General features: G+C 36.8%; 2 protein-coding genes across 7 annotated transcripts in view; both read right to left on the bottom strand.

Moving 5' to 3' along the window:
- The window catches only part of UBQLN1 (ubiquilin 1), a 44034-nt gene extending 942 nt beyond the window's left edge, over positions 1-43092 (bottom strand). Inside the window, exons 1-11 of one of the 3 annotated variants that reach the window (XM_024560002.3) lie at positions 42418-43092; positions 20779-20930; positions 18620-18735; positions 16301-16563; positions 15674-15832; positions 15272-15506; positions 7242-7384; positions 4582-4665; positions 3241-3356; positions 2575-2746; positions 1-1040 (exon numbers count right to left, since the gene is read on the bottom strand). The exon at positions 1-1040 is cut by the window's left edge and continues 942 nt beyond it. In XM_024560002.3, the coding sequence (XP_024415770.1) occupies positions 888-1040; positions 2575-2746; positions 3241-3356; positions 4582-4665; positions 7242-7384; positions 15272-15506; positions 15674-15832; positions 16301-16563; positions 18620-18735; positions 20779-20930; positions 42418-42597 (1773 nt within the window). In that variant the 5' untranslated portion in view covers positions 42598-43092 and the 3' untranslated portion in view covers positions 1-887. The remainder of the gene's footprint in view (positions 1041-2574; positions 2747-3240; positions 3357-4581; positions 4666-7241; positions 7385-15271; positions 15507-15673; positions 15833-16300; positions 16564-18619; positions 18736-20778; positions 20931-42417) is intronic. The other 2 variants (XM_024560003.3, XM_024560004.3) reach the window with 2 other exon arrangements.
- A 13170-nt stretch (positions 43093-56262) lies between these two features.
- Positions 56263-127983, bottom strand: GKAP1 (G kinase anchoring protein 1). Of its 4 annotated transcripts, XM_045195245.3 has the most exons (12): positions 127696-127983; positions 118678-118930; positions 114818-114961; positions 99439-99516; positions 92046-92169; positions 89764-89786; positions 75917-76066; positions 67255-67356; positions 63588-63651; positions 59745-59815; positions 58830-58907; positions 56263-56590 (listed from the first exon to the last, which is right to left on the bottom strand). In XM_045195245.3, the coding sequence occupies exons 2-12, from the start codon at positions 118885-118887 to the stop codon at positions 56543-56545; spliced, it is 1092 nt and encodes a 363-aa protein (XP_045051180.1). In that variant the 5' UTR covers positions 118888-118930; positions 127696-127983; the 3' UTR covers positions 56263-56542. The 4 variants fall into 4 exon arrangements, with proteins under 4 accessions (XP_045051180.1, XP_024415938.1, XP_053779499.1 ...); XM_024560170.4 differs by lacking the exon at positions 75917-76066 and having other exon boundaries at positions 127696-127980; XM_053923524.2 differs by lacking the exons at positions 56263-56590; positions 75917-76066 and having other exon boundaries at positions 56598-58907; positions 127696-127982.
- Between the last annotated feature and the right edge of the window lie 16196 nt (positions 127984-144179).

Raw genomic sequence — 144179 nt, 5'->3', positions numbered from 1 at the left:
GAAGCTGAAAAGTCCTAGGCAAATGCACTTTTGGGTTACACTACAGTGCTCCTTCAGTCAGCACAAAAATTAAGGTAATTTACAATCAATCAGTGAATGTTGACACAATGTTACATTATGATGTCTGTACAATTAAATGTCCTTAAGAGATAACCAGAATCAGCTTTTCTACTCAACAAACCTGACCAACTGGCACTTTTGCTGAGAGATGTTTTATCAAAGATGCTGTAAGATTCTACACAATTAGGAAATACTTCAAAGTATGTCCTTATCTTTACTTTTTTTGGTTACAAGTGTTTTGCTCAGATAATCTACTGCAGTATGTTTCTAGAAATGCAGTCCCAAAGGTGCATAATATATTGTATACAAATAAAGTAAGACTGTCAGTAGTATAAATCTTACAGCATTTTGTTTGCAAAAAATACATGCCAAAGTCACAATAAGCAATATTGTACCACAAATTATAGAGCGCAAATGATTTGCTTCTTTTAATGCTTTTATTCTACATAAATTACTATCATAGGCTAATGTTTAAAAAGCAAATAAATTGGACAGATGCAGGACAAAAATCTGTTCACCCAACTATAAATGGTGATATTTTTTAAAAATTACAATAAATGCAGAAGTGTTTGATGCATGCAGTAGCCTTAAATGAAAAAGCATTGATTCCCATTGTTCCACAAAAAGAAAAAACAAAAACAAAAACAAAAACAAAAACACAGAGAAACCCACACATCTTACTGCACTCCACCTTAAAATGCATCGTACTGGGTTTGTTTATAACAGCACAGAATTCCAAAAGTCAAAAGGAAATAAAGCAGGTATTTTAAAGATTTAAGAGCCGTTATCAAAAATAAATTACATTTTTTCAAGATACAGAAATGCTGCTATGATGGCTGGGAGCCCAGTAACCGTTCAATAGCTGCGTTGATATCGCCTCCTGTTGCTATCAGCGCTTGCAAGTTTGCTTCACGGTTCAAAAACCCCATTGCACTGAGCTGTTCCAGTTGTTGCTGAAATCTGACTTCTGGATTCTGTAGCTTTAAAGAAAAATAAATAAATAACCAAAACTCAGAGCTACAAAAGCACTGGCCTACCTCTTAAAGCTTTCTCAATGTCTTTAAAAGTCCACTAGCACTTTATTTTGTTATTTTAAGTAGTCTAATTCATACCTAGTCATGTCAAATAGATCACATACTTTAAAATGTAGCTTAGTAAACCTCAACCTTTATTTTACAAATATTTAAGAAACTCATGAACAAGTAGGAAATCTGTATATGCAAAGAGTTTAGAATTAGATGATTTATTTTATAGCTATTGACCAACTGGGTAATTATAAAAGCCAGTGTCCTCATATATAAAATTATAAAGTTTTAATGAGGCTTAGAATATGGATTCAATTTCTGCACTGGCCAGTCATAGTCTTCAGAAGAGGTCCAGTTTGAGGCCCAAAGACTATACTTCTGATAATTCAGCTATGTCATATCTTCCTTCATAAATGAGGTAAGATAAAAATGCACAAATGATCAATCAACCAGGCCAACCTAATAATGGGGAAGGAAGCCTACAGACTGTGCAACTTTATATAACAACTCTGTCCAGTATCTAAAATCTTTTCTTCTTATTAAGTCCATGGATATTTACTGAGTCAGAAGCTATGCTAGGAATCAGGATACAAGTACTTGTGTAAGATAAAACCCTGCCCTGTTTATTATATTTAACAAGGCTTAAAAATCAGAAAGCATGTTATAGAGTTGCCATGCAGAAGTTTAGAGGCAACCTACTCTAATAGGTTTGAACTGTAGTAATCTTTGCATAATGGCAGACTCTGGGCCAAGCCAGTAAATGTTTCCAGATGCAAGAACATTATCATCAGCCCACATTTTTTAGACATATTTATGAGGTGTATATGTGGAACACAAGTTACCACAGGAGGTAGTAGTGGGTGGAATGAGGTAGCCGGGATTTTTTTCCTTGGTTTTTATTAACACTATTGCAGATGTCCCCATTTTCCCCCCTCCTCATTGCCCCAGCTCCCCCTTCCTTCTGGCCATAACGACCCTGTGGTCTGCATACATGGGTTACACATGTATATTTTTTGGCTAATAATGCCTTCACATTCTTTCATCCAGTCCCACCCTCCCCCATCCCTGACAGCTGTCAGTCTGTTCTATGCCTCTATTTCTAGGTAGGTAGGTTCTTTTTTTAAATGAAAATACAAAGCCTAGATAGAATATAGTTGATCAGGAGGTATTTGGGATAACCAAGTTTCTCATTCCTCCCTGACAAACTTTATAAACTCAACATAATACATTTTTAAAGGCACCTTGTAAAAAGTAAGGCAGAGTTTTAGCATTTCTTCTCTACAACCAAAACATTTCCTTTAGTGTCTGATATAGTACCAAAGTTAACAATTTTATAATGCCTGCTTTAGAGTCAATATTCTTAAGATTGTACTTCTGATTACAGTCCAAAGTCTAAAGGACTGCCACATTCTTTTCTTTCTTTCTCTTGAGGGGGAGGGGATTTATAACATTAAGGAATACAAAATGTGAGCAAAAAAAGAACCAATACCTGAGGATTTACTCCAGCAAGAGCCTGCAGCATTTGCTGGATAAACTGCTGGTGTCCAGGTTCAGCGGTTGCTGCCGTGGGACTTGGGTTTTCACTAGCAGCAGAGCTAGAGCTGTTGGTTCCTGAAGAGCCTCCAGTGCTTCCTCCTAATGCTCCCAGGCCAGGAGTAAACCTAGGGAAAGCACAAATTGGTGATAAACCTAAATTCCTGCAAAACAAGAGGCCAGATCAAGCCAGACGTTAATAAATCAGTGACATTTTAACATAACATTAACTAAGTTACACTCTTTACATAAGAGCTTTTTTTTTTTAATTTGAAAGCTCTGTCTTAAAAACAATCTCAATAAAAAAAGACAGAAAGACACTAAGTCTAAAATTCTCCAAGAGAGCCCTCACTTGTGTAGCTGATTGAGTGTCTTCCCACAAACCAAAAGGTCACCAGTTTGATTCCCAATCTGGGCACATGCCTGGGCTGCAGGACCAGGTCCTCAGTTGGGGGCATGAAAGAGGCAACCCATTGATGTTTCTCCTGAACATCGATGTTTTTCTCCCTGTTTCTCCCTCCCTTCCCCCTCTCTAAAAATAAATAAGTAAATACATCTTTAAATTCTCCAAAAGAGAAAGTTAACTCTTATGCACTTTCATAATCTTCCTCAAATAACCTACCCTGGGATGAGGCCAGGGGCTTCCGTTGCTAATGTCTGTAGACCCTGCTGAATCTGCAACAAGGCCTGCATTGCTCTAGGGTTTGACATTGCCGATAATGTATCAGGATTCTGCATCTAAGAAAGAAAAAAAAAAAAAAAACAACAACAGTGGTTATGGGGGAATCACAATCAGTGAAGGTAAAATTAAATGTCGTCTTTGTTATGTTTCTGGAGAAAATAAAAAACTTTATTGCTAGACACTGATAATCCACAATTCCTTTCCCAAAGTAAACACAAGCACCTCCTCTCTGACAGCAAACCTAGTGTGCAAATTGTTACTTGATCTCCTCCCAAATCCATCATGAAAGACATTTTTCATAATACAAGACAATTAGGGGTTCCTCTAGAAGCCACATCCGGTTCCCTCTCTCCAACAGAAGATAAAAGTTTTATTTCTAAGAGACAACTCCAAATGCACAGTTAACGTAACACAGTAATATGGGGAAGGCCACATATTCCTCCTGATCAAGTGTTATTTGTTGCTGATATAACAATTTTCTCCAGTAAACTAAACTGTAAAACAATAGCTCCAAATTTGAGGCTAATACATACGTCCTGAGTTCAGCTTCCCTACTTTCAATATATACAACCTGACTAACCAATATAGCTAGGCGGACATCATTACAATAGATCAAAAGCACTGACAAATCCTGGAAAATGGTTTACAGGCTGAGAATCATTTAAGCCTAGAACTACCAAGATTGACTTCAAAACACCAAGACTGACTTCTGTATCTTTTTAAATACTAAAATATCACAGCAAGCTGAAGTACTTCTGAATAATAAAATCTTCCTTACATGACAACATGGACAATTTTAATCTTGCTAATTCTGAGTCTGAGGAAATGTGATCAACCCCCCTTGAAAAACAGGAGTTCTATTAATTTCAAGGAATGACAACATTACAAAAAAAACCAAACCTATAAAATAGAATAGGGTAGCTCTTTCCTGTTACTCAAGATTAGTTAAACCGTAATATGTAACATAGACACAATGAAGTACTTCAAAGTTAATAAAGTGAAAGAAAATGGTTTATGGTATTAAGAAAGCATTCAAAATCCTAAACCCTCAAAAGCAAAAACAAAACAGTCCTTTCCTCAGAATTTAAGAAATATAAGCATAAACAAAAGGTCAGCAGTGAAATGGGGTTCAGTTAAGATCAAGCTGAATTCTCTGAGAATTGACAGCATTACCAGACTCCATTCTATGTTCTGCTATCAGCCAGAGAGCAAAGGAAAAGGTTTATTAAACTTTTTCAAACAAATCATTACCAAAGATAGCTAGCATCTTTTCTTACTCACTTGTTGGAGGAAAGTTGGGAGCTGTTGTCTCATTTGTTCTTGAAGCTGAGGATTTCCAGCAAATAGGGGATTATTCAGCATCATCTATGGGGCAAGTGTTCAAACAATTTTAACTGGAAATATCTGAAACAAGTAATGTACCTTGTTTAATAGTCTATCTTCCCCCAACTGCGTAACCTGGCATTTAAAAAGGAGGAAGGTAGAACATGAATAAAAAAGAAAGGGAAGATACTGTCCACAAGAGTGATCTCCAGAAAAAATACAAAAGGCATCTTCTCTGTCAATGAGAATGGTGATCATGATGACATTCAACATTCTAAAAATTAAAAGCAATCATTTTCTTAGGCTCTTCTTTGAGCAAAGATACCTGCCCTTGAAAGAAAAATGGGAGTAACTGGCATTCACAGGATACATTTCCTGCTACACTGACAGAATAAACAACACATGAAACCATGATTGGCTTGCTAAGACACCTCAACACACAAGTAGCAAGCACAAAGAAAATCTAGATCTGCAATCACTATAACAGCCTACTACAAAACAGCTAATATTAGGTCCAGAAAAATAACACCACAGAACAGCAACCACCTTGCCAGAGAAATGGAGCAACCACCTAGGTAAAAATCAGCCCAGGACTAGCATCAACAGATCTCTGGGGAAAGTATTAAAATACTTTTAAGACCTCAAAGATGTAAGAACACCAACATTAGCCTTTGGATTGCACCTCACTATCACCAGAGATGAGAAAAGTGTCATGTTCCCTAACCATCAAATAGGTATTAGAATTAAAAAGTCGGGGTCAGTATTAACATGACGCTAGATACCTGAAAATAAAATTACAATACACACTCAACATAACCAGAAGCTAGTAAATTCTCATAGCTTTGAAAAACACAAATTTTTTATCAGTTTTCCCCCAGAGTGAAAAGTCAACTAAGAATGATTTACTGATAGCCCGTTTACTGGCCCAAAGTTGGGGGGAAATGATCCTTGCCCTAAGTAGTTAACCATATATAAGACTAATTGTATGTAAATATTGGAAGTACAGAGAATTCCTCTCTACCTCCTTTAGGTAATCTTTTGTTGCAAAGTGGATTACTTAATCTTTTTTAGAAGTATCTAAAGCAGAAGTCAAATGTTTCATAGATATACACTATTTATTTCAAAGTGACCAGTAGGTTCACAGTAAATACAGTAATACCTACTTGAGATCAACAAACCTGCTTCTTTATTGGCTCCAGTCAAAACTTTTTATTACGAACACATTAATGAAGGTATCACATTTATCTTGCAGAATGCAGGTTATTTAAAAAAGCATGTCACTGGATATTTCTCCTAACTTACCTGTTTATGTCTAAAAATCAAAATCAGAATAGAGAACTACAAACTTTACACTGCTCATAACCACAGTACATTGTAAATGTTTCTAAATTGTCTACAATAAAAGACACTCATATCTAGCCTTCTTTGTCAACATTTTGCTTTAAAGTAAAAGTAGAATAGAGGGAAATCCTTAAGTCACTTCTTAGATGTAGAATTGTTAGTTAAAATGGCTGGGAATGTGCCTGTTAAAGCCAAATTTTAAAGCAAGATTGCACATTCAACGTTAACTATTACTCAAACATACATTTAAAAACACAAATAAGATCACTTTACATAATTCCACATTTATTTTAAACAAAAGTGCAATAACAGTAAATGAGGCATTTAGTACTAATATAGTCAGTGTAATAATCTGCATGTGAATAAAATAAAATTTACCTACAATATACAAAATTAAGTATATATAAAAATTAACCTAAAAACTTCTCGGGAGGGCAAGAGGGAAGCAGTGAGGGAAAAATAAAAAAACTTGTTCTCTATTTCCAATTCCATAAATTTTAAGAGGGCAGATGTTATTGCTAACAATTATAGCTCAAAGATATATGCTATATACTTGAAACAATTAATGTTGCAGACTTTAAGAAATAAAAACCATTTCATCTGACATAATGAAGAAGGTGATTATCTTTAAAAAGTTTTTAAAGTTTTAGAAATGGAAATAAACTATAATCTATTTAAAATTCCTAACACTCTACAGAAACCATTCTTTAAAAATAGCAATTATAAACTATAAATGATCAAGGCTTGTCTCACATTCTCCAAGGTTTTCCAAGACCGATGGTTCTTAACCTAGTGGTACATAAGAATAATCTAGGGAACTTGGGGGTTTAAAGAAAAAAAAGATCCAATGCAGCTCTATCAAAATCTCTCAGGATGGGAAGCTCCCAAAGTGATCCTTAACATTCAGCTAGGGTGGAGACCCACTAATTTTTTTCATTACGGTTTCTCTAGTAACAAGTTAGATAAATGAATACATAAAGATAAATGAATAAATTCAAATTTGGTGGTGATGGTGATCCATAATGGAAAAATTGAGAACATTTTTCCCACAAATCTCTCTCTGCCTTTAACAGCAATTTCAGGCTACTTTATAACAGCCACTTGAATATGACTATGAATGACAGAACTGAGGCTGCAAAGAAAGAAACTGTCCAAAAAGTGGAGATACAGGTGTATTAATGTAGCACATAACATAAATACGCCAAAATCACAACTATTTGATTAGGTTATTTCAATTCACACTGCACAGTCCTTTTCAAATTTAATTACAAACTCACCTGTGCAGCAAGGTCAGGGTTCTGGCTTAGTGACTGCATCATGCTTCTCATGTAGGGGGCAGACAACATGTTTTGCATAAGTTGTGGGTTTTCAGTTATTTGTTGCAACAAGCTCTGCATTCCTGGTGTGTTGAACATACTAGCTGAAAGTTTAAAAAAACAAACATCATATCAAAGACAAGACATGTAAACAAAAGTGAAGGTTTTAAAGCCATATGTACACTGTGAATAATTTTAGCAATTGCTAGTGAGTATATGTATTACTTATCAATTTAACTAATAAAGAATTTTAAAACTAAGATCTCCAAAATTACATGCCCAACATATACCAGTAAAGGAGGGCTCATGGATTTAAAACATTCTGGTTGTATTCACAGTAAAATCACATCTAATGGAAAAGTTAAGTTCTATAGTCTATTTAAGCAAAAACTGGGTAGGATCCAAATTACTATTGAAAAATTCCATAAATTGAGTAAGTCTGAGCCAACTTTTCCTCCAGGATCACTAAATTAGAATCATATTGAGCACTCAGTATGCTCACACTTATAAATAAAAAAGCCTTCTCACTAATGAAAAAATAAATGAAGGCCTCCGTCCCATTTTCTTTGCATACTGGCACTCATTGATAAAATGGCAGACACATTTCACATTTCAGAGACCAGACAGCATAGTGACTAAGTGTAGGGTCTGGAGTCATATTACTGGTTTCAAATCTAACCTAGCTATATAATTTTAGAGGAATAAGTGGCTTTTTCATACTTCAGTTTTTCCACCTATAAAATGAGGTAAATAGCCTCTATTTCATAGGCTGGTGGTGACAATTAAATTAGATGAAGTATAAACTGCTTATTACTACTATTCTCTAGTTTTCCTTGTTTTTGTTTTACTGAGCAACAGCTAAATTTATGTGAAATCAACTTTTTTTGAAAATTAAATAACTTGTTCAATATATATCCAGATTTCCACTTGCTGACTAGATAAACTCAAATATCTTCTCAAATTCATGTGTACTTATTAACTCATTAGCTTTTTCATTTTTCTTATGTTCTCATTCTATGCATTGTCATTTTATCAAACATAAAACATTTGATTCTTCCCATTTATCTTTCCAGATTCTAATTCTGCTGCTATTTGGTTTTTATAAGAGTTTATGTGAGCCAAACTGACAACACACAAGGGGAAGCAAGATCTCGAGTGCTTCCATAATTGTGCTGGGTTTTAAAGATAATGTTGTTTTTCCTATTTTTTTCATGTTGTTGTTATTTAGTTCTCTTCCACATCCTAGAGTCCAAGAATATTCTAAGACAGGGTGACAAACATACCCTGCAGGACAAATATGACCCGTAATCTCTTTCTGTATAGCCCAGGAGCTAAAACTAATTTTTACATTTTTTAAATGGTTTAAAAAAACACAAATATTCTTCAATGCAATCCCTATCAAAATACCAATGCTGTATTTCACACAACAGGAACAAATAATCCAAAATGTATATGAAACAGAAAAGGGATGTGCAGAAAAGGGAACTCTTGTGCACTGCTGATGGGAATATAAATTGGTGCAGCCACTTTAAAAACCAGGATGAAGGTTCCTCAAAAAATTAACAATAGAACTGTCTTATGACCCAGCAATTCCATTTCAGGATATACATGTACATGTCCCAAGAAACCCAAAACACTAATTGAGAAGAATATATACTCCAACTTCCAGCCAAGATGGAGGCATGGGTAGATATACTTTCCTCCTCAATCAATCAAAAGAAGGACAACAAATTGAAAAACAAAAAATAACCAGAACTGCCAGAAAATCAAACTTTATATATAAGTCCAAAACCAAGGAGTTAAAGAAGAAACATTCACTCAGACAGGTAGGAGGGGCAGAGATGGGCAGCAGGGTGGAGAGGACTCCCGGCGAGGTCTCAACATACAACATCTGTGTGGGGATGAACCAGGAGGAACAACTGGGGAGCAAGACAGGCCAACTAACTCAGGGTTCCAGGAAATAAAGCCTGAAAACCTCTGACTGAAAACACCTGTGGAGGTTGAGACGGCATGAGAAACTTTCAGTCTCACAGGAGAGTTCACTGGAGGGACTCACAGGGTCCTAGAATGAACACAAAACAACCACAAAACCACCCACCTGGAAATTAGTACCAGAAGGGCCCAATATGCTTGTGGGTAGCAGGGGAAGTGACTGAAAGCCAGCAGAGAGCTGAGCAAGTGGCATTGTTCCCTCTTGGACCCCCACCCCCTACATATAGCACCACAATGCAGCTTGCCCTGCCCTGGTGAACACCTAAGGCTCTGCCCCTTACAATGTAACAGGTGCACCGAAACAAAGAAATACGGCCCAAATGAAAGAACACATCAAAGCTCCAGAAGAAATACAACTAAGCAACAAAGAGATAGCCAGCCTATCAGATGCACACTGCTAGTCACGATGCTCACAGAAATGAGTACGGTAACAAAATAGAGTCAGAAGTGCAGGCTATTCAAAGTAAAATAAAGAAGAATATACATGGAACCAATAGCAAAGGGAAGAAAACCAGGACTCAAATCAAAGATTTGGAACAGAAGGAAGAAATAAACATTCAACTGGAACAGAATGAAGAAACAAGACTTCAAAAAAATGAGGAGAGGCTCAGGAACCTCTGGGACAACTAAATGTTCCAACATATGAATCATAGGGGTGCCAGAAGGTAAAGAAGAAGAGCAACAAATTGAAAACTTATTTGAAAAAATAATGAAAGAGAACTTCCCCAATCTGGCAAAGGAAATAGACTTCCAGGAAGTCCAGGAAGCTCAGAGAGTCCCAAAGAACTTGGACCCAAGGAAGCACACACCAAGGTACATCATAATTAAGTTACCCAAGATTAAGGATAGGTAGAGAATCTTAAAAGTAGCAAAAGAAAAGGGAGAGTTACCTACAAAGGAGTTCCCATAAGACTGTCAGCTGATTTCTCAAAAGAAACTTTGCAGGCAAGAAGGGGCTGGAAAGGAGTATCTGAAGTCATGAAAGGCAAGGACCTACATCCAAGATTACTCTCTCCAGCAAAGCTATCATTTAGAATGGAAGGGCAGATAAAGTGCTTCCCAGATAAGGTCAAGTTAAAGGAGTTCATCATCACCAAGCCCTTATATGAAATGTTAAAGCGACTTATCTAAGAGAAAGACCAAAAACACAAACAGTAAGATGACAAGAAATTCACAACAATCAACAATGGAACCTAAAAACACAAAAACAAACTAAGCAAACAACTAGAACAGGAACAGAATCACAGAAATAGAGATCATATGGTGGGTTATCAGTGGGGAGGGGTTGGGAATAGGGTGAGGGAAAAGGTACAGGGAATAAGAACCATAAATGGCAGGTACAAAATACACAGGAGGAGGTTAAGAATAGTATGGGATATGGAGAAGCCGAAGAACTTATATGTATGACCCATGGACATGAATTAAGTTGGGATAATGCTGGTAGGAGGGGGGATATAGGGCAGAGGGGAATAAAGGGGAGAAAAATATTGGGACAACTGTAATAGTACAATCAATAAAATATATTAAAATTTTAAAAATTAATTTTAAAAAAATGTAAATTATTTTGAGTGGTATTCCTTGGTTCTTAATGAGCTGATAGATGTTACTAATACTACTCAGTTCCCGTTTAACTTCAGGGGTAAATACCAAGTTTGAAGGGACTAAAAAATTAGTCTCTATAAACAGTCTGCATGGAATAACTACAGGTAAACTATTTCAAAATTGAGAAAATACTAGTTCAGCACAACCTTAAGTAGAATCTGCTAAAATGTGCTACATCTGACCATGATAAAAGAATGTGGAGGAGTAAAAGGATTAGTTGGACAAATATACAAAGCTTATAAAAATACAAGGGGACCCCCCCCAAAAAATCCTGTAATTTTTTAAAAATTGTGCATTTATTCTTATAACTTCAGTCCCCTTCAAAGTACTCTCTATTTGATGCAATACACCTATTGAGATGTGTTTTTCCATTGTTCAAAACAGTTTTTGAACTCATCGGTTTTGATGCCTTTTAGTGCTTCTGCCGTTTTTGTTTCACTTCTTCCACATCAGCAAAACATTGCCCTTTGAGGACTTTTTTCATGCAGGGAAACAAAAAAAAAGTCACTTGGGGTGAGATCGTGTGAATACGGAAGGTGGGGCATGGGGGTCATGCTGTTTTTGGTCAAAAACTGAACACCAGACACTGTGTAGGCAGGTACACTCATAAATCACCCATTATGAAATAGGCAAATGTGTAGAAAGAGCCTTCAAAAAAATTTCACTGAAGCCAAAAGCAGCTTCTTACAACGATGAGATAATTCCAGGTTTTTTGGGGGGAGGGGGTTCCCCCCTTGTACAATATATTCAAAGACTAAGGTTACTTACTGTCTTATTCATTAGAAGGTGCTCTAAAAATTATTTTGAACTCATGTCATTCAACCAGTAGGAGTATCAATGATAGACATCATTCACTTTTGTGAACTAAACCATAGTCAATTTCATGACTTTCTGTGAGAAATATATCGTGACTTACTCAACCACACAGCAGCTTGGTGGCTCAGCAAAGTTTGACTGCAATTTTTTTTTGGGGGGGGGGGGGGTAGCTTAGGGCTAAGACTGAAATTCTTTTGAACCACCCATCCACTGATATGAAAGACTAAATGACTCTGGAAATCACCTTTTACTAAAGACTTGGTAATGTTTCTCAACTAATTCAACCCAAATTACAAGGCAAAAAAAAATTTACATGAGAAACTCATACTGTGGTAAAGTCATTTCAACAACCAAAAATGTCTGTATCACAAGCAATGTCAAGCTGCTTTACATGTTCTTGTACTGTCAAAAGCTAAAACAAGAAGGACTCCATTCCCACAAACTTGCAACAGATGTATTTTTGAGCTCATACTGCCATTCCAGCAGCCTTTTTTGGACCTCAGCACAAGTGCAAAGAAAACTTTCACCATTTCAAAATTCATTTACCTATAACTGAGGCCTACCACCTAACCTTCAATTGGAAGTGATTAATCTCACATGACATGATAAAAGCAAAGAAGAATCTAATAGAATCCTATTAATGTTTTCCAACTGATGAATATGCTATTAAAATCATACGTTTCTGGAATAAGTAGTCAGCCCTCTGTAGCCAAGAGTTTTGCATGTGCAGATTCAACCAACCAGAAATTGAAAACATTCAGGAAAAAAAAATCCCAGAAAGTTTCTGAAAGCAAAACTTAAATTTGTCACATGCCAAGCACTATGCTGAATCAACGTGACAGAAGTGATGTGCAGGCACACCCTATATGCAAATAATAGACCATTTTATATAAGGGACTTGAGCATCTACAGATTTTGGTATCCAGAGTCCTAAAACCAATCCTCTGCCATACCAAACGACTATATTTGAATGAAATAAGTAAAATCACATTACCCATATTTTGCCCTGTATAACATGCACTTTATGACCAAATTTTTGAGAGGAAAATAAAGGTGTGCATTATACATGAGTATAATGATTACATACCATGGCTATAATAACCCTGTGTATAATGTGCACCAAAGCGTAGCAGCACATTACACAAGGCAATATACAGTATGTATCTGTATTAATCAATGAACATTTGCAAATGATTTTTTTGAATTGTAGGCACTCCTATTGGGGACTCAACCGGCAGCCCAGGTATGAGCCCTGACCAAAAATTCAATCAGCAACTTTCGCTTTGTAGAGCAATGTCCAACCAACTGCGCTACACCGGCCAGAGTGGCAACTGATTTTGACAACAGGGAATTGTGTGAATGTCAAGTAAGCAAAAACATCATCCCTGAAAAAAAAAATTCCATTCCAACCACATGTAAATATGTATGAAAAAATAGTATACACAATTATCACATTTTTAATCCCATCATTAAAAAACATGCAAAAACTTGTTTTGTCCCCTAATGTACTGTAGTATTCTTGATTTTCCTCTTGACCTGCAAAGAGGTCCTTTACAGGAAAAGTTTCCTGACACCTGCTTTAAATAGAGTATCAATCTGCTAATTTTTTTAAAATCTCAGTCAAGTCACAGAACTAATTTTTTGTTGGTTAGACAAAAGTTTATTGTAACCCTGGCTGACTGGCTTGGTTGGTTGTAGTGTCTTCCTATATACCAAAAAGGTTGTAGGTTCAATTTACAGTCAAGGCTCATCCAGGAGGCAATAGATAGGTATTTCTCACATCAATGTTTCTTTCATATAGAGGTTTCTCTCCCCACGCCAAAAGTATCAATAAAAATAACCTCAGGTGAGGAGTTTTTTAAAAAAATTTTTTTTAAGTTGTTACTATAGAAAACCATGCTAAAATACAAAAAGCAATTTACCTATCAGAAAGTTTGATTAAATCACAGTTCTTATTGGCTCTACAACCTTTAAAATATTAATATAGCATCTCTTTTTGAAAAGACTGTTAATAAGAGTTGCCTGGCAGGTGTGGCTCAGTGGATTGAGTGCTCGCCTGCGAACCAAAGGGTCATTGGTTCAATACTGAGTCAGGGCGCATGCCTGAGTTGCGGGCCAACGTCCCCCCAGTAGGGGGCGTGCAAGAGGCAACCATACACTGATGTTTCCCTCTTTTCTCCCTCCCTTTCCCTCTCTAAAATTAAATAAATAAAATCTTTTTTAGAAAATCAAATAAGCAGCAGGTAAAATACAGAACAGAATGATGACCCTCAGATTTATTGTAGCAATACATTTTGAAATATACAGCTATCAAATCATTACACTGCACACCTGAAACTAATGTTATGTCAATTATACCTCAATTTTAAAAAATGGTTATTATGTCAATTTTTATGAAAACTATATTGTATTCAGAAAGCTCATGTTATCCACTGTATTCTACAAAAGAATATATAGCAATGCAACCACCAATCAGTCTCCCTATTCTGATTTTTTCTCTCAGTAATGAATTTTTAAAAATTCTTCATCCAGCATCTCATCTTTGCATTTCCTCTGGCAAGATACAGGCATCTTTTAAAATATAGCCAGTACCTCTCACCTTAGGGAATTGACTGCATGCTTTCATTTCTTCTCATTTACATGCCAAGCATTAGGACTAAAATCATCACTCTGGCTACCAATGTTGGACCTAATCTTACTATGTAAGTATCTGAGAAACGGACATCCATTTATTGAGTCTAGTCTACAAAAAAAAAAAAAAAATGATCAAAAGTAAATTCCTAACCTGTTTATACGTCAGACTCTCGCAATTTTATACACACACAGACCTTAACCCCACTGTGAAAGATTCTGATCCATGAGATCAGAGGTTAGGATCTGGGAATCTGATTTTTAACAAACCTGGAGGGTGCTGTAATGCAGCTAGTTTAATGCTGGTCTCAAGACTAAAGTTTGAGAATCTACTAATCTAGAACACAAAACAGGACTAAAGCCAGGAAACATGTGCTCTAGTGGTACACAAATAACTTAACTCCCATGCACTTCAGTTTTCCTAATACTGAAATGAAACCAGCTACCTACTTCTCCCAAGCCATCCTTATGAGAATGCTAACACAAAAGGGCCTCTGGAAATTCTCAGTAACCTTCTCTACTACAATGAACACAACTAATCATTACATATTTAAAGCTTTCTATAAAATAAAAAAAAACCTGGCCCTGGCCAAAGTGGCACTGTTCTGCAAACTGAAAGGTCTCAGGTTTGAGTCCCAGTCAGGGCACATGCCTGGGTTGTGGGTTTGGTCCCTGGTCAGACATGTGTAAGAGGCAACTGATTGATGTTTCTCTCCCACATCCATGTTTCTCTCCCTCTCTTTCTCCCACCCTTTCCCCCTCTCTGAAACAAATAAAACAAAATTAATTTTAAAAATTTTTAAATTAAAAAATAGCTTACAACATGAAAAGGTAATACATAAAACTACTTGTCATACACCAATAAAAGCACAAAGAATAACAGCATTAATAAGTTTTCATTATTCAAACAAGTGAGGACAACAAAGAAGTGTGAGTTATTATGAACATACCTCCTACTCCAGGCCCCAAATTTGGTGCAGTGGAACTCTGACCAGCAGTGCTGCTGGGAGTACCACCACCAGTGCCCCCTACAGCATTGGTGGTGCTACTGGAAACTGATGGACTCTGGGGAGCCGGTGGAGCCCACGGATTGGGTAATGGATCTCTATTTTCTGTACGCGAAGGCTGACTACCTTCACCTGAGGATGTACTGCTCACTAAGGAAGCAAATGGGTTACCACCAAACTGTAATAAAAGACACAAAAATCATAAAGAGTAAGTTTTTGTTTCAAGTAACAGATGCACAACTTTTTAATGAAAATCACATTCCCCACATAAAGGTTTCACACACACATATTTTTGTTAAAACAGGGGCCACCCCTTAGCCTGAGCCTCAGAGCCAGTATTATCACCTGTTCTTGTGCAGCACTCAGCATTGGTTCCTGAATATCCGTGTACATGCGCCGTAATGCATTGTATCCCCCTGGAATGCTTTCCAGGTTACTCAAGGCTCGGTCCTGGTTTCTCATCATTTCCTGCATCATCGCTGGGTTCCTGGCAAGTTCTAATGTCTAAGAAAATTTCCATTAAAACAAAACAAAACAAAACACCAAAACACACATGAATTACTTCAGCTACTAACTGCCTAATTTTATGAAGTTCTCTAATTCTGTGAATTATCAGTCTTCATTATTAAAATCACAAAATTATTTTAAATAATTGCTCTTGGGTTTTGTCTCAAAAAGCAAGCTAACATTCAAATAATTAAAGAAAGCAGCATTCTGTTTTAAGTGAATGCCCATCTCCTGAACTGGACTCTTATTTCTGAAATCTGAAAAATAACTTTACAAAGATCTTTAAAACAGCAGAAAATTCAAAGTTCAAAGAGTCCAAATTAGTGCATTGTTGAGTTTTACTGAACAGAGATTAGGGTTTCCTTTTTTAGCTCAGCCATACTTATAGGACAAGCTCTTTAGGCATAAAAAAACGATAAAGTAAATATATTCTAGTTAAATGGACTACAAGAACATTCCACATACTTGTCTCATAATATCTGGATTATTCAGCATATGACTAATTTCCGGATTTCTCTGTATCAACTGCTGCATTTGTGGATTGGCCATAATTAACTGCCTCATCAGATCAGGATTTGAAAGCATGCTTTGGACAAAGGGATTTTCCATGATCTGGACCATCATCTCAGGATTGGACATAAGCTGCCGCTGCATCTGGCTTTGTAGTTCAGAGAAGTTGGTACTATTCAAACCCAAGCTACTCAGACCTGCAAGTCCTCCAAGGCCACCTAAGAGGATAAAGGAAAACAGGACACACATAAAAAAAAGTCAGAAATTTTACTATTAACAAGACTGTGCTAAAAAATGAAGATGCAAAAATATTAATGGAATCAATAATCCATTAAAGAAAACCACTTTAAAGCAAAAATAGAATTCTAATTACTTTCAAAATTACATGTTTAATTTCTATAATTGAAATTAGTCAAAAATATACTCAATCTGATTTAGATTTAAGTAATAAAACCATCAAATATGTATCTCAAATGCAAAAATATAGTCACATGCCACATAACTGACGTTTTGGTCAACAATGGACCACATGTATTATTCAACATTGGTTCCTAAAGATTATAATGAAGCTGAAAAATTCTTACCGCCATCAACCTCAAGAAGAGAAGGGGCCAGACCGTGAGCTCTGTAAAAACTCTTGAGCAATGAGATTTAGAGAGCAAAGCCTCCAGTGGGTGAAGACACCTAGATGCTATCAGGATGGCATGCACAGAGAGGGCATGGAAGCTCTGTATTCTCCCTCAACCCCTATACCTTGCCCTGTGCTTCTTTTCCATTTGTCTAATTCTGAGTTGTGTCCTTTATAATAAAGTGGTAAATGTAAGTAAAGTGTCTTTCTGAGTTTTGTGAGCCATTCTAGCAAATTACCAAACCTGGTCAGAAGTGGAGGTAGTCTGGGAGTTGGAATGTTATCTGAAATCGGAGCAGTCTTGGGGACTGAGGCCGTTAAGTTGCACGATCTAACACTAGCTCCAGGTAGGTAATATCAGAACTGAACTACTGGACACCCATGTGGAATTGGAAAATTGGCTGGTGTCAGAGAAACACCCTAAAATATGCCAGCTAAAGGAAGAAATATACTTCTAACAACCTCTTTGCAGAAGGCTAATTTAAGTTTAGCAATTCACCTATAAACTCTGGATAGAGCAAAGCCACTGCCAATCCAGGAGAGAAAAGGGCAGGATATACAACGGAATGAAATCGTGGAGAAACGACAGATTCAAGAGGATGATGAGTGCTTACCATAACATGTTAACTTTGTAAAAATTACATAACCAACCAAATGCATTCATTCCTCACTTATTGAGCACTTTTTATATATATCAGGGACTATGCTACATGTTGGGAAAAAGGTAACAAAGACACAAGAACTACCCTTAGAACTTACTCTAGTGGGAAAGACTAACAAGAAAAACAAATGCAGAATAAGTACTTCAACAGAGATAGTCACAGGATATTATGGGAATATCTACCCTAAATGGGATGACTGCTTTCCCACAAGATGGCACTTAATGAGTTTGGAGAATGAATTAAGTTGGCAAGAAGAAGTGGAGAATATTGGGAGAACATTTAATACTAGGCACAGCAAACATTACATACAAAAAGTATAGAAATAAATATAAGTATTGATGTATTCTTAAAACAGCAAAAAGTTCAATGTGACTAGAATGGCAGATAGCAGTGCTCACTAAACATTCCACATACACCTTAAGAACTGAAAGAACTAAGCCATACATCTATCTAGTTCAACTACTGTTAGCTTCAGAATGCTTTTTTCCCCAGCAAAACCTTCCATAGAACCTCAGTATATAAAACTAGTGCAGAAGATCCTTAACCACTGGGCTTGCTCCCAGGCCCTGTCCTTTTTCTGTGTTTGGGACAGTTAGAAAAGTCACTGATGTGTTCTGATCTCTTTGTTTTATAAGTCAGAAAATTATATTCAAGGTCTTAGCATATGACCAACAATTAGCTAATCTTCCTTAGATTCAATTATGTGGTGGTCAGATCAGGTATACATACATGTACTACCTCTTTCATTATTAAAAAGAAATGTGCCACTTATTGACCATTTAACTAAATGTAAGTGTAAGCTAACCAAGTATCTTTGTATTCCCAACTACTTCTTTAATACCTACAACAATAACAGAAGCTACAGAAGTTTTTATTGTTTTTGTTAAAGTGACTTCATGTTTAATTTTGTCATTTTATAAAAACTACCCTAGGAAGAAAGGAATTTTTTTTTCCCAATCCCTTTAAAAATCACTAGACACTTACCTAAACCAAAAGGGTTGCTAGTGGCAGAACCAGATGTGGAGTTACTATTAGGAGCTGAAGATGTGGTAACATTGCTTCCACTAGTATTTGTTTGCTGGGCTGAATGATCCTGAGACCTAGGGAAAAATAATTAAATCATGCAGTGAACAGTGGAACTATTTCTAAAATAACCTCTGAAATTCTGATATCCAGAATAAAGTGTAAGTTTTCAAACCAACTCAAATTTTCATAAATTAAATACCCCCAGGGAACTAAGTAGTAGGAAAACAATATAAAGAAACATAGTAAAACTTTACAAAGACCAAACTACACTTCAATTGCCCCTCCTCAAGTATAATATACATAAATATTACATTGCTTTCAATCATACTGATTATATAAAATAGCCCACCTCACAGAAAAGAATCAATCACCTATCACACCCATACAGCTCATAAGTTGCTCACTATATAAGCAACTTTTTATCTACCTCCTTCTAAGTTCTTGGGGGGGGGGGGGGGGCAGTCTTGCCCAGACTCTTGAAATTGTTAAAAGTAAAAAATAGAGATTTCCTCCAAAAGATTGAACACAAACAATAACTGATTACTTAATATTAAGTAAAAAAATTTTATTGGAAACCCCTCACATCTGATACCAGTTAAGAGCTCTGAATCTCACTCACTTCTTCTTTCATTGATTGTAAGGTACACATTTTTTAATTTTAACTTCTTTGAAATCAGGATCTGCCTTATAATTGCTGACAAACAGTTGTCATGCCTGCACATACAAAGCTCTACATGACTTCAACTGAGTGACTGAATAAACTGTTGTACTACCCATGTTGTATTTTTTTTTTCCCAATGGGTAGTTTTTAAAGTGTCTTCAAAAAGATTACACCATTAATTGGTACTAAAATGAAGTTACTGTGTATACGGAAAAGCACAGGAACAGAAAGAATGGATTTCATACAGTGAACAAACAGTATCTGCTGTTCAGGAAAACAAGCATAAAAATTTGCAGAATGAGTGTCAATGGCTTGAAAGAAATTCCTGGAGAAATGCTGCACCAACTCCATAATGAGAGTACAGATCTTTATCCCATGTGGAAAAATATGGATACAGATAACTGAGTCAAAAGGTGACCCAAGCCCTGGCCAGGTGCCTCAGTTGGTTAGTGCTATCCCATACACCAAAAGGTTGTGGTTTTGATTCCCGGTTGGGACAGGCATGGGAGGCAACTAATCAATGAGCTCTCTCTCTCTTTCTCTCTCTCCCCACCCCTACTTCCTTTTCCTTGGGTGAGGATTAAAAAAAAAAAAAAAAAAGACGACTCAAAAGATTTAGACCAATGTGAAGTACTGATTTATGTCATGTATATTTTCTTTGTATGTCTGCACAAGAATAATATGAGAAATACCATATCCAAGTAAGTCTAAAGGAGCTTTTTCATTAAGTATAAACTACACATTTTAAGTGAAAAAAATATATCAACTTAATTGGCAGTATTTTTCCTTAGTGATACATAAAGGTGCCTCTTTAAAATTGAGGGTGCCTTAGATTTAATGAAAGAGGTTTGTGGTTTGCCAAGAAAATGTGTTATCCCTGATGTTGTCCAAAAATCTCCCTAAAACAAAACACATATCTAAAAACATATTAATGTTTGTTCTGTAATTAAAATAATTTAGATACGATGACTCAATATGAATGAATCTTACAAAGTATCAAATGTGTAAGCATTAACATTACTGAATTACACTGTTTTATTTTAAACGTGAAATTTTAATCCACTTAAATATTAATGACAGAGAAATACAGATTCCAGGCCCCTGCACTGAAGATTCTGATTCAGTACAGGCATACCTTGGAGCTACTGCAAATTCAGGTCTAGACCACCACAATAAAGTGAGTATTCTAATTTAAAAAAAATTAATGACAAAGAAGCCCTTAAAAAAAAAACTTCACCCAACGATATGTTTATTGATTTTAGAGAAAGAAACACTGATTGGCTGATTCCCACATGTGCCCCAACCAGAGATCGAACCCACAACCTTTTGGTGTACAAGACCACGCTCCAACCAACTGAGCCACCTGGTCAGGGCTGACAGAGAAAGCCTTTTAAAGTCAAGACTTTCATTTTTAAAGTACTTATGGTTTAAAGCTATCTATCTTTTAAAAACATACCTGTTTTGTGTTTTGATGACAAGGTGAACAGTAAGTCCATCGTGAATTCCATGCTGACTCAAAGTATCTTGATCTTTTAAAATTTTTCCAGCAAATATCAACACAAGTTGGTCAATATGTGATTTGAACCGCTTAGAGATTTCTTCCTTGAACTAAATAAGATAAAGATATGTATTACAGGTATTTGCATAGTATCATCTCATCTAGTTCCTAGAAGAAATATTGGGTTAGCCAAAAAGTTTGATTTTTTCCCCGTAAGATGGCTCTAGTAGCACTTGTCTTTTACTTCGTTTGAAACAATTTTGTTAAGATTGTATTGTGACAGATGTCATATCAGCATACATTTTAAAATACTTATTAAATTGGTAAATTTTTGTGTAGCCATTTTAATATTGAAGATGAAAGAAAATACACATTTTCAGCGTATTATGCTTTACTATCTCAAGAAAGGTAAAAAAGCACCTGAAGCACAAAAGATTTGTGCAGTGTGTGGGGAAGGTGCTGTGACTAATCAAGCATGTCAAAAGTGGTTTGCAAAGTTTTGTGCTGGATGATGCTGCATGGTCAAGTAAGCCAGATGAAGTTGATAGTGATCAAATTGAGACATGGAGAACAATCGACACTTAGCCAACATACTCAAGATATCCAAATCAATAAAGTTATTTGGTAAAAAATGAAAGTGTGTTTTATTTTATAGAAAAAACTAAATGGACTTTTTGGACAACCTAATACTTCAAAGCGGCCCCTTCTACAGATATTGCAACAATTCAAACAACATAAAGATGTATCTTTTCTGTGTCAGTATCTTGATCTTAGTGGGGAAATGAATAGTACTACTTCACTCATCTTAATGCAAAGGTTTTATTATAAGTGTACAAATCCAATATTCAATCTTCTGCTAAGCTGTAAGAATTCATTTCTTTGCAATATCCTTTTTATATAAGTAGTATTGAAAGCATTCAACTTATACATAAATCTCTTACTAAGTTTACAATAAGCTATTCCTTCAATTTCCATCTGTGGCCCTACTCCTTTTTAGTTGAATATATATGTTTAGTGTGTGTATGCATGTGTTTGTGTATATAAACACAGCTACAAACATACATACTGTATGTTGGCACTGATATAAAGTATACTGTTGAATATATAGTCTTGGCCTATTGTCCTATTATACTGACTTTCCTCCTCATCTCTTTCATTCAACATTTATTAGCAAACAGTATTATGTAGATGCAAAAATATAAAGCAAAAACTTTCCCTAAAATAAAGTCCAATGAAAGTCAGTCAAGTAAACCACAAAGTACAGAGGAAGCACAAAAGACAGAGAAAACTTTACCAGTGAGAACTGAAGAAAGAGGAAGCAGCCAGGAATATCTGAAGAAAAGCTTCAGAGAATAACACGCAAAACCAGACAAGAGATCATACTATAGAGAAAAACTTATTTATTCTATTCTAGATCAGTGTTTCTCTCAAACCTTTATCAAAAAGCACTTGTATGCTTAGGCTTTACTCCTCTGTCCAAATCAGGAAACCCCCAAGGTGGGCCAAGGAATATACATTAACAGACTACTTCAGGGAACCAGTCCAATTTCAGAAAAGAAATCACACCTTAAACCTCTCTACCCCATGCCCTAGAGAGGTGGGTCTTCCACAGATGATGGCACTATCATCAAGAGGGTATTTTGAAAATATAAGGGGATATTTTTGGCTGTCACAGTAAGTAGAAAGACATTAAATGGTATCTGAGATTTTATAAAATCTTGCAGAGGTGGGAAGGGGGAGGTGTAGAGGAACATAAAAAAAGACAAAATAGGCCATATGTCAATCACTGTTGAAAATGAGAGATGCATGAAATTTCATCACACTTTACCTTTGTGTATGAATAAAATTTTCCAGAATCAAGTTATAACACTCAATGTAAACAACTAAGTTTTTTTTAATTATAAAGATAATGCAAAATTATACTGCAGTAAATATTCAGGAGCTTTTCCAACTGAACTCTTCTTCCTTTACTTGAAATCATGATATACAATCCTTTTATCTAAGATAAGCAATTTCCAAGTAACTACAAATCTCTGTAGAAAATCATTTGTATAATATTCTATATAGATAGATAGGTCAATCCACAAATTAACCATTTTCCTATTATTAGACATCTTATTTCTCCCTTTGGTAGCTATTAGAAATAATGTAATGAGAGGCAGAACACATGGTTTTGTAAAAACTGAATGAGAAACTACATAAAATGCAAGTGTCAAGTACACAGGTGGTAGTCAATAAATAGTAGTAGTATGCCAGCTCTCTTAATTCTCAATAACTCAGTGAGGCAGATGGTTTTTAATCCTATTTCAGATACAGAAACAAAGGCAGGTTCAATATGTCCCTCTTTTCTCATAGTGACACAAGTAATAAACTACTGGTAGGATTAAAACCTAGGTTGATTTCAGGCGCCAATGTACCCAGATTAACTATACAGGGTCCGGCAGAAGTAACGCCTGCTTAAGCATGGTTGGTAGAGTAATAATATGTATGTAATAATTTATAGTTTTAATTTGAACATTTCACCTAAAATATCATATGTGTGCTTGAGTATGATATTATGTTATAGAATTATATGCTTATGATTTTGTAATAAAAGGGGGACGTTATCTGTGCCAGACCCTGTATTCTTATTCCTATGTAAAATGAGAATAATCTAGATGTTTCTTAACATTAAACCAAGAAATCTTTTCCAGAATCCTTGATATCCTTCATGTCATTCCAAAATAAGTGATTTAACTGTCTAACATACAGTTATATGTCATTTTAGCATATTTTAGGATCTGAAGGTAAGATATTAGATTGAGACATATATCTACTCATATCCTTTCAAACCTCCACTAAAACAATAGTAAAGGATTTTTTTTAGCTTTATGGAGATATAACTTACATGCCATACAAATTGCCCGCTTTGGGTATATAATTCAATGATTTTTGGTAGATGTACAATATGTGCAACTATCAACCACCAGTCAATTTTAGAACATTTTCATCTTCTCAAAAAGAAACCAGTACCTATTAGCTATCACCTCCCTTTCCCCACCCACATCACTTCAGCCATGAGACACACTACAAATCTACTTTGTCTCTATACATTTGCCTAGTCTGGTCATTTCACATAATTGCAATCATATGATAAGCAGGTTTTGTGCTGGCTTCTTTCACTTCACATAGTACTTTTAAGGTTCATCCACATTGTAGTATGTATCAATATACCATTACTTTTTATGGCCAAATAATATTCTATTACATGTATATACAACATTTTATTTATGCATTCATCAGTAGATGGACATTTGGGTTGTTTAGACCTTTGGACTACTATAAATAATGCTGCTATAAACATTCATGTACAAGTTTTTACATGGACAAATGTTTTCATTTGGGTATATACACAGATATGAAGTTACTGGGTCATACGATAACTCTTGATTTAACCATGTCAAGAACCACCAGAGTGTTACCCTAAGTGTCTTCACCAGTATACATTCCCACTAGCAGTGTATGAAGGTTCCAATCTCTCAACATCATCACCAATACTTGTTATTATTTGACATTTTTATTATATCTATCTGAGTGGGTATGAACTGGTTTTAATGTGCAACCCCCTGATAGTTGATGATGTTAAACATGTTTCTATTTGCATATCTTCTTTTGAGAAGTGTTTATACAGACCTTTTGCCCATTTTTTAATTGGGTTATTTTCTTACTATTGAATTATAAAAATTTTTATATATTCTATATACAAGATTCTTATAGACATATGATTTGCCCAAAAAAACTTAAGGCAGAAACTCAGACAACAGAACAAATTAAGAACTTTTGGTCTCAACTGGAACAAAATTTTGAAGTTAGACATGAAATAGACACATGATCAATAAATTTAGCAGACCCAAGTGAACTGAATCCTAAAACTGGCAACGAAGAAAGCTACAACATAGTTTAATCCCCCAAATCTGTATAATTCCCATAAGACTCGGTATTGGTACCACCAGAGGCTGAAGGTAGAGGGTAAGGGGATGAGAACTGCTTAACTAAAATAAGGATTATTTGCAAAGTCTAGGAAGAAAGTGCATCCTCATTGCATACTAAGCAAGCAACGACCCCTCCACAAACCCAACAAAAAGATTAGAATTTTTTTTTCCTCTGTGGAAAGGAAAGAGAGGGTCTCTGGACTAAAGAACATGCCAAGCATATTGCGAGCCAAAGAAAATAACAAAAACAGAAGTAAACAAAGACGCACTAGATGCTGAGCCTTGCCCCCTTTATCCCATGCCAAGCAGAATTCTGGCAGCTGAGCCTTCAACATCCAGACAGGAATACTGTAACACACAGTGTCCCAACAATATAACCAGCCTATAGAAAAGAACTTGAAAAGATGGATGTAAGTTTTTCCCAATTAGTCACTCTAGAGCAGTGGTTCCCGATAGGGGTGGGGAGCATTTAGCAATGTCTGAGGACATTTCTCCTTGTCACCAAAGGAAGGAGTACCACTGACATCTGGTGGGTACAGACCAGAGATGTTGGTAAATATCCTAAAACACACAGGACAGCCCCGACAACAATTACCCAACTCAAAATATTAATGACAAGGTTGAAAAACTCTGTCCTAAAACTGTACTTCTCAAAATGTTGTCCTCAGATGACTAACATTCACCAGTACCAGGTTAACGTGGTAGAAATGCAGATTTACAGTCCCCATCCTAGACCAAACAAATTGAAAACTCTGGAAATGGGGTCCAGCAATCTATGGTTTAACAAGCCATAGATTTTTAACAAGCCACAAGTGATTCTGACACACACTAAAGCTTAAGAATCATTATCTGCTCAAGGTCTAACAATTTTTTTAAAATGTAGGCACTAAAGGCAGATATTAAGTGACATCTATACAAAAGCAATAAAAAGTGTCCTCAACAAATAAATTACTAAGGGAGAAAAAGCAGAGGGAATCCTGTAAATGAAAACAAAGCTTTTCAAGTACACATGGAACACACTCACCAAGACAGACTATAAACTGGGTCATAAAACTCAGAAATTTAAACTACCTGAAATCATATGAGTATTCTCTGGCAATAACAAAATCAGTAACAAAAAGATACCTGGAAAATCCCCAAATTAAACAACTACTTCTAAATAATTCATGGGTCAAAGAGAAAGTCTTGGGGAGAAATCAGAAAATATTTTCAGAACAAAAATAAAGCCACAATACTCAAAATTTGTGTGATACAGATACATGCCTAGGAAATGTATAGCATTAAAGGCTTGTATTTAAAAAGTAAGTTCACAAATCAGTGATCTAAATTTCAACCTTTTGAAATCAGAAAAGAGAAAATGAAACCCAAACAGAAATTAATAAAAGTAAGAGCAGAAATCAACAAAACAGAAAAAATAGAGAAAAATCTTTTAGAATTGATAAACCTTGACCTAGGTTGAACAAGAAAAAACAAGACATAAATTAACAGTATCATAAACAACAGAAGGGATTACACACCTTACAAATACAGGGTGGGGCACAAGTAGGTTTACAGTCCTTTGCATGGAAAACTAAACAATAAATACAACTACAGAGAAAAACAGGCAAATCCTCAAGTACAGTAAGAGTTTAACATGTTTACCTCAGTAACTGATAGATTAAACAGGCAAAATAGCAAGGATACAAAAGATTTGGACACAAAAGATTTGGACAACTTAACAAAAAAACTTAACTGGTATGTATAGAAAACTGCACCTAACAACTATAAAATAAGCATTCTTTTTAAGTACACTTACAAAATTAAATCATAAAGTAAATCAACATATTTCAAAAAGTTAAAATCTTACTGTGTATGTACTCTGACCACATGCAATTAAAGAATACCAAAAAGATAAATCAAGAAAGCGTTAATTCAATTAGAAAAAGTTCTTAAGTGAGACAAAAAACATCTAACCACACACAAAAAAAAGACAGAATAAATCTAAATATCATTAAGAGTAAAGAGATAAGCAACAGAGAAAAAATAACTACACCACCACTAACCAACAGAGCTCATATCCAGATTTTATACAGAAAGCCTACAAATCAGCAGAACACAACCTAATTTTAAAATGTCAAGAGACTCAAAGAGGAACATAAATGTAAATGGTCAATAAACACAGGAAAAGAGTGCTCATCCTAATTATCAGGAAACTTCAAATTAAAACTAGTGACACACCCACTGAATAGTTCAATTCAAAAGACTGACAGTTTTTGCAGAGGATGTGAATGAAGCAAATGAAAACCACACATCGACAATAGTGTAAGTTGGTATATGTTGGAAAATATAAAATACAATATGCTTACCCAATGACTAGCCAAACTGTTTGGGCACCACACATACACACTTTATCTCATTCAATCCTCATTACAAATCCTCAAGAAACCAAACTATGATACTGTGATTTATAAGAAATACATTACCAGCTATCATTTAGAATGGAAGGGAAGATAAAGTGCTTCTCAGATAAGGTCAAGTTAAAGAAGTTCATCATCACCAAGCCCTTATTATATGAAATGTTAAAGGGAGTTACCTAAGAAAAAGAAGATAAAAAATATGAACAGTAAAAATGACAGCAAACTCACAGTTATTAACAACCACACCTAAAACAAAAACAAGAGCAAACTAGGCAAACAACTAGAACAGGAACAGAACCATAGAGATGGAGATCACATGGAAGGTTGTCAATAGGGGAGTGGGAGGGGGAGAGGGGGGGAAAGGTACAGAGAATAAGTAGCATAGATGATAGGTGGAAAATAGACAGGGGGAGGGTAAGAATAGTGTAGGAAATGTAGAAGCCAAAGAACTTACAAGTATGACCCATGGACATGAATTATAGGGGGGGAATGTGGGAGGGAGGGGGTGGGCCGGATGGAGTGGAGTGAGGGGCGGGGGGGGGGGGGGGGGGGGGGGAATGGGACAACTGTAATAGCATAATCAATAAATATTTTTTAAAAAGTAAAAAAAAAAAAAGAAAAGAAATACATTACCTGTTCATTCAGATAACCAAAATATAATTCTCATATATATTAGATCTTTATCCCTGGTTTCTGGCTCATAGCTACCAAATCCTGTGGAATTTCCTAAGAGATGAAACTAACAAAGGTGTCTTTTTTTAATGTTAATGATATGACCCTTGGATCTCCCACCTAAGGATGGGAGCTGGTTGCCAGTGGAACCAACACGTATGATTGGAGGATTGGAACTTTCAGTGCCCCCCACTCCCTCACCCTGCCACCTCAAGGGAGGAGAGAGGAGGGGAGCTAGAGAGGTTCATCAATTGCCAATGGCCAATGATTTAACCAACCATGCTTATGTAATGAAGCCTCCATAAAAAAGCCCAAAACAATGGGTGAGAACTTCTCAGCTGATCAACACTTGAAGAACTGGAAGAGCAGTACATTTGGAAAGGGCATGGAAACTCCTATGTATCTCTTCCATCTACCTGTTCCTAAGTTATAATAGGAACATCCTTTTATAATAAACAAGTGATCTGGTAAGTTAAGTGTTTCTAAGCAAATAAATGGAACTGGGGGGGGCGGGTGTCACTGGAACCTTGCCCGTCAGAAGTCCAGGTAAAAACCTGGACTTTTGACTGGTGTGTGTGGGCAGGGGGAGGGGAGCATTGTTTTGTAGTACTGAACCCTTAACCTATAAAATCGTATGCTACCTCCAGATAGTGTCAGAACTGAGTTGAATTCTCAGACACCCTGCTTTGGTGTTCTGTGGGAAGCCCATCCTCCACTGCAACACACACTGGAAATGGGTCCAGGAACCTAAAAGACAAACCAAAGTCCTACCAGACTAGTAAAAGACCCCTACTCTTGCAGAATTAGAGAGCTATTGGAAATGATCATAATTAATGCTAAGATCCTGCAACCCCAAGAAAGTCTTGGTTCTGAGGGATACCTAAGGCAACTCAAGTATGAGTGTATAGCACTTAATGATGAAAGTTGGAAAACATTATGTGAGAGATGGTGATAGGGTACAGTATTTACTCCAAGTACTGTACAAAGGGAAACTGTATAATCTGACTACCAACTTAATTTTACATTTTAACCAACCAATGTCAAACAACCTAGGTATTAGAACCACTCCTAAATAGAAGGCTAAAGTAATATTTATTTATTTATTTAATGCTGGGTAGAATGTTTAATTTTTTTAATATTTTATTGTTTGCACTATTACAGTTGTCCCAATTTTTCCACCTTTGCTCCCCTCCACCCAGCCTGCTCCCCATTCCCACGGTCAATCCCCACACATTTGCCCATGACCACAGACATGCATGAATGTTCTTTGACTAGTCCGTTCACCTTTTTTCAACCAGTCCCCCTCTCCCCTCCCCTCTTACAGCTGTCAGTCTGTTCCATGTTTCTAAGCCTCTGATTCCACTATGGTCATCAGATTATTTTGTTCCTTAGATTCCACTTAGAAGTGAGATCCTATGGTATTTCTCTTTCATTGACTGGTTTATTTCATTTAGCATCATAGTCTCCAGTTCCATCGAAGCTATCACAAAAGATAAGAATTCCTTCTTTTTTCCACTGCAGAGTATTCCATTGGGGAAATGTGCCACAGCTTTTTTATCCAATCATTTACTAATGGGTACTTAGGCTGTTTCCAAATCCTGGCTGTTTTAAACAATGCTGCTGTGAACATAGGGGTGCATATGTTCTTTTAAATTGGTGCTTTAGGAATCTTGGGATACATTCCCAGAAGAGGAATTGCTGAGTCAAAAGGCAGTTCCACTTTTAATTTTTTCAGGAAACTCCATACTGTTTTCCACAGTGGGTACATTAGTCTGCATTCCCACCAACAGTGCACTAGGGTTCCCTTTTCTCCACATCCTTGCCACCACTTGTTTGTTGATTTATTAATGACACACATTTTGGCAGGTGTGAGGTGATTATCTCATTGTGGTTTTAATTTGCATCTCTCTAATGGCTAGTGATGTTGAGCAACTTTTCATATGTCTATGGCCCATCCGTATGTCCTCCTTGGAAAAGTGTCTATTCAGGTCCTTGGCCCATTTTTTAATTGATTTATCTTCCTGGTGTTCAGTCATATGAGTTCTTTATATGTTTTGGAGATTAAATCCTTGTCTGATGTATCATTGGCACATATGTTCTCCCATACAGTGGGTTCCCTTTTCATTTTGATGCTAGTTTCTTTAGTTGTACAGACACTTTTTAATTCCACGTAGTGCCATTTGTTTATTTTTTCCTTTGTTTCCCTTGTCCTAGGAGATGTATCAGCAAAAATGTTATTATGCAAGATATCTGAAATTTTACTACGTATGTTTTCCACTAGAATTTTTATGGTTATCACTATACTTAAGTCTTTGTTCCATTTTGAATTTATTTTGGTGTTTGGTGTCAGCTTATTGTTCTAGTTACATTTTCTTAAAGGTATCAGTCCAGTTTTCCCAACACTATTTATTAAAGAGACTGTCTTTAATCCACTGTATACTCTTGCCTCCTCTGTCAAATATTAATCAACCATAAAGGCATAGGTTTATTTCTGGGGTCCCTATTGGAATATTCCATTAATATACATATGTCTGTTCTTAAGCTAGTACCAGACTGTTTTAATTACAGTGGCTTTGTAGTACAGTTTGATATCAAGTATTTTGATCCCTCCAACTTTGTTCTTCTTTCTCAAGATAGTGGAGCCTTTTTGTGGTCTTTTCTGGTTCCATGTAAATTTTTGTAATATTTGTTCCAGATATTGTGAAATATGCCATTGGTATTTTAATAGGAATTGCATTGAATCTATAGATTGCTTTGAGTAGTGTGGACATTTTAACGATGTTAAATCTTCCAATCCCATTATTTGTATCTTCAACTTCTTTCTTCAGTGTCCTATAATTCTCCGAGTACAGGTCTTTTACCTTCTTGGTTAAATTTATTCCTAGGTATTTTATTTTATTTATTTTGTTGCGATAGTAAATGGGATTATTTTCTTAGTTGCTCTTTCTAATAGCTCATTATTGGTATATAAAACTGCCACTGTGCCCTGGCAGGCATGGCTCAGTAGGCTGGACATCCCTCAAACCGAAACCTTGCCAGTTTAATTCCTGGTCAGAGCACATGCCCAGCTTGTGGCCCAGGTCCCCAGTTGGGAGTGTGAGAGGCAACTAATCAATGTTTGTCTCACACATTGATGCTTCTCTCCCTTCCCTTCTCTCTAAAAATAAATAAAATCTTTAAAAAACATAAAAATGCCATCAACTTCTGAGTGTTGATTTTGTACCCCGCTACTTTGCTGAATTCATTTATTAGGTCTAGTAGTTTTTTGGTGGAGCCTATAGGGTTTTCTATGTGCAATATCATGTCATCTGCAAATAATTACAATTTTATTTCCTTCTTTCCAACTGAGATGCTTTTTATTTCTTCTTGTCTGATTGGTGTGTCTACAACTTCCAGTACCATGTTGAATAAGAGTGGGGAAAGTGGACATCCCTCTCTCTTCCTGATCTTAAGGTAAACACTTTTAGTTTTTGCCCACCAAGTATGATGTTTACTGTAAGTTTTTCATATATGACCTTTATTATGTTGAGGTATGCTCCCTCTCTATTTCCACTCCACTGAGAGTCTCTATCATAAATGGGTGCTGGATTTTATCAAATGCTTTTTCTGCATCTATTGATACAATTGTGTGATTTCTATCTTTCACTTCGTTCATGTGATGTATTTCATTTATGGATATGCAAATATCGCACCAGTCTTGCATCCACGGGATAAATCCAACTTGGTCATGGCATTATGATTTTTTTGATGTACTGCTGGATCCAATTTCCTAATATTTTGTTGAGGACTTTAGCATCTATGTTCATCAGGGATACTGGCCTATAGTTTTCTTTCTTTGTTGTATCTTTAAGCTGGTTTTGGAATTAGGATAATAATGGCCTCAAAAGGAGCTTGGAAGTTTTCCCTCTTCTTGAACTTTTTGGAATATTTTACAAAGGGTAGGTGGGACCCCTGGGACCTTCCAAGGGAAGTGCCATTCAAACTTCAAGGAAGATGATGGATGTGTCCCCCTGACCCTGCACCACTCATCTAAGTCTGCCCCCACACATCTGATTCTGTCCCAGATTATTCCCCTGAGCCTGGCAGGGCAGCGCCCCTAGTAGAAAAGCAGGTGGGGTCTCCACAGCCCAGTTTTTGGCTCTGCCAGAAACCAGGAGGGTGTTTCTGTGGCTGTCCTGTGAGGGGTTATGCACCAGTCTGGTTCCTGGGAAAGTGTATGGAATGGCCATACCCTAAAGCCAGTCTCTGACACTCCCTGAGGTTGACTATGGGGCTGTCTCCTCAGCAAGTATTAAGATGCAGGATGGGAGAAAAGTAAGGAAAAAAAAAAAGATTCAGGGTGGGGCAAGCAGGGTTCCAGTGGATAGGGCAAGTAGAATTCCAGAGGAATTGGCCAGCAGGATTCCAGAGGGTGGGGTGAGTGGTTTCCCATAGGGTGGGGTAACTGTTTTTCCCCAGGAGGGGCTTGCTCTTCTCAAGAAAAATGGTTGCCACAGTATTGAGGTTTGTCCCAGCACAGGGAACCCAGCAGCAGTTCCTCCACATCTCTCCCCGAAGCCTCCCACTCCAAACTCTCCTTAGACAACTCCAATCCATGCTGCTCTTCCTTCACCAGAGCCCAATGAGAAACCTGTGCTTTGGCCCCTAAGGAAAGACAAAAAGAATAGTGACTTTGTCTCCAGCAGGCTCCACTTCTCCCCAGCAGACAAAAAACCCCTCAGCCTTTCACCACTGGATGCTATTATCCCTTTTAGAGTGATCCCGCCTGATCCCAGCACTTTTGCTCTGTACTCCGGAGCCCAGTCTGGGGTCCAGGCTTCACTCCTCCCACAGCCGTGCCTTCCCTCAGCCTACTGTCTGTGGGAGAAGTGCTGGCTCCTTTCATGTCCCCACCCTTCCTACAAATCTTGAGGTGGCTTCTACCCATCCTGTCCTTGGTTAAGAGTCTCCTCTTCATGTAATTTTCAGTTGTTTATTTCAGGTGGCTGTTCCCCTCTTTATTTTTATTTCCAGTTTGGTTCTGGGAGGCAGTATAAGAAATATACTCCTACTCCACCGCTATCTTGATCCCCCTACCACCATAACATACCCCTTTTCACTTGTATCCAATAATTTTGCACCAAACAACAGCTTTATAGAAGATAGCAACTTTAGTCTTTAAGAAAACTCCCAGTCCTAATTTAATGGGGTTTTCTTTTTTTATAGTGGAAGTTGCTTGCACAGGAAAACAACTGAAAAGTGTTATTGCATATTTAATAACTAAGATTAAACATCACATATTTCTCAGTAAATCACAATGTTAAAATAGTCCCAAATAAGTACAAAATGTTGTAAATAATCTTTAAAACACTAATTGTTCATTCACTCGATAAATACTTGCATTATTCAGTATGTGTCAAGAACAATGGTAGGCACCATGGGATTAGGAGGTAAACAAAACAGCCCCTTCCCTTATAAATTCCTACAGTATGTGGTAGAAAGGATAAAGTCCACAAAAGCACGAAATGGTATGAGATTATAATTACTGATTTAATTTAGAATGGTGAGTCCAATCACCATCTAATGAACTAAAATTTAAATAAAAACCAGCCAGAGAAAAGCTAAGACAACTTGGAGCAATCGATTAGGTGTGCACTCCAAAGATGGTCACTGGAATGAATCCAGGCTCCACCACTTAACAGGTGTATGAATTTGATCATTTTACCAATCTAAATCCATTTCTTCATTCAAAAAAGAAGGGGACAGTCCTGGCTGGTGTGGTTCAGTGGGTTGAGTGCCAGCCTGCAAACTAAAAGGTTCCTGGTTCGATTCCCAGTCAGGTCACATGCCTGGGTTGCAGGCCAGGTCCCCAGCTGGGGGCGTGTGAGAGGCAACCAATCTATGTATCTCTTCCACATTCATGTTTCTCCCCCTCTCTTTCTCCCTCCCTCCTTCACTCCCTAAAAAGTAAATAAATAAAATATTTTTTTAAAAAAAGGGATAATAGTACTTTCATCATAAGGTTGTGAAGCCTTAAAAAAATGCATTATGCCTTCATAAGCCTGGAATAAATACTAGCTATTATTTTACTGTCATCAGTAGCCTTTTCAAGGGCCCAGAAGGGAAAAAATCTAGTGAGTGGTATTTGGGGGAAAAGTCACACAAATGGCTGAAATGTAGTGAATGAGGGAAAAGAGGTAAGTGTGGAGGAAAACATGAGGAGTCTATGAACGTGCTATCTAATTCAGTAGTCTAGGCACACGTGGCTATTGAGCACTTACAAAATGTGGCTAGTCCAAATTGAGATGTGCTATAAGTATAAAATACACCCTAGATTTTGAAGACTTAGTATGAAAAAAGTAAAGGATCTCAATTTTTTATATCAATTACATGTTGAAATAATTACTAGATTAAATAAAACATATTATTAAAATTACAGTAGTCAAAAGATAGAAGCAACCCAAGTGACCATCAACAGATAAACAAAGTGAGGTACATACATAAAATGGAATATTATTCAGCCTTAAAAAGGAAGGAAATAGGGAGAAAATGCAGACAAGTGTAATTGAACAACAATAAAAGAATTCAAAAAAATCATAGAAATATTCAAAAAATTCAAAAAAGAAAAACTCAACCCAACAGATGAATGAACATAAAAACAAATCACAAAATAAACATTGCCTGTAAAAAGGAGCTCAGCTTCACTAGTAATATGAGAAAGACAAAGTAAGTATTTTGACATTTTGGCTTTTTACCTACAGGATTGACAAGAACCTAAACATCTGATAACATCATTGTTTGAAACTAGTGGAAATGTAAGTTCTTGCATATACTATGAATGGTGGTGTTACATAGTTGTACATCCACTTTGAAGAACATTGTGTCCAGTGGGTTTGGCTGGGAGGGGGGGGGTGAGGAGAAAATGCAAACAACTATCATTTAACAACAATAAAGTAATCAAAAATAAAATAAAATAAAAAAATAAAAAGGAAGGAAATTTTGACACATGACCACACAAATGAACCTTCAGAATATACTAAGTGAAACAAGCCTGTCACAAATGGACAAATACTTTTCATTCCACTTTTATGAGATACTTAGAATAGTCAAATTCAGAGAGACAAAAAGTAAGAATGGTTGCTGCCAGGGGCTGGTGGGAGGGAGGTTACTGTTTAATAGGTACAGAGTTTCAGTTTTGCAAGATGAAAATTTCTGGAGATGAACAGTGGTGATGGTTGCATAACCATGTAAATGTACTTAATGCCATTAAACTGTACATTTAAAAATGGTTAAGATGGTAAATTTTATGTTTTACCACAATAAAAAATTTCATTTTTTTAAGCAGCTATGAACACATTGAAATTACATATGTGGCCTGCATTATATTTCTACTAGATAGCACTGTAATTATTTAAGTCATGGTAAAAATTGTCCAATATGACAAGATCTGGAACAGTAAGCCCTACTGCCCTAAGGCAGAGGTCAGCAAACCTTCTGAAAAGGTGTAGACAGTAAATATTTTCAGCTAGTGGCTGTATGATCTGTTATGAAAGCAGCCACACATAATACATACATGAATGGGCATGGCAGATTTTTCCCACGATGTTTTGCCATCCCCTGCCTTAAATCATCCACTGTAAGCAATAGCTCCTGCTGGCTCACGCTGTTAAATTTTCAGGAATTTTGTGAGCCAGTTTAGTATCGGTAGCTTAAAATCTACCATGGTAAGAGAATTTATACCATGGAAATCAGAAAACACTATAAATCTATTTTCCCTGAATAACTGGAACATTTACCAGCATTATATATTGACTACACATATGTAAAGAATTAACCTCTCTCATCCTGGCTGGAGTGGCTCAGTGGATTGAGTGCTGGCCTGCAAACTGAAAGGTTGGCAGTTCAATTCCCAGCCAGGGCACATGCCTAGGTTGCCAGCCAGAACCCCAGGTTGGGGGCGTGCGAGAGGCAACTGATCATCTCTTACATATCAATGTTTCTCTCCTTCTCTTCCTCCCTTCTTCCCACTCTCTCTAAAAAACTAAATAAAATATTTTTTTAAAAAAACAATTAACTTCTCTCCTATGTGTTTAAATTGTATTAGCTATGAACCATCTTTGAGAAAAATGAATACTCATTCAAATCATCTGTGTTTTGTGGTTCAAATGAAGATCCCCAGCTAAGAAAGGCAGTTCTAGAAGAATTATGTTTCAGCCAATACAAGTAAGAGTGATTGGCCCTGGCCAGTGTGTCTCAGTTGGTCGGGTGTTGTCCTGCAAACTAAAGGTCACAGGATCGATTCCTGATCAGGGCACATGTCTGGGCCGCAGGTTTGATCCCCAACATGATAGATGTTTCTTTCTCACATCAATTTTCTCTTTCTCTCTCCCTTCCCTTCTCTCTAGAATCAATAAAAGAAAAAAATATTTTTTGAAAGAGCGAATATCTTGAGGCGGTCAACAGTTGTGCTTGGAGAGTGGTGAACTAAGGGAAGAAATGGTTAAAACTAAGCAGGGAGAAGAAGGCAGGAAGTCATGAGACTACATATATACTGCACAGGAAAATCTCAAAAATTGGTAGTTATTAAATGTATGTTATTGTTCATAATGATCTATATTCATGTTAATAAATATTCACTAAGCCCATACCATGTGCTAGCCTCTGGTAACAATGGTGAACAATCACAGATCCTCTCTAGCAGAAAATAAGCATAAATCAAATAGTCACATAAATACAGAATTTAAATTGTGATGATTTATGACCAAAAATAGGGTGTTGCTAGAAAACACAACTAGGGAATCCTAATGTAGTATGGACAATCAGGAACAGTTCTTTGAGAAAGTAACCTATGCACTGAGATCTAAGGGATAAATGGAATGAGCAAAGAGTAGGAAGCAATGCAGGCAGCAAGAACAAATTTCACAAGTCCTAAGGCAGGAAAAAAATGTATCAGCAAATCAAGGAACTAAAAAGTCAGTATGGCAAGAGCCAAGTAATGAAGGAAAAAAGGCGGCATCAGAAAGGAGAGGTATCATACCACAAAGAGCCTCATGGCGACTTTAAATAATCTAAGATCAATGGGGAACCCTTAGTTTTACCTAGAGAATAACATGATCTGATCCACATTCTTCAGAGACTGCTCTAAGAATGAATGAGGGGGAGAGGGAGAGAAAAGTGGGGAGACTGACCAGTAGGCTACTATAGTTTCTAGGCAAGAGTGGAGTCAATCCTCAATTTTGTAAGCACCTACTTATCTATTAAATCCTCCACAGCAGCAATTTTTGGTCTCAGGACACCACTCTTACAAATTCAAAACCCCAAAGAGTTTTTCTTTATGTAGGTTACAGCTAATATATGCTACATTAGAAATTAAAACTGAGAGATCTTTTTAAACATTCTTTTAAAACACAGCTCATATAGGTAACATTCTTATTACATAAGTGACTACTTTTTCCCAGTATAAAGAGTAGCACTGTTTTAAATTTCTGCAGATCACTTCAGTCTTGTAATGGAAAACTGGATTCACAATTGCTGCAATAGCCCACACCTTACAGCTTCTGGAAAAGCGCGTTGTTCATTTTTGAAAATTAGATTGAGATACACAAATAACAGCTCTAAATTGTTATGAAAATAGTTTTGCTCTCATGGTCCTCCTAAAAGGGTCTTGGGCACCCCAAACCACATTGAGAACTGCAGCTTGAGTAACAGAAAGCCAAGTAATCAAAATGAGATACCACTTCACAGCAACTATAAAGACAGATGATAACAAGTGTTGAGGACAATGTGGAGTAATGGGAATCCTCATGCACTGCTGGTGGGAATGTAAAATGGTACAGCCACTTTGGAAAATAGTTTGACAAAAAGTTAAACATACAGCTACCATATGACCCAGCAATTCTGCTCATAGGTATATACCCACAAAATATGAAAACATATGTCCACAAAAAAACTTTTATGAGTGTTCACAGAGACATCTTCATAATGGTCAAAAAGTACGATCAACCCAAATATGCATCAACTGATAAACGGAGAAATAAAATGTGATATATATATATTTATACAATGGAATGTTATTCAACAATAAAAAGGAAGTACTGATACATGCCACAACATGGATGAATCTTAAAAAACATGCTATGTATAAGAAGTCACAACTTTTTAAAATCTGGTGTGTATTTTACACTTGCAGCACATTTTAAATCATTCCAATCATATTTTAAATGTTCAACAGGCAGACAGAGCTGGTGGTATGGAAGTGGATGGACAGCGCAAGCCTAGATCCACACTATAATGTCAAATGACGTTTGTGATAATGACCCTAAGGCACTGCAATTTCCTCTATCAGGAAAGGCTCAAATCCAGTATTTATAGTATTGATGTTATGTTACGCATGTTAATATTTTTCTAAAAGTTCCAAGTGATGAAGACATTTTCTAAAACCAGAATACATGTTCCCTGAGTATTTCAGTTAACTATATTTCAAAATTTTACACTATAATCTAGAGCACTACAAAATCCAAGAACAAAATCCAAGTTAGTCAGAAGTTATATGGGAGCTCCCTTCCAGTCTTTGAACTATTTTAATCAAACACACAGACACGCCCCCACCGCCCAGTCTTCTGGACTTTATCTTGCTTGCTGACACTTGGAAATCCTCAAACTGTTTCCTATAACAGATAATAGATAAACAGAAGAAAACAGTCTCACACACAGAGACTTTGTGCCACTTCACATTTATCTATTTTCTAGTATATTTACTTATGTTATGAAAACCCCTATTAATGAAACCAGCTTGAGAGGGCTCTCTCTGGAATGTGTGTATACCCATGCCTTTCTTCCCCCCTCAGGTTGCATCTTTACTTTTCTTTCCTAAACTCTAAGGGTCCCCACAAGACTTGCAACCAAGGGAGCAACTGACAGCAGTAGCTTGGCCTAGCTTTACCCCATGAACCTGTCTCCAAGGCCCCCTTTTCTGACTTCTCAGTGAGCCAAAGCATCCCAGCCTAGCTCTCTCCTGATGTTTCTTCTGTCCTAAGCCTACCTTGTTTCTCTGTCCCCGGCTTTAAACATACTCTCAAAAAAATCAATTAATAAGTGCATAAATAAGTGGAATAACAAATCGATGTTTCTTTGTCTTTCCCTCTCTCTAAAATCAATAAATAAAAAAATAAAGTAAAATGCTTTAAGTTGAAAAGTATAAGCTTTATTATCAACCTTGAACAAATAACATTTATCACACACTAACTGTATTTAGGTATCCTGTTTCTGCCTGTTGGTTACATACCCTCAAAAAGAAACCAAGGGAGAAAAGTAACAAAATCAATTACCACCTTACGACTTCTTTTACAACTGACCCAAGAGATTTAACGTAATTTCATCCAATCAATTACAACATGTTCATATTAAGAAATACTATTTCAGTATAGCGTTAAGGGAATTTACATTACATAGGAACACTTATTGAAAGAGTTTTTAAACTGTAGAAATCTTAAGCCTCCAATATTATCCTTTTGTGGGTCTCTTGCTTACCCCCTCTTTACCCCCTTTATAACATTACCTAAGAACTCTCAGAATCAAATAGTTCCCAAATTTTTATTGAACATTTTTATGGGACTCTTACTGTCATTAAATGTATTTCAGTAATAAACTTTAATCTGTAGCAAATAATTTAAAGCTATCGAACCATTCAAGAAAACTTCAGGCCCTGGCTGGTGTGGCTCAGTGGATTGAGTGCGGGCCCGCGAACCAAAGGGGTTGGGATCTCTTCCCAGTCAGGGCACATGCCTGGGTTGTGGGCCAGGTCCCCAGTAGGGGGCACATGAGAGGCAACTATGCACTGATGTTTCTCTCCCTCTCTCCCTCCCACTCCCTCTGTCTAAAAATAAACAAAATCTTAAAAAAAAATTCTAATTATAAATCATCTGAAAATGCTTTTCTTATTCTTGCACATTTTCCTGTATGAGCTTCCTTTAATAGAGCCCACAGGTAGTTCAACTTGTCTTCAGATTCTTGGTGCAGTGGTGAGCTTCAATTTTTATCATGTTTTCTGCTCCAAGAGAAGCACTTGTCAACATAAAAATTCACCTGCCATCAGAAAAAGTTGCTTCAGAAAGGCCTTGATTTCATCTACTAAAATTTTATTTTGGTTACAGAGCAGGAAAATTTAAACTTCCACAGAATTTTAAATCTAATTTCACTATCACAGAAAGTTTAAAAAAATCCTTACAGATACATCATACACTGACCTAAACCAAATTTTCTATTCATAGAATACTGCATCTTTCTAGTATTTTACAGTAAAATGCTTAAAACAGCCATAATGGTGGAGATCTGAACTAGAATCCTAAAAAAGAATGCCTAGGGCCTCCAAAAGTCAATATGGCTACTAGAATAGCTAAAACAAAAAAGACTGACACTACCAAATGTTAGCAGGATGTGGAGCAACAGAAATTCCCATGCACTGTTGGGGATTGTAAAATAGTATACAAATATGGCTTCTTGTAAAACTGAAGATATAATTACCACATGATCCAGTCATTCCACCTGTATAAGGACTTTAACATGAAAGATAAAAGCATTTGTCAAAAAAAAAGACTTGTACAAGAATACCCACAGGAACCAACTGAAAACAGCCCAGTTGACTGACCGCAAACAAAATGGACAACTTATGGTATTTCATACAATGGAAAGCAACACAGAAATAAAAAAGAAATATACAACATGAATGAATCTCAAAAACATTACGCTGAGTGGGGGAAAAAAGGCCTTTCCCAACGCCAGTTACGTAAGTTCTAGAAAAGGCAAAACTATTCCATGGTGAAAAAGAAACAAAAAAGTGGTTGATGAAGGAAAGAGTAACTGAACTGACTGGGAAAGAGTGGGAGGTAACTTTCTAGTCAATTATTAAGTTCTACAGCTTGATAAACCTTCAGAGAGTACACAGTTTTGTGGAAACTCAGAATGACAACAGTGGCCATTTCAGTGTTTGTCAACCCTACCTTGAAAGAAAAAAGTTTTAAAAAATTGAACTCAGATTAACGATACCCACATTGCTGAAGTGCTTTTTAAGGAGCACATGAACTGATATTTGAAACTTACTTTGAAATGCATCCAAAAAATAAAATGGACTGATATGATTTGTGTGACACAGCAAATACAGCAAAATGTTAATTGTACATGACTGTTCATTTCCCAATTCTTTCAACTTACCTTTATGTTGGAAAATAGAAAAATGTTAAGTAAATTTTTCATAACAAAACTTTGACAAAAAATATAAATATATATGGCCCTAACAGGTATGGCTCAGTCGGTTGGGTGTTCTGCAAAGCAAAAAGTAGCAGATAGATTCCCTGTCAGGGCAAATGCCTGGGTTGTGAGTTTGGCCCCAAGTCGAGGTGCCTGCGAGAGGCAACTCTCTCTCTCTCACATCTGTTTCTCTCCCTCTTTCTCCCTCCCTTCTCCTTTCTCTAAAAAAAATAAAAATTGTTTAAAAAATATGGTGATTCAGTAGGTGGTAAAAGTTTCTCTAAACTGATGCTGCACATTACTTACAACTTCACAAAACCTACCATCTTTTAGAACTGTATGTACCAATACCGCAAATCATTTACCGTCCCTGGGGAAACGTAGGTACATTTCAGGAATTGTTTCCTCCTAAACTGTTCACACTGTTTGACATCCCCAGAAGTCAATGCAATAGTTATGGAAAACATTCTGGGATGTATTAAACAATATGCTAAAGCAATCTGTTGGATTCTTCAAGATTTCTAATTAACTGTAAAGTTTATATTCCTGAATAGATTTTAAGTTGCAAATTATTTGGTAGTATTCTCCATTAACTCCAATTGTCCTCTATTACTAGACTGCAACCGCTAATACAGGAATAACACAGCTATCGCCCCTCTAAAATTAAACAAAAACCTACCCAATGACTAGCATCTAAGGTATGATAGATTAAAAAGAAAACAGCAAATCATCAATGAAAGTCATCAACCTTCCTCCTTAAGCCTAGTATTATTACTTAAGACGTGGCTGAAAACAATTTCTATGACATAATTTTTAAAAAAACAAAGAATGAAAAAGACTTCAGCAATCAAAACGCATAACTAAATATACACGTGCCTCATACCGCAGAATCCACCTTAACCCTCAGATAGGTAAAACAATGAGCACCCCCCTTTTTTATTCAAGAGACAAAAATCACAGACTGGGCTAGAGAACCCTCGCCCCAGCCCGGAGCCAGACGGTAGGTCCCTTTCCTTTGTGCGGAGCAGCGGGGAGGCGGCTGGGGGCGGGGAGCTGGGGGTCGGTGGAGGCCGAAGCAAGAAGGGGGCGCGGAAGGAAGCACTGCCCGCGCGTCCCACAACAGGCCGCGCGGCACTGCCACAAATCTCTGCGGTGTCCCGAGGAACAAACCCACGAACTTGGGTGTGATCTAACTTGGATGAGCCCGGGAAGAAGGACCGGGAGCACCTCCGAGAACGACCCGCGCCCAGGCCCCCGCAAAATCACATCCTCCCGCGGTGGGCAGAGGTCCTGCCGCTACCCCCGCCCCAGCCCAAGCCCAGAGCTGCCCTTACCTGCTGGACAGAGCTATTCTCTGGCACAGCGAACTCCTCCTTCTCCTTCGGGGTCTTCACAGTGACTTTCATGATCTTGGGCTCCGCGGAAGCAGCGGCAACGGGGGCGCCGCCACCTTCAGCCGCGGTGGCGCTGTCCTGGGAGTTCGGAGGGCCACCGCTTTCACCACTCTCGGCCATGGCGGCGGCTGCAGTGACTCAGGAGGCAGCAAGTGAGTGAGGGGAAGCCAGTAGACGCCAGAGCCGGCTGGCCCGGACACCGGAGAACGCAGGACGCGCCGCCTCAGTGGCAACGGACGAAGGGCCGCCCTATGAGCGATGTGCCGCAGACCTGGGTGTGGGCTTCGGAGCAAGTCTGATCTGTCTGACGCTCAGCAGCCGTCGTGTGTTCATATGCCGCTGGGTCGCAGCGACATCCGCAGCAGCCGCCGCTTCCTCCTCCCACTCCCCGCCCCCACGTTACTCCCCTGGCGCCGCGCGGGGCACGCCGGGTAACGCGGTTGGCGGCGTCGCCGAGTCATGCCTGACAGAGCCGTCTTCGAGTGCCGGCTGCTTTGCTTCCCCTTTCCCGCTCCATGGGTCAGAGTGTAAGCACAGCCAAAGTTAAAGGCTAAAAGTAGAGTGGGGTGGGAGAGATATGTTCACTCTTTTCACTACTTTCACCAAAAAATAGATTCCAGGGTTCTGAAAGGCACTGTCACGGCGCAGGGGGATGACGTAAGTGCTAGCGAAATTACTAGAAAGGGCTGGACCAGTGGGCGCTGTGGCGGTGGCTGCGCTTGCGCTTTAGCAACTCACGTGGTTCCCCACCCCCTTACGTCATACACCGCGCGGCCGCTCTCAATGGGCCTGGGTGTTCTTCCCGTAGCCGCTGGGACTTCAGGTCTCTAATGAATGTAGGGGGGAAAGTTGTTATTTTAATATGCTTAATTTTTATTTACTTGGGAGATTTAAAATACTTGATCTTACTGCGCGGAAGTTGGAAGCTGAGTTAATGGAGGAAACAGCCTCGTAACCAAAGATGTAGTTAGTAGACGCCTGTGGACTCCGGGGTCTCTAATGAATGCAGGAGGAATATTTTATTATTTTACTATGCTTAATTTTTGTTTACTTAGAAGATTTAAAATGCTAACTGCCCAGAGCGCGGGAGTTGGAACATGAATTAGTAGAGGAAAGAGCCTCATAACCAAAGACGTAGTATATCTGTAGCCACCCTGCGCAATCCCGAGGAGTCATCGCTCCCTGGTCAGGGCTTCCTGCCCGCGGGTCTAACCCGTTTGTTCAGGTGATCAGGCCACGGTGTTGATTGGCCTCGGCGCCCACGCTGACATCCTTTCACGAGCACCTCCGAATTTTCTGTCCCAGTTGGGTAAGCACTATACCCCAAAATGTTGGGTAGAACGAGTGCTCACCCAAACTGGGAGAGTTCAATGCAGCCAAGTTGTTCATTTTATATTCTGACACCAAATAAGTTACTGCTGTATTTCAGACTTTAGGTGGTATTAAAGATTATCATTCAAAAATTAGTTTCAATGTAATATGGGTACAAAGGAACAAGAAGTTATTTTCCCCGAGAATATTAACTTTGAAATGACGTCATTGTTTGCCTTTAAAGGTGACTTGCAAGGAAAATAAAACGCAGGACATTAACTTTATTAATACAGTGTCACACAAACGCAAAACCCTGACAGCCCACTGTGACCGAAATATGGAAATATATACTTGGTTTTTAAACTGTCCAACACTGTTCTGGGAATAAATGCTCTTGCCCAAAGACTAGTTTTGAGCAGAGTCCCTTTGTAATCTGGATCTAAGAAGTCCTAAAAGTATAAGTTGCAATATAGTCATCATCTGATACTAGCTACATTTCTGGCAGCATTGTTTGATAACATTAAGTAATCACACAAGGCTCCCTACTGAAAGACACATACTCTGTAAAAGATGACTACTTGCTTGTCTAGATATGAATTGTTACTTGTCAAAATAAAAGTTTCACCATTGGACAACCAATCGTTTATCTCTAACACTACACTTTCGAAATTGCTCTGTAATTATCTGTCTACACTAACTTCTTAAAATTTCTGAACTACATGCACAATTTATAAATATAATATAGCTGTAAGAATATACAGCCTAGTTATTTTAACACTTTTTAGAAATAATCCTATATTTTAAAGAACTTTTGCAGATGGGGGTCCAGATCAGGGATGAACAAACTTTCAGGGAACATAAAATAGTAAATATGTTAGGCTTTGTGGGCCATACGTTTTCTGTAAATACTCTATATTCCCACATAGCTTTTTTTTTTTTTTGGTGTCATCACATTCTGCCTTCTATTACACTTAATTGTGTGCATATATCCCTTATCAAACAAGGTCCTTGAAAACTGGGATCAAGTCTTAATCACCCAGTGCCCAACCTAATTTCTCGGCATGAGAACATTTATTGTTTAACTGAATTATTGGACTATTATGTTTCGCACTGGAGAGGAAATTCTTTTAGAATGGTAGATCGTATTTTATTCTCGTCTCTCCCAAGGTTTATAATATAGTGACATATAGGTAGATAATAGATACATACTTACTTTGCAATAGGTTCAGGCAAAGAAAACATTCATTACCTGCTTGTGTAAAATTCCAATTCTAATGATTTCTTTTCAGGGGACAAATTTATTCAACTCAGAGATACTGGAATTGTTTCCTGACCTTAGAGGTTAACTTATGTGAAGAGTCTGCAATCATGTGTAAAATAAGCAAGAGGCACAGGGAAATTATATTTTTTATAATTTAAAGGTTTAATTTATTTTTAGAGAGAGGGGAAGGGAGGGAGAAAGACAAGGAGAGAAACATTAATGTGAGAGAGATAGGCTGCCTCTTGCTCACACCCTGACTTTGATTTCCTATCAGGCATGTGCCCTGATAGGGAATCAAACCGGTGACCTCTTGGTTGCAGGAACAACGCTCAACCCACTAAGCAACATGAGTCGGTCCATGGGGAAATTTTAGATGCTCTCTGAGGCCAGAGAGAAGTAGGTTAAAGTGTGCAATATCTATGTATGAAACAAATCATCAAGGAATACCAGGGAATAATAACGCTTATGGGAAAAAAAGTGCTTTTAGGATGTTGGGAGTTTTGTACCACTTAAGGCAACCTATTGAGATATTTTACATAGGAAGCTAAAAGGTGTTTTTAAAAATGTATAGCCTTACAATCATTCCATTTCTGCAAATAATTCTTACAGCTTTGGTTCCCAAATGAGATTAAAGGTGAAGACAAAAAGAATACTGGTTTATCTGAGTTGTACTATAATATATCAAGAATTGTTAAGGGTCTGAAATTTTCCTGTTTACAAATTAAGTTTCATGAACAATGGCAGAAAACAAAAGATTCTTAGGTCAGAAGCAAAGGACTTTGCTTGTTATAGCAGTAGCAGTAGCCAGAGTATTCAGCATTTTCTTGTACTAGTTCCCCAAGCCCTAACTTCTGCAGAATGATGCAGAGTGTCAGATGACACCTGCATACGCAGTGGGTTGTATTATGAGGGGAACCCCAAGTATGGGGAACCCCAACCTTATTAATGGGCAGTATTCCTGTGGCCCTTTGCTCAGGAGAGGTATTTTCAAGGACTAATCACTCTACCAATATCCTTTTCACTCTACAAATATCCTCGAAGTAATAGTCTAGAACAAAGACAGTATATTATTGGGTTGGCCAAAAAAGTCCATATGTTTTTTTCCATAAAATACACATTTTTCATTTTCACCAATAACTTTATTGATTTGGATATTTTGAGTATGTCAGCTATCTCCCATGTGATGTAATGTTGATTGTTCTCAGTTAATGTCTTGATTTGATAGCTATCAACTTCAACTGGTCTACCCAACCGTGGAGCATCATTCAACCCAAAACCTCCAACACAAACCTTTGAAAACCACTTTTTGACATTTTCAATCAGTCACAGCACCTTCTCCATACACTGCACAATTTTTTTTGCATTTCAGTTGCATTTTTATCTTTCTTGAAATAATAAAGCATAATATGCTGGAAGTGTGTATTCTTCCAACTTCAATATTAAAACAGCTACACAAAAATTTACCAATTTGGTAAGGTTTTTTTTTAAATGCATGCTGTTATGACAGCTGTCACTATACAATCTAACAAAATTGTTTCGAATGAAGTTCAAGTCAACTAAGCACTACTAGAGCCATCTTACAGAAAGAAAACAAATGAACTTTTTTGACCAATCCAATAGTTTCCTATTGTTGCTGTAGCAAATAACCACAAATATAGTGGCTTAAAACAACACATATTTATTATCTTATAATTCAGAAGTTCAAAATGGGTCTTCGAGGACTAAAATCAAAGCCTGTGTTCCTTCTGGAAACTCTGGGTGAGACTGTTCCTTGCCTTTTCCAGTGTCTAGAGACTGCTCGCATTCCTTGGCCTGTGGCCAAATCACTCCAATTTCTGCTTCCATTGTCAGTCTCTTCTGACTCTCCTGTCTCCCTCCCCCCGCTTATAAGGACCATTCTGATGACACTGGGCTCTCCCAAATAATCTCATCATCTCAGGGTCCTTAATCACATCTGCATAGTCCCTTTGCATATAAGGTGACAGATTCACAGGTCCTGAGTATTAGGGTCTTTGGAGAGCCATTTTTCTCCCCACTGAAGGTGGTCAGTGCCTGTATTCACAAGATGTGCAGAATTATGAGAAACCCACGAAGAATTATCTCCCAATAATACCTGCCCCTTGTTTCTACACTTTCGTGGTTTCTGGCAAACTTTCCCATGAGGCTACCACTCTGTTGGTCATTCTGATTAATCTGACCACCAGTGGCTGGGACCAAATCCACTCAATTTATCTCATAGAGCATTTAATAAGGCTAGTATCAACAGGATTCCAAGTAGCTGTATGAGGTCAACCTGCAGTATTAATATCTGTACTCCCCAGGGGTCCAGACCCAATCATCTTAACAAATTCCATAAACCATCTGAGTCTACTTTGGCTGCTTCCTAGATATTCTTTTTGTATTGACTTTTCCCCTCAGCCCAAGGCATTAATCTAGGCACAGCAGGACATCTTAGCAATTACACATACTTTGCCATGGCCTGCATAGAGAAAATCTAGGGCAATTATATCAATATAACAACACTGAGCAGTGAGTTGAGGCTAATTTGAATGCCTTCCAGAGCCAATGTGATGTCATTGATCTCCAGCTAAGTTGAGGATAAATTTTGTTCTACCTCTTCTAATCCACTGGTTCTTGTTGTAGGAATGACTGTCCCCACCCCCCAGTTGTATACAAATAGCAAGTAAGTTATCCCTCTGAGAAACTCCTCAAAGTAATCAAGGGCCACTTCATTTTGGATAGTTCTACATGTGATCTGAGGGCTCTGTGATGGCGTTTTCTTAAACACTTGAAGGTTTCTCATGACCACCCCTAAGGTGCAAGCCACTGTCTTTTTCAAGAGGAAGAAAATTAATGCCTAACATCCACCTAAGAAGTCCAGTCCTGGGGATGTACATGGTACACCTGGAAAGAATGTGTTTATAATTATCAGAGAACCCCCCATGTCACCTACATCACTTGGGGGCACAAATTGGCAGTGCCTCCACTGTGACCTCACAGCTGGTTGGCAAAGCCTTAGGATTTCTAGTTCATTTTGCATAATTAAGTATAGTATAGTCTTTGTTTCTGGAGGGACTGCCTACAGGTAGTCAGTCCAAGCTGTCCTGTTTGTCCATGCCACCAGCTGAGTGGCATTTATGCACTTCACAGAATGACTAGTAAGGCTACAGGAATGGGACTGGGAAAGAGATCTGAAGGTGCTGACATATGTTTTGCATGGGAGGTGAAAGAGATGGGACATCCCCTGCCATTTTCAACTGCCTTCTTATTAAGTGAAAACGGCAATCAACTGTAGCCAGAGCTATGTGGTGCAGTATGGCAAACCCAGTTAAATGTAGTATTTCCTAGTTCAGGAGAACTATATTTTCATGAGGAATGGTTCAGTGACAGCTCTGAAACACAGAAAACCAGTGATGTCTCTCCCTCTCCCATGCCTCCCGAGGTCCAAGATGTTCCTTCCCCTAGTGCTAGAGTGCTTACTCCTAACACCAAAAAAACAGTGTGTCCCATTTCTGTAGCTATAACTTCAGCTTCTTCCACTCATCCCTGATTCATACTCAGACCTTTTGTTCAGTAGGGTAAGGCACAGAAGCAATAAGGACATTTTTCTAAAACTTATGGAAACCCATTATGTCCTCTATTTGGACCACCATAGGCCATTATAGGGGGACTAAGGGAGCAATATACTCAACCATGTACTCAACCATTCTCCTTACACACCAAGATAACGACAACCCAACAGGAGAATCCAGGTAGTTAAACTAGAATTAAGTTTGAATCTTAATGTACCAACCAGGCCAACCTGCAGTTGTCATTAGAGAAAAGAAAGAAGCATCATGCCCAGGGTAGCATTCTGGATTTTCATATAGTTTTATAAACTCCCCATGCCATCCCCTTTTGTACTAATCATTACCTATGAAGTGGCCAGGAGGAAATGATCTTTTTCTGGGGACAGCCACACTCAGAGACCAAAATACCTAGTACTAAAGTGTACGAACTAGGAGGAGGTGAAGGGTATGAGGTAAGAGAGTCTTTTAAGGTGACTGTGAACTGAACCGCAAAAGTCTTGAGTACTTTAACCATTATCCCATTGTTAAATGGCTTTTGCAATAAAAAGTAAACCATTGTCAGATTGCAAATGGCCAAGAAAGCCAAAAACATGACAGACTGGTTTCAAGGACTATAGGGACAGGACTAGTCAGTTGGACTAGACCAGTAATACCAAAGCTGAAAAAGTGTCAACAATGGTAAGGCACCACCAATAACCCCATGAGAGGATCAAAAGTCCATTGTAATCAATGTGCCAGGAGTGGGCAGGGACCACACTCATGCAATGTGTCCTCATCCCTGTGAGACAAATATGTCATCTTCTGTCAGGAGTCCAAGTCTGGGAATCAGTAGTAGCCTTTGCATCAGAAACATAGATTCCTATACCCTGACCTCTCTATGATGGAAGTGGACCACATCCACATGACAATGGACAGAGGCAGCAATGCTGGCAATCAGGGCAGCACAGAGCTCTGTCAGCAAATTGACTCCATTCAGTCTCCTGGAAATGGCCCCTACCATGGACATCTACATGAGAGACCCAAGTGGTTGGGTCAATAGTTGTGATTTGTTTCTACATTTCATGACCCCAAAGAGGCAATGTTTTCAACCTGTCTGTAGTTTTCCAAGCACAGACCAAACAGCTAGGCCACTGGCAACAGTCCAAGAGTCAGTACAAATATAACGAGGTTTATCAAGAGGACTGTTGGTCAGAGATAAGAGCATGGCCTTGAATTCTGCCCTTTGAGTGTAGTGGCCATGTCTACTTTTGGTTCTACATATTAGCACTGATCTGAGGCCTCCTAACAGGTTTCAGTGTAGCTGAACCATCAGTAAGTCTGGCCCAGGCATTTAGGGGAAACCCTGAATTGAGAACTCCATTGAGTCATTAGCTTTGCTTCATGCAGAAAAGCCAGAGGGAGGAGAAGGCAAATGATAAAGTTTCTCTCAGGGAGATAATTGCCACTTTTCATGTAAAGCCAAATGTCACTGGACCAGAACAGCAGCATTCTTGACAAGAATGTCCATATCATGGCCATTTGACAAGCAAGGCTTCTGAGCCCTTCCCACCTTGGTAGACATTTGGTCCAAGTTGGCCCACCCCCAAATAGTATTAGGCTGAGAGTCTTAAGGCCTTTATCAGGCAGGCATTCCGTTTCAAGAGCTCAATAGCAAGCTAATAGCAGTTTTTCAAATGGGGTGCATGTAGTAGCTGTATCAGGAGTCCAAAAGCCCAAGGGGCACATCCAGACTGAAGCTGCCTCCTCTTGTCAGAGGCTCCAATTGGCAAAATCGTCAGCCCTTGTAGACTTGTAGCTGAAACTGTGGAGCCTCAAAGGCACTAGCACTTCTCTACTTGCAACTCTTCCCAATCAGGAGTATCTCCTCTGGTACTTAGGGAATGAGGAAATACTGGTACACATCAATTCCTACGATACATTCAGTCGTAAAAGAACAATGAATTGGCCTGGAGGACCCCACCCAGGTCACTTTAGCATTCCTTCTCCAGGTGAATCATGCCAGAGCCCCATTGGCTGCATCCAGGTGCCAACTCCCCCGTGGAGCTGGGAGAATGGTGACAGGTTCCTGTATCCAGCAGAGCCATACAACTTTGAGGGTTTCTTTCCACCCTCAAGTTCCCCAGCATACTTTCTAGGCATGTAGAACTTTGGTCCCCCTTGGGGACAGTGAAAACTTGGCCCATCCCCTAATCACCTTTCCCTTAAAGCAGCTGAAGTTGGGGTAGAGGAAGGAGAGTTACAGTGTGCCAGAAGCAAGGTGCAGTTACTTTGTTTTAAGCAGCCCTGTATTAGGCAGCAAAGTCATCATTTGCTCACACTATTTCAGCCTTAGGAACTGTAGCAGCCACAGCCACATTTTCCAGCAGTGGCTGCAGTTTGTCCCTTGGCTGCTGACCTTCTTTGTGGAATCCATCTTAATTTGGGGCATTTGCTGCCCCCTAATCAAAATAACATCTCTTAAATTCAACGTAAGTGCTAGGGGGAGTTTTCCATGATGGTAAAGCTGACTGCAAGAAATTATCTAGATTTCTTTGGGTCTGTTTTTCAGTCTTCAGTGGGTTACCTCATTAGCATTGTAAACCCAACCTGGAGCAGTGAGCCTTAAAATTGTACTAATCTAAATGCCTCATTTATGGTTTCTGCAGGAATTAGTCTGCCTCAGGAAACTCTCTCTAGTAGGGCCAAAGCTCCTTATAGCAGTTTGAATGCACTGTAAAACAAAACAAAACAAAACAAAACAACAAAGTCTGAGATCTTTTACTGTCATCTAGGGATGCATCTAAGATTAGCATGATAGAATTAGGGAAGAGCTGAGCTGAAGGACAGCCTAGCTGATGCCCTTCTTAACTAGGCTTATATGCCCACCCCTCACTTCCCAGGCCAACCACTCAAAGTTCTACAAATTTGCCTGGTTTCTGCCCAGGGAAGTTGGGAATTTCCCTTCCATGTTTAAGACATATCTGAGAAAAGACTTTAAGTCAGAGGTCAAGAAACTTTTTTCTGTAAAGGGCCACGTAGAAAAGATTTTCAGTTTGCATGACATGCAATCAATCTATTGCAACTACTCCGATCTTGTAACACTAAAAACAGCCAGAGACAATATGTAAACGAATCAGTGTAAAAAAAGGTATTATAATAACATCTCATTTATATACATTGAAATTTGAATTTCATATAATGTTATGTGTCATGAAGTATTATTCCTCTCTTGACTTTAACTATTAAAAATATAAAAAACCATTATTAATTGGCAGGCTACAGAAAAACAGGTAGAAAAACAGGAAGCAGGCCAGATTTGGCCCATGTTGTTCTAAATAAGATTCTCATAAATAAGCATGAATTCAATTAAGAGATGGCAGAATTTACAGTTACAGAAAAGTGAAATCACTTAAGTACTAAGGCTTAAAAAAAGTCAACTGTAGGACTTGATGGTTAAATTTATGGTTCAACTTGATTGGAACACTCAGTGGCTAGACTAAACTTTATTTCTGGGTTTGTCTCTGAGGGTTTTCTGGATGAGATTAACATTTGATCTGGTGGGTTCAGTAAAGCCAATGGCCTTCCCAACTGTGAATGGGCATCATCCAACCTTTTGAAGGACCAAAAGAAAGAGGCAGGCAGGTTGAATTCTCTCTCTCTGACTGACCATTTAAGCTGGGACAGCAGTCTTCTCCTGCAACTCCTCAACTAGGACTTACACCATTGGCCCTCCATTTCTCAGAATTGCACAACAGGATTTCCTGGGTTTCCAGATGAACTTCTCAGTCTCTGTAATTGCATGCACCAATCCTTATTATATATTTCCATATATTAGAAATACATATAACCTTCTTATATTCCCCAACTAAATTTAGGTGAAGATTCTCGATTGTTTACAAGATAAAGTCCTAGCCTAGCTTTCTTGAAAGATTAAACAGCCAATTTCAATTGTGCATGAGCAAGGTATAATCCCTGAAAAGTATGACTGTAATAATGTACATATTGGCAGATGGTGTCATAGCCTGAGTGGGGCAAAGAGGGAGTTTATGTGTGGAAATGTGGAAAGCAAAATTTAATAGCTTTTAGAAGGTAGTGAAGGATTTCTTAAATAAAATACAAGCACAAATAATTTTTTAAATACTGGCATAGTTAATTCCAGTAAAATAAAAAACTTCAGTATATCAAAAACTTCAAAACCAAAATGAAAAACAGCCATATGCTGAAAAATAAATGTGGGTAACTTTTTAAAATTATATTTTACATGTGATTACAGTGGTCCCAATTTTTCCCTCTTCGCCCCCCTGCATCTAGCACCCCCTACTTCCTCAGGTAATCCCCACTGCTCTTGTCTGTGGGCCATGCATATGTTATTTGGCTACTCCATTTCCTATATTGTATGTTACATGCCTATGGCTATTCTGTAACTACCTATTTGTACTTTTTCATCCCCTCACCTCTTCACCCATTCTCCCCACTCCCTCCTCCCATCTGGCAACATCAAAACATTCTCCATATCCATGATTTTGTCTCAGTTCGTGTTTGCCTGGCTCATTTTTTAGATCCAATTGTTGATAAATATGTATTTATTGCCATTTTATTGTTCATAGTATTGATCTTTTTCCTAAAAAGTCCACTTAACATTTCATATAATAATGGCCTGGTGATGATGAACTCATTTAATTGTTTCTTTTCTGGAAGGTTCTTTATCTACCCTTCGATTCTAAATGATAGCTTTGCTGGGTAAAGTAATCTTGGCTATAGGTTCCTGCTCTTCATGATTTTGAATATTTCTTGACAATCCCTTCTGGCCTACGAAGTTTCTTTTGAGAAACCAGCTGACAGTCTTATGTGAACTCCCCTGTAGGTAACTAACTTCTTTTACAGCTTTTAAGACTCTCTATCTTTAACCTTCGGCATTTTAATTATGATGTGTCTTACAGTGGGCCACTTCACATCCATCTTGTTTGGGACTCTCTGTGCTTCCTGGACTTGCATGTCTTATTTCCTTCATCAAATTAGGGAAGTTCTTTCATTATTTTTTCAAATAGATTTTCAATTTCTTGCTCTATCTCTTCTCCTCCTGGCACCCTTATGATGCAAATGTTGGAATGCTTGAAGAGGATGCTTACATTATTCTCTTTTTGGGGGGGAATTCTTTCTTCTTGTTGTTCTGATTGGTTGTTTTTTGCCTCCTTATGTTCCAAATCATTGAATTGATTCTTGGCTTCATCCACTCTACTGTTGTTTCCCTATAAAATGATTTTATAAATTGACTGAAAAGAATCTTAGTAATGGTATTTATTAAAATGGAATGCCTGAGAAATCAATTTAACAGAAGAAATCACCAACTGCTCACTGTCTTTTCAATCTAAATAGATAAAGCTTTTCCTGTTGAAACTGATATACTTAGAGGAATGGATATATCAGTCAAGAAAAAAGAATTCAGAGGAAAAACAGAGCTATGAATACAGTACTCCAGAGACTGCCCAGAACAAAAGAGGATAATCAATGAAGTTTTCTGTGTGCTCAGGAGATATTAAATGAATATATACTATTAAAAAATATCTGTTGAGTGTCTATCATGTGCCAGGCACTGTGCTAGATACTAGATAATGTACCAAGATAGATAATCTGTAGGCAGATAATCAAAGCAGATGATAATACAGTATGCTTTAATAATTCAGTTCATTAACTACTTAGGTAATTCAATTATAATTGAAATTATTCTGATTCAAGTTCTGTCTAGTTTGTTCAGGTACAACAGCATTAGAAATTTGATTTTGTTAATGCTTGAGGTGAAAAATACAGTATCATGGAATTACCATATATATTTAATTAATTAGGTTCTGATAGTACTTACTCTTAATTAAAGGTAAAATTAGAGAAAAACTATCTCAAATAGCTTTACCACTTTACCACTTAAATAATCCTTTAGCATCTTCTCTGTACCACACAGAGAACTATGCACTGAGAATATAGGGAGTAGATCACAACTGATATCAATAGCCTGGCCAGACTGCTGGAAGCAGGTGGAGGGGTGGAAGTCAAGTGAACATGAGGGGCCACTGGAGGAGACTGCAAACTGCTGGAGGCAGCAAGTGGGCCAGGGGTGTCCCAGTTTGTGCCTTGCAAACACTCCTCTTCAGCTCCAGAGATGAATGGCAAGAGGAGGCAGTGCACTGAGTATGCAAGGCTGGCAAGACAACTGGGTGGGGGAAAAGCCCTCCTACCCCCTTCTGGTACCTGATTGGGGGTGGGACCAGGGGAAGGCAGGCACGTGAACAATAAAGGTTAGGGGGCAAGGTGCTGGATTGAAGAAACCTGTCAGTTTAGCCTGGGGAAAATAAGGGATTGGTCTGGGGGTGGACCCTTTCAGACTGCACAGAAATTTGGAAAGTTAACTGGACATTTCTGAGAAAATACTTGGCCCTTCCCAAACCCCAAACTAGTATAATCCCAAGGGAGGGAAGGGGTACGCTCTTACCCACCCCTGTAACACACTGGCTGGTGCATTTGCAGGACTTTCCGGCCCTGGAAGCTGCATGGCCAATGGCAGCGCAGGGCCCACAGGTGGGTTCCAGGGAGGAGTCTGAAGCCTGGTAGTGGCTGGGAGAAAGCTGAGCTGCCTGGATGACGACTCAGTAGCCACCTGTGGTTCCCAAAGTGGTACTTGGGAAGTACCTGATGGTACTTTGAATGGGAGAAGGAACTCTGGACGTTGCCTTTGATTTTGGTCTGGCTGAGGGTGGCTGAGTTTTCCTCTGGGTTTCCCGGAGGGGATGGGATTTGAGACAAGAGTCTGCCATTCTCCCAGATTGTGCAGCATTTGAATAAAAACCTCCTTCCTTTCTCACCAGCCTCTGCCTCTAGAATTTGCCTACTGGAGGCAGTGGGTAGCTGAACCCCCATTTTGGTTCAATAACAAAATTTACAAGGTTCATGTAACCTCATGGAAGAAGCCAGACATAAAAACAATGATATTTATTTATTTAATAAGTGGTTTTTCTTCAAAGACTGTCATAAAGTGGAATCTTTCATGTAATGCTGGTTTTGGAGGTTACAAGCAGTTATTTATGTATTCATCTTTTTTATACAACCAAAAAATCTTTGTCCTTGGTACTTTAATGAATCATATTTGTATATCACTGACTACACTAAAAAATGAATGCCATAAACTACAAATTATTCTAGTAATTGATTACAACCAACAAAAGATCTCTCATTTCTCCCCCATATCAACACTCTATTCTCAGCATGTCATGTTTCTGTCCTCAAGCCAGACTGTTCTTTAAACAAATTATTTCAGCCCATATTTTCTTCCTTTTGCCTGGATGCTTTTCAACAAGTTTACAGAAAACGTATCTACCCTCTAAAAACTATCTCATGCAAGTTTTCTTAATTTCCAAAAAATGTCCACTCAATATCCACTCTAATTTGCATGGTAACTATTTTTGCTGTTATCTTTTCCCACCTCCACCTTCTGTTTCCCCTGAGAATATGCTCTTGAGGACATCAACCACTTTTCACTCATCTTGTATGTCCCATAGGTTTAGCATGCAGAAAGGTATGAGTAAATATTCATTGAATTTAAAAAATGCAATTAATTGTTTGTGCTGTAGCAAAAATAATACTTTCACACTGTTTCTGAAATAAAAATCAAACATATTAATGGAAGAGTAAATTAGTTTTATTGACTGATGAAAAACTAAAGTGATAAGAAGTATGAATAGTAAACAATAATCATTGCATTCTGCTGGAATTCTGTTTTTCTTCTTTTCACTTTAAGCCAAAAGGACCAAAAATTATAGATTGTTAGTAAGCTAATCATTTGAAGTATTTCTTGAACAAAAACTGCATAGCTTAGCAGTTGCACAGCATTAAATATATACATTTTGCAAAACCCTGAAAACTTTTATTTTTGTGTTGACCTCAAAGGCCAATGGAATCACCTACACTGGTCGAATTCAGAGTTTCTTTTCCCTTTTCTGCCACCCTGTAAAGAAAAATAGGGCAAATTATTGAGGAAATACCATTGCAGGGGCATTTGCAAATTAAGAATATATGAAACTGAAGGCATTTTTGAGTATGAGAAGGAAGCAATTTCTTTTTTGAGTGTCTTGCAAATTTGAATGTGCATTCTACTAAATTATTTTTACAGGGTCATTTTTAAAAATAGTTAAAGTAGTTGCAGATATCAGTTACATCTATTGGAACTAGCCTAGAGTTACTAAGATCACTAATATCTTATTTTTTAAAGTTCTTTTAGACTGTCCCAGATAGTTTTTAAAATAAAAATTTTGATCAATACTAAAACAATTTATTCCATATAATCAGCAAATTTAGTAATCCAGTTCAGTACCCTTTTTGGTAATTCAATTTATAATGCAAGTTTTGTCTAAACATCTTATCAGATAGTATTAGAAGTCTGGTTTTCTTCTTCACTGGGTTGGAAAGCAGATTGTACTTTTCATATTGCTCAGTGACATATATACATCTGTATTTAATCTGCTCCAACTGAAACTCCATCCATGGTACTTGACTTAGACCAAGAAAAGAGAAAGGCAGCTTAAAAGACAAGAAGTATTTTTACATTAATTAATTTTAACACCAACATTTTCTGCCTTATTCTGATTTTAAAAGTAAATACTTGTAGAAATATGGGAAGTACAAAGGAGAAAATTAAAATCATCCACAACTACTCTACCCGCCTCCCATTTTAACCATAAATAATGGTTTGATGTATTTGCCTTAACATAATTTTATAGTTTTTTCCTCCATTTTTATAAACTATGGCAATGGTACCCAAATTTAGTTGATCATGAGAATCACCTGAGTAGTCATATTTTAAAAATTCTGATGTCTAGACTTTGTCCCAGACCTATTTATTCGCAATTACCAGGAATGGGCAAAACTATCTGTAATTCAAAAAGCTCCTAAGTGATTCTGATGATCAGCCAAGTCTGGGAAAGTGCCTTTCTTAAAATGGTGGTTATATCAGGGGCACTTGAAACCCAGGCCTAATTAATAATGGTGGCAGCTTCTCTGCTTTTTTAAAAAAATCTTTTTATCTTTTTTCTGCATATAACTTTCCTCTTAGTGATCAAAACATGTCTCTATCAACCTTTGTTTTTAAAAAATCAAGTCTAAGAACACTGTTATTTATGAACAAATAAAAGCTCTGCAAGAATTCATTCAGAGAAAATAAGTATAAAGAGGTTATGTGGAACCTGAGATGTGTGTGATACGTATTAAAAACAAGAATTATTTCCTGGTAGCAGTAAAATGAAAATAAATTTACCAATGTTATACAGCTTAAAAATCTTACCTTGATCCTCAACAAGATTTAAAAAACGCAAAAAGTTTTTTGAAAAATCATTTTCAAAGCCTCCCAGGCAAATTCTCCCTTCCGGACTGACAATATCAAAGCTGGGGCTAAACAACTTCAATGTTCTCTAGGCCACAAGTGGCCTTCAAACTTTTTTTGACCATGACCCCACCTTAATCAACACATTTTATGTCATGATTAGACCCACATACATACATGCAAATATGTGTGTGTTTATATATACACACATATACACATACACATACACTGAAAAAAAGCACTGATGTTTTTTACTGCTTCGTCCAGAAAAAAATGCTGAATGCCAGCTTGTGAATGCAGAAGAAATGACAGAATTAGAAAAATCACTATTTTGCAACCACTAAAGTAATTGCTACAAATACCATCAATGGATGCTAAACCATTGGGTAAAAAGTAATATGTGTATTACTTCTTGTAATACACATATATGTGTATATGTATCATTGGGTAAAAAATGATATGTATATCACTCCACATATCATTTATTAATTACAAAGTGGAAAATATACTTTTACAATGAAGAAATCTAAAAGATATTGCTGTACCTAAGTGATTAAACTTATCATATAACGGGACAAATGTCATTATGTGCTCTTCCTCAGTATGAGTCAATGGCATGTATACCACATCATCTATGTAGTAGCAAGGATTTTTCTGAAATACTTTAGTTATTACCAATACTTTAGTTAATACCAACATCTAGAATAACCTTGTATTTTTTAAATGTATATTATATAACAAATTTAACAAAATTAATATTGCTGGTGAATAAATTTTGGCCTAAGATAATGCAGTTATTCAATCACATAGTATCTATTACAAATGTATTATTTGTGATGAAAACACTATCAAAATTATAAAAGCATACCTGGTATTTGGCTAACTCTGCTTGTAAAACTTTCACTTTAGATCTTTCTTGTTCTAATGCAGCATGAAGTGAAGTCACCTATAATCAAATATTCAATTTTTTAAAAATACTTTTATTGTCTTCTTAGGCAAATACCCTTAATTCATTTTTTAGCTTTGTGTAATCATAGATATATAATATTGAATGTAAAAAATATGTATTATATAGTATTAGTTTCAGGTGTGAACAGCATAGTGGTTAGACAATCATATACTTTACAAAGTGTTTCTCCTCAGCATTTCCAGTACCTGCCACCTGGCACCATACATATAATAACCTTAATTATTATTACTTATTCACAATGATGATTTTTGACTCTCAGATAAATGAGCATCAGAGACGAGCCCCTCCTCACCTCCCCAATTTTCAATTAGACATTTTACTTAGCTGTAAATTAGAGATAGCTAGGACAAGCTCACTGTTCTAACACCACAGAATAAGGATGGGAAGGGGAGAAAATCAAGTCCAAGAGTAAGATGAGTTCTGCCTGCCCCTTTCTATCTCTATATTCATGGTCCGCACTACCTAAAATACAACCTTAACTTCCCCTATTCTTCAGGAAATACCTACCTCCTTTACATAGTAAACAGAATCTTCATTCATTTGCTATACATATTGAATAGTAATAATGAAGTATCATTTATATTACTTTCTTTTTGTTGTTTTTTATTGAATGTATCAGGGTGACATTGTTTAATAAAATTATATAGGTTTCAAGTGTACAATTCTATAATACGGCATCTGTATATTGTATTGTGTGTTCACTAAATTATATGACTTTCTTGCAGTGTCGATGGCTATATTTTTTAGTCAAGTTTCATAATTCAAGACTAAAGCACAGCTTAGAATACCAGTCTTGTATACAGTTTCCCTTACCTGTATAGTCAGCTCATTCTTGATACTTTGTGATTCATCAACTTGCAGAAGTATTTCTGCTTTATCTTTCACTGACAAGAAAAGGAAAAACAATAGTATAATCTTTTCAATCACTCAAATAATTTAACAATATATTAGTGATCCAAGACAGCGAGGCAGTCAGGCAAAGATAATTGTCCTCATATTTAATGAATGTATTTCTTGACCCTATAAAGCTATTCTTTTTCGCTGGTAAATTCTGATTATTTATTATCACCACAGCAGTTTTCCTGGAAATTTTATATTTTCTATAGCATTAAAATATTAATTGTACAGATAGAGTGAAACAGTAAAAACAACAAGGGCACAAGAAAATAAAAAATTTCACATAGGGAGAAAACTTTAAACACCTTGATTAATCTTCAATATTTAAAACAAATGCACAGAGGCCGTGATTGGTATGGCTCAGTGGATTGAGTGCTGGCCTGTGAACCAAGGAGTCACTGGTTTGATTCCCAGTCAGAACACATGCCTGGGTTGTGGGCCAGGTCCCAGGTAGGGGCCACGTGAGAGGCAACCACACATTGATGTTTCCTTCCTTCTCCTTCTCCCACCATTCCCCTCTTTCTAAAAATAAATAAAATCTTTAAAAAATAAAAATAAAATAAAATAATGTAGTGTTTCTCTTTGTTTTGTTTTGTTAAATTGCCAGGGTGAGTATATCATAAGGCCCACAAAAAAATTTTTGTATGACTTTCATATCAATAAAACATTGTCAAATAAACATAGCACCTGTGACATAGCTGATCATATAACATCTGTGGTCTCTCAGAACTATTCATTTCTCTAGAGATTTTTTTTTCTCTCTTTGGGGGAAGAAGAGATCTATTATTTTGGTCCCTAAGTTTCCTCAGCATTAAAAATTTCCACATGGCTGACAAATTGCATGATAATGGCTACTAAATGAAAATCTAACTCTACAATTTTTAAGACAAGTGAAGAGGGGGAAAACAAGCTAAGAGAAATTGAAGACGTAAAACTACAACTGTCACAGTTTTTATTATATGCCCATCTTTTAAAAATATTTCACTGATGAAGTTTTTACCATTGTATGCTTCTAACTCCATTTTCTCCACAGACCTTATGTACTGTATTTTTCATGTAATGGTAGTATATCAAATTTTTCTACTTGGATTATTTATAGTTTGGGTATGGACACTGATTTTATCTACTGGTTGCCATTTTTATCTATTATTGAGACTAAGCTTTTATCAGTTAATTTTTTCACTTTTAACAATGTTTCTTTGGCTAAGGAATATTTATTTCACATTTAAAAAACATACATCCAATGATATCCTTAATTTATTCAATTAGGAACATACCTTGTAAACATTTATTTTATTTTCATAATTTTATTCATTAAATCACCCACATGAACTCAGTAACATGAACTGATCTAAATGAATCTCAGGAAGTTGGTATCAGTTTGTTCAAATACTGCCTTTCCTCATCATTCTTTAACTTCTATTTCATCATAGTTAAGCTGTATAATAGTTATAGTTATAAAAAACAGAAAAGTTCTAAAAAATAAGTCTGAATCTACTTCAAGACTATATATTCTGTTCAGTTGGACAGGATTTCTGATTTTTACTCATTGTCTTGATAACTGTTATTTAATAATATAAATTTTGGTGGGACAATTCCACTCCCAGTATCTTCATATTTGAAATAATTTTTTGGTTTTATTTACTTATTCTTCAAAGTGAGTTTCACAATTCTTAAGTACTATACAGTGCTCACATGAGTTATATTTTTATTTATTTTATTGATTATGCTATTACAGTTGTCCCATTTTTCCTCCCCTTTATTCCCCTATGCCCTGTAACCCCTCCAACATCCCCCTCGCCCTTAGTTCATGTCCATGGGTCACACATATAAGTTGGTTGGCTTCTCCACTTCCCATATTATTCTTAACCTCTCCCTGTCTATTTTCTACCTACCATTTATGCTTCTTATTCCCTGTACCCTTTCCTCCATTCCCCCCTCTCCCTCCCTGATAACCCTCCATGTGACCTCTATTTCTGTGAATCTGTTCCTGTTCTAGTTGTTTGCTTAGCCTGTAGCCTGTTTTTGTTTTTGTTTTTTTAGGTTCAGTTGTTGATAGATGTGAGTTTCTTGTCATTTTACTGTTTGTATTTTTGATCTTCTTTTTCTTAGATAAGTCCCTTTAACATTTTATGTAATAAGGGCTTGGTGATAATGAATTCCTTGAACTTGACCTTATCTGAGAAGCACTTTATCTGCCCTTCCATTCTAAATGATAGCTTTGCTGGATAAAGTGTTCTTGGATATAGGTTCTTGCCTTTCATGACTTCAAATACCCCTTTCCAGCCCCTTCTTGCCTGCAATGTTTCTTTTGAGAAATCAGCTGACAGTCTTACGGGAACTCCTTTGTCGGTAACTGTCTCCTTTTCTCTTGCTGCTTTTAAGATTCTTCTTTATCTTTAATCTTGGGTAATGTAATTATGATGTGCCTTGGTGTGTGCCTCCTTGGGTCCAAGTTCTTTGGGACTTTCTGAGCTTCCTGGACTTCCTGGAAGTCTATTTCCCTTTGCCAGATTGGGGAAGTTCTCCTTCATTATTTGTTCAAATAAGTTTTCAATTTGTTGCTCTTCCTCTTCTCCTCTGGCACTCCTATGATTCAGATATTGGAACATTTATTTGTCCTGGAGGTTCCTAAGCCTCTCCTCATTTTTTTGAATTCTTATTTCTTCGTTCTTTTCTGGTTGAATGTTTATTTCTTCCTTCTGCTCCAAACAGTTGATTTGAGTCCTGGTTTCCTTCCCTTCACTGTTGGTTCCCTTTATCTCATTTTGCATAGCCTTCACTTTTTACTCTTTTTTGCAACCATACTCAACCATTTCTGTGAGCATCCTGATTACCAGTGTTTTGAACTGTGCATCTGATAGGCTGGCTTATCTCTTTGTTGCGTAGTTGTATTTCTTCCAGAGCTTTGATGTGTTCTTTCATTTGGGCCATTTTTTTTTTGTCTCTGTGTGCCTGTTACGTAGCAAGGGGCAGAGTCTTAGGTATTTGCCAGGGCAGGGCATTGTGGTGCTGTATGTGGGAGCGGGTTCCGAGATACAGGAGCTATATTTGATGTTTCATTAATACATACTAACAGGGGAAATTATTTACTAGACTTAATTTTGTCTATTTAGAAGATTTTCTCATTTATTCATGACTGTATGCCTCTTTTTAATTTCCTTTGTAAAAGCTTATGTTAAGAATTAATACACATTTTCTTTTCTGTCATGAGTGAAAAATTTTTGTAGAACTTTCAAGGTCAAGTGTCAGTAAGTAAACATAATCAGGAATGCAACTGATTAATGGGGATTTTCATAAATCAACTTATGAGGGGTAAAAGTGGGAAGGGTTTTCAAGGAACGCATATAAAGGACCCATGGATAAAGCCAAAGCAGGGGTAGGACTGAAAATGGGAGGTGGGGGTGGGTGGAGTAGGAGAGAGTGGTGAGGGGAAAATGGAGACAACTATACTTGAACAATAATAAAAAAAGCAGAATCTTAAGCAAATATTATTCTTGTTTTCCTGCTAACTGTAGTCTAATAATTTATAAGAATTGAAATTTCAAGATTTCTCTTACACGAATAATTATAAACTTGTATAATATCTAAGGTGCTATAAGAGTGACTTGTAATAAAAAATTACCACCAACAATTCAGTTTAGATCACTCTGGGAAACCTTTTTATTTTGTTCAGTTATAAATCATGTATCTTGAAAAATTATCTTCAAATATTTTTTAAGATTAACTTTTAATTCTAAAACCACAAAAATTACTTACTTTCACCCTCCTGAAGCATTTTCAATAACTGTGCATTCCTTGCCTTCACTTCTTTATATTTTGCCTAATAGTCAAAGGAAAAAAGATTTAATTTTGTCAAGTAAATTATATAATGATTTACTATCAACTTATGAAGCTATGAGTTCTCAGCTTGCCCAAAAACATAAGTCACTTCTGAAAGAAACAGGATGGAGAAAAGTGTATTGAGAACTATTACTTAAATTAAATCCCTGGTATGATAATTGAAATTAGTATTATAGGTGACTGAAAAATAAAGGAGAAGAATAAAAGTGGAGAAAACTCAGGATAATATTAAATTTTCTTGAAGTTTTTTTCTTTTCTTCCTCAAATAAAACCCTTAGCATTTCAAAATAATTTGATGAAAACAAAAAGAAAAATGAGTCACAGGTCTGTACCAGCAGTATCCAGTACTACACAATTTTCTGTATCTGCTCTGTATCTGCCACTGTCCACTATGTGACTGTTAACTGCTGGAAATGCACCTAGTGTGACTGAGAAAATACATTTTTAATTTTATTTAAATTTTGGTACACAAATAGAGTGGTTACTGAATTATACAGCACAGCCATGTGTTCTCGGTTAAGATTAAATTTACTAATATCTTGTTATTTTACTATTGTGAAAGTAATTCTTCACTGTAATGAATTACTAATTTACTAAAATATCTTTTAATTATTTTTAAATTTTTTTCTCCAATGGTTTAGCTTCTTCTCAGACTACATAAATGACTTAATTACTGTATTTTTCGGACTATAAGACGCATCCCTTTTACCCCAAATTTGGGAGGAAAATGGGGGTGCACCCTATAGTGGGATTGTAGCTTACATTTACATTGGTGAAATATTATGTTATTTATGTTATTAAATATTTTACCACGTTTTTTGCTTCAAAATTCTTTTTCCTATTTTTCTCCTCTAAAACCTAGGTGCGTCTTATGGTCTGGAAAATATGGTACGCATTTATGAACAAGAGAAACTGTTTTCACATTAACCTCCATATTCCAATTTTCACTCTAAACCACATTTATTCAACACTCTGAATTACTTATAAATATTTAATGCATTAGAAAAAACAATACATTTAATACATTATAGAAAAATAAGAAATCAGAGAAACAGATCAGTGTAAGAAAGTTGTCATTTCTTCTTTCATCATGTACACAGACATATGTACAGAAGTTACCAGATTCAGTCTTTCTTGTAAAACAAATTTAATGTATTTTTTTAATTTAATGTATTTTAAAGTTAAGTCCAATAAAGATGAATTTTGCTAAATACTCTGCCCAGTAAATTGCTGATACACTGAACAGAAGCAAGCACAGTAATAAATAAAAAGGAGTAGGACTCCTGAGCATCTTAAAAATGAATAAGAAAGAAAGGTAAGTCAGATGGGAACATAAAAATACAAAGAAGAAACCTTATACAGTCAACTACAGCTATATTCACTATGAATAAAGACATATATCCATTGTGAGTATGTAACTGTATCTTATGAAATTCTAACTATCAGGGCTTCAATGTTAGTATTTCACCAAATCATCTCTAGCACAAGCCTTTTGTTCAAAGCCCAGATCCATGTACATTGAGTCACCTATTAGAGCAGCCTTAGTGTCTGAAATCAGCAGTTAAAGTAAAAATTGCAAATGTGCAACATTACCCATGAGAAATCTTTATATTGTCCATAAAAATAACATTTAATATACACAATTATAAATTATCTACAAAAACATAAATTTATAAAATGGTAGTACCATTCAATTTATAATAAGTAGCACAAATGAAATACACAGTGCCCTTACTGGTATTTTTAATTTCATGAAAGAGAGTAATTAAAGTTAAGTTAAATACATATATGCTGTGACTCCACTGTGCCCTACTGTATCCTAAACACCTATGCTGAATCCATAGCTATTTCATACGCAACATGTCCAAAATGAGATCTATTATTTCCACTGCCTAAACTAGTTCAAAATGTACTCTTGCTCTTATACTCAATACCTGTTCATTGTTTTACCAGACTATGTTCACTCCAGGCCCTCAGCTTCGTGCATTACCATGCCACAAAGCAATTTTCATGTCACTTCTCTTCTAGATTCTAACCATAGCTAACATCTCCAATTTCATGTTCTACAACACGGGTGTCAAACTCATTTTCACCAGGGGCCACATTAGCCTCGCAGTTGCCTTCAAAAGGCCAAATGTAATTTCAACTCCTTAACAATTAAGGAGTAGTTACATTTATACAGTCCTAAAATTATTTCAGCCCTTTGAAGGCAACTGCGAGGCTGATGTGGCCCCCAGGGAAAATGAGTTTGACCCCCCTATTCTACAACTTCCAATTTCTCTAATGTCAGCAACAATGTATTTCCTACCATTTCCGTGCCTTTGTATGCACTATTCTCTCTACCTGGAAACCCCATCTTTTCTGTAATATCCTTACCAGTTTTCAGTAGCAAAAACTAATTCATTCCTGTTTCTGTGCTCTCAGGCATTCAGTCAAATCTCAATTATAAAGTCTATAGTGCAATTATTTGTATGTTTATCTCCCCCATTAGACTATCTTGCTAACTAATCCTTGTATTCTTTGGTCTGGTACACGGTATGTGCTCAACAAAGGCAAAGAAAAATATAAACAACAAAGAAAAAGCTAAGGGAAAGGGGTGGGAATTGAGGAGGAAAGAAAATGAAAACACTTATTAGGGTGGAATTTGATTTATCATTTTTTTCTCTATTACATATGCACAGCCCAGAAAGATACTTGAGATGAATAAAGAGGCTTTTTTTTTAAAGCCTAAGGAAGGAAGAAAGAGAATAATAGGTAGATTTATAGTTAACATAACTTGTATAATTAACAAGTGTTAGGGAACATGTGGAGAAACTGGAACCCTTGTGCATTGCTAATGGGAAGTTAAAATGGTATGGCTGTTAATGGAAAACAATTTGGTGATTCCTCAAAAACTTAAATGTACAATTATCACATGACCCAGCAATTCCACTCTTAGTTATATAACCAAAGAAATTAAAAGCAGGGACTCAGATATTTGTAAACCAATTTTCATAGCAGCATTATTCACAATAACCAAAAGGTAAAAACAATACGAATGTCCATCAATAGATGAATAAACAAGGTGTGGTATATACATACAATGACATATTATTCAGTCATAAAAATGAATGAAATTCTGACACATGCTAAAACAAGGATGAACCTTGAAAACATTATGCTAAGTGAAATAAGCCAGACACAAGAGAATAAGTATTGTATGATGCCACTTATATGAAGTACCCAGAATAAGCAAAATCACAGAGACTAGAGATTACCAGAGGCTGCAGAGAATAAGAAATGAGGAACTGTTTAGTGGGTACAAGAGTCTGTTTGGAATAATGAAAAAGTTTTGAAAAAAGACAGTGTTGATGGCTATACAACATTATAAAGGTGCTTAATGCTACTGACTCGTACACTTAAAAATAGTTAAAATGGCAAATTTAATTTATATATATTTTACCATAAAATAAATCACATTACTCCAATTTTGTATCAATTAATTTAAAAACCTAAACAGAAGAAACATTATTTCTATCATTCAAACATTAAACATATTATATATAAGAAAAAGAGAAACTGTGCAGATTACTAGTTTACAAACCTCCCATTGAGTGATCACATTTTTCAGTTTCTGGATTTCAGCATCTTTCCTTTCAAGTTCCAACTTTAGTCTTTCAATTCTGCCATCTTTCAGCACTACTTCCTGAAGAGAGAAAAATACTATTTTAGAACTAAGATAGTCTGCTAATTCTGGTTTACAGTTTTCCTTTGTGAAAAGTTAAAGAGGAAAAATTATAATTTTCTTGATTTTAGTTCATTTTCTACAGCAATCTTAAATGGTTGACTATATTTCTACTTTTACTCAATGATATAATTATAATTATGTACAAATAGTCACGCAATTAAGATATTTATGATTAACCTCAAACTATGAATATACCCTAGAACAGGGTGTCAAAACTCATTTTCACCAGGGGCCACATCAGCCTCATGGTTGCCTTCAAAGGGCCGAATGTAGTTTTAGGACTGTATAAATGTAACTACTCCTTAACTAGGGGCAAGGAGCTCTATATTCAGCCCTTTGAAGGCAACCGAGAGAGAGGCTGATGTGGTCCCCGGTGAAAATGAGTTTGACACCCCTGCCCTAGAATAGTATCAGGGCTTTGAAATGATATGTTTATACATAAGCATATTAAAAGTGCTCTGTGTCAAGTTTAGTCTATCTTTAAGACCCCCTAAAATTGAAAACATATGAGAAAAAACACAAAATAATAAAAAACAAAAATAGCTTTTCTCTATTATCAGCAATTAGCAGGTAGAAGATACAACTAGAAAAATCATTTTCTCCCAAGAGCAATAAAAAACACCCCCAAGAATAAAATTCAGAAATTTTGAGGGTCCATAAAGAAAAGTATAAAATACTGAAAAAGACACAGAACAAAAATGTTTATAGACAGAAAGACTAAATATTACTAAATATGTTACAACTTCAATTGAAATTCCAATAGGATTGTACTTTGGAACTTAGCAAGATAGTTAAAACTTCATATGGGAGAATACAGGATGGACACAAATAAAGTTAATGCAGTGAAAAGAAATTTGCCTAATAAATGTATACTATACAGCAAAAGTAACTAAAATAGCACGATAATGGCACCCAGGTTGACAGAGCAACGTTATAGAACAGAAAGTTTGATAGGGGAACTCAAGAGTCAGAAAATTTTAGTTTAAGGTAATAGTTAATAAGCCTAGTAGTTAATGCATGTAAAAAACTATTGTTTCAGGAACTGCAGGTACGGCCCACCCTGAATCCAGGAGAGCACAAGCCATTGACCTTTGTGCTCCAAAAGAGACCATAAACAATAATGGTGGTATCTGAGGTCCTTGTGTCCAAGGGAGAGACAGTCTGCCTCGCAGGACACAGATAATCACTGGTCAAGGGATGGGAGGGTGTTAGGGAAATTGCCAGACTTCAGCTTTTACCTGATTAACGCCCTTTCCTGAATTGCAAATCCCTTACCTACAATTTTTTCCCTTGAATTCCTCACCTACAGTTTTGCCTCCTTATAAAATAGGTGGCTTGAAAGGAAACCTAAGATGGTCTGTTAGGGTACAAACCCACCACCTTCTCAGACTGCTGGCCATCTGAATAAAACGCTCATGAAGATTCAACCCCTGTCTCTGCTTATTGGGTCTGGTAGGTGACAGGCAGCACGAATGCCAGCTTTTCTGGTTTCCAGCCCAGAAAGAGGTTTATGACACAAGAATTTATTGTAATATAAATACAGTATTTTAAAGAAGTGAAAAAAGGCTGAATAAATGGTAGGTTACAGGGCAAGTGGCTAACTGGGAAAAATCAAGTTAAATCCCTCTAGCTTGCACCATATACCAAAATAAACAAACTTAAATACAAAAAATCAACCCAAAGTCATACTTTTGATAATTGTATAAATTGGTTCTATTCATCTAATGAGTATGTGGAAACATTAAATTATTCTAAAAATACGCAGTGAGCAACTCACTGCTGCTGAGTTCTGGATATACAATGGGGAATAGAACTGAAAACGTTATTGCCCTGGTGAGACTCATCTAGTGCAAGAGACAGATGTAACATAAAAAATGCTACAATTAGAAACTGAGGTTTACAAGCTATGAAAAAGCATAGTGATAAAAAGGAAATAATGTGGATTATTCAGGTAAAGGTCTAATCTTGGAGGGCCTTGTAGACTGTAAGAATGGCCTGCATATAGAAGCAGTGAAGGATTTTGAACAGAACTGTTAAGATTTATGTTAGATATATGTTTTTCAAGGATGACTTTGGTTGATGTGTGAAAAATGGTTTAGAGGGGGGTAAGAGAGGTGGAAAGACTCCTTTAACTGCTACTACAAGTCCAGGTCAGAGAAGATTATGCCTTTGATTAGGGTGGAAGCAGTTTAGGTGGAAAGAAGTGTATCATGTAAGAAATTACTTGGAAATGCAATCAAGAACATTTGATAAGAGGCTGAATGTGACAGGTGAGAAAGATGAACACTTCAAGTTTCTAGTCTGAGGAATAAGGTGGGTGGACCAAATTAGAAATATTCACATTAGGTAATGGAATAATCAAAGAACATATGTGCATGACCCATGGATATGGACAACGGTGAGGGAATTGACTGTAGGAATGGAGGGTGACATGGGTAGTGAGGGGCAAAGAGGGGAAAACTGGGACCACTGTGATAACGCAAACAATGGAATATTTAGCCCTGGCTGGTGTGGCTCAGTGGATTGAATGCCGGCCTATGAACCAAAAGGTCGCTAGTTCAATTCCCAGTCAGGGCATATGCCTGGGTTGCTGGCCAGGTATCCAACTGGGGATGTGTGAGAGGTAATTAATCAATGTATCTCTTGCACATCGATGTTTCTCTCCCTCTCTTTCTCCTTCCCTTCCCCTTTATCTAAAAATAAATAAAATCTTTAAAAAAACAATGAAATATTTAAAGAAGGGGAAAAAAAGAATATACATAGTATTAGGTCCAGGAATCTCATTTCTAGGAATTTATCTTAGAAGTGAGAAGAAGAGTATCTATTAACATTCATGGAGATTTATTACAACAAAAAATGGGTATCAGTTTAAATGCCTAACTGTAGGATAATATAAACTATAAAATATATTAACATGATCCCAAAATTGTAATACTACATGCCAAGGAGAAACGCTGGGAGGACATAAAATTTTAATAACTCTCTTAGGGCATGATATTATGGAAGATTTTCACTTCATTAAAAAATGTCTTTTATACCAAATATATAATCATTTAATAATATAAAACACTAATTTTCAAAAATGAAACCATATAGTATTAAAATAATATATATATGAATATGAATATCTATCATCTTTGAGTAAGAAAGCCCTCTGCACATGGTATCAAAGAGAGAAAACTAAAAAGACTTAACTTGATGAAAAATCTCCCAAAATACTATAATAAAATCAAAAGATAAATGAAAATCTGGAAATACTTAAGTCACAACCAATATGACAGGCATATGAGCAAGATAGATGAAAAAGTATATAATTTCAATAGTAAGCAAGAAATGTTATAACAAATTCATACATTAAAATATTTTTTCTTAGTGTGGGTAAATGAAAATAATTTAATTATTAAAAACTCAATTATTTAATGTTCAAGAATTACTTAATGACCTGAAATGCTCACCATCTTCATTTAACTAAAAAGTGGTCCATATAACAGTTTCTACATCATTGGGGGGGGGGGGCAGGGTATATATATCCACAGAAAAGTAGGACCACAACAAAATATACACAGAAACAATTTCATGAAATATAAATAGATACACTGTGACATTTTTTGTTAACAATCTACTAAACTGATTTCAAAACCTGTTAAGTTAGTTGAAGCTCGCAAAAGCAAAGCCTAAGGACTTGAAAAGTCAGGTCAAGGACACTATAAGTCCTCACTTGAGGTCATGGATAGGTTCTGCAACTTTGAGCAAAATGACACATAAAACAACCATTTTTATCATGAGCAAGAGTTAAGTTCCTACGGCATCATATCAATGTTCAAATGAAATAACATTGAATGTAACCACAGCACATGCTATACAACCAAGGACATGCTATAGTTGATTGAACAGACATTGAAATTTAAGGACATGGAAAAGAGGATAGATTTGACAAATATTTCAAAGATTAAAATTTCCCAAGCCATGAAAAATGAAGTTTAGAGTCTGGATATCTAGATAAAATGATAAAAAAAAAAAAAAAAGACAAAAGTCTAGCCAAACACTTGGTTTGGAGAGTAGATGATAAGCCTGAGTTCCAACATAGTGAGTATAAGGTATCACTTGAGAAAAAGGGTGAAATACGTCATAAGGGCAATTAATAAAACAGAAACCTGAAGGCCATAAAGGCAAATGAGATGTGGAATGGATGATCTACCCGATGCTAGTGAAGTTGTGGAGAAATCATCCTGCTGGAAGAAGACAATGTTGATACACATCAAGAACAACACAGATGTTTATATCTTTTGACTCAATTACTATTTGTAAGAATTTATTCCAAGGAAATAACTCATCAAAAAATAAAATACATGAAGATGTTCAGTAAATATCTGGTGACCAATTCTGAACCTAAATGTCTGAGAATAGGGTATGAACCAAGCAAATTACAGCATGTTGATCTGACAGAATATAATGCATGCTTTACAAAAGGACTATGAAACTATATTCCTTACTGTTACAATTGTTTTAAAATACCTATACATGTGGCATTTTTCTAGAAAAGGAGTAGTCAAAAATGAAACCAAATGTTGTGTTAAGAATGGCCAAATTAGGGTTATTTTTCACCTCTAAATAAATTCCTGCCATGTTAATTAATGTACAGTAAAAAAGTATTTTAACCTTGACAAAAAGAAGAGCTTGCTTTCTCTGAGAAAAGCATACAATGGGGAGCGGAAGGAGGTAAAAAGAGAAATAGAGTATTTTTTAAATGGCCTCAATCTTCTTTTTTTCCAATTACACTTAATTACATGAGATCTTAAATTTTTTAATTATGAAAAACTTCACATATATAGCTATCTGAATGATACAGGTACAGTAAAAAGAAAAATAATGCAATATACAGATTAGGAATTTGAACACTGAAAACAGTAGAGAGGGTCCTCAAAAACCGAGTTACCATATGACCCAGCAACCTCTCTTCTGGGTATCTACCCGAACATTTTAAAACATTTACTTGCGAAGATATATGCACCCCTACATTCACTGCAGCATCATTCACAGTGGCTAAAACATGGAAACAACTGAAGTGTCCTTAACAGATGACTGGATAGAGAAGATATGTTATACACATATACAATCGAATACTACTCAGCCATAAGATGAAATACTGCCACTTGTGACAATGTGGATGGATCTTGAGAATATCATGCTAAGCAAAGTAAGTCAGACAGAAAAAGTCAAGAATCATATGACTTCACTCTACATGAAATATAAAACTGAAAGCAGCAAATGAACATACAAGAAAAACAAAAACTCACAGGCACAGACAACAGGACAGTGGTTACCAGAGGGAAAGGGCGTAGGAGGTATAATAGTAAAGGGTAAAGGGGGTCAAATATATGGTAATGAAAGAGGACTTTGGATGGTGGCCACACAATACAGTATTACAGATGATGTATCATGGGAATGTACAGTTAAAACCTATATAATCTTATTAACCAAGGTCACCCCAATAAATGTAATGAAAAAAATAATTTGAATATTACCAGTACTTTGGCATCTCCCATGTACCTCTCCCCAATCATATTTCCATCCCTTCCCTCCTAAAGATATCTACTGTTATGAATTTTGTCATTCTCTTCCTGTTAGTCTTTTACTACATATATGTGTATTCCTTAAAATATATATTAAATTTTCTTTTTGAAATTTATATAAATGGCATCATACTATTATTTGGTGACTTGATTTTTTAATTAAACATTATGTTTTTGAGCCCTGGCTGGTGTGGCTCAGTGGATTGAGCACAGGCCTGCAATCCAAAGGGTAACTGGTTCAATTTCCAGTCAGGGTCAATGCCTGGGTTGCAGGAAATGCGAGGGGCAATCACACATTGATGTTTCTCTCCCTCTCTCTCCCTTCCTCTCTCTCTAAAAATAAATAAAATCTTTAATAAAACATGTTTTTGATATTCATTCATTTTGTTAAGTATAGCTGTCATTCATTTTTCCTATCGATTTTGTTATTATAAACAGCTGAGTTTTCAACATTCTTCTTGAACATGTCTCCGGGTTTTAATCTAGGGGAGAATTTCTACAATATACAGTCTGCCCATCATCTTCCATGAATTTTGTAATTTACTTTTTATTCCATGCAAGTTAATGCTAAACTGTTTTCCAAATTAGTTATACCAGTTTACACTACCATTAGCAGTATGCTATTGTTGTTTTATACCCATAGCAATAATGAGTATTATCTAATTCCTATCACAAGTTCTTATCTTCATTTAGATTTTCCTAGGCACTGCAGTAGAAATTAGTATCACCATACATAACTTTGTTCTCTACTCAAAAACCTTCAAAAGTTCTTTATTATCTACTAACTAAATCATAAATCAGGACTTTAAATCTTCCATAATGTTTTCCAACTTACCTTACACTAAACTTATCAGGTACTACATTCCTCTACGATCCTTCTCTTCTAATTAAACTGGTTTATACTTCACTGCCTCAATACTTGTACTCATGACATTCCAGTTTCTTCTCCCACACCTCTGAATGTTCAAATTCTACTGTGTTTTAAATTGTAATGCAAACGCTATTTTCCTCTAAGAAAGCCAGCTCTGATCTCCATTCATGTAAATTACTATCACACTTTATCCTGTTTTGGCCTTAACATTTTCTACCTCATACAAACCTGATTATCTATTAAATGTGTACTGTGTATACGACATGCTCTACTAAACATTTTAAATCATAATTGCTAATTTTCCTAACAGTACATGAAAGGCAGATAATTCCTTCCCAATGTGACACAGCTGATAAGCTACAGCTTAGAAGCTATTATTTTGTGTTACTAGGTTTGTTTGATTTCAAAGACTTTGCCTTTCTACCATATTGTACTGTCCTATGGTTTTACTATATCATTAATATTACTTAATCATTTAACTAAACATACATACCCAATTTTGTTCTATGAAACAAAAATATCTTTTGTTTCATAGAACAAATTAAGATATTTGTTGAAATATATTAATATCATTCTTTCTATTCAAAAACTGATAGCTTAAAAAATAACAAGATATGGACAACAAAGGGGAGAAAAATCATGGTCAATGTAAAAGAAAGCAAATATGCTAACCATAAATATTAAATTAACATGGTTGCTTGGACTGTACATAAACTTTGACAGTTGAGGCAAGACAGGAAAACATTAAATTTAATTCAATGCAAGAAAAGAAGAAGCTCACACATACCTCAGGCAGACAAGGATTACCCACTAAGTTGAAAATAGATTTTCATGTGGAATTATGTATTATTTATTAACCAATGTTACTGCTGCATTGGAATAAACAGTTATTAAGGGTCTGACTTCTCATGTCCTATAAAACAATACAGTAGGTATTTACTTTGTTGAATGATTGAATTTATCAGTCTTAGGAAAAGAAACAGAGACAACATCCACTGAAGAGAGTGACAAGATGGGAAATAGGCTTTTAGAATTTGCAATAGCCAATGTAGGAATTTGTCAAAGTCAAAAAGAGATGAATCAAAAAGAAGGTTAAGTAGAAATAAGGATATGTAAAAGTTAGCAATGATTTTCAGAACAAAACATGAGCAGTTTTTCAGCAATACCTGGCAGCCCAGGAATTAATGCTGCATCTTGGCAAGCATGGAATAAAAGAAAATCAAGGAAGTAAGGGGAAAACATTCACACATAAGGTAAAAAAAACAGGTTAATAGTTTCAGAGAAAGAAGATAGGAGACTAGAAGCTGTGGTAAAAACACAGACTTAGAGGTCTCTATATGATATCTTGTTTTTTAAACAATATTTTTAAAATGTGAATACCATTCTTATAGCTTGTGGGACTTAGAAAAACAGACTGCTAACCAGATTTAACTTGTGGGCCATAGTCTACAACCCCTAGCCTACAGGATAAAATTCTAACTTATTTCCACATAAAAAGACCTTGATATAATCTAAATGCAATCTATTTCCCTGGTTATATTATCTCACACACTTAACTTTACATTTCTTAGATGCAGTATTTTTCAGTTTCCTAAATATTCATTCTAAGAACTTTCATAACTCTGGGATTTTGTTCTTGCAGTTCTCTTAGGCTTTCTTCATTCTTTACACACCTTTCACAATTCACCCAAGTGGTTTGTTACCTTTTCCATTAAAAATCTATTTTTATATCTCTCTTAAAACCTTTATCATGCTAAATGATATTCTTTTACAGGTCTACTTTCTCTAATCCCCACTACTCTGAGTGTTTAAGGAAAGAACAGTCTTGGTATTCCTACTCTCCTACACTGGAGCCTAACAGTAGTTCCTTGTATATAGCACATGCTCAACAGTTATTCCTCAATGAATGAAGTACTTCACTTCACCCTTTTTAATGTAAACATCTATGACTATGATAAATCCTAAAGTTATAACTTAATAGAATCATAATTGGATTCCACTGCTTATTTTTTTTTAAAGAAAAATTGTATTTTAATTTTACTGTGACTTTAAGAGAATCTTCTATTTTACATGCCTGGTAGTGTTCATGAGCTGCACAATTATCTGTTCCATTATATTCTGTAAGCTTTTCTCTTCTTTTTTCTCTAATAAGAATTTTATGAACATCATCTTCCAGTCTATTGAAGAATCCTCCATCATGTGATAAAGTCTGAGAACTCAATTCCTGTCAAAAATGAATTATGATTTACTATCATTCAACACAAAAGTGTATGCATTTAATAAACCTAGTCAGCCACTAAAAGGAGAAGAAAATGGATAACTGAGAGACAATCAACCACATATTCTTCTCTATTTCAAGATAAACAGTAGTGATGCATTTTGAAATGTTTTCTTCTTATTTTTGTGTTAGGTGTTGCTTGATTTAAAAAACATTTTTTATCCATATATCATAAAATCCACCCAATATGCACAATTCAATGCTTTTAATGTGCTCACAGAGTTGTGCAACCATAACCACAATCAATTAAAAATAATTTTAATCCTCCCTGATGTTTTATTGATTTTAGAAAGTGAGAAAGAGAGAGACACACACACACAAACATCGATGTGAGAGAGAAACATTGCACAGATGCCTCCTGTATGTGCCCTGACAGGAAATAGACCCCGCAATCTTTGGTGTATGGGAGGGACACTCCAAAAGAGTCACCCAGCCAGGGACCACAATCAATTTTGTAACAGTTTCATCACCCCCAAAAGAAACCCTGAATCTACTGGCAGTTGTTCCCCATTCCTCCTAATATAGCCCCCCCTTAGTTGTCCCCTGGGCAAGACTAATCTACTTTCTTTGTAGACTTGCCTGTTCTAGACAGCTGATATAAATGAAATCATATAATGTGGTCTTTTGTGACTGACTTCTTTTACTCAGCAAAATATTTTCAAGCTCCATCTACATTATAGCCTGTATCACTACTTCATTCCTTATTGCCAAATAATATCCCACTGATGGATATACCACATTTTATTTCTCCATTCATTGATTGGCTGATGGACATTTAGGCTGTTTTCATTTTTGGCTATTATGAATAATGCTATTATAAATATTCGTGTGCAAGTTTTTGTATGGATATGTTTTTAATTCCCGTAGGTATATGCCTTGAAATAAAACTGCTGAGACATATGGTAACTCTATGTTTAATCTTTTGAGGAATTTCCAGATAGTTTTTCAAATCAGCCACACCATTTTACAATCCCAACAGTGTATGAGAGTTCTAATTTCTTTGCATTCTCACCAATACTTGTTATTATCAGTCTTTTTTTTATTACAGCTACTGGAATAGGTGTAGAGAGGTATTCCATTGTGGTTTCGAGTTGCATTTCTGATGCATTGTTTCACGTGCTTATTGGACATTTATGTGTCTTTTTGGAAATAGGTCCATTCAGATCCCTTGCCCACTTTTTAATTGGGTTGCTTTTTATGTTTAAGCTCTAAGAGTTCTTTATATACTCTAGACACAAGTCTCTTATCTAATATACAATTAGCAAATATTTTCTCCCATCCTGTGGGTTGTCATTTCACACTGTTGATGGTGTCCTTTGTACATAGAAGTTTTTTATTTTGACAAAGTCCAATATTTCCAAGAAACCACCATATAACTCAAGGTCACAAAGATTTACTCCTATATTTTCTTCTGAGACCTTTATAGTTTTAGTTCTTACATTTAGGTCTGTAATCAATTTTCAGTTATTTTTTTGTGCATGGTATGAGGAAGAGGTCCAAATTCATTTTTTTGCATATGGATATACAGCATCATCTGTTGAGATAATTATTCCTTCTCCACTGAATTCTTTTGGCATCCTTGTTCAAAATCACTTGAACATAAATGTAAGGGTTTCTTTTCTGGATTCTTAATTCTCTTAGCCTTTATGGTTATAATTATGCCATACCACACTGGTTTGATTACTGTTGCTTCTTAGTGCTCAATCTTTTCTAATACATTTTAAAATAATTTTACATAAATCATATACATCAATGATAGAGATAAAATTTTATCACAATCTACTCAATTACATAAAATTACAAAATTTACATATTCTCCAAGAAAAGTAGCACTGCCTCTCTCCAACTTCCTGTTTTGAAGTCAAAGACTGAAGTAAATTTTCCTTCAGCTCTCAATGGTTTCACCTATGTCCTCCATTCTTGAGCTATAATACTCCTAATTTCACCCATCTTAATTGAATTTGTGAGCAAATGACCCAACAGTTCAATAACTGTTCATCCTTTTCTCTTAACATTATGTTAAAAAGTGTTTAAGAAAAAAGTTTTTATATCAGTGCTGAATAGACAGATTACATTAAAAATTTTGTACTGCACTTTATATTTTGCAAAGAACTTACACAAACATGACTTCATTTGAATCTCATCAGTACCAGTACAGGTTGATAAAAGAATGATTTCCCCACAAAGTAGTCATGGCCTCAGCAAAATTAAATAACTTGCCCATGAGTCACTCTATTACTAAGTGGTATAGATATAACTGTAAGTCCACTGCTTCAAAAAATATTTCCAGTATACTCCAGTAAGATTTCATTTTAAAGCAACAAATACAACATGCTTAAAACACTGCTGAGCTTCTATGTGGAAGGAACAGCATGATGGTGGCAACGTAATCAGCCTATGGATTTCACTTCCCTAACAACTGCAGTTCCAAAAAATAGAAAGAGGCATGGTTACATGGAACAGACTGACAGCTGTCAGGGGAGGGGGCTGGATGAAGGAAGGTGCAGGGATTAAGCAAAAAAAATAAAATAAAAAGCCAAACATATTATATATATAACACATAGACAACAATGTGGTGATAGCCAGAGGGAAAAGTGGGTAGGGATAGGTGGAGGTGGGCAAAGGGGAAATAAATGGGGATGGAAAAGAGACCTGCTTTTGGCAATGGGCACACAAGGCAGTGATGCAAATGATGTTCTGTTGAGTTGTACACTTGAAATCTATATGGTTTTGTGAACCAATGTCACCCCAGTAAATTTTATTTAAAGAAAAAACAGCCCTGGCTGGGTAGCTCAGGTTGCAGGTTCAATCTCCGGTCAGGGCACATACAAGAAGCAACCAATGAATGTATAAATAAGTGAAACAACAAATCAATGTTTCTTTCTCTCTCTCTCTCTCTCTCTCTCTCTCTCTCTCTCTCTCTCTCTCTCTCTCTCTCTCTCAAGGCAATGAGGGATGGCCCTTGGAGGTTGCCCTGGTCACGTTGTTCAGTTGGTTGTAGCACCATCCCATGCACCAAAAGGTCACCAGTTTGATTCCTGATCAGGGTACATGCCTAGATTGTGGTTTTGGTCCCCTGTCGGGGCACATATAAGAAGCAACTGATGGATATTTCTCTCTCACATCGAAATTTCTCTCCCTCTCTTTCTCCCTCCTTTCCCCTCCCTCAAAAAATAAAGTGAGGAAGAAATCAAGACATTCCCAAATAAACAAAAGCTGAGGGAGTTTTTGACTACTAGATCTGCTCTTCAAGAAATGCGTAAGGGAGGCCTGGTAAGGTGAAAAGAAAGGAAAGTAGACAGTAACTCAAAGCCAGAAATAAACATCTCAATAAAGTTAAATGTATGAAAAAATATAAGAGCTAGTATTATTATAACAATGGTATGTAACTACCATTTTTGTTTTCTACATGATTTAAGAGACTAGTATGTTTACAGAAAAAAATATTATAAAGGTTTGTTACTGTAACTTCCATTTGTAACTCCAAATTTTGTTTTCTATATAGTTTAGGAAACTAATTCATTTAAAATAATTATTAGTTTATGTTTTGGGGCACACAATGTTGTAAAGATATAGTTTTGTGACAACTAAAAGGAGTAAGGATGGCAGTATAAAGAAGCAGAGCTTTTAATGTTAATTGAAGTTAAGCTGCTATAAATTCAAATTAGTGTTTTAACTTTAAGATGTTAAATGAATCTCTTCAGGGTAATCACAAAGAAAGAGCCACAGAATATACACAAAAGGAAATGAAGAACTTAAACATTTCACTACAAAAAAAAAAAAAATCAGCTGAACACAAAACACTAATGCAGGAAATGAGAGATTAAAAAAATCTATAAGGCATATACAAAGCAAATAGCACATTGAAAGAAGTCCTTCCTTATCAACAATTACTTGAAATAAAAATGGATTAAACTCTACAATCGAAAGACAGGTTGGCAGAATAAATAAAAACATACGATCCAACTGTACATTCTCTACAAAGACTCAGCTGGGATCCTAAGACACAAATAGGCTGATAGTGAAAGAATGGAAAAGTATACTCTGTGCAATTATTAATCAAAAGAGAGCAGGGATGACTATACTAATATTGAACAAAATAAATCACAAATAAGAAAACTAGACAAAGATATATATGTATATATTTTTAATCCTCACCTAAAAGCATGTTTATTGACTTTTAGAGAGAGGGGGAAGAGAGAGAGAAACATGGACATAAGAGAGTAACACTGATTGATTGCCTCTCATACATGCGCCAACTGGAGACTGAACCCACAACCTAGGGAATGTGCCCTGACCAGGGATGGAACCCACAAACTTTTGGTGCATGGGATGATGCTTCAACCAACTAAGCCACCCAGCCAGGTCGGAATAAAATATGAAATAATGAACATTTACATACATAATGGCCATAAAAATATATGAAGCAAAATATATATATATATGAAACAAAATTTAGCAGATTTGAAGGAAGAAATACAGTTCTACAATAATAGTTCAATACACCAAGACTTCAATACCCCACTCACAATAATGAATACAATAACCACACAGAAGATAAGCAAGGAAATAGACTTAACACAATAAACTAATGAGATCTACAGAACACTACCCACCAATAACAGTATACACATTCTTCAGGCCCAATTTCCTGGATAGTCCACATGTTAGGCCACAAATGAAGTCTCAATAGATAAAAGATAGCTATCATACAAAGTATATACTCTGACCACAATAGAATGAAATTAGAAATCAATAACATAAAGAAAAGTGGAAAATTCACAAATTTGTGCAATTTAAGTAACACTTTTAAACAACCAATGGATCAGAGAAAGAAATCACATGGAAATAAGAAATACTTAGAGGCAAATAAAAACCAAAATGCAATATAACAAAGCTTATGGGGCACAGCGGAAGTGGTGTTAAGTAGGAAATTCATAGTTGTAAGTGCTTACTTAAATAAACAAGAAAGAAAAATCAACAACTAAACTTTATAATTTAAGGGACTAGAAAAAGAACTAAACCAAAAGAGAGAGGAATAAAGGAAATTATGGAGCTTAGAGCAGAAATACACAAAATAAAGAACAAAATAAAAAAAAAAGAAGAAGAAGAGAGAAAGGTGAATGAAACCAAAAGTGCATTCTTCGAGCAGGCTGAGAGGTGGTGTGTGTGAGACAGGGGGTGGGAGGAGTGAAGGGATTGAGCAAAAAGAAAAAAGAGAGAAAAACTCCTGCACACATACAAAGTATGGTGGTTGCCAGGGGAGGAGGGATGAAGGGAGGTAGAGGAGGGTATAAGAGGGATAGATGGTGATGGACAGAGACTTGACTTAGGGTGGTGAATACAGACAATGTGTGGCAGACTTGTGCATTCGAAACCTGTAGTCTTGTTAACTAGTATCACTCCAATAAATTCAATAAAAGATAAAATTAAGTTGGTTCTTCAAAAATACTGACAAAATTTAGAAATCTTTAGCTACACATAGACTAAAAAAAAGGGTAAGATTCAATTAACTAAAATCAGAAATGAAAGTAGGGGCATTACTACTGACTCTACAGAAATAAGAAGGATTATAAGACAGTACTATGAACAATGGTATGTCAAATATATTGGATAACTAAGATCAAACAGACTAATTGCTAGAAACACAAAACCTACCAAGACTAAGCATAACAAAAAATCTGACTAGAACTATAACTAGTAATGAAATTGAATGAGTAATTAAGAATTTCCCAACAAAGAAAAGCCCTCAGGACCTGGTGGCTTCACTGGTGAATTTCACCAAATATTTAAAGAAGACTACAAGAAAAGAAAACCACAGACCAATATCCCTTATGAACATCAATGCAAAAATCCTCAAAAAAATACTACCAAAGAAAATTCAGCAACATATTGAAACCATACACCATGACCAAGTCAACCCACAAAATGGGAAAAAATATTTGCAAGTCATATATCTGATAAAGGATAAATATCAAGAATATATAACTCCTTAAACTCAATAAACAACAAACAACCCAATTTAAAAATAAGCAAGGACTTGAAAAGACATCTCTCTAATGAAGATATATGAACAGCCAATAAACACATGAAAAGATGCTCAACATCACTAATCACTAGGGAAATGCAAATCAAACCAACAGGGAGATACTTCCTCATACCATTAGGGTGATTACTATAAATAAAAACCCAGCAAACAAGTGTTGACAAGGATATAGAAACATCCTTACGCACTATTGGTACAGCCACTGTGTAACACAGTATGGCGATTCCTCAAAATATTAATATAAAATTACTATATGACCCAGCAATTCCACTTCTGGGTATATTCCTTAAAGAACTGAGAGCAGAGACTCAAAGAAATACTTATATACCCATGTTCATAGCAGCATTACTCACAATAACTAAGGCATGAAAGCATCTCGAATGTCCACTCACAAATGAATAGATAAACAAAATGTGGTACAAACAGACACACAAATGGAGTATTATTCAGCCATAAAAACTAAATTCTGCAATATGCTTTAACATGGATGAAACTTGAGGACATCACGCTAAGTGAAATAAGTCAGTCACAAAGAGGCAAATACTGTATATACTTGACTTATACAAGGTACTCAGAGTACTCAAAGTCATAGAGACGAAAGGTAGTATGGTGGTTGCCAGGGGCTGGAGTGGGGGGAGCATGAAGAATGACTGTTTAATAAGCATACATCTCCAGTTTTACTAGATGAAAGAGTTATGGGGATGGATAGTGGTAAAGCTGCACAACCATGTAAATGTACTTAATGCCAAAGAACTGTACATTTAAAATTGATTAAGATGGCAAATTTTACATTATGTGTATTTTACCACAACAAAACAAGAAAAATCGATCACAGACTTTAAAGGAGAACTAAAACTATAAAGCTTCTAGAATAAATAGGTCATTGTGGCCTTGAGTTAGGCAAAGTTATTAAAAGAACAACAAAAGCACAATCCGTAAAAGAAAAAAACGAATAAAGTAGAATTCATCAAAAGACACCATTAAGAAATTAAAGGCAAGTCACAGTCTGGGAGAAAATATTTGCAAATTACATTACTGATAGAGTACCTGTATCCAGAATGTATAAGGAGACCTTACAAAACAATAATAAGACAACGCAGTTAAAATGGGTAAAAGATAAAGATGTCTCACCAAAGACGTAAGAATGGCTGACAAGTACATAAAAAGATGCTCAAAATTATGAAAAGGAAAAACTACTGATATACACAACATAGATGAGCCTTCAAATATTTTGCTGAGGGAAAAGAACCAGACTAAAAAATAACATACTGCATGCTTTATTTTAAATAAAGACACAAAACTAATCTATGATGAAAGAAATCAGAACAGTGATTTGCCTGTGGGAGCAGGGAAGGGCATGAAGTATTATAATTACTGGGAGAGGGCAGAAAGGAACTTTCTGCTATGATGGAAATGTTCTTTACCTTGGTAGGGATGTAGATCACACAGATATATGCATGTGTCTAACCTCATGAAACTGCATTCTTAAGACCTGGGCATTCATTCTATTGTGTGTTAAAAAAACAAACCTAGCTCCCCACTGAGTACCTATTTCCTAACTGGAGAACACATCATTTACAGAGTAAACTGACACATATTAATGCTTTTTTCAACAATTTCTTTTCACATTTTCTAGGGGCTCCAAGTCACCTCCTAAAATAACCTCCAAGCTACATAGTTTCAAGTTCTACATATACAGTAACATGCAAACCACAACATGCTTCATCTGTATCTGCTACTTGTATTTTGCCATTCTTGGGTGCTTTGAACTTATTCCAAGAGGAACTCTAAATAATGGTGTTCTTTAAATGAGCTACTATATTAAAGATGACATAATATGTATGGTAATTCTACTTTCTACTCTTCCCTAGGGTGGACCCTGATGGATTCAAGTCTTGAACTTGACTTAAAACAATTACTTATTAAGCTCTTCCAACGCAATTACTATTATGCTATGCACAGGCTTCTCTCATAGAACTCACAATCTGCTGACAAAAACACATAACAACAAACAATTATTAAGCACTCTTTTTCACATATCAGCAAGGGCAAATACCTGTAAGCATGCAGCCATTTGCAGTCTCAGAATTCTTAATGCAGAGCTCAATGAAGGCCCTAACAATGTGCTTGAACTGGCAGAAAAAATAAAAAATCTATGTGCTGCTGTTGTAAGTGTTGTAAAAAAAAAACACAGAAGAAGCAGACCAAAAAATATTAGGGAAGGTTTTAGTGAGAAGACAGAACATTCATTCATTCATCAATCAACATCCTTTATATTACCTACTATGTGACAGGAATTAGGACTACCAATGCAACTACATCAGTAAGACATGGTCCCATACTTCCAAGAACTCAAACTCTAGAGAAAGAACAAAACAATGATAAAATAGGCTGTTGAAGGCTGTGAAGTGTACACAAGGTATCCTGGGCATCCAAATAACACCATGATCAAGGAAAACTTCCAGGAAAGAGTACCTTTTTGTCCAAGTTCTGAAGCACAGTTAGCCAAATAAAAAAAGATGGAAGGGAAGTGACTTCACCAGGATGGAAACAGGTTATTCCTGACTTTGTTCCCCTCACAAGAACAGCTATTCATAGATAAGACACCACGAAGGAAGATGCAGGGAAAAATACATGGGTAGGCAAGGTAGTATGAAAAAAATATACTGGGTTCAGAAAAACTCCAAATACTTTCACAAGGCTTAATGCGGAGTCAATCTTCAAATTTGAGAAAAAAAATTTTAAAGTAGTAAGAAAAGGGTAATGGTTGGGAGACTTCTGATTTCATAAACTCTCCTCTACCATTCAATTATTATTATACCATATGCATGTATTCCTGAATTTTAAATTTAATAAAGAATAAATTCTAAAAAATATAAATCAATGAAATAATCATTAATAGCTGCTAAAAGCACTGAGTGAAAGTGATAGAAAACTTTATAATGGCTGACAATACCTGAACCCACTGATCAATATTTTAAACAAACTTTTGAAAATTTTAGAATAGTCTGACAGAAAAATTTCTGATAAGACAAACTTTCCATACGTCTCTCACCCAGTTTCTCCTTCTGATAACATCTTACATTATCACAGTACATTTTACAACTAAAGAACTAACACTGCCACATTATTATAACTAGACTCCACTGTCCTTTTTCTGTTCCAAGATCCCATCTAGGATATATTACACTTAGTTGTCATGTCTCCTTAGCCTTCTCTGGTCCATCACAGATTCTCAGACTTTGTTTCTGATAACCTTAATAGTTTTAAGGAACACTAGTCCTACTGGTCTGGTATTTTGTAGACTCTCCCTTGATTTGGGTTTGTCTGATATGTTTCTCATGGTTAGACTGGGTTGCGCGGTTTTTTTGGGCAGAGGGAGAGACCACAAAGTCATAGGCCATTTTCATATCATATCAAGGATACATGCTATTAACATGATTTAGCACTAATAATATTGACGTTGATCATGTGGTCAAGGTTGTGTTTGCTAGGTTTCTCCAATGTAAAGTTGCTTTCCCTCTGTTGGTACACCCTACTTTTTGGAAGTAAGTTACTAAGCACAGTCCACACTCAAGGGGAGTGGAAGAAGTTCTCTCCCTCAGACAGGTAATATCTATATAAAGTATTTATATTTTCTGTATAGGAGATTTGTCTCTTCTCTCCATTTATTTATTCAATCACTTATTTATATAACTATCAACTTATGGATAAGTACTTTATACTCTGGATACCAATACTATAATATGTATATTATTTACTTTGTATCTCAAATTGTCTCAGCTCTGGACATTGGGAGCTATTTTAGGTTGTTTCCTATGTTCCTCTGACATGCCCCTATTATTTTGCTTTTTTAAGTACTTCCTTGCCTTCTAACATCACAAGATGCTCCAGGTTCATCTTGTGTATCCCTAGTTGCAGCCCTAGAAGCAGCCATATTTCTTCAAGTAATCCTGGTTCCTTTTAATGGAGAATCAATTTCAACATCATAAAAATTCTATTCCCCCTGAGATATACCTGGGAGCACATCACACCATCTAGAAAATACTCTTGCTTCCCTCCTCTCCTCAAAAACAAAAACAAAACAAAACAAAAACTGACCTGAATCTATGAAGCCTCAAAAGCTAATTAACAGTTTATATGATATCCTTTAAAGACATAACTCTGAGATTCCCCCATAATAAAGTGATCTGCCATGAGTGAAGCCAAAGATAGCAAATGAGACTTAGGAAAGAAATGAAGAGTCCCCAAACTATATAAATTTCTCGATCTAGTCAACTATGAAGCCAGCTCTTTCCCTATTCTTCCACTCTTTGGTTACATGAACCAATAAATGTATCTCTTTTGCTTAAGCTGTATTGACTTGGGCTTCTGTTACTTACAACCAAAGCAAGCTAACAAATAATAAATACAAATAAGGCATGGACACAAAAATGAGTTTAGCACATTGAAAGGAGTAAGATAAAAGGTTGAATTGCTTGGGTAAAACCAAATTTTAGGTGAGATTTTTAAAAGCTAGGTAGCATTTATTACTTTTAAGATTTAATGGTCTAACTATTATTGTTATTCTCCTGTGCTTTGGTAGCATTAACTACAGGGTTAACTTTTAAGCATATAATATTCATTTCATTCACTCACTGATCATTGATCATAATTTTAGAAATCAACAGACTGAATCTTTCCTTTTCAGCTAATATGACTAGGGCCTAAAATGAATACATTATTTATTCAAGCTCATATATCTAATATAGAGATTTTGGAAGCATAATGCAATAAAAAGAAGTAGGCTATGGATCTACATAGAACTGGGTTTGTTCTCCAGCTCTCTCTTTTTTGAAAGAGACAGAGAGAGACTGATTTGTTGTTCCACTTATTTACGCATTCATTTGGTTGATTCTTGTATATGCCCTGAGTGGGGACTAAAACCACAACTTTGGCATATCAGTGGCAATGCTCTAACCACTTACCTACCCAGCCAGGGATTAATATAATTTTTAATAGGTAGTACACAGACATGATAGAAAATTCAAACATTTATACTGTGAAGAGTTAGCCTTTCTCCTATCCATGTTCCCCTCCTTCCCTACCCTTTGGCAACTGTAAAAACTCTTGGGTGCTCTCCTAGAGATCATCTATTCAAGCACATTAAAGAATTGACCTTTTAAACTTTAAGACTTCAAGACATATAATGATCGCTAAAATTTTTAAAGATATTGAATGGTGCCAGAGGACCGGAATTTAGGCCAGGTAAATGTAGGACCAAAGAGAAAGGAGTAGCTATGAGATACTTAATCAAGCAGCATTGGCATTTAAAAAGGCAACACATTAAAATTAAAAACAAACAAAACAACTTCAAGGATCAAATAATGCTATTTTAAAGACATGGACATTTGAGGTTTTTAAGAGGTATGTACAAGTACCTACTCTTTATTCATTGTGCTTATCTAGACTTCTCTTAAGATGTTCTTGACTACACCACAGTGAAGGGTAGGGGACTGGTATAGCAGTGGCAGCCAAGAGCTCCTCCACATTTAATGAAGAAAGACTGTTTCCATCCTCTACTCCTGGAAGTGTCATTTATTTTAATCATTTCAGGGTAAGAGAGATTACAAAGAATTGGGACTGGAAAGAAAGTACTGAAACTAATAACACGTAATCATAAATTATGAGGTGAATGGAAAAAGAAAAAGGGGGATGATGAAATTAATCTGAGAACCAGTTTAGCTAACAATCAGACAAATACACAGGCAATTAAGTAATCCTCATCATCCAGCAATAAAGTAAAAAATAGTTTTTCTTTTGAATTTTATCCAGTAAATACCTGATTTATGAGGGGAAGGGTGGGATGTATATTGTTCTCCACAGAGGTTAGGAATTTTAGAGTACCCATGGGAAAAAACCTTTTGATGTAAGTGAAATATTAAAGATGGAAAGAATTAAATCAATTATTCAGCATACAATATAACAAAGACTAGTAATTTTTAGGAGCAGAAAACATCATTTTAGAGTTGAAATCACAATTTTTTTTCAAACTTCTCCTTTGAACTTTCTGAAAAAAAGTTTTTCTAAATTACTAGAGCAATGGCATAACCATTTAAAAATTCAGGTCCCAGAAAGTAATACCAATAATGAAAATGGAACATAACTTTGGTATAATAAGCATCGACAATCATGTGAATTACATTTTCTTTTGACCAATTTCTTAAAACAGTTATATAGGAAATAAATTATAATTGGACTACATTTACAAATATAGAAAACCTCTTAATTGGAATTATTTAAAGTAAATTTTATTACATATCAAGTTATTTAATACAAAATGGGAACACAGCTCTTAAATTACGATGAAAGACAAAATGTATACTATGCCATATACCTATGCTTGTTTAAATACAATTCAGATTAAGTGTGTATATTAAATAGATGAAATCCTGGTCATTCTGGCTTTTTTCTTTCAAATCAGGAAAGAAGAAAAAACAAGCACAGAGCAGTTTATAAAAATTATTTTTCCCTCCACTAACAGTTGAGGGTAGTTTCTTAGGAATAAGGTGTACCATTTGTATCTGCTTGCCTGTTCACATAATGCTAACTTCCATTTAAATCAATGGATTTTAAAAAAAGGAATCAATCCAAAAGTACATGTTTTCCACTTTTAAACATAAAATTAATACTCAGTCTATATTTGTGGTCACTTAAATTTAATCTAAGAAATGGTAACAGTGGTTTGTTAATAACTTCAAAAGAATTTCTAGCATCTGTTTTACTAACAAATCAATTCCGCGTTTGTGCAAATAGTTAAGAACCAAGTAATAAAGTCACAGAGTTATTTAGATGTTGTTTTCAAATGCCTGAAAAAACAAAAAAATGATCAAAAACCATATATGTATTCTAAAGTGAAACCAAGAGATATCTGGCCATCTGAAAAAAAAATCAATTAATGGAATTATTGACATAATACATACATAATAGAAGAATTACCTAAAGAAGTCAAAAGCACTCAACGATTTTTAGTACCATCCTCAAATTAAAAGACATTTTACAGAAGTCTCATTTTCCAATTTTAAAAGGTTTATAAGAGGCTTTATGGAGTCTTAAAAAAAAGAGTAACCAATAAAACTAAGTTATGGCTGTACTACCCCCTAATAGTGAATGCTAAGAAAAGTGTATCATTGGGTTAAACTTATCCATGGGTATAAACTATATAATCACATCTAACCTCACAAATTCTCTATTTCCAAAATATCTTGAGACAGAGTTTCAGGATGTTTTTAATAAAAGTTAAAATAAAGGCTGAGTTTCCCTAAAATTTTAACTTACATATCATAACCTTTTGGTTCACAGGCACACACAAATTAGGATGCTAAAGCCAAATGTTATTATATTTCATGCATATAATCATATTTTTATTCTACCACAATATATTTCATATCCTTGTAGCTACCAGAAACCGACTGAATTTTTCTGGCAGTTACTCAAGAAAAACCTATGGGTTGTCCCTTAAATGGCTATGCCTCAAAAAAGACTTACTGCTACACATTAAAGTACTATTCTTAAAATCACAAGTGTTTTCTAAAATAAATGTGGTTACAACACTTACCTCTGTCTCTTTACTAATATGATCTGTAAAAAAGAAAAAACAGTGACACTTCATTGAAGGAAATTAACATATAAAATATTTTAATATGTAAAATATTTAAATGAAGTAATTCAAAAGAATTTCAAAATTATAATAGGAGTTTCAGAAGTCATTTGGAGGTTGCCCAGGATTCATCAGATTTATTTTTCTAGATATAAGATGTTAAAATTCAGTATATAACTATTAATTTGTTCACCTTAGGGACTAGGTCTTATATCCCAGTAACTGCCACCCATAACAAAGGGTATTATTAAATTTTAAACATTTGAATTCTACATCGTTTAAGTTTTTGGTTTCACATAATATTTTTGGAAGGAGGGGAAAACTTGAGGGGGTATAAATATGTCTCAAATCACAAGATACTGTGGTTGCAAAAACTATACTTATTACTTCCTTACTAGAATAAAATTAAAAGTCAAATAGTAATTTGTGTCCTTTAAAACTATTAGCTAGTTTATTTTTAAAAATACATCATAGTGATTTGATATACCATTTAAAAATTCTAAAAATTGATGTATTATAAATACAAAAGGAAAGGCAAAACAAACATATCTGTATTAAACAAATCATTGACTTAGTAACAACACAACATTTGTGAAAAGGGATTACAGAATGAGGAAAAGGAAGACACATAAGAGAATCCACCCAGACAGAATGCTGATACTGAAGTACAAATAGGGAGCAAGTATTCTTATTTAAATAGAAAATGATCAGGATATGTAATATTTAATAATGCTTCATGTGGACAGCAGAAATTTTCCATTCTCAAGGACTAATTAATTGAATTGAATAGATTTCCTGTGACTGAAAATCTAAAAGCTGACTCAGTTCTCTAATGCATTTGTTGATGAGAACAGAGTCCATAAACATGGTAAATGCCAAACTTACAAGTTTCAGATCTAATTACTAAATTCTGGTAGATTATACATTCTACTAGCATGTTCTACTTAACATATAATATGATATCAGAACCTGATGAAGAATGTGTTAATCATGTCTTATAATAGTTGTAATGTTCCCTTTAACAGTATCATACTGATGTCTTTCTCAATACATCTAATAAACGTACATAATAGTTAATAAATCAAACATATGGAAAATAAAGATTTAAAATTTTTTTCATGTCTCTGCTTAGTTTCTAATGAAATATTTCTTATATGAAAATCTTCCTTACTAAAATTGGGAATTTTATTTTCACATGTATCTGTTCTTTTAACCCTAAACAAAGCAACTTTCCTGATACATAAAGGAAAGCAAAATAATCCTCTAAACTTATTCCTAATTTCACAGATAAGCTTGTTTCTGCAAATAGTAAAGTAGGGGTTTTTTTGAGATTATTGCTATGATATTAATAGTCCTCACAGAATGAATGCCCAATATATTAAGGCTAAATTCACATTAATCAAATAGGCTGAACAAAATAGCTGTCCATTTGGTTAGCAACTTAAGCAGACTGGTATACACACAGCGCTTTTCAAAAAAAATTTTAACTATGCTATCTAATATGAAAGCTACTAGTCACATGTGGCTACTGAGCATTTGAAATGTGGCTACTGCAACTAAGGAACTTTTTATTTTAGTTGATTTTAACTAATTTATATTTAAGTTACCACACAGGAATATTGGCTACCATATAATACAGTACAGAACTAGTGTTTTCACCATTTCCAACATCAAAAAAAAAAAGTGCTTTGTAGTCTGTCTTCAAAAATTTAGTGGATATAATTTCCTTCTGTCTTCCCTTTTTTTACAAAAAGTAAGTAAAAAGATAATATAGTTTTCTGGCAATAAGTCTCATTCTAAAAATTTGCATTTTAATTTTCTATGATGTAATTCCAGATAACTTGAGGAGGTTGACCAATAATGGATGAAAGCTGAAGATACTATTCCTGATCTAGTTCACAGCTTAAGCCAAATCACTTTATGTATAAGGACAATAATATCTTTGTTTCATGATAACTTAAAAACTACAAATGTCCATTTTTATTTTCAGTGAGCGTTAGAAAAGGGACAAATTCAGAAATACAAAAAGATAAGTTTTAGTGATGAGGTTTTTATGATCGATTTTAAATTACTTTAACAACTAAATTTCCCATTTCCAAACAGGTTTACATTCTATATTCTAAGTAGAAGACTAACAAAACAATGTTTACTTATTTTAAAAATTAGAAAGGTACTTACAACTTAAGTATACAAAGACTTAGAACAGTGCTTTAGCATAACAGATTTCACACATATATTACCTTCTGATTGAAAATCTTTTAGTGATTCTGTGGGAGGTTTGTCTTTTCCCTGATGATTCTTTCTTTTATCTTTTTTATTCATAACCTTTGACTGAGTTGGAGCATTTTCGGCATTTTCATACTCCTGAAAAGAATTATCAACAACCACTAAGCTTAGTTTACACTAGTAAAATCAACTTACCAACAGGTAATATGTTTACTAAAGTTTTCCTTTTAAAGATAAAAGGCAAATAAATAAAAACTTAGCCCAGCCAACATGTATAAAATGATACCTCTTTGTTTATGCACTCAATCTCTTGTCTCTTAAACATTAAAATAAAAACAGAAAGCTATGACTTCGTCTATATCCACTACGACTTGCCACCCTCTTCTTTTTTTTTTTTTAAAGATTTTATAGGGGGCTTCAGGCCAAGATGGAGGCGTAGGTAGACACACCATGCCTCCTCGCACAAGCAAGAGAAGGACAACAACAATTTAAAAACAAAAAACAACCAGAACTGACAGAAAATCAAACTGTATGGAAGTCCGACAACCAAGGAGATAAAGAAGAAACATTCATCCAGACCAGTAGGAGGGGCGGAGACGGGCAGCCGGGAGGGAGAGGACTCGCAGCAAGGCGGCGGCTGACGGACCCAGCAAGGTGGCGGATTGTGGAACGGGGCAGGCCAGGCTGCAGCTAGCAGACCCCACAAGGTGGTGGCTGGCAGACCCCGCGGCCCCACATTTGCACATGGATAAACCAGGAGGAACAGCGGGGAGCGAAGCAGACCACGCAACCCAGGGCTCCAGCACAGGGAAACAAAGCCTCAAACCTCTGATTGAAAACACCCATGGGGGTTGAGACAGCAGCAGGAGAAACTCCCAGCCTCACAGGACAGTTCGTTGGAGAGACACCCACAGGGGCCGAGAACGTGCACAAGCCCACCCACTCGGGAATCAGCACCAGAGGGGCCCAGTTTGACTGTGGGTAGCGGAGGGAGTGACTGAAATCCGACAGAGAGGAGCAAGAACCATTGCTCCCTCTCGGCCCCTCCCGGATATACAGCATCACCCCGCCCCGGTGGACACCTAAGGCTCCACCCCTATATGTAACAGGCGCGCCAAGACAAAAAAAAAAAAAAAGCCCAAATGAAAGAACAGATCAAAGCTCCAGAAAAAATACAACTAAGCAACGAAGAGATAGCCAACCTATCAGATGCACAGTTCAAAACACTGGTAATCAGCATGCTCACAGAATTGGTTGAATTTGGTCACAAATTAGATGAAAAAATGAAGGCTATGCTAAGAGAAACAAAGTAAAATGTACAGGGAACCAATAGTGATGGGAAGGAAACTGGGACTCAAATCAACAGTGTGGACCAGAAGGAAGAAAGAAACATCCCACCAGAAAAGAATGAAGAAACAAGACTTCGAAAAAATGAGGAGAGGCTTAGGAACCTCCAGGACATCTTTAAACGTTCCAACATCCGAATTATAGGGGTACCAGAAGGAGAAGAGGAAGAACAAAAAAATTGAAAACTTACTTGAACAAATAATGAAGGAGAACTTCCCTAATCTGGCAAAGGAAATAGACTTCCAGGAAGTCCAGGAAGCTCAGAGAGTCCCAAAGAAGCTGGACCCAAGGAGGAACACACCAAGGCACATCATAATTACATTACCCAAGATTAAGCAGAAGGAGAGAATCTTAGAAGCCTCAAGAGAAAAGGACACAGTTACCTACAAAGGACTTCCCATATGACTGTCAGCTGATTTCTCAAAAGAGACCTTACAGGCAAGAAGGGGCTAGAAAGAAGTATTCCAAGTCATGAAAGGCAAGGACCTACATCCAAGATTACTGTGTCCAGCAAAGCTATCATTTAGAATGGAAGGGCAGATAAAGTGCTTCTCAGATAAGGTCAAGTTAAAGGAGTTCATCATCACCAAGCCCTTATTATATGAAATGTTAAAGGGACTTATCTAAGAAAAAGAAGATAAAAAATATGAACAGTAAAAATGACAGCAAACTCACAGTTATTAACAACCACACCCAAAACAAAAACAAAAGCAAACTAAGCAAACAACTAGAACAGGAACAGAACCACAGAAATGGAGATCACATGGAGGGTTATCAACAGGGGAGGGGGAGGGGGAGAGAGGGGAGAAAGGTACAGAGAATAAGTAGCATAAATGGTAGGTAGAAAATAGACAGGGGGAGGGTAAGAATAGTATAGGAAATGTAGAAGCCAAAGAACTTATAAGTACAACCCATAGACATGAACTGTAGGGGGGGAATGTGGAAGGGAGGGGGTGGGCCAGATGGAGTGGAGTGGGGGGGGGGATGGGACAACTGTAATAGCATAATCAATAAATATATTTTAAAATTTTTTTTAATATTTAAATTTTTTTTAATTTTTATTTATTTTTAGAGAGAAGGGAACGGAGGGAGAAAGAGAGGGCGAGAAACATTGATGTGAGAGAGAAACATTGATCAGCTGCCTCCTGTACGAGCCCCAATCAGGGACCAAACGCACCACCCGGGCACATGCAGGTGCCCTAACCTGGAGTAGAACCAGCAACTTTTCGCTTTGCTGGTGACTGCCCAACCAATTATCCACACCAATCAGGGCATCACCCTCCTCTTCATCATTTCTGGACCAAACTTAAAACAATAATCTACAGTCAATTTGCTTTCTCTCTCTCCCTCCCAACTCCCAAAATCTGGTTCCTGCTGTTCTCTGACACTAAAATTAAGGTCAACTTCCTTTTAAATGCCAAATACAAAAGACATTCTTTTTCAAGCATTTCTTGGTTTTCTCGGTACATTTCTGACCACTCTTGAGTCTCCTTCACTGGCTTCTCTTTTCCCAACTCTGTTCTTAAAAATGTAACTGTTATTCACCATTATTCCTTTCTAACCTATTCTTATGCTTTATACCTATTGTTCTTCAAACTCAAAGTTTAAAGTTCTACCTATACAATGACATTTCTGTATGTGCAGACAACTGACCTAAGATATTCAATAAGCACTCCAAATCTTTTATTTAATGTCACCATCATCTGCTTAGGCCAGAAACATTAGAGTCATCCCTGCCTACTCTTTCTACACACTTTACATCCAAATTAGTCAGTAGGTCTTAATTGAGTTTCTCTTTTAAAGCTCTCTTAAATCTATTTTTTTTTCTTCATACCTTCTGTCCTTTCCCTTATCTTCTTTTGCTTCACACTGTCAACACCCTCTAACTTTAGCCCTTCAATCCATCTTCTACACTTCTACAGCATGAATTGCTAAAATGAACACTTAAAATCAATTTAAAAGTTAAAAATATTCAAGAGAATTCTCTGCATATGTATAAAATCTTATCTCCTTAGCCTAGTACACAGGTTCTTTATACCTTATTCTACCAACTCTAGGTCCCTACATTATAGTTTTTCAATATGCTATACTCCTTCATATGTACATATTTTGTATACTTGCCACTCCTTCCCTGAGAATGCTGACTTTCCTACTACCTATGCTGTGAACTTATTTTATTTTTTAAATCCTCACCCAAGGACATTTTTCCATTGCATTTAGAGAGAGAAGAAGGGAAAAACAGAAACATCAATGTGAGAGAGAAGTATAGATCAGTTGCTTCCCATACATACCTGACAGGGTTGGAACCTGTAACCTAGGTATGTGCCCTGATTGGGAATCGAATCCACAACCTTTTGCTTATGTGTTGATGATCCAACCAACTGAGCCACACCTGCCAGGGTTACCCTGTGAACTTCTAATACATAGTATGACCCTCTTTTAAGAATCCTTTCCTAAAATTCTTCCCCAGCAAAGGCAGACACAATTCTTCTATCTTTCTGAATTTCCACTGCACTGAGAACATACATCTCTCAATACTATGCACCATAAATATAGTATGTATGTCTCCCTCCACTATACTCAAGGGCTGGGACCATGTCTTCATCTTTATATTGTGTGCCTGGCACATTTTGGTTATTCAAAAAAATATTTGTTGAGTAAGTGACAGAAGAAAATAGAAAATGCCATCACAGACTTTAGTTCTTATAAAAATCCTGGAGCTGAAGTAGTTTTTAAATTGAAATAAATAACTTAAAACTCAATGACTATATCAATGTAATGACATCGAACTAGCTATCACATACAAAAGGAGTTCATTATTTGACAGTCATTGTGTAATAAAACCAATGCTTTTGGGTACTACACCTATGACTGTGCCAAGAAAACTGGCACTGAAGCATGATATCTAATCCATACCATCTAGTCTACTCCTCCTTTAAAGATACAGCTAGTCACTTTAGCTTTAGAATCTAGACATATATCTAAAACAACAAATCATTATTGTATAATAATTTCAATTTGATAAATTTTATCTTCAAATTGAGCAAGTCAGGAGGACTTTTCCAATGTAACATGAAAGTCCCTTAAATGATTTAAGTCATAATAAAGCTAGCTATATCAATTTTTGTAATTGCCAGCTTTGTGTCTAAATGGATAAGTAACAACAGGATTACAGGTATTCTTGATTTTTCAGGACAACAGGAATAGAGACATGGAAAATAAAACACATGTAGTGTATGAAAATTCGCTTTACTGGCTTCCTTCCTCTTCCCTGGATCTATGAATAAATAGCAAAATCATCTACTGTAAATTTTAATTACCCTCTTCCCTTCATCTTGAATGAAGGAGCTAGTGCACAATGACATAATCTAAAAGCCTTTAAGTATGACCAGAGGCCACTTATGATCAACTACTGAGTAATCGCAAATTGAATAAAATTTATGGATCAAAAAAATCCCAATACATGTAAAGGACTAAATTTAAATAGTATAAAGATAATATAAATGGTCGATTTAAGGATATAAACTGAAAACCAACACTAGTTTTTACTTTAATGCTTATACAGTTACAAAATGTAGAATGCATCTTGTAATTCTACAAGATGCAGAATGCATCAGCACACAGCCCAGTATCACAGCTTAGTGACAAATGCTGAGTTCAAAAAGGCCAAATTATCAGAAATATCCTCCCATTTACTTTAGCTAATTGTAGTGTTATCTATAGCAAAGGTCAATTAATGGATGGCCCTGTACTCATATTTAAATTTTAATATATTTATTGATTATGCTATTACAGTTGTCCCATTCCCCCCCCCCACTCCACTCCATCTGGCCCACCCCCTCCCTTCCACATTCCCCCCCTACAGTTCATGTCTATGGGTCGTACTTATAAGTTCTTTGGCTTCTACATTTCCTATACTATTCTTACCCTCCCCCTGTCTATTTTCTACCTACCATTTATGCTACTTATTCTCTGTACCTTTCTCCCCTCTCTCCCCCTCCCACTCCCCTGTTGATAACCCTCCATGTGATCTCCATTTCTGTGGTTCTGTTCCTGTTCTAGTTGTTTGCTTAGTTTGCTTTTGTTTTTGTTTTGGGTGTGGTTGTTAATAACTGTGAGTTTGCTGTCATTTTTACTGTTCATATTTTTTATCTTCTTTTTCTTAGATAAGTCCCTTTAACATTTCATATAATAAGGGCTTGGTGATGATGAACTCCTTTAACTTGACCTTATCTGAGAAGCACTTTATCTGCCCTTCCATTCTAAATGATAGCTTTGCTGGACACAGTAATCTTGGATGTAGGTCCTTGCCTTTCATGACTTGGAATACTTCTTTCTAGCCCCTTCTTGCCTGTAAGGTCTCTTTTGAGAAATCAGCTGACAGTCATATGGGAAGTCCTTTGTAGGTAACTGTGTCCTTTTCTCTTGAGGCTTCTAAGATTCTCTCCTTCTGCTTAATCTTGGGTAATGTAATTATGATGTGCCTTGGTGTGTTCCTCCTTGGGTCCAGCTTCTTTGGGACTCTCTGAGCTTCCTGGACTTCCTGGAAGTCTATTTCCTTTGCCAGATTAGGAAGTTCTCCTTCATTATTTGTTCAAGTAAGTTTTCAATTTTTTTGTTCTTCCTCTTCTCCTTCTGGTACCCCTATAATTCGGATGTTGGAACGTTTAAAGATGTCCTGGAGGTTCCTAAGCCTCTCCTCATTTTTTCGAAGTCTTGTTTCTTCATTCTTTTCTGGTGGGATGTTTCTTTCTTCCTTCTGGTCCACACTGTTGATTTGAGTCCCAGTTTCCTTCCCATCACTATTGGTTCCCTGTACATTTTACTTTGTTTCTCTTAGCATAGCCTTCATTTTTTCATCTAATTTGTGACCAAATTCAACCAATTCTGTGAGCATGCTGATTACCAGTGTTTTGAACTGTGCATCTGATAGGTTGGCTATCTCTTCGTTGCTTAGTTGTATTTTTTCTGGAGCTTTGATCTGTTCTTTCATTTGGGCTTTTTTTTTTTTTTGTCTTGGCGCGCCTGTTACATATAGGGGTGGAGCCTTAGGTGTCCACCGGGGCGGGGTGATGCTGTATATCCGGGAGGGGCCGAGAGGGAGCAATGGTTCTTGCTCCTCTCTGTCGGATTTCAGTCACTCCCTCCGCTACCCACAGTCAAACTGGGCCCCTCTGGTGCTGATTCCCGAGTGGGTGGGCTTGTGCACGTTCTCGGCCCCTGTGGGTGTCTCTCCAACGAACTGTCCTGTGAGGCTGGGAGTTTCTCCTGCTGCTGTCTCAACCCCCATGGGTGTTTTCAATCAGAGGTTTGAGGCTTTGTTTCCCTGTGCTGGAGCCCTGGGTTGCGTGGTCTGCTTCGCTCCCCGCTGTTCCTCCTGGTTTATCCATGTGCAAATGTGGGGCCGCGGGGTCTGCCAGCCACCACCTTGTGGGGTCTGCTAGCTGCAGCCTGGCCTGCCCCGTTCCACAATCCGCCACCTTGCTGGGTCCGTCAGCCGCCGCCTTGCTGCGAGTCCTCTCCCTCCCGGCTGCCCGTCTCCGCCCCTCCTACTGGTCTGGATGAATGTTTCTTCTTTATCTCCTTGGTTGTCGGACTTCCATACAGTTTGATTTTCTGTCAGTTCTGGTTGTTTTTTGTTTTTAAATTGTTGTTGTCCTTCTCTTGCTTGTGCGAGGAGGCACGGTGTGTCTACCTACGCCTCCTCATGGCCGCCTTACCTTACATTTTTTAATCTACTTATTTTCTGTGTTCATTTAAAATAAGTTAAAATAAATCATCTATTGTTAATTTAATTTACTCTCTTTCCTTCATGTTAGAAGGAGGGCCTTTTGTAACTAAACATTCCAAATCCTCAAAGCTTAGCCCACATGTTTCTGTTGTCTCTCAAAACCTGAGGAGGAATCTTATTATAAAAACTTAGTAATATTTTGTTAAATAATAAATTTCTAGGACAAACTTTAATTTAATTTTACTGAATTAATACAAAATTCAGGAAGGCTGGTCCTAACCTCTGACCACTTAAACCTAATATAGCTAAATCAATAAATGTGTAAATACCTTTTTGTGTTCTTCATATTCTAATTTACTTAGCAACAATGCCTTCTCAAGATCTGCTTCAAACATTTCAGATGTCAGCTAAAACAAAAAGTTTCACAGTGAACAGATACGATTATACCACATTAACAAAATAACCATTGTTTTATTTTTTCTTATACAGGAAAATAAAACAAATACATTTAAAAAGTTTGGGTTCTACAAAGTTATCAATCCATGCCAGAGTAGGAACACTGTATTTTATAGATCATACCAAAGGAAAAATTTCCAATTCTGATATACATTTCCTCTTTCACTGTCAATAATTTGTTGTATTATCACATAATCCTTTTACTTTAATTTAAAAATCTTATGAAGAATGTGTCACTGTAATGGATGTCAAAGGCAGTATGCAGTTTAGGACACTGAAAATATAATAGATTATTATTCAAAATTATAAGAATTTATATAAGAATAATATATAAGAATATCTTAACTTATATAAGAATTTATAATTTTGAATAATAATTTATAATTTTATGGTGAAAAATGCTAAGCATTATAAAACATTTCCATTTCCATTATAAAACATACCATTTCCTTAATATAGATTAAACCACAGGTACAGAATCTTTAAATAAGATGACTAAATGTCCTTGTATATGCCTGATATTACACAATAATTATAGTGCATCCTTTTACTATCATTCTATTCTTTTATATGGTTGATCTGTCTTTAAAGTTACCTAACATTTTAACAAAATAATTTTCTGTAATCTACATGTCTTGGTTTTTCTCTTCCACCATGGAATCTCACCCTAACTTCTTACAATCTATCTTCCATACGCTCTAGTCAAGCAACTCTAAGAATTTTCCTAATCGCCAAACCAATTGCTACAATAGTTGGGTGGGACTTTGGGTGGTCCAGCACTGGGAATAAGGTATATCTACAACTGAATATAGAATAGTTGCAAATATAGGATAGATAAGGCAAAAGTAAACATCTTAAATTTGTAAGCAAGTGTTTGTCAGCTTATACATCATGAATAATAAAAGCATAAATTTAATGGATATGTCTTATTCTTTCTGTCCAGAATCCATTCCTTTATTCCTTTCAATAACTAAACTTCATTCTAATGTCACATGATTCTAGTAGGACAGCCAATTACATAACCCTATATACCATCCACCAACATATCCACACAGACATCCAACATACCATTATCAACAACCCAGTAGGGGCAAGGGATTCAACTTAAAAAAAAAAAATCATTTCCCAAGGAAGAGAGAAACATCTATCAGCTGTCTCCATATTGTGCCCCAAACAGAGATCGAACCCATATGTGCCCTCCTTGGGGATCAAATCCACAACCTTTGGGTATACAGGATGATGCTCCAACCAACTGACCCACCTGGACAGGGCAGGAACCAACTCTTTTTTGCTCTCCTGGGAATTAAATTTTGAGAACAAACATAGAGCAAATGGGGTTCAATCATCTGATAATAGCTCTCTAAAAGTGAGTGTACTAGTTCTATATATTAGTTCATGCCCTTGAGCACCCCAGAATTCCTCAGTTTCCATCTTTCTCAACAGTTTTTTTATTGTATACTGTCCCATTACCTTTGAACCCACTTATATACTTTTCTACTTCTACCCACTTCTCCCCCTATATCAGCACTGTTGCCTGTGTCCATGATTCCTTTTTCTTTTTTGCTCCATTCTTCTACTCCCCTAACCTGCCCCCAGAGGTGTCAGCCGGCTTGCTCTGAGTCTGCCTCTATTTTTCTTGTTTGTTCAGTTCATTAATTAGATTTCACATATGAATAAAATCATATGGTATCTGTCTTTCTCTAACTGGCTTATTCAATCAGTATAATGTTTTATAGGGTCTATCCAAGCTGTCACAATGGGCTAAATTACTTCATTTTTATGGTTGAGTAGTATTTTATTGTGTAAATGTCCGACAGTTGTTCTATCCACTCATCTACTGACATTTGGGCTGCTTCCAAATCTTGGCTATTATAAATCACACTGCAATGAACATAGGGGTGCTTATATTCCTTCAAATTAGTGTTTTGGGTTTCTTCAAATATGCATAAAGTCCCAGAAGTACAACTGCTGAGTAATAAGATGGTTCCAATTTTATTTTTTTCAGGTAACTCCATATCGCTTTCCACAATGGCAGCACCAAACTGCATTTCCACCAATAGTGCAAATGGGTTCCCCTTTCTCCACATCCTCACCAGCACTTGTTGTTTGTTGATTTATTGATGACAGCCTTTTGACAGGTGTGAAATAATATCTCATTGTGGTTTTAATTTGCATTTCTCTTATAATTAGTGATGTTGAGCACTTTTTCATATGTCTTTTGGCCATGTATATGTCCTGTTTGGAGAAATGTCTATTCAGGTCCTTTGCCCATTTTTTAATTGGATTGTTTTTCTGATGTTAGGTTTTTATAAGTTCTTTATAAATTTTGGATATTAACCACTTTTCAGAAGAAATCGCAAATGTTTTCCCATTTAGTGGGCTGTCTTTTTATTTTGTTTATGGTTTCCCTTGCTGTGCAAAAACTTGTTAATTTGATGTAGTCCCGTTTATTTTTTTTTCTTTTGTTTCCCTTCTCTGAGGAGCTATGTCAGAAAAAAAAAAAAAAACAAACCCTGAAAACAGCATTAAAATAAAAAGTGAACCAAAAGTATAGGAAAACATATTTTCCAATGATACCTCAGACAAGGGCCTGATCTCCAAAATATATAAAGAACTCACACGACTCTACTCCAGAAAGACAAACAACCCAATGCAAAAATGGGTAAAGGACTTGAACAGACACTTCTCCAAGGAAGACATACAGAGGACCCAGAGACATATGAAAAGATGCTCAGCATCACTAGCCATCAGAGAGATGCAAATTAAAACCACAATGGGGTACCATCTCACACTGGTCAGAGTGGCCAACATAAACAAATCCACAAACAAATGTTGGAGAGGATGCGGAGAAAAGGGAACCCTAGTGCACTGTTGGTGGGAATGCAGACTGGTGCAGCCACTGTGGAAAACAGTATGGAATTTCCTCAGAAAACTAAAAATGGAACTGCCCTTTGACCCAGCAATTCCGCTGCTGGGATTATACCCTAATAACCCTGTAACACCAATCCAAAAGAACCTATGCACCCCAATGTTCATAGCAGCACAATTTACAATAGCCAAGTACTGGAAGCCACCTCAGGGCCCATCAGCAAATGAGTGGATCAAAAAACTATGGTACATTTACACAATGGAATTCTACGCAGCAGAGAGAAAGAAGTAGCTTATACCCTTTGCAACAGCATGGATGGAACTGGAGAGCATTATGCTAAGTGAAATAAGCCAGACAGTGAGGGACAAATACCATATGATCTCACCTTTAACTGGAACATAATCAACAAAAGAAAAAAGCAAACAAAATATAACGAGAGACATTGAAGTTAAGAACAATCTGACAATAGCCAGAGGGGAGTGGGGAGGGGATAGTGGGTAGAGGGGCTTACAAGGGCTACTATAAAGGACACATGGACAAAATCAAGGGGGAGGGTGGAGGCGAGGGAGGACACAGGTGGGTTTGGCTGGGGTGGGGTGGAGGGATGGGGAGAAAATGCAGACAACTGTAATTGAATAATAAAAAAAAAAATTAATGAAAAAAAGAAAAAAAATAGTGCTATGAGCAATGTACAACATTTTACTGCCTGTGTTTTGTTTTTGGATTTTTATAGTTTTGGGTCTAACATTTAAGTCTTTGATCCATTTTGAATTTATTCTTATGTATGGTGTAAGAAGGTGGTCTAGTTTCATTTTTCTGCATGTACTATACAATTTTCCCAGTATCATTTATTGAATAAAGTATCTTTAGCCCACTATTATGTGCTTACCTCCTCTTTTGAATATTGACTATAAAGGTGTGGGTTTATTTCCGGGCTCTCTGTTTCATTGATCCATGTGTCCGTTTACATACCAGAACCATTCTGTTTAGATTACTACAGCCTTATAGTATAGTTTGATATTAGGTAATGTGATTCCTCCAACTTTGTTCATTCTCCAGATTACTGTTGCTATGCAGGCCCTTTTGTGGTTCCATATAAACTTTTGAAATATTTGTTCTAGTTCTGTGGAATATGTAATTGTAATTTTGATATGAATTGCAATGAATGTATAGATTGCTTTGGGCAATATGGACATTTTAATGGTTTATTCCTCCTATCCATGAACACAGTATGTGCTTCCACTTATTTGTACCTTCTTCTGTTTCTTTCTTCAGCGTCTTATAACTTTCCATGTATAGTCTTTTACATCCTTGGATAAATTTATTTCTATGTATTTTATTCTTTTTGAAGCAATTGTGAATGGGATTGTATTCTTAATTTCTCTTTGTGACAGTTCATTATTGGCATATAAAATGCAACTGATTTCTGGATATTAATTTTACATTCTGTTATTTTACTAAAATCATTTATTTTTTCCAGTAGTGTCTTGGTGGAATCTTTAGGTTCCTCTATATACAGTATCATGACATCTGCAAAAAGATTAGTTTTTCTTCTTTCTTTCCTATTTGGATGTCTTTTATTTATTCTTCTTGTCTGATTGCTATGACTAGGGCTTCCAGTACTGTGCTGAATAGGAGAGGTAAAAGTGGACATCCCTGTCTTGTTCCCATATTTAAATGGAATGTTTGTAGTTTTTGCCCACTGAGTATGATGCTGACAGTGGTTTTGTCATATATGGCCTTTATTAATTTAGGCATGTTCCCTTCATTCCCAATTTGCTGAGTTTTTATCTTCATCTGATTTTGGGATTAAGCTAATACTGGCCTCGTAGTCTGGTTAAAGGTTTGTCACTGTTGTATATCTTTTCAAAGAACCAACTCTTAGATTCACTGATCCTTTGTATTGTGTTTTAGATCCTATTTTGTTTGTTTCTTCTCTGATGTTTATTATTTTCTTCCTTTCACTCACCTTCAGCTTTGTTTTGTTCAAGTTCCTTTAAGTGTATTTTGATCTTTTTCTTGGCTTAAGATAGGCATATAATGCTACGAATTTCCCTCTTAGGACTGCTTTCCCTGTGTCCTCCAGATTTGGGGTTGTTGCGTTCTCATTTTCATTTGTTTCAAGTTATCTCTTGATTTCTTCCTTGATCTCATTTTTGACCCTTTCATTGTTTAGTAATGCATTATTTAGCTTCCACATCTTTGTGTACTTTTCAGGTTTCTTCTTGTGATTGACTTCTACTTTCATAGCACTATGGTTACAGAAGATGCCTAATATGATTTTAATCTTCTTAAATTCATTGAGACTTGTTTTGTGCCTAGTATGTGGTCCATCCATGAAAACATTCAATGTCTACTTGAAAAGGATGTATATTCTACTGCTTTGGGGAGAAGTGCTCTGGAAATACCATTTAAATCCATTTGATGTAGTGTCATTAAGGCTGCTGTCTCCTTATTGATTTTCTGTCTAGAAGATCTATCCGTTGAAATCAATGGGGTGTTAAATTCCCTACTATGACTGTATTTCTGTCAATCTCTCACTTTATGTCCATCAAGATTCGCTTTAATAGTTAGATGCTCCTGTGTTGGGTACGTAAATGTTTACTAGGGTTATATCAACTTGTTGGACTGGTCCCTTTATCATTTTGTAGTGTCCTTCTTTGTCTCTTAGTATAGCCATGACTTTAGAGTCTGTTTTGTAGGATATAAATTATGCTACGCAAGCTTACTTTTCCTTTCCATTTGCATGAAATATCTTTTTCCATCCCTTTACTTTTAGTCTGTGTGTATCTTTCATTCTGAGGTGGGGGTCTTGGATAGCATTATGTATAGGTCTTGTTTTCTTATCCATTCAGCCACCCTATGTCTTTTGATTGGAACTAAGCCATTTACTTATAAAGTGATTACTGATAGATATGTATTTTTTGACATTCTATTTTTTCTAACTATTTTCCTCTCTTTTTTTTTTCTTTTTCTTCTTAAAGCAAGACTTTTAACATTTGTTGTAATACTGGTTTAGTGGTAACAAATTCCTTTGGTTTTTTTCTTGTGTGGAAAGTTCCTTATTTCTCCTCCAATTTTAAATGATAGCCTTCCTGGGTAAAGTAGCCCTGGTTGTAGGCCCCAGCTTTTCATCACCTTGAGTATTTCATGTCAATCCCTTAAAATGTTTCTGTTGAGAAGTCAGATGACAGTCTAATGGGAGCTCCCTTGTGGGTAACTAATTGCTTTTCTCTTGTGGCTTTTAAGAATCTCTTCTGGTCTTTAAGCTTTGCCATTTTAATTATGATGTGTCTTGATGTGGGCCTCTCTGGGTCCATCTTGTTTTGAGACTCTCTGTGGTTCTTGGACTTGTGTGTCTTTTCCTTCACCAGGTTAGGGAAATTTTCAGTCATTATTTCTTCAAATAGGTTCGTAATCCCTTGCTCTCTCTTCTCCTTCTGGTATCCCCATGACGCAAATGTTGTTATATTTCATGTTGTCCCAAAGGTTCCTTGAACTCTCATTTTTTTAAATTCTATTTTCTTTTGCTACTATGATTGGGTATTTTTTCCTACGTTTCTTTCAAATCACTGATTCAATCCTCTGCTGTATCTAACCTTTTATTTATTCCTTCTAGTGTATTATTTCATATATTGCATTCTTTACTTCTAACTGGTCCTTTTGTATTGTTTCAATGCCTTTTTTCATGCTGTTGGGTATCTTTGTAATCATTAATTTACACTACATCTGATAAATTGCTTGCCTCCATTCATTGGCTCTTCTTCTGGAGAGTTTACTTGTTCTTTCTTTTGGGGCCTGTTTCTTTGCCTTCCTATTTTGGCAGCCTTTTTGTGTTTATTTCTATGTATTAGGTAACTCTGCAAAGAGTCAGGTACAGTCCTATATCAGACACTGCCCCTGGACTATCTGTTTAGAGCTATCAATGATCCATAACTTGTGGTTCCTTCTGCTGGACCTGGGTGTTTGCTGAAAGAACCAAGGCCAGCATTACCAGCACCAGTCTGGTGGAGGGTCAGCTAAAGTCTCAAAGCTTCCATAGATCTGCCTTCAACTGCAGGCTGTTAGGCTTAATCACCAGAAGTGCCTTCAGCTGTACTTATTTCAGCAGCCACAGGGTGGGGTTATTACTTTCCCCCGGGGCTCGTGCTCTGTCCGATAAAGAGAGCTTCTGTAATATGGGAAATTACTGAGCACAAGGATCCTGGCAGCTGACCCTTCAGTTCTCTCCCCAGAGCTACCAACCCCAGACTCTCCTCACGCATTTCTCATCCACACTGCCCTCCCTCTGCTGAATCCCAGGGTAGGTGGCTACAAATGAAATTTTGTGCATTGGCCCATGAGGAGGCATTCTGCATCTCTAGCCATCTCTCTCTGGAGGGCAGAAACCCTGCTGCTTTTCACAGCTGGATGTTATTTGGCTTCCTTTCCTGGTACTGGTGCTCTAGGCTGTGGAGCCCAGCTTGGAGTTTAGACTCCACAATTCTCAGGGGGAATTAGCCACTGAACTATTGCCCTGGAATTTCATCTGCCTACCATGGGAGCCCAGACAGCCTTCTCATTTTTCCATACTCACTACCAGTCTTGAAGTAGTGGTGTAGTTTCTCCTAGATTATAAAGCTTCTCTCTAGCTAGTGTTCAGTTGTGTTATTCAGGATGATTTTTCTATAATTTAGTTGTATTTCCAGTTTGGTGCTGTGAGGAGCTTCCACCTATTCCAATGCCATCTTGGATCGGTCCTCCATCTTTCTTAAGGCCTAGTTGTTTAGTTCTTAATTCAAATCTGTGAACCATGCAGAATCCTTCTGGCAAATTATTTTTTGCCAGAGTTAATCAAAATTGTTTCTGTTGTTCCACAGTAAAAAAAAAAAAAAAAAAAACCCACCACCCACTATGCCCTGGCCAGCATGGCTCAGTTGGCTGGAGCATGGTCCCACAGCCAAAGGGTTGTGGGTTTGAATCCCAGTTGGGGCACATATAGGGTAGAAATCAATGTTTCTTTCTCACATCAATGTTTTTCTCTTTCCCTTCCTAAGAAATGTCCTTGAATGAGGATTAAAAACAACAAAAAAAAGAAACTAAAACAGAAAGCAACTTAAAGGAGTATGATCTGTGTCAATCTGATATACTGATATACCTAAAAAAATGTTAACTAATATTTCCTTTGAAAGCATCTTAACTAATTCTATATTAAGACAACAAAAAGAGGTAGAAAAGATTAAGTTTATCACAGAAAAAAATCAATCTAACTCAAAGAAAAATACAATTAGGATTAAGTTATATAACACAAGAAAATCTGATTAAGCCCAGAGTAAATACTTTTTTCTATGGAATCACTTAAAAGAATTGAATAATTAATCTAAATTAGTAATAATCAGGAGAAAGTAACAAATTTACCTTTTAAATAATTATATTCAAAAACAATATAGTGATACAGCAAAAAAATTAGATTCATGTTAATGTTACACAAAAAAAGAATTGATATCAATTACTCTACCTAAACTGAAAGCAAAACAAGCAAAGAAGTATTTCACTGTAATTAAAACACAGTAGTCATCCCAATGTAGGAAAAGTTTACAAGGAAATAGATAGGCAAAATGATTTAAAATTCAATTTAAATCTTTGAAAACCAGAAAAAAATCTTCCAAAATTGTCAAGTATGATCAATTAGCCAATAAAGGCTTATATAAAGAACCTTCTATATGCTTTGCCTGTAGGGCTTTAAAGCAGCAGCATAAATCTGGCTTTGCCTTCAAAGAATTTTTCTACTCCATTTGGGGACAGAAGACTAACACATAGGAAGTACAGAAAACAGAATATGAAATTGTTACAAAAGTCAAGAAAAAAAGATAAAAAACAGATACAATTCAGAGAAACATATGGAAAAGAAACTAATTCAAGTTGGTCCTTAAAGAATACACATAATTTGAACAGGCAGAAAAAGGAACAGAAGAGTTTTAGGAAAAAAGAGCCATATGAACAAAGGTATGATATTAAGAACAGATATACAGGGTAAGGCAAAAGTATATTTATAGTTGTTTGTATGGGAAATAATACAATTAATAAGTAATACAATGAGAATGAACTCTGTTTTGCATATTCACATCTGTAAACCTACTTTTGCCTTACCCTATACTATGGGATACCAAGGAAAGTGATACCTGATAAAAAGTGAATTCTATATAATACAAGAAATGTAGGGGAAAAAATACCTTTGGTTGGATAATTCAAATTCCCATTCCACCCATGCTACCTCTGTCAAGTTATATAATTTGTTAATTTCAGTTTCCTCATATACATTTTAAAAAATAGAGATATGGCCCTTTCAAGGTAGTTTTAAAGATCTATAACCTAATATATGTACAGTATCTACCACAGTGCCTGCATGGCACAAGAGTTACACACAATAGATTGGAATTCCCCTCCTCTATGTTGGAGAACAGTAGAAGATAATATTGCTTAGGTAGGGCAGAATTAGGCTCTACGCTCTCCCCAAAACTTAGGAATTTGGGACAGATGAAAGAAGAATGCTGACAGAAGTAATTTTAAAGAAATAAGATGAGTATTAGAAGACTGAGAACTTAGAATCAACGTGCCTGGCTAAACCACCATAATCTCAGCAGACAGGGACATGGACCAGAACATAGCAGTATAGAAAATAATGAAGGCTGTATCTTAGAAAGGATGACTAAGTTTTGGAACTCACTGAATATGAGGCATGAAAGAAGAATAAATCAAAGATAAGATTTCTGACTCAACAGGGAGATGACAGCCCAAGACTAAATCATTAGGAAAGACAAAAAAAAAAAACCAACCAAAAACATGATTCCAAATTCTCTAAACATATCTTAATTAGAGAATTATCACAAGACTGTTGTGCAGTTCTGGCCAAAATGGAGGCACAGGTACAAACCCTTCGCTTCTTCACACAACCAAAAGGAGGAAAACAACTAATCTAAAATTAATAAACAAGCAGAAGCACCAAAAAATCAAACTGCATGAAACTCCGATAACCAGGGAATTAAAGAAAAAAGCAATCAGAACCACCAGACCAGTGTGCCAGGACAAAGAAATATGGCCCAAATGAAAGAACAGAGCATAACCTTAGAAAGAGAACTAAATGAGTAGGACATAGCCAACCTATCTCATGGAGAATTTAAAGCCCTGGTAATCAAAATGCTGACAGATCTGATTGAGCTTGGTCAAAAATGAATAAACAAATGAAAGATACCCAAAATGAAATAAAGCAAAATACTCAGGGAACCAACAGTGACAGGAAGGAAACCAGGAGTCAAAGCAACGATTTCGAACAAAAGGAAAAAATAAACATCCAATGGGAACAGAATGAAGAAATAAGAATTCAAAAAAGTGAAGAGAGTCTTACAAATCTCTGGGACAACCTGAAATGCTCCAATATCCGAATTATAGGGCTGCCAGAAGGAGAAGAACAGCAGCAAGAAATTGAAAACTTATTTGAACAAATAATGAAGGAGAACTTCCCCAATCTGGTGAAGGAAACAGACTTCCAGGTAGTCCAGGAAGCCCAGAGAGTCCCAAAGAAGCTGGACCCAAGGAGGAACACACCAAGGCACATCATCATTAAGTTACACAAGATTAAAAGATAAAGAGAAAATAGTAACAGAAGCAAGGGGAAAGGAGACAGCCACCTACAAAGGACACCCATTAGGCTATTAGATGAATTCTCAAAAGAAACCTTGCAGGCAAGAAGGGGCCAGGAAGAAGTATTTGAAGTCATGAAAGGCAAGGACCTACAACCAAGAATACTCTCTCCAGCAAAGCTTTCATTTAGAATGGAAGGGCAGATAAAGTGCTTCCCAGATAAGGTTAAGTTAAAGGAGTTATCATCACCAAGCCATTACTATATGAAATGTTAAAGGGACTTATCTAAGAAAGAGAAGATCAAAAATATGAACAATAAAATGACAACAAACTCACAACTACCAACAAATGAACCTAAAAGAAAACAAAAACTAAGCAAACAACTAGAACAGGAACAGAATCAGAGAAATGGACATCACATGGAAGGATTTCAGTGGGGAGCAGGAAGGGAGGAATGGGGGGGAAGGTACAGGGAAGAAGCATAATTAGTAGGCATAAAATAGATGGGGAGAGATAAAAAATGGTATAGGAAACAAAGGACCCAAAGAACTTATATGTACAACCCATTGACATGAACTAAGGGGGACGGGGGAATGGGTTAGGAGAGCAGGGTGGAGGAGGGATAAAGGGGGAAAAAATTGGGAAAACTGTAATAGTATAATCAATAAAAAATACTTAAAAAAAAAACTGTTGTAAACTTAAGTACCAATCTAATAAATCAGACTGCGAAACACCAAACACTAAAACGCAATTAAAACCATGATTTTTTTGTGTGTCATATTTAAGCTTGCAACACAATTCCTACTCATTTTGTTTGCACTATAAGAGGAGGAGGAAAGGAATAAAAAGAGGAAATATTAGGCATCAAAATGCCTACAAATTGAAGAAGATACATGTGCCCAAGATGGAATATTTCACATTCCCTTCCTCTTGGCTTCATTGTCTCCTACTACCCATCTAGCAGTAAACCACTTTTTTGTATTGAAATAAATCTATAACTAATGGGTTTATGATCAGTTAAAGAGTATAAAAACCTATGAAAAACAGGAAGGACAATAAATATTTGGGAAGTAGATATAAAAAAATTAATTTGTAAGCCTAAGTAACATAACTTAAAATCTTACCCATTTTAAATTCAAGCAAAACAATTTCCAAGCAAAGAGTTCATTTTCATTTCTAATAGGCATCATGGGGACAGGCTTATTATAAAACATCATTCTGAAGACATCTAACACTTGCAGCCAACTGTTTAGCCACAATAGCTGTATAGCCTTGATTCTTTCATTGATTTTCAAAGTATAGGCCACATATCTTTCACTAATTTGGAAAACAGAATTATTTCCCCTGAAATCTTTTCATAGTCTTATCAAACATTATGATTTAAAAGGTTGTCAATGTTCTATGAAAACTGTATCTGTGCTTACCCTAATTATTAGGTTTAGTTCATCTCAGGCTAATGAATCTTCAGGTGTTTCAGTGCTGTTTATATTTATTAAGTCTTCATTGTCATATGCCTTACTACATCTCCAAGTAAAAAATATGGTTCAATGATTCACAAAAGAACTAAACATAGTAATGAAAACAGAACTATAAATAATGCAACTTATAAAAACATCAACTTAAAAATAAACAGGACTAATATAGTCAAAATAGAATGTAAACCTGTATGTGTCTAAGAGTGATATCACGTAAGCAGCTGAAAGAACAATTATAAATAGAAAATTAAGCTAGTTATCAGAAATTTTGATATACTGCATTATCAATCTATTTGTTCCTAGCTATGAAACATGGGTAAGACCAGGCCTGAACACACAGTTTTTGTTTCACTTTCAAAGAACAATGACCTGCATGAGTCTTTCCAAGAATAAGTACCAAGTAATAACTTTCCAGAACAAAAATGAAAGCCAGAAAGCACAGAGGATTTATCTGAATTTGCACGCCTTACAGGGAAACCAAGTGCAAGTCAAACTATTGCCAAGGAATTCATTATACCAAGGGACTTAATATTAATGACAAATATCACATTCACAAACATAAAACAGAACAAGCTATTGGCAAAATGCCTTTATCACATGGACTGGGAAAAATAATGTGAAAGAACAATTACTATTGTGCACATGCTAGCAGATTACAGCTGGACAAAACCAATGATGTGTACATTTTGAATCAACAGAGTAAGAGGAAGAAATATACAATAAAATTTTATCTGAAAACCCGCAAGAGATTTTCCTATTAAGCTACCATATTTTGTCATGTATAATAAACACTTTTTGCTCAAATTTTGGGGGGGAAAATAAGGATGTGCATTATATATGGGTAGTACTAAATCTGTATCTATATAAATGTTTTTAATTCTTTTATTTATGCTTATTTCAATGATATCCATATGCAAAATAATACCCTGGAATACGATAATCAGTTTTGTTTCTAAATATAAATAAATAATTGAAATAAAAAATTAAAACAGGAGATTTTTTTCCTGAATGTTTGGGCCTAAAACGTGGATGCACATTATACATGGCAAAATATGGTAATTATTTGTGAGCCATAATGCACCAGGGGTGTCCAACCTTTTGGAGTATCTGGGCCATACTGGAAGAAGAAGAGTTGTCTTGGGCCACACATTAAATACATTGCAACACATAATCACAAAAATATCTCATAATGTTTTAAGTAAATTTATGATTTTGTGTTGGGCCGCATTCATAACCCCCGTGGGCCACAGACACCCCCAATAGACTTAAAAAAAGAACACTGGCATCATTAATATCAATGTGTCACGAATAAAAGAGGTTATGCCTGAACAACATCTATGCAGAGATTTATTTCTAGGCAACAGGTGTTAGTGAACAATATGTGCCTTGACCTTGACTCAATATTAAAAGAAACAGTAAAATTATGAATACAGTCAAATCAAAGCTATGGCCTATTCATATTTTTTTAAATACTAAGTCTTCCTGAGGTGTAATTCACATAATTTATATATCTCATGTCACACAAATTCACCCATTTCAAGTATGAAGCATATACTTCTTTTTGATGTATACATCTCTGCAAATAGGGAATAACAAAACTACCTACAGCAAAGGTATTTAAAGATTTAAAGTAATTTTATGAGAAAAATATTTCTTTCATGAACTCCTGCTTCATTTTTTAATTTTTTTATTTAAGTATGGTTGCTATACAATATATTAGTTATATTAGTTTCAGGTGTACAGGTTTGTTCTCTTTAATAACCACATTTACAATCACTATTTAGAGTTAATTCTATATTGAACTAGCTACATTATTCACTACTGGTGCTTTCCAATTGCTGTACTCTTTATTTAAATTTGCCTTTTAATTGGTAGCAGCACAGAAAAAAATTGCATAAAAGATAGAGGTGGTATGCTTTGTCAGCCCTTGCATGTCTGAGAATGTATTTCTTAAGCAGTCACACATGTTGGCAAGATACTGAATTTTTGGTCCTATCATTTCAATTTTAGCATTTGTTAAGTAGCCAGTCTGAATCTTCATCCTTAGCAGGCAACCTGTTTTATCTCATGCATATGTTTACAGTACTATTTCCTTGTTTTCTCATTCTTAAAATTAAAAACTTTTTAAAAGACTTCAGGTTTGTTTGTTTTTTTAAGGCTTCAGTTCTTTCAAGCTCAGATTCAAGTGTTTACCTTAGGAAAGAATTTTATCAACATTATCTTTAATGACTCCCTCTGTTCTGCTTGTTTCACGAACACTAATTTTGCCTCTGTTGGATTTCAGCTCTGTGTTCCAATCTATCATGTCAATTTTATTGGCAAAATTTACCTTAAATTTTCCTTCATACAACTGACTCAATTGTCTTCAATGTGTACCCTTTTTTTTAGTCCTTCTAATGAAGTTTTTAATTCTATGATTTTACTTCCCGGATTTTTTATTTTACCCATCTCCCTTTCAATTTCTGTCTCTCAGCTGCTTTTTCACCTCATTCTATTATTTTGCCTTGTTATTGAACATTACTATCTCCCCTGACTTTTACAAAATTCTCTAGACCCTTGGTTTTTATTAAAGCAAAAAATTGGGGATGTCTAAAATCAACTTCTATTGCCTGTAGCATATCTTTTTCAATACCTATTCCCAATACATCAAATGAACAGATAAATAACTGTTCGTAAATAACACATACAATAGCTCCCAAAGTATATTTCAAACCCAGTATGTTATTTTCTTGGGCACCAAGCAGAAAAAAAAAGAAATTGTTCTTAGTAAATTATTTGATTTGATTATTAATGATATTTAATAGAGGCACAGAAGAATAAAACATCATGTAAATATGTTAAAGAAACAAACAAATGCAACATAACCCATTTTACATCAAGGTTGAAAGGAAGAGTCTCCCCTCAAAGTTTTCCTTTTTTAGGCAAAACTGTCACTCAGTATTTTTAACAAGAGACTTCAGGCCCTACAAATGTAATTTTTTTACTTAAAATAATTTAATCCTGTTGTTCTACCTTCCCTATCGCTCCCTCATTTGTAAAAAGGCAGATGAATTAAAAACTCAAATAACTGTTTTGAATTATCAAAACTAACAAAAATAAATGTATCACTCTGCTTTCATAGTGATGAAAATAGAACCTCTTATTAAAAGCAGCAAATACATATGAATTAATCCAATACAAAAAGCTCCTCAGAACAGTGGTGTCACAGACTCAGATGCAATGCCAACTTTAAAACACATACATTCATTGAAAAATCAATGAAAAATAATTTGATTTAATTAGCTGTACCTGCTCATCTCTTTGTCTCCACTCTTGCCAATTTTCTTCTCGTGAATTCTTCTGTACTGGGTTTGGTAAAGAAAGCTCATGTTGAACATTACAAGTGACATGGGAGGATTTCTGAGGAATTTTCTTAAAAGCAAGATTCCTGAGCTGTGAAAAAACAAAGAATATATTAAATTCAGTTTACCCATCCTGAATACAAATGATTTTTTTGGAAGTTAAGAAATCAACAATATTTTTACACTTCTAAATACTACTCCCAACACTATTTGTGTTTGTCGTAATCTTTGTAGAATATTAATTTTTCCAGCATTTGAGATGATGCTGGATTTCTAGATGAAATGATTAGTGAAAATGGATTGTACCCTATTATACCACTACTTTAGTGATTCTGCTTTACTAAAGGGAATAAGTTTTTTTTGTTTTTTTTTTAATTTTTATTGTTATTAAATTACAGTTGTATGCCTTTTCTCCCCGTCCCTCCACCCCACCCCAGCTGAACCCACCTCCCTCCCCCATCTCCACCCTCCCCCTTGGTTTTGTCCATGTGTCCCTAAAGGGAATAAGTTTATAGGAGTATTATACGCTTTTGGATGTGTGTTTTTAAAATGCAAAACAACAGGATTCAAAAAGATTAAAGTTTAATAGCTTATAAATTTAAAAGTTTAAATAGTGAGAATATATATCTTATGTAATTCTAACAACTACTTTGCTAGCCCTGACAGAATAAACTAAAACTGTACTGACCAAACCACTTCCCAACAATAAGATTAATCTGAGACACAGAAATTGAAACAAGAAAGAAATACACTGAGAGACTGTTATGGATTTAATTGTATTTCCCCAGAAGATATGCTGTAGCCCTAACCCTCGGTGTGTGTGAATGTGACCTTATTTGGAAATAGGGTCTTTGCAGATGTAATCAAGATGAGGTGATAATGAATTAAGGTAGGCCCTAATCCAATATGACTGGCATCCTTATTAAGAAGAGGTGAAGAGAAAGATACACAATGAGAATGACAAGCAACTAACACCAGAGGCAAAGACTGGAATGATGCAGCTTCCCAGTCAAGGATTGATGGCTACCATAAGAAGCTAGGAAGAGGCAAGGAAGAATTCCACTTTTGAGTCTCAGAGAGAACACAGCTCTTGTTGACACCTTGGTTTGGACTTCCAGCCTCTAGACAAGGGTATCAGACTCATTTTCACCGGGGGCCACATCAGCCTCACGGTTGCTTTCAAAGGGCCACATGTAATTTTAGGACTGTATGAATGCAACTACTTCTTAACTAGGGGCAAGGAGCTCTACATTCAGCCCTTTGAAGGCAACCACAAGGTTGATGTGGCCCCCAGTGAAAATGAGTTTGAGTTTGATACCCCTGCTCTAGAACTTTAGAGAATAAATTCCTGTTGTTCTAAGCCACCTAGTTTGTGGTACTTTGTTATGACAGCCTTAGGGAACTAATAAAGAGGCTTTAAATCAAGGATCAACAGTTTTAATTAATAATCAATATATAGTTCTGCAAAAGGCAGTGATGAGTTACAAACGCCTCTTTAAATAGCTGGTTTTGCTGTGGAAAGGACATAACAAGAGGAGATGCTACAGGAGATGAAGCACTAGCAAGCAGACTTGCTTTACAGAAAGTAAAGACTGACAGAACTACAGCCATCGAAGTGCAAAGGCATCATGAGGCTCCTTCTCAGATACATGATTTCTTATTCTCTAATGTAAACTCCATTATTACCTTATTTTCTGTTCCTCCATATCACCATTAATTCCAAAAAGAAAGTGGTGGGCAATCAAAAGTTCTGAAAGACTGTACTTTTGAAAGAATATATGGTGGGGAAAATGTCTTTTAAAGTTATTCTCTGAGGGGCATTTTAAAAAGATATTTAGAAAGCAATGGTGATGAAAATGTAATAGAAACAAATTGAAAAGGCTTTTTTCCTAAGTCATAGGCCATTATAAAATGAATATAGAAAAAAAACACTTTCCTATTTGTCTCATTAAATGATACTGAAAAAGGTCCTTATATACCCAACTGCTCCTTGTACTAAAAGACAAACACAAAACTGTTTTTCAGCATTTCTTTTAAAAACAAATGGGCACATTAAGTGCTGGCCTATATCTCAGGCTAAGAATATCTAGGAGAGAGGAGCCTGCCATAAACTTACTATCCTAAAAGAAGAGATTACTATCTGGAGGCAGCCCAAGTGTCCATCAACAGATGAGATGATAAAACAACCACGGCACATATATACAATGGAATAAAAAAGAAGAAAATTTTACCCTTTGCAACAGCATGATGAAGAACATTATGCTAAGTGAAATAAGCCAGTCAGAGTAAGACAAATTGATTTCACTTGTATGTGTAATCTAATGAACAAACTAAACTAACAAACAAAATAGACTCATAGATAGAGAGCAGGCTGATAGATCTAGGGGGCAGTTAAGGGGTGGGAGGGCATAAGGAGGAACATACCAAGGCACATCATCCTTAAGATACACAAGATTAAAGATAAAGAGAAAATCGTAACAGAAGCAAGGGGAAAGGAGACAGCCACCTACAAAGGAGTGCCCATTAGACTATCAGCTGATTTCTCAAAAGAAACCTTGCAGGCAAGAAGGGGCCAGGAAGAAGTATTTGAAGTCATGAAAGGCAAGGGACCTACATTCAAGATTGCGCTATCCAGCAAAGCTTTCATTTAGAATGGAAGGGCAGATAAAGTGCTTCCCAGATAAGGTCAAGTTAAAGAAGTTCATCATCACCAAGCCCTTATTATATGAAATGTTAAAGGGACTTATCTAAGAAAGAGAAGATCAAAAATATGAACAATAAAATGACAACAAACTCAAGGAAAAAAGACTCATGGAACTGGACAACAGTGTGGTGATTGAGGGGGGAAGGAGTATAAGGGGGATAAATGGTAATGGAAAAAATAAAATAAAAATGACAGGATAGGAAAGGAAATAAAAATAAATAAATAATAAAATAAAATAAAATGAAAGAGATGATCATTGAATGCATAAAAATGTATGTTCAGGCTAATCATAGGATTATTGCCTGTAATAGTAAAAGAAAAAAAAAAGGGGGGGGGAACCACCTAAATGTTTATCACAGGGGTTCAAATAAAGTATGATATAGCCATATAATTAAATAATGTGGAGTCATTTAAAATAATGTAGATCTTCATTTACTAATATAGAAAACTGCTCATGGATAATTAGGGGGGAAAAGCCAGTATAAGTCTATTATATAATCCCATTTTTGTTTAGGTAAAATATGATTATATATGTATGTGTATATATCTATATATTCATATAAATTTGTACATGTATGTGAGATACACCAAAATATTAACTATTTATCTCTCTAGTTATATTTACAAATGGCCTTTGTTTCCTTTTAAGACTTCTTTAGCTTTTGCAAAGAACACATAAGCTTCCATAGTCAGAAAAAAAATAAGAGGCATTTAAAAAATGTTCATTACATTAAATTTAAATACACACAAATTGCCCTGGCTGGTGTGGCTCAGTGGATCGAGTGCCAGCCTATGAACCAGGGGTCTGCCAGGTCAATTCCCACTGTAGGGTGCATGCCTAGGTTGCAGGCTAGGTCCACAGTGGTGGGCGCACAAGACGCAACCACACATTGGTGTTTCTCTCCCTCCCTCCCTTCCCCTCTCTAAAAATAAATAAAATCTTTTAAAAAATTAAATACATACAAATTTACATCCAGTCATTCAAGTCATATTTATCAAGTACCTATGGACCAAGCACTATGGATACATGAGTGAACAAGATAGTACCTGTCCTCATGACTTAGCCTATTGGGAAAGCAGACACAAATAATTATAATCGTTACCTCATTTGCTTCACTCTGCTGCTGTTCCTTCTTTTTTCTTCTTTTCTCTCTCTTTTTCTCATTTGTAGTTGACTTGCTTGCTTGAGACTTTCCAGTATTCCGACCTTTGCCTTTTCCAGGCTCAGAATCAGAGCCACTGCCGCTATCCACTTGCAACAGGGCAAAACGAGAAGCAGTAGTGGGAACAGAACTAAGAACTGCTGAGGCCATTGTAAGTATTTTTCTTCTAAAATATTTCTGTCAAGAGTGATTGCTGTGGAGGGAGAAGAGGAGGCAGGTGAGTAAACATAATCATGATATACATGTATTTCTCTAAACATAGGATTTAATAATATATAGATTCATAATAGTCCTGAGTAATAATATACTTTTAAACTTAAGACAACATAAAATTGTGTTAACAGAAAACAGAAAATGATATATTGAGATTTCACATACTAAGGCAAGACTACCACCAATACAATGTAATTATTTTTCCATACAGTTTTAAAAAGTTGATGGTTGTTTCTTTCATATACTGCTGTCTACACACACACACACACACACACACACACTCCTAAATCAATATGGTTTAAAATAGAGAAGTATATGTTTATACTCAACTTCCAAAACAGGGGAAAAAGGAGTAAAGGAAACACTGTCTTATATACAAAATGCTGCCTTAAGTTTGATCCTAGAGATTGCTACTGAGTCATAGAACTGAGAGCAAAATAGAGAACTTAAATTCCCTCAACCAAAGAAAAGTTTTCAAAATCATCTTCCACATTATGTTAGTTCACTCGCCTCAGTGCATCCTACCATTCCCAGCATAGGTAGGTGGGAGTGGTTTCATTTAGTGTTTTCAGCTTTAAAGAACCTTTTAGATTTAGAATATTAAAAGTCCTCTAGTAATTTCTAACCCAAATTCTGTAGCTTTAGAGATGAGGCCCCTCATGCTTAGATTGGTTAAATGACTTGCTGGGAAGTCAAGACCTGAACCTAGACATGCTAAACCTGACTCTGCAAATTCAGAGAAAGAAGCTTTGTACTTAGAAAGAAGACTAGGTTCTCTTTCAATTCAGAAGGAAACATTTTTTTAAAGAAACTGTGAAACTCAGACATTTATTCATTTTATTTTGAAATGTATCAGGTACACAGCTGAATAAAATACTGTTAAGTTAAAAAAAAAAAAAACTGAACACTCCAAGTACCCAACATTAACAGAACATTAATACACCCTGTGCCTCTCCCCAACAGAATCCCCCACCCCCCCATCCAAAGATAACTATTATTCTGACTTTTTTATTACTTACTACTTTTTCTTCACAGTTTTATCATATCTGTCTCAAGTCACAGTGCTCGTATCTTAACATGCTACTATCATTTCCACAAAATCCTATTGTTTACATGGGTCCACCCTATTCAGTGTGGGAGGAAACTATGCAAAACTGCGAATACTAAGAGGTGGGAATAATTAATGTCAATTTTGAAAGCTAAAAGCACACTATAGTTTGTATGTTTTCAGGAGGGAGCAAAAATGAGAAGCATGTGTTTAATCTTCCATCTTAACCTAAGAATCCAGCAAATTATTTTAAAAACTTTCTATTTTTTTGTTAAACAATAAAAATCAAAACAAGAGTTGATATTTGAAGGTGTCATCTAGTAGTTATTAAATCAAAGTATTTTTATTATAATACCATCTTTAAGACCTTTTCCTCCTGTGCTCAGAAATAATAAGTAAATTGAGATAAAATACCATGACATACAGAGATCTATCACACTGATAAATTATGACATATTTTTAGGCTTAAATCTTCCTTGCAAGCATGAGAACTGAGGTTTTTTAAATTACTAGGGAAAAAATATTACAAAATGAAACAAATTCCAGACTCAAAAATATTATAGAATACATTAATTCTACTAAAATCCTGTTAAGGTTTAGTTGCTTTGAACACTTTAAGTATAATAATCCAACAAAGTTGTTCAACAACTATTATTATATTTAATTTTAATTGTTGGGACTATAAATTGCATTTGGTAGGTGTTCACAAACATTCATTGTCCCTACCTAAAGGATAACTATTTATCATTTTCTTGCTGAATGCAGACATGACCATGTAGCTGATTTTTGCCAGTGAAACATAAACTTTAAAAGCCAGAACATGGTTCACCATGTTCTCTTTTCCTGCTTCTGTGATTGTGGAAGCATATGATGAGACAGAGTCTCCATCAATCAGGTCTGATGGAGTCTGAAACCACAATGAACAAAGTCTCCATACTAACCTGTGAAGACGCAGTATGGGGCAAAATTAGGTTTACAGTTGTGAGTATAAGAAACAGAGTTTATTCTTGTATTACTAATTAGTCATTGAATTATTTTCTATACATACAACTGTAAACCTACTTTTGTCCCACCCCATATGTAGCTTGATCAAGAAAGCAACCTCATTTCTTTAAGCAACTGAGATCTTCAGGTTGTTAACTGCAGTATAATCTAGCCTTACCAATACTGATATCTTACACAAATATATTTCTTTTCCATTCTAAGACATATCAAAGTCATGAATTTCATATTTGGATTGTTCTGCATGAGTTAAATGTTCATAGATGTCTGTTCTAAAATCTCTCTCCAAAGCTTATAAAAATTTTCTTTCTGTGGCATAGGGCAGAGCTACCTTACCAGTACATCCTCATAAAGTTTCTTTGTCCTGTGGGGAGCCAAGTAAACCCTGGAGAATGCAGAGACTCTGGGCCAGTCACCACCAGAGGCAAGCAGCCTTATCTGATGCTCTCCAGGGGACAACTCTGTGCACATGCTATTTGTCAACTGTGACAAATAGGGAAGCGCTCAAGCTTCCTAGGGAAGCCCCCGGAAATCTACAGACAGCTGCAGAATGCACTGCTGCTGATCAGGGTAGATAGATTATTGGAACTGTTGTAAGAGTTTGTAAGTAAGGTAAAGGACCACACTAATTGGAACTGTTGTAAGTATTCTAGGTGCCCAAAACACAAGGTATGCAGTATAGAGAGCAGCAATTTCTGTCAGGAGGGGGGATGCACAAAATCTTTAAGTAAGCAAGGTTCCAAGCAATGGCCTGAGATCTCTACATTCACAAACAGCAGACGTTCCCCCGACCTCACCTGCCAGTGGCATGCATTTTTTTTCCACATGCCTTTATTATTTTTTTTAATCTCACCCAAAGATATGTTTACTGATTTTAGGGAGGGAGGGGAGGGAGAGAAACAGTTGCCTCCTATATACACCCCCACTGGGGATAGAACCCACAACCTAGGTATGCACCCTGACCAGGGGAGTGAACCCACAACATTTTGTTGTACAGGAGGACCACTCCAACTAACCAAGCCACTCAGCGAGGGATACCTGCCTTTTTAATGGCAGAAGATCTAGCTGGAAGGTACTGCTCAAACAATGCATACGCTTTCTGAAAATTAGAGCTTCATTATTTTAAACACTATTTTAACAGTATTTTAAAAGTTTGATTGAATTTGAACTCCTTTCATTTTATCACAAGAAATTTTGTATTATTAAATTTTGACAAGAAAAGATTTTAGATTCTTTAAAAGTAATTTCAATAGTTATAAACTATCAAATGGTTATAGAATAAAAATGGTTTGTTTTTATTACCTACTCATCCAAACATTTCAATGGAAACTCAATTTGAAGAAAGCATTACTTAAAAGCCTGGATCAGAAATTGTATATTCTTATTTCATAGATAAATTTTACTTAAAAATTTATGTTCATGGAAGCAAGCACAGTTTTCTCATTGAAATCCCTGAAAAGATTCAGAAGTTCTCATAAATTCAACATTTAGTATTTTTCTATTATATTTTGTTTTACCTATCCTAATTATATGCTATAAAGAAAATGTAACACATTTTTTCCCCACCCAGTTCTATAGAGACACTGTAGCTCTCCTCCCAGTTTGGGGACGATAGGATACCTGTGGTCCTTTACCTTACTAATGCAAAAGTCAAACAGAAGAAAAGCACTAGGCAAGAATGCTGACCTGGAGCAAGAATGCCTGGGCAAACCCAACTTGCTGCTTACTATGAGACCCTGAACAAACTACTTGATTATACTTCCTCATCTGTGAAACTGGGATAACCATGCCCAGCTCACTGAGGTGTTAAGGTTAAATAAGTTAATGTACTTTACATACACTACTAGAACAGGAGCCAGGACAGCAGAAGCATTCAAATATAGATATCTACTGGTATTCTTACTATAATTACTAATTGAAATGTGTCTTGGGGTCCTATGAGGCATAGGAGAACTGGCACAAACAATTTAAAAATATGGCTAAGCATGTCTGACTCCACTGCAAAAATGTTTTGAAACTTAAGTCAACATCTGGCCATTCCAAAAGCTAAGGCTTCAATCTTTGACATGAAAGGAAAAAGCCGTTTGGCACTGAGAAGTGTTGAGCAGTAAGCCACTGAAAAGAGTCAAAGACCTAAAGATTACACCTAATATACTGCTGAAGGAAAACACCAATCTACCTGAAACCCCAAAATCATGGTAGGGACTATGTCTTACATAGTGGGCATACAGTGGACAGACAAAAAATGTTCCTGGATGAATAAAAATAATAATAAAACAAAGACAAAGTAAAAAGAGAACATTAGAACAAATACTGTTACCCTAAGAAAAGAATGATAAACACTCAAAAGACAAAACAAAATAATTTTTCTGAGGAGGCAGCTACCTATGCTAAACCTCAGCAACCCATGTATTAAAATATACTCTTTTAACTTAGGAATATACTCTTTTAACTTAGGAAAAGGGGGAAGTGCTCACCTATAATGTTCCCTTGTTTGGTCAGCAGTAAGAGTGTAAAAAAGGAGAATAGGATAGTGGCAACCACTTGCACTGTACTTTATGTAACAGTAAATATTAAAGAACAGATCTACTTAGCAGCTGAGGGAGTAGGAGATGGGACAACTGGACGGGCTCAATCATCCGTGCATCTGTGCTGTACGTGATAAATAGCCAATACATTATCTATGTCAATAGCTATGAGGGAAATCTACATACCATGTCAAAAGGTAACTAATCATTATTTCAGAAGTAAAAGAGGGAGAAACACAAATTTTAAGTTAAAAGGGACAAAAAATATAAAAATAACCCTCAATCAGTAAATGTGTCTTATTTATATACTTAACAAAAAAAAAAGAAAATGCACAGGACTACTCATTATGCTTATTTTACTTTCTATAGTTTTCACTATTTCCCCAAATATCCTATAATGACCATATTTTTTCTATAAGAAAAAAATCTTATCTTGAAAAAGGAAAATGGTCATCTACACCCAAATTTAAAAAGGTAAACATGATGTAATCAATGCCGTATTATAGATTTTTCTGCCCTGTTCCAAACTTAGAAAGGGCAACTGCAGGTCAGAATTAACAATGAGGTGCCTTTGGTCCTTTATGTTAGTGATGTAGAAGACAAGTGACAGCAATTGTCAACGACTGATTATGCTACATGTTTTTACAAGAACATTAACTTTATTAACAAATTTTTCAAAATTTGCAAAAAAAAAACTACTTGTTATACAATCTAAGAATTCTTTTTTTTTTAACCCTGAAGAGAAAAAGAAATAAACAGGCAGACTATGACAACATCAGGCTTTTTAAGGATATTTCAGGGCATGACTATGGTTAATATTCCTTCAATCTTGTCCTAAAACTCTTGGACCTCCATCTATAGTCATATTTAAGAGGCATTAAGATAAATAGATTCAATAGAGCTCTTCTCCCTCCCACTACTATATTCCCTTTCTTTTTCTTTCACACAGTCTTTAAGATCTCTGACATTTATATACATTTAAATGATATGGACTTAAGGTACACAATGCAAAAAAATTAAATACAGCTGACATCCCCTAAACTACCTACATAGTTCAATCTCTAAATATGATGGCTAGTGCTATATATTAAACAGACATTTACATAATGCTAAAATTCTACACAAATTAGGTTTTTAGTCCTGAAATCTGATGATTATTTCTTATGTTTCCCCGCTTTCCTTTGAGAGCCTCTTTTTACAAATAATTTAAAAGCTAACGTAAGTAGTGAAAGGAAGACAAAATTCACAAATAATTAAAAAATAAATGAGTCCGGTCAAAAAATGCAGAAAAACAAGTTCACAATTATAAATATGCAGGTAGCTCACCACATATGTATAATATTTAATAATTTCTTATTACTACTGCCGAGTAAAAACTATTAATTCCTCTACACTTCATATTACAGCAATGTCAACTTACAGGGAAGTCTCCATTTTATATATACTCAATACACCTATTATCTGACTTATATAATTATAGTATATTTTAAGGCTTTTTAAAATTTTTATTTTATTTATTTATTTTTAGAGAGAGGGGAAGGGAGGGAGAAAGAGAGGGAGAGAGACATCAATGTGTGGTTGCCTCTCGCAAGCCTCCAACTGGGGACCTGGCCCATACCCAGGCATGTGTCCTGACTGGGAATCAAACCAGTGACCTTTTGGTTCACAAGCTGACGCTCAATCCACTGAGCCACACCAGCCAGGTAAAATATTTTTTAAAACTCCTATATTTATTCTTCAAAATCTGCTCAGGTGCCAGGTTCTCTGTGAAGCTTTCTCTGACCTGCCCCTCAAATTAATCATCTGAAATATTTCTGTATTTTATGTTTACTTTTAGTGTTGAATTCATTTAAAATTACATTTACTGTTGTACCTGGCCCCCTAAAAACTCTGATTTCAACATCCTGAAAGGAAAGGACCTTTTCTTTTTATCCATAGCAAATACCACAGGACTTGGCATACAAAAAATAAATTTATTAAATCTGGTTATTTTTAATACTTACATTTCCCAAATACAAAGCTATACATGCGCTGAAAGATGTGTTCTAAAGTAAAATGGTCAGCAAAAGAAAATGCAAAATGCTCTACAGATAATCCCCAAGACCCATAATACAAATGTGAACTCAAGATTAGCATTTCAAAGTTGTTTCACTGTAAGTGCCATTCTACCAATTGATCACAACTAATTTTGTTTGGAAAACATATTCATTTAGGAAAACATTCATTTAGGTTTTAAAGTGTTGATTAAAAAGAATCAGGCTCTATCAGGTGCTTAAAATAAACTATTTCTAAAAATGAATAGCCTAAACTACAGGTAGCAGGATTTCAGAAGGGCTGGTAATACTGGTCTCTGCCCAGGTTCTGAGGACCACTGCCACTATGACCTCATGCTTCTAGACTATGACCTCTCCAGGGACAAGACAGACAATAGCTGTGGTCATGCCTCCATCCAGGGAACCACAATTGGGGAACTTCAAAATTAATATATGTATAAAATCCTCAACCAAGAACAAGGAGAACCATATTTTTTCCTTTTTTATAAAATAAATCACAACCATCTTCCATTAACACTATCGACCACTTAGTCCAATTAGTGTGGCCTCACTGAAATATAACTTACATTTTTTTTAAAAAGCACAAAATGAAATGGCACTAAACATCTGTGATTTAATACCTGGTGGAGTTAAAGAATTGTATTATTTCATGTTCTGTTTCTGAAATAACACAAACACTTTCACTTTAGCTTCTTACAAAATTTATAAGAAGCTAAATTATAAATTATAAATCTTAATTTAAGATTCACAACCAACAAATGCCAAATGTATTCTAAGACTTTGCTCCCAAGTATTGCAAACAAGCCATATAAACTTAATGAGTTTGCCTTAAATTCCATTTTTTCTTCATAAACACTGCCTCCCCTTTCCAAACCTGCAGCGTCTATTCTCTGTGGGCTGGGAAATCTAAGCAAAAAGTAGCAACAGGTATTGTAAGGACCTAAAGGGTTCTCCCATCAATTAAGTACATGTATTTTCATTTGTCCCAATGTTCTTTTGCTCAACTTGTACGTTTTTGCTTTTCGTCCATAGAGTGAAAACATTATTTGGTATCTTACAGAAAAGCCTGTGGTAACCCTTTATGACAATTAAGTATATCGTCTATTGATTAGAATTTGACTAATATCAACTATAGTGTTATAAACCTGTTGAGGAAAAAGACCCCATGTTTCCACAGATTAAAGATTTTTAATATCTTAATTTGTCATAAAGTTTCTCTAGTGTTCTTACAGCTGCAAGTTAAATTTATTAAGTTGATTTGGGTTATAATCACAAGCATATTTACCACATAAATAGATAATAATGAATGGTGGGGAAATTTTTTCATTAGTGCTTCCAGTGGAAGAATAAAAAAATCGAAAAGAAGCTGGAAAGACAACTTAATAGGATCATTCTGTCACTCCTGTTCAATATCTACTATTTAGGGTACTCAATCCTAGAGATCTCACAAAAATTCTAACAAATAGTAACAGCAAAAAATAAAATAATTAAGCAGCCTTCCCATTTACTTTTCAACAGCTAGCGACGAGGAGGGGCAGCACTCTCCTCAAAAAGTAGTTCACTAGACACCGCCCGCATCCCCGAGAGCCGAAGCTCACCGGGCTGCTAACCGCGGCTCCGAAACTCCCTGGCGCCAAGTACCAGAGAACGGCCGGCCGGGACCCGACTCGGGCACAGCCGCCGCCTCGGACCCGAAAGGGAAAGAATAGTGAGTTGGGCCGTCGCTCCACACACGTCCGAGCACCCGCCCGGCTGCCTGAGAGGGAGCGCGGAGCCCGCGAAGGGGACCGGGCAGCGGCACCTGTCACTCCGCCGCTCGGTGACGGAGGCAGCCCCCCGGCCCTGGGGGGCTCTCGGGGGGCCGCGGCCTGGGGTGGGCGGGGGTCTCTCTCCGCAGCCTCCAAACCCTGAAGCGGGCGTGGGGGCCGCGGCCCTTCTTCCAGAGGAGCGGCCCTCCTGCGCCCTCTACCCCGCGGCTCCGGCGGCCAGAGCCCAGCACCTCAGGCCGAATCCCAATGCGCGGAGTCTGGGGCACACAGAGCAGCGCAGCGCTACCACTTCGGGGACGGGAGAGGCGACCCCGCCAGCGGGGCCAGCGCCACGGCGTACTCACCGGGCCTCCCTGGTCGCAGGCTCGGCCCTCCTCTACCTCCACCCTCGCCTCCGAGACTCCGGCGGCTCTCTGGGCGGCTGCCTCGGGTGCTGGGTCAAGGGGTGGTGGCAGGCTTGCGCCGGGCCGGCTTGCGCAGCGGCCCCACGGGCTGGCTCCTGGCACTAACGGGTCCTGGAGCGCGGGCCGGGGAGCCCGGCTGCGCGCTCCTCAGCGAGAGGCGAGGCTACAGTCTGCCGTGAGGGGCAGCGAGAGAGTGCGGCTGCTAGCCGAGGGCGGGAGGGAAGTCCCAACGGCGGGGGCGGCGTGAGAGCCGCGGGGCGGGGCAGGGGGCGGGGCTTGGCGCGCCGGGCGCCGCGCGAGGGGGGTTTGTTTATTTTCTCCGTTGGTTGCGGCGTTGGCGCGTGGGTAGAGGTTCGCTGGTGACGCTAGCGCCCCGTGTCGGGGGAGAGGACCAGAACCACCTGCTGGAGAAGGGGAGCTACGGGGGCCTGGCAGGGTCCAAACGTCTCACGTAGGCGGCGGCGCCTTGGTCTTGGGGTGACCGGGAAGAGAAGGGCTTTCCCAGAGCGGTAGGAAGGAAGGAGGCCTCCCGAGAGCTTACGACTTGAGAGTATTTCCCCGCAGTTCGGCAGCTTCGCCTGCGTCGCAGAGAGTAGTTAGAGGGCCTTGGAGTGGAAAGAGTTGTGGGACTTAGTGGTCTTTAATTGGTGAAGTAGGAATGGTCCTGCAAATCAAGACTTGAATGGCAAGACACCGTATCTCTGTAAGGAAAATAACGAACATTGCTCATTTCTCTGTGAAGTTAACACAGCACTTTCCGTTATCTCCCTTGGTGCTCTATGAAATAGTATTCTTATTTTACAAGCCAAATTAATTGACCTAACCCAAAGCCTCACACTAATAATAAATGGCAGAGCCAGAATCCAGCTGTACTGACTTTAAATATGCTGCTTACCATTGCATCATATTATCCCCCTAAGTCACTTTGATTTAACTAGTAGGAGACACACGCACCCTTTATAGGTAAGATGCTGCAGGGTTACAGAGGGGAGTTGAAGATATTCTTTCTTTAAGAAAGGAAGGAATAAAACAAAGTTAAACTCATAATAAAAGGCAAACCATGATAGGTGCCATGTGAAAAATACAGAGTACCGCACAAGATCAAAGGACTGCTCACATGTCTGTCCTGGGGATCAGGAAAGAAAGGCAGTATGGAGAAAGCCTTTTGGGACCAACCATGAGAGAGATGAGGAAGGTTTTACAGCAAGAAAGGATAGCTTAAGAACATATGAAGGTGACTTAATGAAAGTCGTGTTCAGGAAAAAGCAAATGGTAAGACTCTAGGACGTGCTGAGAAGTGGCAGAGACAAAAGAGAATGGGGCCTGGGATGCCAAGTAGAAAAGTTTATATTTAATTCAATATTTTCAGTTTTTGTGGTTTAAAAGTTTGGGGGAAGAAAAACACAGCTTTTCTTTGACCAGTGAATGGATACAGAAATTAAAGTAGGATATACTGGCAGATAGACCTTCAGTTGGCCAGGTGAAAAATAATGATGAGTCTGAACTAAAGGGAGGGCAGGAGGAATTTAAAAGAGCATGGTTTAAAGATGGTGTGGAAGCAGAATCTATAGAACTGGCAATTGATTAATTGGATTTACAGCAAGAGGGAATAGCATGAGAACATATATGAAGGAGGAAGAGAAAAATCAAAGATAGTGAAGAGGTTTTGAGTTTGTAGATAATTATATTACAGAAAATAGAAATTAGAGTGGAAACTTTTTTAAGGGATCAGTTTAGATTTGGCCATTTTAAAGGTTTAAAAGCATGTCAAGACAGCCAGATAAAGGTGGACTCAAAGAAGTTAGACATTAAGATTTTGAAATACAGGAAAGAGGATTGAACTAGAAAATAGATTGGGAGGTTTATCTCTCTAGCAGTGATATCACTGAAAGAAGAAAATGAAGGGCAGAATCTTGGAGAACATCCTCTTTAGACCCTTGCTATTCAAAGTGTGGTAGCTCAGAGGGTCTGGCACCACCAAGGAGTTTGTTAGAAAGGTGGAATCTCAGCCTTACCCCACCCCCAGACCTGCTGAATCATCATCTTCAGCTTAACAAGAACCCCAAGTGATTTGTTACCACATTAAAGTTTGAGAAGCTCTGACCTAAATGACAGAAGTCAACAAAGAAGGGATCTAATTTAGATGAGAGAAGACTCTAAAGCAAGAGGGTGGAGGAAATGGAAGGAGAACCAAGGTAATGCAAAAACTTCCAAAGCAAGGTAAATTGGCAATTCACAAAGGCAAGGGCAAGGAGGAGTGTTGATCAACAATATCCCAGACCACAGAGGTTGAAAAGCACAAGGAAGGAAGGTATGTTTGAACTTCGTGATTAGGTGTGCGGTCATTGTGACCATGTTCTAGTTGAAAGCTTGGAAACCGCCCTTTTGTTATCAATGACAGCCTAGGAATCTAATCCCCCCTCCCCAGTGCCCATGTCTATAGGACATACTGAAGTAGGTTTGTGGACTTGATAGCAGGACAAAGTAGAAGTTCTTTTCTAGTTGCTTCTATTTTCTCAGTGAAATACAAAGCAAGATCATTTTGGCAGCTTGCTAATTATCCATCATAATTTATTCTTCCCTTCTTCCTCAGCACACAAACTGTTTTTTTTTTTTTTTCCAGCCTCCCTTTCAGTTAGGTATGGTTAAGTATTAATTAAGCTGTTGCTAGTGGAATGTGAATAGAAATGATGTCTGCCACTGCTAGGCCAGTGTGTCACTTTCATGCATTTTTCCTTTCTGCCAGCCAGATTATGCAGATGAGTACAAACCCCCGAGATTGAGAGAGCTACAGGAGAGAACGTGCCTTATGAAGGAGAGCTGCCCACTGACCTGGAACACCCACTCTGGATTATTCTGTGAGCAAGATATAAATTTCTGTTGAGCTGGAGCCATAATATTTGGAGGTCTGTTTGCTGTAGCAGTTTAGCCAGCTCTAGCTAAAACAGTCATTAACTGAAAATAAGGAGGGGGGAATTTGAGAGGAGGGAGGAAAAAGAAAGAGAGATGAAATAGTAGTCTATAAGTATAAGAGAGGGAATTGACTAGGGAAACATAATAAGGTTTCCAGGCACTACTAAAGGCCTGCCTGAGTGAGTGGTGATGAATTTATAGTGAGACTAGTCAATATGGCTGTGTATTTTTCTCCAGACGTATTCAGTTGCTTATGGGCAGGCACCAAGTAGGCAGTTTTGGATTAACTGGGACTGAGATGTGGCCAGCAAATATGATGGGGTGAGATAAACAAAGTAGTTGGGAGCAGGAAAAAAGGAGGTATTATAATTCCAGATACAGTAATAAGTAAGGCTGTGGGAGGGATGGGTAACTGAAAAGACAGTAGGGTGAATAGCTTGGTGTTTCTGATCAGGGTGAAGAATTGTTGGAGTTTAGGTACTAAAGAGAATGACCTGAAAACATAAGAGATGGGTTGGAGAGCAAAAGGCTAGAAATTACAAATAGAAGAGGGGGGGATTTCCTGCCAAAATGGAGACATAGGTAGATATACTTTGCTTCCTTGCATAACCAAAAGAAGGATAACAACCAATTTAAAAACAAAAAACAACCACAACTGCTAGAAAATCAAACCGTATGGAAGTCCAACAACTAAGGAGTTAAAGAAACATTCATCCAGACTGGTAGGAGGGATGGAGACAAGAAGCCAGGGCAGTGAGGACATGCAGCAAGGCAGCACCTGGTGGACCAGGCAGTCCTACATTCGTGTGTGGATAAGCTAGGAGGAACAACTGGGGAGCAAGACAGACCACAGAACCCAGGGTTCCAGCATGGGAAATCAAAGCCTCAAAACCTCTAGCTTCAAAAACCTGTGTGGGTTGCAGCAGAGGGAGAAACTCCCAGTCTCACAGGAGAGTCCATTGAAGGGGTCCAAGGATCCTAAAGTGTACACAAGTCCACCCACCTGGGAATCAGCCCCTGAAAGGAATCCACTTGGGGGAAGTGAGGGAAGTGGGGCAAGAGCCAAGCAAGTGGCCTTGTTCCCTCTCTGGCCCCTCTCCCACAGACAGTGCCACAATGCAGCAAAGTGGCTTGCCCCACCCTGGTGAATACCTAAGGCTCTGCCCCTTACAATGTAACACATGCACCAAGACAAAAAGAAATATGGCCCAAGTGAAAGAACACATCAAAACTTCAGAAAAAGAACTAAGTGACAAGAAGATAGCCAACCTATCAGATGCAGTGTTCAAAACACTGCTAATCAGGATGCTCACAGAAATGAGGTGGTAACAAAATAGAGGAAGAAGTGCAGGCTATTCAAAGTAAAATAAAGAAAAATATACAAGGAACCAATGGCAAAGGGAAGGAAACCAGGACTCAAATCAAAGATTTGGAAAGAAGGAAAAAATAAACATTCAACTGGAACAGAATGAAGAAACAAGAATTCAAAAAAATGAGGAGAGGCTTAGGAACCTCCAAGACAACTTTAAAGGTTCCAACATAGGGGTACCAGAAGGAAAAGAGGAAGAACAAGAAATTGAAAACTTATTTGAAAAAATAATGAAAGAAAACTTCCCTAATTTGACAAAGGAAATAGACATGCAAGCCCAGGAAGCATAGACAGTTCCAAACAATTTGGACTCACCAAGACACATCATAATTAAAATGTCAAAGATTAAAGATAAAGCAAGAATCTTAAAAGCAGCAAGAGAAAAGAAGGAAGTTATCTAAAACAGAGTTCCCGTAAGACTATCAGCTGATTTCTCAAAAGAACATTTTCAGGCAAGAAGGGACTAGCAAGAAGTATTCAATGTGATGAAAAGCAAGGACCTTCAACCTAGATTACTCTGTCTGGCAAAGTTATCATTTAGAATGGAGAGGCAGATAAAGTGCTTCCCAGATAAGGTAAAGCTAAAGGAGTTCATCATCACCAAGCCATTATTATATGAAATGTTAAAGGGACTTATTTAAGGAAAAGAAGATCAAAATTATGAACATTTATTAAAATGACAACAAACACAACTACCAACAATTGAATCTAAAAAATAAAAATAAAAACAAAAACTAAGCAAACAACTAGAACAGGACCAGAATCATAGAAATGGAGATCACATGGAGGGTTGTCAGCAGGGAAGGTGAAAGGGGAGCATGGGGTGGGGGTGGGGGGACAAGATATAGGGAATAAGAAGCATAAATGGTAAACATAAACTAGACAGGGGGACATTAAGAATAGTATAGGAAATGGGGAGAAGCCCCAAAACATATATGTATGACCCATGGACATGAACTAAAAGGGGGGATTGCTGGAGGGAATGGGGGTACCAGGTGGGGGGAGCAAAGGGGAAAAATTGGGACAACTGTAATAGCATAATCAATAAAATATACTTAAAAACAAAAAATAAAATTGGAAGAGTGGCTGTAGTTATCAGTAATGTCAAGATGTAGGGAATACTAATGAAATTGGGGAGCTGAAATAGAGGGTACAAATCATCTGATAAATGGAAGTCAAGGAATTGAGAGTCAGATGGGTTTGAAAGGGAGATATATGTGTATATATATATCTCTCAGTCTCACTAAGAATTATCCAGAGAAGTGATCATAGCATTGGAATGGAGAGAGTGATAATGAACCTGGTACTAAAATCGTCAAAAGAATGAGGGCTGAATTATCTGAATTAGGGTGTTTAAGGCCATCAGTGATTTAATATGTTCCACTCTTGCAGATAAGAGTTTTCACTTAAACAGGCACTTTAAAGTTTTATATTACTAATGTGGGGTTTCTAATTCCTTCTCTTTGACCTCTCAGATTACAGATGGTAACTGCTTTCTTTAAAAGGAAATATCCATATGTCTATATTATAAAACAGACACATGTCAGGCTTCCCAGTTTGTATGACTACACTTTAAAATGTGTTATAGACTACTCTGTTCTGCCTCCACCAAGTATCTTAAAACAGATATGTCAAAAGTGATGCTAGCTTTGCCACATCAAATGTGTGGTAAATGTTCAAAATCTACATGAAAAATTTCAGGTATAACTTAATAAACAGGGATTTACTATAGTTCTGACATTAAAAATAACAAAATTACCTGTAGTTTGAAAATGATGTACTGTGTTTTATAGCATAGGGGCTCTGGTGTCAGAATGCTAGGGGTTGAACCAAAGCACCTATCTTATGGGGCTACCATGAGGATAAAATATGTAATATATATAATGCATATAAACATTTAAAAGACTCTTTAGTGAATATAAACACTCAAAAGAGTTGGCTACAGTTATTTTATTACAGTACTTATATCTAATTCTTATGGAATTGCCTATAAATATACTTGGACTTTTCCTACTTAGAAAATATGTTCATTACATCTACACATGTTAAAATCTAACAGTAAGGAGACTTCTGATTAAACATGGTGCATTGAACACATGTTTTTCTCTACTCCAGATCCTTTACTAAAATGACAGTGAAGGAATAAAAAAGGTATAAACCAATAAAGACAAAGCAAAGAGAATGAGAGATTTCTGCTGATGAACATTGTCAACAAAACTTAGGAACATGGAGAGTTCCTAATAGTGATAACTGACTTACCAAAACTAATGTTCATCATTAGTTTTAGAAACTAAGAAAGAAATTCACTTTCATCATAAGAAGGGGGGATTTCATCACTAGGTGAAATGTGATTTCCCTAAGCTTTTGGGAGGAGGTACAGCCAGCCAGGTGAACCTATTCACATCACAGACCCTGGAAAGGTTCTGAAACTAACGCTGCCAAACCTCCAAAAGCAGAGGCAGAGTGGGCTACAAACCAGAATTCATTATGAAAGTTTTATAAAGAATGGCGGGATCCTTTATTCTCCCTAATCCCTACTCCATTTCATGTTGCCTTAACTCGGCAAAGGGTGGGAGGTTTACTGTCTGGAGAGCTCCTCTGGACACCAGGCAAGGCTGAGGACAGGGATGACTCACTCCAAAGAAAAGCAGAATTAAATGAAGTTGTACATATTGAATTGCGAGCCATACCCTACCCCCAGCTTCATTCCCAAATTCAGATTCTAAAATGCTGGAATCTTATCAGGAAATTAGAAGTGTCCTCTTAGGGGAAAACCAGCTGGTCCAAGAGAAAAGGCCTACAAATATGGACTTTGAGGGCCCTACAATGGAGAATGTGGCTTGTTACCTATCTCTTTATAGAAAAGTCCAACAGTAGACAAGCCCTGCCCATGCCAGCAGAAGCTCTAATTGACTTTTTATCATCTCATTCTTATGTGTGGGTATAGAGTCAAGGGTCTCCAGATGTTTGAAGAAACCCTCTTACATGAAAGAGCCTCACATGGACAAACTGGGGAGAGAGGGAGAATAGAAATAAAGAAGAGAAACCAAAGAAATAAAGCCAACACAGAGAGCAGAAAAAGTTGACAAAATTAAAAAGTTTTTTTCCAATGTTTTAATTCACATATGTAAGGAAACTGCTGGAGGGAGGTATTCCACTAAAATAAAATAAAGTGTAAACCAAGAAACAGAAACACATAGGGCCTGGTAAGCTGGAGTTCCAACAAAGGAGAAAACAAAAAATTCCTGAGGTCAAGGTACAGGGAAGTTCGAGGATGACAGCTGTGTAGCAGGTCTGCAGAGCATCCACCTTCATTCTGATAAAAGAGGGTGGAAGGCTCCAGAGGGGATGTCTCCAAGGAGAAAAAACATCAGAACTGATCAATAACCTATCATGTTTGAACCTTATGAACATATAAACATGAAATTACAATTATAGAGAAAACTTAAGCAACCCAAGAAAGAGTGCATTATAAACTGCACGGAAAACAAAATATTTGTAGTGAACTGTATGATTGTTTAAGAATATTTGATGTGAGGAGGTCCACGATGGTGGAGGAGTAAGTAGAAGCTACACTATCCTCCTCCCAGGACCAATATGGAATTTCAGCTAAATTGTGGAGAAAACATCCTGAATAACCAATTGACACTAGCTGGAGAGAAGCCTTAAAACCAAGGACAGAAGAAACCACTTCACAACAATGAGACTGGTAGGGAGTGTGGAGGAGGGGCAAGAGGGCTGGATGGGCTTCCATGGGCAGCAGCTGAAGTTCCAGAGGGATATTTCAGTGGCTGGGGGGGTTCCCCCTGAGAAGTGTGGGGTCTAAACCCCAAGATGGGCTCCCCACCCTATAGCACCAGAGCCAGAAAGAAACCCAGATAACATCCAGCTGTGAAAAGCAGCAGGGTTTCTGTCTGTCAGGGAGAAACAGCTGGAGTTGCAGAGAGCCTCTTAAGGGCCAACACACAAAATTTCATTTGCAGCCACTTACCCTGGACTCCAGCAGAGGGAGGGCAGAGTGGACTAGAGAGGCTTGTGGAGATTCTGGGGTTGGTGACTCTGGGAAGAGAGCTGAAGGAACAGCCACTGGGAACCCTGTGCTGAGTCATTCCCCATACATCACTCTCAGGCAGAGCACTTCTCTCCCAAAGGCATCAGGGTGAGGGGAAACATTAGCCCCACCTGCAGGAATTACTCTGCCCCACCCTGTGGAGCTTAAGCCAGGCTGCTTATTAAAGCTTAATTAGTTTAACAGCTGATCTACTTAATGACTGATTAGTTTAGGATAAGAGGAGAAATAACAACAGACACTAAGGAAATACAAAGGATTGTAAGAAAATATTATGAACAACTATATGCCAACAAACTGGACAACCTGGATGAAATGGTTAAGTTCCTAGAAACATGCAGTTCCAAAACTAAGTCAGAAAGAATCAGAGAATCCGACTAGATAGATTATACCTAGCGAAATTGAAGTGGTAATCAAAAAATTCCCAACAAACAAAAGCCCTGGACAAGATGGCTTCACAGGGGGATTTTTAACAAGCATTTCTTGAAGAACTAACACCACTTCTTCTAAAAACATTTCATAAAATACAAGAGGAGAGAAGGTTCCCAAACTCATTTTACAAGGCCAACATGGTCCTAATTCCAAAATCAGATAAAGACACTGCAAAGAAAGCAAATTATAGGTCAATATCCCTCATGAACATAGAAGCTAAAATCTTCAACAAAATATAGGCAATCCAAATACAGCAAGGCATCAAAAAGGTCATGCACCATGATCAACTGGGATATACTCCAGGAATGCAAGGTTGGTACAACATTCACAAATCAATAAATGTGATTCACCACATAAACAAAATAAAGGATAAAATCCACATGATCATATCAATAGATGCAGAAAAAGCATTTGGTAAAATCCAGCAACCATTTATGATAAAAAGTCTCAGCAAAGTAGAAATAGAGGGAACATACCTAAATCTAACAAAGGTCACATATGACAAACTCACTGCCAGTGTCATACTCAATGGGCAAAAAGTGCAAGTGTTCCCCCTAAGATCAGGAACAAGACAGGGATGTCCGCTTTCCCCTCTCTTATTGAACTAGTACTGAAAGTCCTAGCCACAGCAATCAGACAAGAAGAAATAAAAGGCACCCAAACTGGAAAGGAAGAAGTAAATCTGTCTTTATTTGCAGATGACATGATACTACTGTACATAGAGAACCCCAAAGATTCCACCAATAAACTACTAGAATGGATAAATGAATTCAGCAAAGTAGCAGGACACAAAATTAATATCCAGTAATCAGGTGCATTTTTATATGCCAATAATGAACTAACAGAAAGGGAAATTAGGAAAACAATCCCATTCACAATTGCTTCAAAAAGAATAAAATACCTAGGAATAAAATACCAAGGATGTAAAAGACCTGTACTTGGAAAATTATAAGACACTGAAGAAAGAAATTGAAGAAGATACAAATAAGTGGAAGCACTTACTGTGTTCATGGATAGCAAGAATTAACAATATCAAAATGTCCATACTACCCAAAGCAATCTATAGATTCAATGCAAGTCCTATCAAGATTCCAATGACATATTTCACAGAACTAGAACAAATATTTCAAAATTCTATATGGAACCACAAAAGACCCCACATAGCAAAAGCGATCCTGTGAAAGAAGAACAAAGTTGGAGGAATCACACCGCCTAATATCGAACTATACTTTAAGGCCATAGTAATCAAAACAGCATGGTACTGGCCTAAAAACAGACACATAGACCAATGGAACAGATTAGAGAGCCCAGAAATAAACCCACATCTTTAGAGTCAATTAATGTTCGACAGAGGAAGCAAGCACATACAATGGGCTAAAGATAGTTTATTCAATAAATGGTGTTGGGAAAATTGGGTAGTGCATGCAGAAAAATAAAACTAGACCACCTTCTTACATCACACACAAGAATAAGTTCAACATGTATTAAAGACTTAAATGTTAGGCCCAAAACTATAAAAATCCTAAAAGAAAATATAGGCAGCAAAATCTCTGACATTTCTTGTAGCATTATTTTTTTTACAATATAGCTCCTTAGGCAAGGAAAACTAAAGAAAAAATAAACAAATGGAGATACATCACACTAAAAAGTTTTTGCACAGCAAAGGAAATCATGAACAAAATAAAAAGACAGCATACAGAATGGGAGAACATATTAGCCAACAGACCTGATAAAGGATTAATATCCAAAATTTATAAAGTACTTTTAAAACTCAACACCAAAAAACAAACAAGTCAATTAAAAAATGGGCAAAAGACCTGAATAGACACTTCTTCAAAGAAAACATACAAACAGCCAATAGACATATGAAAAGATGCTCAACATTACTAATCATTGTAGAAATGCAAATTAAAACCACAATGAAGGAGAACCAAGATGGAGGCGTAGGTAGACACACTGCGCCTCCTCGCACAACCAGAACTGACAGAAAATCCAAGGGCAAGGAAGTCCGACACCAAGGAAATAAAAAATAAACATTCATCCAGACTGGTAGGAGGGGCGGAGACGGGCAGCCGGGGCAGAGAGGACTCACGTGGCCGTGGCGGGACCCAGACTGGCGGAGTGTGGGACGAATGGGGCAGGCAGTCTGACCACTGGCAGACCCTGCGGCCCCACATTCACGCAGATAAACCGAGAGGGCCGGACTCAGAATGGCAGAGAACGGGGCAGGCAGAGCGGTGGGTAGCACCCCGTGACCCCACATTTGTGCACAGATAAACCGGACAAACGGCGGGGAGTGAAGCAGACCGCATAACCCAGGGCTCCAGCTCGGGGAAATAAAGCCTCAAACCTCTGATTGAAAACGCCTGTGGGGGTTGGGGCGGCAGCAGGAGAGACTCCCAGCCTCACAGGAGAGGTCGCTGGAGAGACCCACAGGGGCCTAGGGCGTGCACAAGCCCACCCACTCAGGAACCAGCACCAGAGGGGCCCGGTTTGATTGTGGGTAGTGAGTGGAGCAGGCGCCATTGCTCCCTCTCGGCCCCTCCCCCACGTACAGCGTCACCCCGCCCCGGGAACACCTAAGGCTCCACCCCTTTAAGTAACAGACGCGCCAAGACAAAAAAAAAAAAAAAAAAGGCCCAAATGACAGAACACTTCAAAGCTCCAGAAAAAATACAACTAAGCAACGAAGAGATAGCCAACCTATCAGATGCACAGTTCAAAACACTGGTAATCAGCATGCTCACAGAATTGGTTGAATTGGTTCGAAAACCAGAAGAAAAAATGAAGCCTATGCTAAGAGAAACAAAGGAAAATGTACAGGGAACCAATAGTGATGAGAAGGAAACTGGGACTCAAATCAACGGTGTGGACCAGAAGGAAGAAAGAAACATCCAACCAGAAAAGAATGAAGAAACAAGACTTCAAAAAAATGAGGAGAGGCTTAGGAACCTCCAGGACATCTTTAAACTTCCAACATCCAAATTATAGGGGTGCCAGAAGGAGAAGAGGAAGAACAAAGAATTGAAAACTTATTTGAACAAATAATGAAGGAGAACTTCCCTCATCTGGTAAAGGAAATAGACTTCCAGGAAGTCCAGGAAGCTCAGAGAGTCCCAAAGAAGCTGGACCCAAGGAGGAACACACCAAGGCACATCATAATTACATTACCTAAGATTAAACAGGAGAGAATCTTAGAAGCAGCAAGAGAAAAGGACACAGTTACCTACAAAGGACTTCCCATATGACTGTCAGCTGATTTCTCAAAAGAGACCTTACAGGCAAGAAGGGGCTGGCAAGAAGTATTCCAAGTCATGAAAGGCAAGGACCTACATCCAAGATTACTGTATCCAGCAAAGCTATCATTTAGAATGGAAGGGAAGATAAAGTGCTTCTCAGATAAGGTTAAGTTAAAGAAGTTCATCATCACCAAGCCCTTATTATATGAAATGTTAAAGGGAGTTACCTAAGAAAAAGAAGATAAAAAATAGGAACAGTAAAAATGACAGCAAACTCACAGTTATTAACGACCACACCTAAAACAAAAACAAGAGCAAACTAGGCAAACAACTAGAACAGGAGCAGAACCATAGAGATGGAGATCACATGGAGGGTTGTCAATAGGGGAGTGGGAGGGGGCAAAAGGGGGGAAAGGTACAGAGAATAAGTAGCATAGATGATAGGTGGATAATAGACAGGGGGAGGGTAAGAATAGTGTAGGAAATGTAGAAGCCAAAGAACTTATAGGTATGACCCATGGACATGAACTATAGGGGGGGAATGTGGGAGGGAGGGAGTGGGCAGGATGGAGTGGAATGAGGGGGGTGGGAAATGGGACAACTGTAATAGCATAATCAATAAATATATTTTTTTAAAAAACCCACAATGAGATACCATCTCACACCTGTCAGAATGGTTATCATCAATTATTCAACAAACAACAAGTGCTGGTGATGATGTGGAGAAAAGGGGAATCCTTTTGCACTGTTCATGGGAATGCAGATTGGTGCTGCCACTGTGGATAATAGTATGGAGATACCCCCCAAAAATTAAAAATAGATCTGCCTTTCTTCCCAGTGATCCTACTTCTGGGAATATATCCAAAAGAACCCAAAACACTAATTTAAAAGAACATAAGCAGCATTATTTACAGTCATCAAGATATGGAAGCAGCCCAAGTATCCATCAATAGATGAGTGGACAAAAGAACTTTGGGACATTTACACAATGGAATACTACTCAGCCATAAAAAGAAGAAACTTTTACCCTTTATGACAGTATGGATGGACCTGGAGAACATTGTGCTAAGTGAAATAAGCCAGTCAGAGAAAAACAAGTACCATATGATTTTCTCATGTGTGGAATCTAATGAACAAACTGAACTAACAAGCAAAATGGGGACAGACTCGTAGATGGAGAGCAAGATGACAGGTATTGGGTCGGGTGAGGTTAGGGGGTATAAAGATTGACCAAAAAGGAAAAAGGACTCATGGACATGGACAACAGTATGGTGATTGCTGGGCAAAGGGGGGTATAAAGGGATGAAATGGTAATGGAAAAAGTGCAATAGATCAATTTTTTTTAAAAAAGAATATCTGATGTTACCTCACTGGAGGAAAATTATACTTTCCTGACCTATTGATGTCAGACCTAGCAGTATGAGTTACAGTCACCAATGAAATAGGGGAACAAGTGAATATGTCAATTCCAGGCAGAAGCTTTAGGAGCCATGTTTCTGCCCCTGCCACAAGATGGGCACTATTCAGATAGGGGCTGCCTCTGGCCATCTGAGTCCTAAGTGAAGACACCATAGAGAAGAACTACAAGGCCCCTGGACAGGTAGCATGAATAAGAAGTGAACCTCTGTTGTTGTAGGCTGCTGAGGTTTTTGTGATCATTTGTTAATGCAGCATAATTAACCTCACCTGTCTGATATAACATGGGGTGCTGTGGACAATACATGATAGACACTAAAGTATACACAATAATTACTGAACAACATCATATAACAGGAAATTAGTAAATGGCATAATAGCTAAAACTGGAAAACTAAGACATGGCAATAGAAATGTGCTCTTTAGAAATGTGGAGTTCAATAGCAGAACATTCATTTTCCTTTGGGAAGCAGGCATCAGTGATGACAGATGGAGCAGGGCCTCCTGTTTATTATGAGCCTTGTAATTATTTGAGTCTGAAACCTTATACATTATCACCGATGGTGAGAGGAGGGTAAGTTGTATTGTTTTTAATTCAGCCAACTTAATAGACTGACCATCAATCATCCCACAGTAATATTAAGATGAAAGTAGAACTAATTCTTTTTTTTCAGATAATACAAATATTTACTTAAAAATTTAAGAGGTTTATAATCATATTGATAACAGATTAGAAGGAGTCTTATATATCATCAATAAACATTTAGAAAATAGTAAAATTAAAAAAAACAAGTCATAAGGGCAGCAAAATCTACAAGGTACAACAAATGTAATCTGCATTAGACAGAGATGCACACAACAACATTATACATGAAAAGGGAGGATTACTGTCATGCGGAAGGGTCAGCAGTGTGGAGAGGCTACAGCTGGACACACCATTGAAAATGCTTCAAAAGAACGCTATCCCTGAAACATTATACATGTTAATACAAAAGTTAGGAAGGGCCAGTAAACACCTGGTCAACTATTTAATAATAATTGCTTCTTGGTTGGGTAAATGACCTTTTGGACCAAAGCTTAACCAGAGGAAGTCACATGCCAGTGCCTCTGTTAATAGCTAGAAAAGCTGTGCTAACTCAACATTTTGCTCAAATACCAAAATAGGAAGGGAATGAGCTTTTTGGAACACCGGGGGTTTGCCTTTCCTTAAAATCTAGCCTTTATGGCAGCATAACATAGTGGGTAAAAGTGCAGTCTCTGTAACCAGTTTATGGTTAATCTGAACCCCTATATGCCCAAGTTTCCTCATCTGTAAAATGGAAAGAACAACAGCTGCTTTGTTCAAACTTTAAAGGGACTGAAACTGGAAAAGCCTGCATTTGTGCTGCCTGTCTCCTACCAGCCCCAATAAGCAAAGACAGGGACTGAATCTTTATGGGCGCTTTATTCAGATGGTCTGTGATCTGAGATGATTGTGGGTATATACCTTAAAGACCATCTTAAATTCCATTTTAAATCGATCCTTTTTATAAGGAGAAGGAAGGTGTAGGTAAGGGGTTTGGAATTCAGGGAAAAAGTCAATCAGTTAAAAGCTGCAGCATTCTTTCATCTGTGCCTTGAGTGGTGGTCTTTCTATGGGTCCTGAGCATCTCACCCGGGAGTACAATGGCTCAGAGACCATCTTGATTGCTTGCAGTCCTCCTGAGGCACAAAGGTCCAACTGCTTATGGTCTGCTGGACTGAAGGTGGGTCATACCTTCAGTTCCTGGAACAATAGCTTTTTATATACATTGATAACTAAGCTTCTTAGCTATTATCTGAAACTAAAAATTTTCCAACATTTGAGTCCCCCGTCATTCCCCCACTATTAGTTTAAACTATCTTATTTCTATGAGATCAGTTTCATATGGAAGTACTCATTTTGCTGTTGAGCACATATCCTAGCATTAGACCATCTGGTAGGGGGCTTAGGAATACGTTTAATTGCAGATCCACGTATGGGGGCACATTGTATGCAACAACAAGCTATGATAAAGCACAAAACAGTTTTTAGCACAGTTAACGAAAGCTGCACACTCTCCAGCAGGGGCTATATTAGTGACTTTTAAGGAAAACATTTCCCTGTCCTTTAGTGTTACCACAGGTCCCCAGGTATAAATATTGCAGTAAGTTATTTTCTTATTGATATGCTTAAACAAAGTATAATTTCAAAGGCTTTCTGGGGGAGTACAAACACCTACAAGACATGTAGTGAAAGTTTATTCAACATAAGTTCCTCCTGAAAGACAAAATTCAGAGATGTTTAGAACATTTTTGCTAAATACACCCAAATATTTTCATCTCATTTGAAGGGAACAAGTTTTCCATAACATGGGGTTAAACAAAAAAGTAATGAAAAGAATATAAGTCATTTTTGAAAGGTGACTTTCAGGTCTTCTTGAGGTTCCACGATCCATTGTTCTTTCAGTGCTTTCTTTACTCTGGTGTGATGAATCCAAGGTTTTATTTCTGCCAACTTTATTATGGTGGGGGTGGTGAGGAGTACGTCCCAAGGTTCAGTCCACTTCTAGTTGGCTTTCTGGAGATCCAACTGTCCGAGTCTTGACTAGTACCTTATCTCCAGCCTCAAAGGTATGTAGCCAAACATGTGAGGGAAAGGTCTCTGATACAAACAAGGTCATTAATTACAGCTAAGTTCTGACTTAAATGTTGTACATTTTCTTTACCTTCAATTCTTGATCTATATACATATCTCTCACCCTAATCATAGCCTGAAATGGTCACCCATACACAATTTCATAAGGACTCAGTTGAATCCCACTTCAAGGAGCCACCCTTACCCTGAGCAGCACAATAGGTAGAGCTTGATCCAAATAGAGATGAGTTTCTTGGCACAGCTTGGCTATATTTTTCTTCAACGTATGATTCATCTTCCCTACCTTCTCAGAAGCCTGAGGTCTCCATGCCATGTGGAGTCTCCACTTGA

The sequence above is a fragment of the Desmodus rotundus genome, chromosome 1 (assembly GCF_022682495.2).
Source record: "Desmodus rotundus isolate HL8 chromosome 1, HLdesRot8A.1, whole genome shotgun sequence".
Lineage (NCBI taxonomy): Eukaryota > Metazoa > Chordata > Mammalia > Chiroptera > Phyllostomidae > Desmodus > Desmodus rotundus.
Note: the sequence above shows the minus strand (reverse complement) of the source record. Positions and strands in the feature narration are given on the sequence as shown.

Excerpts from the sequence above, each read along its gene's own strand:
- GKAP1 (XM_045195245.3), bottom strand. The coding sequence starts at position 118,887 with ATGGCCTCAGCAGTTCTTAGTTCTGTTCCCACTACTGCTTCTCGTTTT. Across the intron at positions 67,357-75,916 it reads CAGCTCATGAACACTACCAG|GAAGTAGTGCTGAAAGATGG; the intron begins GCATGTAAAATA and ends TTCTCTCTTCAG. Across the intron at positions 59,816-63,587 it reads AATGCTTCAGGAGGGTGAAA|TGAAAGATAAAGCAGAAATA; the intron begins GTAAGTAATTTT and ends TTTTCTTGTCAG.